The sequence below is a fragment of the Corvus kubaryi genome, unplaced genomic scaffold, assembly GCF_017639235.1.
Source record: "Corvus kubaryi isolate FWS band 111438036 unplaced genomic scaffold, C.kubaryi_AGA036_p1.0 split1-37296, whole genome shotgun sequence".
Classification (NCBI taxonomy): domain Eukaryota; kingdom Metazoa; phylum Chordata; class Aves; order Passeriformes; family Corvidae; genus Corvus; species Corvus kubaryi.
Genome location: NW_024582075.1, coordinates 14,333,311 through 14,477,489, shown reverse-complemented (window position 1 = coordinate 14,477,489; position 144,179 = coordinate 14,333,311). Strand labels below are relative to the sequence as shown.

Here is a 144,179-nt window from a genome sequence, read left to right as displayed (position 1 = left end):
CTACCTGATGTTCAACTATGTGGGCTGGTTTGTCAGTCTTAGTCAAGCTATGAAGTCATGGAACTCCACATTTATCTGTATATATGGACAGTGTACAAACAACTACTCAAGCCCTGTGTGGTGCTCTAGAATTGATTGGATAATACATGCCTGTCTCTGATGTGGATATCATTATGTCTTTGTTCCTGCAAAGATTGACAGCTCCCTCTGCTGTTCTAATTGTGAGGTGAATAAAGTACTTGTAATTTTTCTGCAGTGTTGGACTCCTGCAGTATGTCAATTAATGGCTGTAAGACTGATATGCTTTCAAACACTGGCTGGCATTCAAATGCCTGATGGCACCTTTAGGACACCTGCTTGGACAACCAATCTATTTCAAAACAGAGCTTGATAGTGTTATTAAAGCAAGGTATGAGAATCAAAAGCTTTCATTTTTTCTCTGGATTACTTGTTTTTTTGGTTTTTTTCCCCCAAGCTTTCTATTTCTGTTTGTACCCATCTGGTCTATTTATCACAGATGCAGCCTCATGAAAGCTATGCTGCTTGGCAATTGAAGACTGACCAAAGAAACTGATGTTAAAGCTCTGCATAGATGCCATAACATCTACTCACCATTCCCCTTAAATCCAGAAATATCTTCCTACTTTTCTCTGATTTTTATGTCAGCTGCACCATGTTGGTTTTTTTTTTTAATACTTTGTAGTTCATTAAGTCATATTGGTAAAGAAAAGTGTCTCCATTTCATTTTTCTCATTTTAGGTGTCATTTGCTCATTCTTTATGATGAAATGTATAGGCTAGGCTAGACAATATACTCCACAAAATAAAGCAGAGAAAGAGCATGAGTGATGCATGTTCTTTAGCATGATGTATAAGCAGTAATGATATATGCTGGACTAAATTTCTCAGGCTGCAATTATCTATGAAAGTTCAGATAGTACTGAGTCCCTATATTGACTGGGAATTTCTTTATTCTTACACATCCTGTGCAAAGAATAACAACATCATGAATCTAAATTTTGCCTGTTGACAAATTCACTGTATGGTTTGTTTCTTTATCAAACTCATACATAATTATACATAGTGAAAGTTATTAAAATACTCAGCAGACACAGTAGGCTTATATTATCCCTAAAGATGATTCCACACACGATGTACTTGCTGTTGTAAATCTGTTGTACTATGTATAAGATTTTCTGTACAGAAGTTTTGAAAGAAAACCTCCATCTTCTACAAAACTCAAGATGCAGGTCAAGTTTTTCAGAAAGCAGTGTCTGAACAATCCTTTCCATGGCCTAGTTTTTTTATCCTTTTATTACCTTATCATGCAGAATCCTTCATGACATTGCCCATAAGAGAAAAATCAGTTAATACAGCTAAGAACCATAAAAATTTCAATGGGTTTTTTGGCTTTAGTGAAAAAGGCAGAACATTAACACAAAATACTGCAGACACAGGAAGGGATTGCTGCCTTCCTGTCTTATAGTCTCAGTCAATGAGTGTATCTGCCAGTACATGCATTTAAAATATCAATAATTTCATGTTTGTTCATTAGATCATTGTCCAAAGCATTTCATGTTATTTGAAACATTAGAGGCAATTTCAAATTTTAAATTTTTAAGTTTTCTGTTGGAGATGCAAACAGCGTTCGTGAGCTGCAATATGCTAACTTCACAATTCACTTTCAACAGTGACTTCTACAAATGAGATATTTTGTCATTTACAGTTAATGACAAAAATGTTCCTCCTGGCTCCCTGAAGGGTTGACCTCTCCACTTGCTTTCTTGTGAGCCACTACAGATAGGTTCACCAGAAGGAAGTAATATTAAATCTGTTAAAGATTTGTCTGCTGCCTTGGACATTACTGTTTCTGAAGGATATTTACAGGCAAGCTCCATATTTATTTAAGATATTTTTCCCCAAGCCCAGCTACTATTTACCAAGCAGGTATTCTCACTACTACTGCATCCTAATGATGTCCTAGCAGAAATGCTAAGTTAGTTCTTGTTGGGGCCCTCCCCCCCCCGCCATGTAGCCCTGGGAGAGGGGCCCTGAGGGGAGGGAGGCACGGGGTTTCCCTGCCCCTGGTCAGCCTCGTTCCCCATTGGTTGTTTTGTGTTCCCCTGCACGGGCAAGGACCCTCGGGTCCCGTGATTGAGCAGTTCCTTGGCAGAGCCCCGGCCACGCGGCTGGAGAAATAAACATCCCTGAAACATCTACCAAGAATCGGTCCATATATATTTATTTTCCATGGGCCTCGTTGATTAATATACTTGTTGCAGTTTCCCCACTGTAACAAGTTCTCATATCTAATGTAATCGTCCCTTTCCTAGAGGGAAGGGATAATCAGTGAAAGCCAAAACCTTTTGCCATTATGTATTGCAAAAGGAAGAGATATTGCAATTATTATTAAACCAGAGCAGTTCTATTTTAATGAAAAAAGTATTTACATTTTTTGCTGATGCATGTTTTTAAAAATTCCTTTTGGGCAAAAGATTTATTTTTGTCAATAAGTTTAGTTATTTCTGTAGATGTTAAAAACTCTGCATTAATCAAATAGTTGAATTCCCAGAACAAGAATTTATATTCTTTACCCTGCAGCAGAAATTGGTAAGTTTACAATACATTACACTAAATATATGCTTTGTCTCTATATCTGCACTGCAGATCTGCACTGAGTATGTATGTATATTCACTCATATAAACATATTCTTCACTAGTGGCACTACACAAATTCCCTTCAATGCTTTAGTATTTTGGAGACATCTCTTGTATAGACCCTTACAGTGTAAACTCAGGTTGCAGACTGGCTCAGAGCTGAACCACTGCCTGATCCAATTAAATCAACATGTTGCATATTCAAGAAAGCTGATTGAAAATGCTGTCAACATGCTACTATATCTCTGAAATTCTTTCCCAAATTTTAATTGATAATTTAATATGTTGATGCTGTGCTGTTATAGCTTGTGTTAGATTTTACTAGTGCTTTACACTGTCCATGGTTAAATGATCTCAACCTGTTTATTTCCTTAAAAGGAAAGGAAAGCAGGCACAGATCTCTCTTCTACTCTCTATTTCGCTGTATGATAAATTTAAATTTTACATTGCTTTCCACAGCTTTCCACAGTTTTTTTCCTGTTGTAGCCTCCTTAGGTCACACATCACTAGATAGGCTATGATGTGCTTCTATTCAATGAATATACCTATTTACCCAAAGATAGTAAGTGGTTCTAAGACAACAGTGCATATGCAATAAGGCATATGCATATGCCTTACATATGCATTATGTACCCCAAAATGCATCAGTCTATTTTTAATTGTATATTCTAACAGCTAGTTCTGCTTACTCTGTTTTGAATTAACTAGTATTTTCAGAGTGGAAATATCTGTCTGCTCCCCATTTCCAATATTAAGTTTCAATCTACTAGACAATTTGGTTTTTTTCTTTTACGTGATTTTTCCTTTTCTGTAGTGAGGTTAACTTGGGCTTTCTTTTTTTCATTAATAAGGCACTGGATAGTAATTTTTAAGCAGGCACTGTTAGCAAATCCTTTCTTCTCAGAGGTATAAATTTGAAGTATCAAATATTCTCAGCTAATGTCAGCTTGTATACATAGTTTACTATTATTGCTGTGTCACTATTATGGATTATCCAGATTTCTATTCTGCATTGTAACTCTCATCAAGCCTTAGGGTCAGCATACCCACTAATCATGTTTTTTACAAGAACCTAACAAATCCTCTTTAATTTGTATCTTGTTCAGTTTTATAAAATGTGAGGTGGCCAGTTACACATACATAATGTTGAAACCTTTGCAACTCCTTATTAATACAAATTTATTTGAAGCCATAGTGCATTTGAGATCTCCAACAGAGACATCATGTAAATGCAAATGGGGACAACTGCAGTATATAGCAAAAGTATTTGAATTTTTTAGTAATTTGCTTCTAATTTAAGGAAATAAACATATTAAACTATGGTTATACAAATATTGTTCTCTAGATAGAGCACTTTCTTTTAAATGGAAGGACATTACGAAGTTCCCTGGATAAAATATTCTTACATTTATAGTCCCTTTCTAACACAGAGAAATGTGTGCACATATGCATTATGATTCTTGGCCTACTTTCCCTAACACCTCTATTCAAAGTTGCAACGTTATCTTCTGTACTTTCTTCCTATTAGCCTGTTGTCCTGGGTACAGAGACTAGGGGTGGAGTTTTCAGCAGTGTTTATTCAAAAACCATTTTACATCATAGCCATGAGCGCAGTAGGGGGTAGGAAGGGGCCCAGGAGGAGGGCAGTTTCCAGGCAGCTACGCGGACATTGGAAACAGAACCTTTATGTTTTTCCCCATTTGCAGAAGGGGAGTGGTGCTGCGACCCTTTCAAATCAGGGAACAGAAACAAAGAGGACCTTCACTGTTCTCTGTGGGCTCCCAAAGGGGGTCACCATGGGTAGGTCTCTGAGTCATAACCCTGGAAATGACATTTTGCAATCCAGAGCTGCTTCAGAGCAAATTTCACACCTTTCCACTTGTTTTTTGCCACTTGTCAGAGGGAGAGGGAAAGGGACAGGGACAGGAAAAGGGAGAGGTTGAGGGAGGAGAGCCTGCTCAAGGTCCACTTTTTTGTTGTTGCACCATGGAGAAAGAGACCCCCTGAACCTGCACCACCATCACAGGAGTTGGCATTTTGGCAGCACAACCCCCCCAGTTTAAACAAACTAGCCCTACAGGTTTTGTTTTGTCCCCTTTTGTTTTCCCATTTTTCCTGGGTCAGGGAAGGCTGAGCCAGGAGAACCTCCCCACCATCTTGTCTTTGTTCTCCTGGGCCATGAGGAAATGCCAGGGAATAGCAGTCATCCTGGTTTTATTCTAAGTGGAGCATGTGGGCTGCCCAGGAAGCAGCAGCAATTCCATCTTTGTTCCAGGGGCTCTGCACAACACCTTGTTTATATAGGTTAAACCATTTCCCTCTTTTGTACAATTTTCTTTTTAATGCTGTGTATAGTGCTATTTTATTTTTCCCTTATTTTGGTATAATTGTGACTCTAATGTTTTTAATGTCTTGTACTTTCCCCTTTTTTTTTTCTTGGTTCTTTTTTTTGTTGTTTTTGTTTCTCCTCTGTTGTCATGGGGGAGGGGAGGGGTTTAGGCAGTCTTAGCTTTTTTCCCTACTGTCACACCTACAGAGAGATTAATACAAATATGACTCATGGCCAACCTTGAGGAAAGCAAAGCAACAGCTTAACAAAGGATTGTTCTTCTAGGTGCAGAAGGCATCAATTAATTGGAATAAGGGTGTAAGATAAGCATGGGCAATAAATACAATTCTATTCAGTGTTCCCCTTGGCAAGGAAAGGAGGCACTTCGACAGTTTTCTATCTGCCCTACTTATTGGCCCAAACCTGTAAGACAGCAACTTTCATATTTTCCCAACATTTAATACTAATTCATGAATATGGTTACAGCTCCTTCTTTGCCCTTTCCCCGTCAGGTATTTGAGCTACAATTTTTGGCAAATCTGTGGATGAAAACTAGCTGGGCACAACTCCTATAAAATTCTATGAAGTACACTTGTTTTACTGCAGCTTATAGCTCTGTACTGAAATAAAGCAAACAAACAAACAAACAAACAAACAAAACCACCAACCAAAACCTAACAAAAAAAACCACAAAAAAACCAAACCAAAACAAAACAAAAAAAACCCACAAAATCACAAAAATCCAAAGTAGCACTGGCCAAAAGGTTAAATTTGTGTTTATAGAGCTATCATTATGAACAAAGAGAATTTGTGAGAATATACCAATTTGTAGTGGTCTGTGATTGCTTCATGAGAGACAACCCAAATTTTTCTACATATATTAAATTTTAAGAAAGTTGCCTAAGGCAAAATCTCTTCAAAAGACTGTATTAAATCAAGTCTGGTATTTCCTATAGCAAAAGACCATATGCCTAACTGCAATAATGTCAATACTCTCTTACTAAGCAGAAAAGAGTGTATATATACAAGTGATATAGTGTAGAAAAAAAATTTGTTTATGGATGATTGACTAGGTATTGTTGACAGTAGAAATATTCACAGGTATGTAAGCTTCATAACAGTGTTATGAATGTCGTGTCTGACATTTATATTAATAGATTATGTGTGATAACTAGTAAGAATAAAAAAATTACATATTGTGTGTTTGTTCCATGTAAAATGGATTCCTTTTATATTTAATGGATTTCCTTTTATATTTTTAACTTTTACAGCAATTGTAAAGGCTCTATGACTTGCAGACTGATTAAAATAACAAAAAATCCCATAATGATGGATCTTGCACTTAGTTAAGTTTCTTAAGCATTATATTTGCTTTCTTTAACAAAATCTGAGATAAATGAGGAGACAGTAGTAAAGACATCAGACATTGATGAAAAATGCCTGCCACCCCCCCCCATTCCTATTGGAGAAAAGACCCAGGAAAAATGTCCTAAAAAAATGTACAAGGGAAAAAGGACCTTGACTAAGGAAATGACAGAAAGACATTTCAAAGACATCTCCAAATGTACCCAAGGAAAGCCACCTAGAGACATGGAGCATTATGTTCCAAGACAGTGGGAAAGTGTTCCTCAACAAATACAGGTTAGTGCAACAAATGGTGAGGGGGAAAACAGCTCTTCCAGTGACCCATTTTTGTAACAATGAGGTTCAGTACTGTGGAGAGCATTGTGTTACTTTTTGTTATGATTTACAGGACAGGACAAGATACTGTGGAGAAAACAGCGTTAAGGATGTGAATTATGACTTCCCAAAGATTTTTTTTTCAATATGCTTAAACAACAAATGAAATCCTTCCAGGGTCTTAGTGACCTTTTTTTTTTCTCGCCTTCCTTTTCTAAAAAGCATTTCAAGATAGCAAGTCTCAGTCTGTCGAGGAAGGCTGAAGTATTTCTTTCAGGAACACATTGGTCCTTGTCAGGAAAGTACATTTAAGCGCTATCACTATATCCCCTTCCTCTCTTTTTCATTTACTATGAGATTAGGTTTTGTGAGATTAGAGTTCATTCCTCCCATTCCTGCAGACTGGTGGCAGCAGAATTAAAATCAGATTTCAGAAGTGATCTAGGCAAATGGATTAATTTTCAAAAGAGCTTTAGGAACATAAATGCTAGTGAATTTAAAAAAATACATATATTTTCTGATGATAAATGTTCATTTATAACTTTCGTAAAAATTCTGTGTTAAATGCTATAAATGAGAATGCTTTTTGTTTTCTCCTTTCTTGCCATCCTATGGCAATTCCAAGACTCTGTCTATGTGTAATTCATTAATTTGCGTTAATTTCATTAAAATTGCCACAACGTGTAAGGAGTTAGCCAGAGACTGACAGGGATCCTTACATATGTCACCTATTTGCAGTGGAAGAAAATTCAAAGAAAATTAAAGAAACATTAGATTTAACAACTATGTTCTGAACATGAAAAGCCAGGATATAAATAGGAACAAATCTCTTAGTCTGAGGAAAGGATTTTTTTGGCTTTGTCTTCTTTTGAAAGACAGGTGTCTGCTAAGGAGGGCAGGAGCCTTCCTTGGAATGGAAGATGTAACGCTCTTCTCTCAGATTTATTATAATTTTGAAATTAAGGTCTTTCAGGCAAAAGTATGCGAAATAGGAATCACAGTTCTTTACTAATATAGATATAACAAGGCAATAATAAGAAACACTGGCTTAAACTGACAGAGTCAGTATACGACCTAACACCGTGTCGGTCAGGGTGGTGGTAGCAGTCCGATTAAATGGTGGCTGCAGTCCTCCTGAAGTGATGGATGTGGTTCTGTTGAAGCAGTGATTCTGTAGAAAGGTCTGCTCTTCCTCTGAAGGTCCAGTGGTGGTTATGTAGCTCTTGTCCTGTGGCACTCCAATAGGTAAGGGCTGGATGTGATGTTCCAAACCTCAGATTATATCCAGGTAGGAATGCTTGGTTCCCCCCTCCCCGGGCAGAGCATCTCACAATGGGATGATGTAATTCTATGAGTCATGCAGTGAGACTTGATGGCCCATTAACAGATGATCTACCTGGGAGGGAGTTATCAGGGATGTGTCATGGAAGAGAAAAAGAACACTGCCCCACCTGGTTTTAACAGATGGTGATAGAATACATACTTTTCGTTACATCTTACATTGTAACCTAAGACAGCCTAAAGAAAAATTAACAGTAATGGACATTGCCCAAAAGAGATAGAAAAGGTATATATTCTAGAGAAGAAACCATTAGCAAAAATATTTTTGAATACTGAAAGTTGATTGCCTAATTTCTGAAGATTATAGTAATTTGATTAAAAAATCAAGTATAGTAATGACATATGAGCACTTATTTTTTTTATCAAGATTCAACTTTGGAATTATTTACCTCATATTTAAACTATCAGAACTTACCTGAAGGGTGTATCAGGTTACACTCTGTTACTGGAGTCGTAATACAAACTTTTAAGAGATGAACAGGGTATTTACTAGAATATGTTATGTTTCTTTTCTATCTCCTGCAGGTTAAAAACAGAGTGTGTTGAATTTCTGATTGGAGAATACCTTCTCTCCCTTATATAACCAACCTAACCTAGGATAAGCATGAGGAATATTGTGGATTTAGTGTGGGTCCAGTGTGATGAGTCCACTGAGATATCCAGCAGAGGAAGAAGTAAAACGCAAGGGATACTTAGCAATTAGAATGTTAACATCCCCTTACTGGATGTTTTTTATGTCTTCTGTCTGCATAAGATTTGCCACAATATACTTCTATTCTTAATGTAGCTGAAGTACTGAAGGACAATAAATTTCCAGTCATGTGTCTACTTCATGTGACATCTCATTTTGCATTCTAGTATCTTAGAAGGATATTGAAAGCTCATATTTTTTAGACTAATGAAGGAAATCTGGGGGTATGGGCAGGCTGACTATCTTTTTGTTTATTTTAATCAAGCATGCAGAAACATTAAAAGAAAACCTCCTGTTTTGTCAGAAGGAAAAACTGCCTTTCACTGGAAAATATTAATTGTATTATGAAAAAAAGTGAGGAAAAATATTCCCATTTTCTATAACCTGTGTCTAGATATGGAAAAATCATATGACTGGGAAGAATTTGAAATAGAAAAGTTCAGAAAAAAGAAATAAACTCCTCCACCCCCCAAACTGTTTAGTCATATACTTTAAGAGGACTCTGCCCTGTGTGGTAAAATTCTTCCATTAAATTTTTCTGAAAAATTTATAGGTACAAATCTGTGAAGTTCTTAAATACTGATGTGTTGCAACAATGTTCAAGGCTTCAGACTACAACCCTTGCTTACAAGAGCCAAAGGAAGACACTAATTATCTCATTTATGCTTATATGTTTTTTTCAAGTTTTTATTCATTAAAGATGAGAAATAAATGAAATAAGCATATTGGGGACAGGCCAAAGAAACAAATTTTATTGAAAACACAATTTGCCATTTGACTTAGTGTTGTGCCCCAGTCCACTTGGTGGGTTTAGGGGAATGATGTTTGATGCACTCTGGGTGGTGTGCAGGAGAAACAACAAAACTCTCAGAAGGTTCAATAAGAAACTTTAGCTTGCTAAGTTTAGAATATTATGATAAAATAAGGTACTTGGCAAATTTTAAAACAACATCCAAAGTAGAGGCACTTCACAAACTTTAACTTAGCTAACTTTAACTTGTGCATCTTTAACTTATCCAGATATAACAAGGCACTTAATAAGGCATTGATTGGAATTTTTTAGTCAGTCTTACAATATATTTTGAGAAGAAGTTAGGAAAAGAAACAATGAGAAAAGAAAGGACTGTGGTAGAAAGATATCACCACCTGTGGGTCCAGTAATGAGACTTGATTATTGTAATTTTGAAGTCATCCATTGGTCAAAGTGATGGTCACAGTCTTTATCCATCCAAGGCGTATGAAGCCCATGAAACACAAAGTTTAATGGGTTAATGTACACTCAGGCTAGATGGGAATCCCCAGGTACCATCCCTGGCGTGGAGAGTTTTACACTGCCTCATGTAACACTGTGGATCACCTGCAGTCCTCTCGTGGAAGACCACAGAAATGAGTCTGGATGTGCTTGGGGGATCTTCGATGGTTTATAACACCTTCTAAAGCATGACAGCTACCTCTCATGTCACCATCTGCATAGCTGAGCCAATTATTTATATTTCTGTTTGCTCCATTTACAGTTTTGCAACTCTCTATCACAAATGTCTTTAGCAGTCTTTCTTTCAACTGTAGTATCCTAGATTACTTAACTGTTCTTCATACAAAGCCATTCCATAATTCTGAGCATCTTCAGTTTTTTCTCTGAAAATTTTCCTGCTCTATGAAGAAATTCTTGAAAGAGGGCACAAGAGTTGCACTCTATATTCAAAAGGCCAACAAAAAAAAATTAAAAACTGTCACAGTGAAGTCCTCTGTTATGTTTCCAATCTTTTCCTAATGATTTCCACAATTTGTCTTGCCCTTTTTTTTTTAATTATTATTCCTGCTCACCAAAACTTACATTTTCAAGGAAGAATTCATTACAGTGCCAAGATTTTCTGAGTGACAACAGTAAAACACAGATGATCACTTCCTACAGAAAACGTTTAGATTCCTTGGCAAATCCATCATACTGAAGTTAATTTGCAATTTCATTTTCCAGCCATTTAATTTTTAAGATTCTTTTATCCTGAAGAAGTTAGCATCTAACCTGAAGTAAGTTCAGGTATTAGAAATTTCTAAGGAAACCTCTGGACTTCCTTGCTTGTCCTTTTCAATTCTCATACACCAAGGTACTTCTAAGTAAAACCTTACACAGTGATAACCAAAAAGTAGTCCAGGGTCGTCTTAGTAAGGAAATCAAATAGCTTTTGCCAGGTTTTCTGATTAAAGTATTCCTGATGGGAAGAATTATTAGACCATGTTTCTTTTAAGCTGCAAGTGATATATACAGTTTGCTGATGCCTTATCCAAGAGATGGGACAGTCGTGGTTATCAAGATTTATTACTTAAAAATCAACAAGGCATCAGTCTCAAAGGCTGTGATTTAGTAACACATTGCCATAACTGAGAAAGTCATGGGTTTCAGAGTTACATGGCAATTTATAAGTTTTTGATACAATAAACAATTAACACAAAACTTCATTTTGATTTTATAACCTATCATCATTAGTACTTTTTACTGCATTGCGTCTGTTTCACAACCAATGGCTTTCTAGCTCACTTACACACATACGCTTCTATTACAACATCTAAATTCTTAACTTAAACTATAAAATCACATTACTATACTTAAAAACCCTTCACCATATCACCCAATATATTTTCTTACTAATAACTATAGAAACACAGGTTTATAATTCTTCTGCTTAAAGTCTGTATAGTTTTGCCACTACACCATCCCAAGCTTGTTCCAGGGCTGCAAATCAAACTCATTAATGTCTGTGGAAGTTTCTGCTTCTCTGTTTCCCACAACAGTTCGGTACTGCTCACATGTGAGGAAAGGATACCTTGGAGCTAGCCTCTGTGCCTTATTATTATGAAGTCAGGTATTATTTGGTCATTTTTCCACTCTTTTTTTTAACATTACAAATATACTAGGGAGTGAGTTAAGTGTTAGCCACAGTATCAGTCAAATATGACTAACTACTATTGTTGTTATAAAAAGCCTTTGTTTAAATATTACATACTAAGCTTAAGAGGAAATCTTGAGCTGTATTTCCATTCAACTCAGGAATTCCAGAATAGATACAAGACGATCCTGTGCACTGATTTGCTAAAATAATAAGATATCACAACTGTTCCCTTCCACTGCTCCCAGATTCAAATGACTCTCCACCCCTTCTGTCCTAAGCCCAGCATGAAACAGGAAAGATCAGATAGTTTCATACCTATGGGTCTCACTGCTCTGGGCTTCAGACTTTTGGTAAGATTTTTTCCATGTTGCTCCCTCTCCTTATCATGGTATATGTGATTGCTCATTTACCACAAACATAAATATTTTTTTCCTGTTCAGGGAATGTCCAGTTTAGAAAAGGTGCAATGTTGTTTTTTTTGTCATATAAAGTTGGAATTTTCACTTGACCCATTTTTTTTATCCAATTATTCTTTATTATTTCTGAATGTGGGGAGAGGAAATTATTCCACAACAACATGACAGATATAACAGCTTAAAGGCTACATATTTTCCAATAGGAATTTATGAAAAATGAATCCAAGTTAATTTTATGCTATTGTTTTCATATATTACTCACAGATCTTAGTCATCAGCTTGTGAACACCCACAGAAAAAAAAATATGTGTAGAAAAAAGGAAAGCCGTTACAGCTAAAGCCCAAGTGACAGATATTCTTGTAATGAAATGAAAATTGAGAGACTTTACTGGATTTTAGAAGTGCTGAAAATGAATATTTGAAGTTAAATTCCTTGCTAATATAACTCCAAAGGATTTAGTGGACTTCTGCAGATAATTTGTCTCTTAATCTACATAAGCACTTTCAATAGGAACAGAACTAAACCACTAAAAATAATAATTAAACATTTTTACTACCTGCAAAAATAAAGTGCTAATACAACTTAGGGGTTAAATACTTGGGGTCACTTTTCATTTGGATTTGAAAAGAAGATTTGAATGTGTTTTAATTAAATATATTTTGAAGCCATATTATGAAATCCCGGCATAATTTTTAACGAAAAGAAAAATAATTTTAAGAAAAAGAAGACCTTCAAAATTTCTAATATATGTCACACTTAAAAAAAGGAATGTCATACATGAAATCCCTAATTATGTTTGGTCTTTGCATATTAAGTGTTTTAATTAATTCTGAGTTAAGTATTTTTAAATTAAGATATTAAAATTAACCCATCAGCCCAGGTACAAAAACCAAGTTTTATTATCACTATTTTCAATTGTTCAAAGTAGTTTATTAAAAGAGTTGCACTATTCCCAGTTAAAAATCCCCAGTTAATAAAATTCCCAAGTTATGCTCCCTTCTCAAACTTCAAACCACATGTACACCACAAGAGTTATCTTTCCCATGTTTACTGTATCTTTTACAAGTGTTTTAAGATGTATTGGATATATTTTAATTTTAAAGTGTTTTTATCTTGCACCCAAACTCAAAGCCTAAATCCAAAACCCCGGTTTCTAACAGCCACCAGCTCTTTTTAGCTCCTCAACTGTTACCCTGCAGGCCAACTACATGGCAACCTGAATTTTAATGAAGGCATGTTACCACCCTTATCCCAACTGATACCACCCCTCTGACAACGACAAGCTATTGGTGGACTGAGATGATCTCACACAGGCAAAGCACCAGTCATTTCAAACCAAAGGGGCGGACTGTGGGCGGACTGTGGGCGGACTGGGGCGGAGCAAAGGCACTATAAAACAGTGTGTAAAGCCAGACAGAGACTCGTACACCTCCAGGTTAGCTCGTGGGGGCGACTAGTGCTGAGCAGTAAAGGCATAACTCTTATCAAGGGGCTTTTAATAACCTTTTTAGACCCTTGGATTAGCCAAGAGTCACCTCAGTACTGCAAGTACTTTTTCACCATCCGAGGTCCAGTGCTATTTCAGCCAAAAGATCTCAGATCCCTGCATTCCTGGGGCATACCACCTACCGAGTCATAGGATCCCAAATTTTTATGTTTTTCTAATTTTTGTAATTTTTCTGATTTCAATAAATTATTTTAATTTTTAAACTAAAAAAGAATAGTCTTTTTTTCTCACAAGGAAGGAAAAAAAAAATGTAACTCCCCCAAAAGTCTTTAGCCAGTCTTGGTGAAAAGGTTTAAAATCCTTTTTTTCTTGCTTACCGTACTTTCCTGACGCTACGCAGCATCTTCCAGTATAGTAGACCAGCTGCACAGAAAGGGATGTTGCAGAATAAGTAGTAAATGCAAAGTTTGATGAACATAAAATACACTCCTTTATTTACTGTCCAAATGCTGCAAGATGTAATACTTGCCTTACAGGTCAAGATGTTTTACACACTAAGGACTGTGTCATTTAAAAAAACCCAAAACCTATGTGTGTACATACTTGTAAACTAATTAGACAAACTAACACATTAATGATCAAGTTTTGGTTTTTTTTCTTTGAGGAAGACTTTAAGAAACAAAATTACTTCACAAATCGCTGGGAAGACAGATAGTCAAATCACTCATTACTCTAATGATCCTTAACTCCTGTTATCTAGTGATGACAAAATCTTCAGGGACCATTGTAAGCCAAGTTGTATATTAGCTATAGAAAATTCTTTGAGGTCCAGCTTGCTGATCAATAGGCGCTCCTTTGTTATGGCTCTGACTTAAGTGAATAAATTTATTGATTTGGAGAGTATGTGCTCTTTGGCATTCATAGCAGTAATTGGATGCCAAACTGTCCAAGAGATAAGATAACATGTAAAGAAAGGATTTTATTCTATGACTGCAGAAATGTTCAACACTTATTCCCATGTTCAGTGATGAATTCAGGGTCTAAAGAGAGCTGTGCATGATTTGTTGTTTTTTCTAAATTGTATTGTGAATATTGATTTCCAAGAGAAAAGAGGAGGAAGACTTGATACACCTCATTCAGTTTTGATCCCAAATTCTGCACTATACTTTTCTGCCAAGAAAGAAATAATAATAAAAAACCAGAATATGTTACTGAAAAAGTAATGTTTATGTATGTACGTACACATACTTACACATAGACGGAGAATGTATGTAGGTCTAATGTGATCTTTAGGTAATCGTTGGAAAACCACATAGTACTACAACATTTCTGATTAATTTTTGGAAAAAGATAATGGATTTGATATCTTACTTCCAGAATAAGAAAAGTATAATTCTGTTAAGATTATGTGGTGGCAGTATGTAGAAAAACGTGGCACTTGAAGCTTGGTCAAAATGCAATATTTTTATTTTAAAAAATCTGATGACAAATCATAGAATCATAAAACCATTAAGATTGGGAAGGACCTTTTAGATCATCAAGTCTGTCCATCAACATAGCACAACTGCCAAGTCCACCACTAAGCCATGTCCTCAAGTGCCATATCCACATAGTTTTTGAACACTTCCACTTCAACACTTCCCTGGGCAACCTGTTCCAATGCTTGACAACCCTTTCCACGAAGAAATTTTTTCCTAATCTGTAGTTTAAACCTCCCCTGTAACAACTTGAGGCCATTTCCTCTCGTCCTGTTACATGTCACCAATACCCACCTTGTCACTACTTCCTTTCAGGAAGTCTTTCAGAGTGATAAGGTCTCACCTCAGCCTCCTTTTCTTCAGTCTAAACATGCTTGAGTCGCTCTTTTTAAGAGTTCTGCTCCAGACCCTTCACTAACTGTTGCCCTCTTCTGCGCATGTTCCAGTGCCTTGATGTCTTTCTTGTAGTGAGAAAAAGGACACAGAAAAAATGACTATTTCAATATTTATAAAAGCATTCTGTTGAATATCTTGTTTAAAAAGATGGTAAATCAACAAGAGCATTACAGAAATTTGGTAATACTTTTAAAAATAATTCTAATCTTAATAGTAAAATCTGAAGAGATAAGAGAAGAAAAGAGCAGATGGGAATAAGCTAAATCTAAAAAATATTTAATAAATTACGACTTTTGCACAAAAGACATGTAGTTTTAAATGACACCAAATTTTTTACTTCACCATTGAATTATGGTACAAGGCTACATAACTACTAGAAGAGATGCTTCGAATACTATCACAGAAAGTTAATTTTGGTTGTTCCTGTTTAATTAGTTTCCTGTAAGGGGGGAGAAAAAACACAGCAAAACAAAAACATACCAAAAAAATTCCAAAACAAAAACAAAAATATTAATTCTAGAGAGAGAGAGAAGTAACACAGTGTTAATGAGAGTCAAACAATAAAGTTGTGATGGACTGTGGATAAAAGAAAAATGCCAGTTTCTCTGCATTTTAATCAGTGAGATCACAATTTTGTTGAACACACCAGAGGGACAGTTTTGTGCTCTGCTTCTACAGTGAATGAAAGGAAACAAAATGAGCAGTTTTATATTGAACATTTAGTGACAGATGATGCATCCTTTGAGACTAGCATTTGAACAATAGGGAGGTAGATGCTTACATAGCGAGAGAAGTGCTACAATATAATTTCAAGGAAAGACAGATTATCCACATGTAAATTATTAGCAACATTTGTTAATACCTTAGAATCAAATTTTCTCATTTATAATTTTAAATCTGATCTAATTTTGAGTGGGGAAGTATCCTTGTGCTTAAATAATTATGTAACAAGTGTAGAAAACACAAGTAGGGGAAAAAAGTCCTTATTCTGCCATTCATCCCTGCATTTCCCAGTTCATCCATGAAAAAGATTCTGCATTTTCATATGGAAAAACCTCACTTTAATAAGGATAATAGGGATATAAAAAGGCAAGAATTTGTTTTAAAATTAGTTGATAGTGCTTTAAGGAATACAATAAAAAATGTTTACTTAATAGTTGTCAACAAATGAGTAGGATATTGTTATATACTGAGAAAAATTCCATAGGTTCACAAGCACTGCTTGTCATAAAAAGTCTGAGAAATATATTGAACCAGTATTCCTAAGAAAAACAAAATATTTGTTACTGAAAAATTTAAATTAAGAAATAATAGAATTGTTTATCAATTCACTACAAAGAGGTCATAGCTCTGCTCTGGAATTAGCCATTGTGCCCAATAGTTTATGGATTATTTTGCTTGGCCAATGTCTTGCTAAAAAACAGGGTTTTTTTTTAAAAAAAAGAACATATCCAAAACTTGAACTACAGATTGAAGAAATGGAGTGAAGAACAGTGAAGAACAGCACTAGTGAAAGCTCTGATATTAAGAAGGACATTAGGAAAAATCTAAACTTCAAAAGTAATACGGTGACTTTGACTTTCTTGTACAAAAGTGAGGGAGAGCTTTGAAAATGACAGAATTGTTTTTAATAAATGGCATTGCAAGACACACTATTGAAATAGCTGTTTAGTTGATGTACTTTTATAATGTCTGGAAACATGAACAGGAAAACATGGAAAGGGAAAATGGATGCAAGAATGATACAAAACTTCTGTTACAGGAAGACAATTTGGGAAATTATTAACGTATATTTTAGCTTTTTAGTGTCTAAGGAATTTATAATGAAAAAGTCACTTCACCTATCATCAGTGTAGTGCTGCTCCTGTGGTAAAGCAAGGCTTCATTTTAACAATGTAAGAAGTGTTATAAATCAGTTGCCTAATTACTTTGGCATGCAATCAAACAATTCTCAGATGGAATTGAAAGGAAATATTTCAAGTTTAAGAGGAGAGCTATGTCTGAGACTAGGTGAAATTATTCAGAGTTTGATGTCCCTGTGTAACTGAATGGAAGGTTTCATTTGTGTCAATATAACAGAGATTACTTTATCTCCCTACCTTAAAAGAATGTTATAATAGTTCAATGCAATCCCAAAGAAAGGTGTAGCACATTGCAGAAAGATGTTAACCTGAAGATATTACTATCAGATCTCAACTTTAATTTAGTGTCTTTACTTAAGGTTCTTGAAGCCTTTTGATAACTAAACAGTTCCAGGTATTGGATAGTCAAATTATAACTACGAGTACTGAATTTTGACTGAGATTTCAGAGCTAGCATACTTTTTCTATGGATTAAATATTTTATTGTACACTGAAGAAGGAAAAAGAACAAGTATAGCAAAAAGTCAAATATGCATCATTAATGCAATGGTGAAGATGAACAGAATTTTGATTGCAAATAATTTTTATGAGAGAAATAGTTGTTAAGGTGTGTGCCACTCCTAATGTGGAGATGAGGCAACATGTATGTATAATGGTGAAAAATACAAATATTTTTGCCATTTTAATTCATGAAAATTTTACAAAATGTTAAGCTGGTTGGAGCACGGTGCTACTAACACCAAGGTTGTGGGTTTTATCCCTATATCGGCCATTCACTTAACAGCTAGACTTGATGGTCCCTTTGAATCCCTTCCAATTCAAAATATTCTGTGAATATTCTGTGAAGTAAAATCAAGTATTGATTGCAGTCCTAGAAAACTAAGCCTCAGGCAAAAGGCACAAAAAGATTTGCAGACTGTTCTGTGAGGTGTTACATATTATTGAGAGACCATAACCTTATTCCTATGTCTCGTTTGAAAGATGGCCTCTCTGGTTGCACAGCGACTATCACTTGGGTTGTTTACTGATTGACAGGGAAGTATGCCACTAGCTGAATCACCCACACAGATGAGAAGGTTGCAGGAATGGAAATAATAAATTAGGTTGACCTGCAAGAGCTGCAAGAGCCAACTAGACTGTGGAAATAAGATTCATATGAATTACAATACATTTCTGGTGACTTGCTGAAAGAACCTCAACAGAAGAGTTCCACTTCTTTAATTCAGCTGCTGTTACGTCTGAGTAGAAAGTCTGAACTTGTGAGCTTTATAAAGCTTTGCTTTTGCTGTTTCCTTGTGCCATACAACAATGCTTACATTTTTAGACATTAAAGAAGATTGGGTCCAAAGGTAATTTTCTGTATGATTCTGATTGAAAACCAAGTTTTTCTACTGAAAAGGGCGCCATACATTTTCTGCATAAAAGAGGAAAACAGATTTCTTAGGTATTTTTTAATTAGTAATCCTGTTTCTCATAAAGACTATATTGACTAACTAATTTTAAAACATTTTAAGCAGAAGGGTAGTCACTATAGAAACAAAAGATGATATCAGGCTAATCAGTTAAATTACATCCTGGTGACATAAAACTTCCCATTCTACACACTTTAATGCTTGTATTGGTATGGTACTTTAGAATTATAAGTACAAGGAGAAAAGTAAACTTTTATATTAATTTGGAGCACTTAGGTAAGAATATAAAAACATAAAAATGTTTACTGTAGCAGCCGTCTCTGAAAAAGTGCTCATAAGAAACTCCTGTCAATCTTAAAAAATGCAATGCCTGAAAATATGTTTAATGTTTGCACTTGTAATCAAATCACAATTAGACAACCTTGCTTAAACTATGATCTTAACACAAATTCCTAGCACTGCACTGATATTTTCAGGTGATCATGACAATACCCAGCATCTCCTCTATAGAATAAAATTCCCTGGGAACTAATACAAAACGAATCACTCAAAATCTCTGGAAAAGAAAAGGGATAGCTGGGAAAGAGCCATATTTTTATGTTACATGAACACTGTTGTAATGATTCACAACCCATCCATAAAAACCTTTCTCTAAAAAATAAACTGATGTTTATTTTTCTATATGTACGTATATCACTATATATAATTTACACAGAGAGAGAAATATATATATTCTAGTTGTTGAAAAACTTTCTACAGAAATATTGATCAGATTGGTGCTAATCCTTTCTTTTTTTGAACCACCGCACCTCTTAATAGAAACCAAGAATAAATAATAAATTATCAAGCAACTCTTATTATTGTCTTGTGAGGGATTAATTTAATAGGGTGAGTTATGAACATATATTATGGCTACATTTTCAGCAAACCAAATAGTAAATAAGAATGTCATCTGAAGAAAAGACCTTTACCCTTTCACCTGGAGAAAATTTGCACTCTTTTAGATTGTCTCAGGCATGAACTTCAGAAATGGAAAAAGAGACATTCTGCTTGCTCAGGTCCATATCAGCGCACACACACACACACACACACACACACATACACACACACTTCTTTCTGAGTCGGTAAGAAATCAGGCTGCTGCTTGTATTATTTACTTCACCATGATTGATTGGTAAATGTTGCTGTTTCAAACTCAGTGTATTTTTGTTTCACTAGTCTAGTTAAAAGCATTGCTCAACAGTAAATTATTCTGTCTGCAGGGTAAGAGTCTTGGAAAATGAAGCCAGAGCTATTGCAATTATTTGTACTGGTTCTTTTCCTTAGTAGCCTTAAGAAATATTTCAAAATTGACTAAAAATCCTTCACCTCAAAGGTATCTCTTCTTGTAAATTAGATGCACGTGATTTAGTTCCTGTGAATTGTCATCATAAATATTACTCATGGGTTTGAAATCCATTGTAAAGATTGCCCAGTTTTTTTTCTGGAGAAAATCAACTTCTGAGTCAGACGAGTCCCCATTTGCTCAGATGTGATGTCCATTTTCTTCTCAAGTGGACTCTCCGGAACTCCCTCAGAGAAAATGTCAAATCTACTAGAAAACATAGAATTGTTTGACAACAAACTGCGAATGGTTTCTGAAGAATTAGAATAGCATGTGGGCATTCCACTGATAACAGTTACTACTCTCTGAGTCAGAACAAAAGGCATCAGTGTACAGGAGCTTTCACTCATTCCTTTTCCCAAGTACTTTTTTTCTTGTTGCTGTTTGAGAAGTTGTTTTTATAGTCACACTGGAAAGTTGCAAACACCCTGACTAAAGTAATGTCCCTTTTGCTTTCTGGAGTGCCTCACTGTAGGTCTGTTTACGAAGAACCTTCTCAAAGAAGCCATCTCAGAGGTTTTATAGCAACTTCCTTCTTCTTTGTACTACTCCTGTAATTTTTAAAATGCAGATGCCTGCATTTTGAAACTATATTTCTACTTTCCATCTTCTAGAATTTCTTGAGTGTAAAATTGCATAATAATGTTTGTTAATTTATATTTCTGTCAACACTCAAATACTGCTATGAAATAATGCTTTTATAAATTATTACCACCTGTTCCAGATTAATATCAGTAGTGAATTTAACAATTATGCTAATTTAACAATTAACAATTATGCTTTTATAATTCTGTAGAAACAGATCCATAATTTTCTGTCAAACTTCATAATTTGCTCATTTGCTGCTGAAACACTGGCAAGGTTAAGAATGAGGAATGTTTCCATTATATTGACTACCCCATGGCACTATACTACTCACATAGCACAAGAGATGGAACTAAACAGGGAAAACGCCCTTATGTTTATCACCAGTATCTCCCTGGTAGCTGTACCTCAGTTTCTCCTATATCAGTGTTATTACCTGGAAATCTGCTGCACCCAAAGGAGATAAAAAGTATATTTCAGCTTACTTACCCACAGCATTCTGAGATACCTTCACATGGTGAAAGTTACCAATAAGGTGTTTGCATCTTCATTAAATTTCTGAAATGGCAATTCACTTTAGCTTTTTTTTTTAATATATGTTTTACTTATGAGTACTATAAATTATCTGGCACCCCACCTAAGGCTAAATTTAACACTTGTAAGTGGATATTGAACAGTAGATACCACAGGGAATGGACAGGCTGACTTGAATCAATTTCCTGGTTTTCAATGTACTGTAGTCTATAGTCTATATTTAATATATTTTGTATAATAAATCTGACAGTCCAAAAGGTACTTCACCAGATCTACTTTTATCAGTTTCTCATAATAATTTCTTCTTAATGATTTTCTTCCCAAATATAGCTATCACAACACATTTTCTCTGATTAACCACTATTTTAGCTTCAATGCTCTTACATGCAAGTTTTCAAAGTGTACCTCATTGTAAACTGAATTTCTGGATATGTGGGATTTCCACACTGCAACACTATTGAGCTAGGCAGATACCTTGCAATCCACACTAAGTAGCACTGGGCAGTAAGTTCTGCTGTTACTTGTTTTTACCTTTTCCTTTCCTAATCTTTCTCACTTCACAAAAAGTAGTACAGCACTGTTTCATTTTGGATTTTTAACCTGCATTCCTCTTGGGAACATTGGATGGCTCTGCTGGAGCTTTGTTTGGTGTTCTCAGCTTTAGTACACTGATTTGTTTTGTTTATGTTGCTGACAGTACTTTTTTTTTTTCAGTGTACCAACCACACGTTTATGTGTCAGATTATTCAGCAATTTGCAAGATATGTTCCTGAAATGGAACATGCAATATTTAAAAGAGAAAATATGCACAAAACAGAATCAGAAAATACAAATACAGTATATATATACATATATAAAAGGACAAATCTCATTCCCACAATCCAGTGTTTTAGCTAGTATTCCTGGAAAATAGAGAAACAATTTATTACTAATATTCATTCCAATTGGCTTTATTTATTTTCCTTTTTGCAAGGCTCAGAATTTTGAATGTGATTTTTGGTAATCTGTTGGCAAATTTTAAAATTCTGTTGTAGTAAATTTTTTGTCAGTGATCACTCCAGCAACCAGATTTCAATAACTGATTCAAGTTACATCAGACTAATTTAAATTCTGTCAATTCATTTATATTCCATAGGTTTCAAGTCCTTATGCTCCCCAAAGTTCACTTACTCTCACTGTAGTCTTTATGATGTTTGCCCTGTTCCATTGTGGTGTCCTGTACATACTAAATTGTTGCAATGTAAAAATCTTAAAAGTCAAGTAAATGTATTAATAAAAATTCATAATGAAAAAAAATTGGATACCTGAATTTGATAAATATGTACTGGCCTCACTGAAAAAGTATTACATTATATTTAAGTATTCTAATGGTTAGAAAACAGCACAGTCCCTTTAATATATTTTTTTTTCAGATTTCCCCTGAATAAAGCAGTAAATGTCTTACATTTAGTAAAAGCCAGTCTTACAGTCCAAATAAGTAAAGAATGACACTTTATCCAACAAGGGTCTTTTAGGACATATTCCTACTTCTGCAGTACATTCTAGTTTCAAGCAAAACCCTGGACAATGTTTCAGATCTTTTACAGAGTGACATGGGTTGAATATACGCACGATTCACTCTATTACTTCAAATACATAGTTGGCAGTACTTACTGTGGAGGGTTTGGATTTGAATAATGAATTTCATCATAGAATTTTAGCTGAAAAAATGCATGATAACAGCTACTTTCGCATAACAACAATTTCCAATGCCTTCTTCATGACCTTGCTCCTCTTGATATATTTAGTTTCTGTTGGACAATTTTTTGTATCTCTGCTTGCCACAAATTTCTGGTGATTCTGTACTAGTTCAAGACAACAGGACATTGTAAATATACATATTCACTGACCTACTCCAAATGTCAGCAAATACAACTACTTTAAATGCGTTACTCTTGTGGTTTGGTCCAAAATACTCATTACTGTTTACCTTCTGTGAGATAAGAATTAGGAGAAAAGCAAAGCAGGCACAAAACTTGAAAGAATGTAAAGAAGTTTATTAATAGACCTAAAAGAAGAAAAAAAAAAAAATCATATCACACCCTCAGAACACTTCTCCTCCCCCCCACCTTCCTCCCTTCTCCCACTGACAATGTAAAAGACGACCCTTGAGATGTTCAGTCTGTTTACCACTTCCATAATATCCTTGTTCAGTTCATTTAGGAAGAGGAGTCTGTCTTGTTCATACTATGGAGACATCTCCACAAGAAATTCTCTCATGGCTTCAAGTATCACAACGAGACAGCTGCCTGGGTTGGTTCTCTGCTTGCATCATGTGAGAGTCCCCTCCCACAACTTGCAGCTTTTCCCGCAACTGCTTTCAAGGGTCCAATCTTGAGCTACTGGGGTACCATTTTAAGGTTGAGCTGTTCAGAACCAAAGTTCCCTTCACCCATCTCTGGGAGCATTTTCATCTCTAAGAATAGAGGCCGTCCCCCTGTCCCTGGGAGCAAAGGCTCCTCCTCATCTTCATCGTTAGGACTATCTCTGGGAGCATCTCTAGGAACTGAGGTCTTCTCCTTCCGATTTGGAGCAAACAAGTCCTCATCACTTCCATCTCTCCCTGTTCAAACTTCAAATTACAGCTGCTTCGTCATTTGCTTATTCCAGCATAGGTGCTTTTGCTCACAAGTACAGTTTGAATGCTCCACCCTCCATGCTTTCATGAAATTACAACGGGTACTCTGATATATCATAGTCTATCACCACCATAGCTTTACAACAAATTTTCAGCTTTAAGCATCTCTTCTTTCTCCTCCCTCAGGTTTTCAGCTCTTCTTTCTTTACTTAATGTCTGCAGCATTTACAGCACTAAAAGGGTTAATCTCACCCAGGCCTTGCAGCTGGAATTCCGCTTATCGCTGTTGGTCACATGATCTTTGCTGGGCAGCAGGGCAGCTTCAGCTGAATCTTCGGCCACACTGGAGAGGGGGAAGAAACTGGGCCACTCCGTCTGCATGTAGCAGGGCTGTGGGGGGCCGCGGGTGGGACAAGGCAGCACAGCTCCAGGATGGCTGTGTCCTGGCCCAGCCCGAGCAGGGCCTGGCCTGGGCCCACCGGGCCCCGTGCAGGCCTTGCAGCTACCTGTCCCAGCCCTGGAAACGAGACAGACCTCCCCTGGGCTTTGTCCGTTCTTAAATGTGGACCGCAGAGGCAGTCAAAATTTTAAGTGGCTTAAAAAATTGTTCATATTCAAACTCTGTGACCTGATAGGTTCCATTAGGTCACAGAGGAAGCTGTAAGCACCTCTTTGCAGGAAAATCCAGAGCTGTGCTTGCTAACCCATGACAGTTACCCAACAGCATTTGCTTTAGATGGGCATTCTCCAACAGCATTGCAATAAAATGAAAACTTTTTCTTCATGGAAAGGGTCACTTTTGTGCAAGCAGACTCAAAATAGGTAGAACATAATTTCAGCTCAGGCATAAATGTCTTATCTTCTTTTATTCCTGAAGAATTTGAAGTACAGGAGTGCCTGTCTATATTACAGCTGGTGGTGGGGTCCATGGCTGTGACCCAGGAAGAGGTGACCAGTCCGGGGAGATGGTCCTGAAAGGAATCGCCTTCCCGAGGCCCGGTGTCTTCCTCTCACCTGCTGGCAGAGGAGCCCTTGCAGAAGCTGTCAGCTCTTTAGTGATATCAGCTCGTGATTCCAGCTCAGCTCTGCAGGGCAGCCTCTAGGCCAAACCAGACCAGAGAGAGACGAGAAGACCCGTATGGCTGGTTCCGCACAAAGGTAGCTTTATTGTGGGTTCCCTCCAGCGAAGGGAAGGCCAGGGACGAACTCTCCCTCTACAGAGGCGAATTGGTCTTTTATAGGGATACAGGGGATCAGCAAGGGGACCAATGGGTTAGAGAGGGTCTGGGATAGGCCAATGGGTTACAGAACGATCTGCATAGGGTCTCCCAAAGGATTGTGGGTCTACTTTTCCTCACCATGACTCCAAAGTCCTTTTCAGGGAGTCCTGCTGGGTGGTTGCAAAATCTCTTATCTCAGCAGACATCCCTCCAGGGCAGTGGCTGGGCATATCCCACATGACTAAGGCTTAAAATTTTATTTTTGTCCCTTTCCTTTAAATAAAAGAATTATGCTGGTTTAATGAATGAACAAAGTTTTAAAACTTGTCTGTGTACTGATGTGCAAAAATATTTCGTATTTACAGCTATTCATATTTACAACTATAAAGTTTTTTGCTATTTTTTCATTATAGTGAACGATTAGGTAATTCATATTTTTGCAATTTACATATTTGGCTGAGTTTACAAGCTGTCAGTGTTTCTACAACTACCCTTATTTTAGTCTTCAGTGATGAATTATTCTTGGAATCTTTATTTTGGGAGGGCTGGGGCTAGGAAGAGACAAGGAGGGTTGGGCAGAAGGAGTAGCAGGAGACGTCAGTTGTGTGCCTTTGCTGATAGACTTTCCTCCTCCCCTTGGTGGATATTTACTTTTCTAAAACTGTATTCTTGATAGCAATGTTTGTGTATTTCATTCTTGAATTGTACCTTACTATTTTGATCTTTCAAGCACAAAACCGATTAGGTGATATTGTCCATTCATAATTTGCTGCGGATGAAATTCACTCCAAGGTTTACAGCTGGATCAAGGCTTATTCTCCACTAAGTTATCACACAGACTTTATTCTTGCTTGCTTGAATGTCTACTGGCAAAATCTATTTTCCACTTCTACATAGAAATTATGTATATATATACACTTTTTTTTACAGTAAAGCCCAACATGTAGTATGAATATCCACAGGGTGCTGCTACTTCAAATCCAAGAGACAGAACAATGTTATTTCTCTGAAGTTGGTCTTACTCTACCTGAATTATATTAACAATGGTGCTGGTATGCTGATCATGTGGATCAGGTGGTGCTGCACCGTATTTTTTCATCTGTAAGAAGAAACAGGAAGACTTTATCTCAGAGCATGATGTATATTTCAAGATATTTGGCTTGTCCCCCCACATTTACACTGTTGAGTATAATTTCTCCAGATGTCCCATTTTTCTTCTTTTTTTGTTTTATTCCTACAACATTTTCATAAATCAAAGTATCAGACTTACTTTTAGAAGTCATGCTCTTTACCATCTAACTCAAGGACTTATGAAAGTCAGATATACAGAGTACTGGTGTAAGCAAACGTTTCTCATCACAGAAGACTTTAATCCCTCCAGTAGGATTCTAGCATCTTAAAAGTCCTACTTTTCAAGGCACTTAGAAACATTTCCTAATCATAAATCTAACAACTTGCTAATATTTATAGTTAATATTTATTGTTATTTATTATTATATGATTACTGAGATGACTTTATTATCATCTCAAGTTAATGTCTCTACTAGTTTCATTCCTTTCTAAAGATGTTAAAAACTTAAAAAGAATCCCTATTGGAATGTCATGAAAGACATGTATTTATGTTTATTTGATGCCTTCAGAAAAGAAAGCATTTCTTTGGAATTTTAACCTCTTGTCATCTTCAGAATTAACCATTGTGCACAATATAATGGTATGAATAGACAATTATATTAATATAAACCAGTCATCTTCTTAATTAAGAAGATCTGTGGCATCCTGTCTGTGAACATTTGAAAATTGCAGTGTCTCAAATACACTTGGTAACTGACTAAATTTTAAGCACAAGTATTTTAATTTGTAAAAAAAGTGTTAAAAATTTGTTATAAATAGTGCTTAAAAAACTATTCCTATAAAAAATTTGTTGAGAGCCTTTAGGAAACAGCAACAAAAAGGATTAAAGACATGGTTCAGTATAATCATTATTAAACCCTCAGGCCCTGAGCATGCTCCCAAATCTACTGTGATAAATTATCTAACCATCTGGAGCTTAGATTTTGTTTCTCCAGGAGATGTGGCTATTATGGCAGATTTGTAATTTACTCTTACCTTTTCTAATGTGCAGGTTGTGTCTAACTCTTTCTAAAGTAAAAGGTCTAGACAAAGAGTCTAGAACAGTCACTTCTGAGGAGATGACCCAAACTGCCTCAACTATATATTTCTTGAAGATGATACTGAGTTCTACTAAAGGCACTTGAAGGCCAACACAAGCATCAGGTGCGGTCAACATGGGTTCACAAAGGGAAAATCGTATTTAATTTGCAATTTGCTATCTTTCTACAATAAGATATCACCATCCTGCTGGTGGATGAAGGCAGCACAGCAAATATAGTTTTTCTGGATTTAAGTAATATTTTTGATACTCTCTGTCACAGTAGTCTTCTGAAAGAGTTTTGCACCTGTGAAGAACTGGCTGCATCTGGCCAGCAACCAGCCAGTGGTGTTTCTCAAGTCTCAACTTTGGGGACAGTTCTGTTCAACATTTTTATAAATTATCTATATGCAAAACCTGAGTGCTCCATCAGCAAGTTTATCAATGGTACTTACCTGGGAGGTGCTTAAGGGACAGGAGTTTTTGCAGAGGAAGGTGGGTAGATAATAGCGTTGGGTAATCATCAATGACATGAAATTTAATAAGAATGAATGTCAGATTCTGCACTTGAGACAGAGTAACACTGAATACAAGTTTAAGTTGGGAGAGGAGTGGCTGGAGAGCAGCCTCTGTTCACCAAATACATCATCACCAGCCAATCAAAAGAATTTATTGTATTCAGTGTTAGTGCGGCCTCACTTTGAATACTGTGTGTGGTTCTGGGCCTCACAATTTAAGAATGTTAAGGTCTTTGAATGCATCTGGAGGAGTGCAACAAAGCTGGTGAAATCACTGGAAAGCATGTTCTGCGAGGAGTGGCTAATCACTTGATCTTGTCTAGTTTGGAGAAAAGGAACCCGAGAGGTGACCTCACTGTTCTCTGCAGCTTCCTGAAAAGGGAAAATAGACAAAAAGATGCTGGTATCTTCTCCCTCTATCCAGGGACAGTACACATGAGAGGATCAGACCTGACATTAGGAATCAGCTATTTACCAAGGGAGTCTGATCAAACACTGGAAAAGGTTTCATTGAGAGGTGGTCAATGGCCAAGGCCTGTCAGAGTTCAAGATGTTGTAGTGCTAAGTTTAGTTTAGCAGGCTGCAGCTTTCCTTGGGAGCTCAGTGGGGCTTCTTAGGACAGGGCAGCCATTCTGTCCTCCCGTAGTCCTTTTTGGACAGCTCCACACTCTTGCTCTGGCCAGCTATCAGCTCTACAACACAGTGATGCCAAAGGAGGTGAGAAGGGTCTCTCCACAAGGGTTTTAGAGGATTGTTAATCTTACATCTTACCCCAGCAATCCCCAGAGGCAGCAAGATCTCCTGATCTGGGTGCAGTGGGGTTTTCTCAGAGGCTCGGGGACGGTACATGGGCAGAGTTGGGGTACAGGAACCGATAGGGAGAGCCCAAGGGAGTGTCCAGGCCTAGGGGCAGGGGAAAGTGGGGGGAACAATATGGGATCATTAAAGCAGTGGGTAAATAGATCACCACATCAAGAGGTGTTTGGACAAAGCCTTTCAAAACATGCTTTAACTTTAATGAGTCTTGCCCTGATCAGGCAGTTGGAGTAGATGACAGCTGTAGCTCTGGAACGATATTCTAGTCTAGTCTAGTCTAGTCTAGTCTAGTCTATTCTATTCTATACTATTCTATCCCAGCTTTAACCCAGCAGAGTAAAGTCAAGTCAAAACAGGGAGCCCTCAGCAGAGCAGGCTGCCTGAGAAATGTTTAAAGAGTAATTAGGTATAAATAAAGCTACAGACATTAAATTCTTCTTCAAGACTTCTATGGTGCCTGCTCCAGGACCACTGTGATAGAACACTGATAGAACAATTCTAGCAATTTTTTCCAAGACTACAAGGAAGTTTACTGTATTCTCATATTCTGTCTAGCGAAAACTTCTCAAAGAAAGCACATTCAATGGATGTATTTAGTTACCTGAATGACCAGTGCACAACTCAGAAGTCCAAACTTATGACAGAAATAACTGAAACTATGTTTCTGGGGTGGGAAATAGAATGAGTGTATTGGGCTGACCCGGGCCAGATGCCAGGCACCCATAAAAGCCTCTCGCTAGCTCCCCTCTGCAGCTGGACAGAGGAGAAAAAATTTAATGAAAGGTTCATGTGTTGACATAAAGGCTGGGAGAGATTACTCATGAAATACCATCAAGGGCAAAACAGGCCAGACTTAGAAATATGAAGTGAATGTATTGCTAACAGAGCAGAATAATGAGAATTAAAGTAAGACCTTAAAAACACATTCCCCCCATCCCTCCCTCCTTCCAGCTTTACCTCCTACGTGCAAGGAGACAGGGAGTGGAGGTCGTGGTCAGTTCATCACCTGTGCTTCTCCCACTGCTCAGGGAGAGGAGTCCTTCTCCTGCTGCACCATGGGGTCCCTCCCAGGCGAGACAGTTCACTAAGAACTTCTCCAACATGAGTCCATCCCATAGACAACAGTCTTCCTTGAACTGCTGCAGCATTGGTCACTCTTGCACATGTTGAAATCCTTTCAGGACAGGTTGCTCTAGCATGGGAGCAGGGCCACTCTCTCCACAGGCCTCCCACAGGGTCACAGCCTTCTCTCAGGCATCCACCTGTTCCAGCATGGGGCTCCTCCACGGGCTGCAGGGGAATCTCAGCTCTGGCTCAGCCTGGAGCACCTCCTGTCCCTCCTTTTGCACTGACCTTGGTGTCTGCCGAGTTGTTCTCCTCACATGTTTTCACTCTGGTCTTCTCAGGTCACAATTTCAAAAGTGCAACAACTATTTATCTTTCTTCCTAAATATGTTGTCACAAAGGCATTACCACTATTTCGAATTGTCTCAGACTTGGCCAGCAGCACATATATCCTTGGAGCCACCAGGAACTGGCTCTGCTGAACATGAAGAAAATACTAGCAGTTTTTTACGGAAGAAGCCCCTGTAGCCCTCCCCCCTCTCCCCCCCCCCCAACTGGGTCATGTGAAACAAATACAAGGAGAAAGGAAAGATTTGGAACAGACTTTAATGTGGTGGGATTGTTGGTGCTATTGAAACATAGATTTAGAAGAAACATAAAGATTTTAGTTATAGGCTAGCTGTGTTGAAATTAGTTAGACTAGGAAGGAATTCGGGCCCAGCTAGAGTTAATTAGAATAGTTAAGAGAGCTGGACCTGAAATGGGTTTTAAGATGTTAGTAACTGATTACCAAATTACTGATGATCTGTCATTTGTATGTTTGCTTAGCTGTGCTTAGAACGAGGAATAGAAACATTGATAAGTTGGTCTAGGGAACAAGGACAATTACCAATTTTACTCCCTCTGTGGGAACCTATGCAAAAGTCACGCAAGAGGAAACGTAGAGATCACTAAAGTAATTAGGATTGTTAAAGTTCAGGAAGGCAAAAAAGTCAAAGTGAGGAAGATGAGCTCGCTTCATCTTTTTTGGGACCACTGGCCTGATTCAAGGCCACCGACTCAATTCAGAACACACACTACGCATGCTTAATTACATTTAAGCTCATTTCTGTACAACGTGGAGAATGGGAGGTGTTAAAGTTACAAATATGCATTTGTATTTTGGATATTCATAATTTTTGGAAATAAAAAACGTTGTGTTTGCTTGTATCAGAGCCCTCCATCTTAGGGAGCTATCCCACGCAGTGCCTGGCGCCAAATAAACATGCACTTTCTAACTCTAAACTGTTAGAGAGTTTTTGTCCATCTCAGTTGGATATCGATATTAGATCGATATTCATATTTTGGTAAATCACTATTACACAAAGACTCCTATCAAACACTGAAGTATTGTTCCTGCTTTTATGTTTAGCATTTATTAGCACATATCAAATAGGTAGTAAGTAGAAAATAGGAACTTACAATTTCTTCAGTATATTAGAAAATATATTATTGAAAAGGTAGTAGGCTGCTCTTTTGCTATGCTTGAGAAAGGATAAATAAAAAGTATTGTGCCATATGGATACTGCTATTAATTTCTGATTAGCAAAATAACAGAAAAAGGCAGAAAATGAAGGAGTCCTTGCACATATGAATAGCTAAGAGCTACACCCCAGCTTCCAACGGGAATGTGCACTTTTTCAATTTTTTCTGAACTTGGCTAGGCAGAGAAAGGTTATATACACAATGACACAAATTTTTGTCTCTCCAGCTGTACTCTTTGCATCTTGGATAGAAAATACAATGAGTAACAATCATAACTCAAAATTAACTGGCAAAGCTCACAAAAACATGCTAAGGAATATTGTCTGTTCAGTATGAATGATTTCAGCACTATGACATGTGACATAGTTAGCTATCTAACTACCTAAATAATAATGCAAAATATTTCTATAAACATGCAAGACCTTCCTAGAACTGAAAGTTAAAATGGTAAAATAAAAAACGTAAACAGTAGGACAAAGTAAACAAAGAGAACGTCTTGTTTTCTTTAGGGTTTTTTCCTTGTCTGAGGTTCAAATGTGTTTTCAATGGTAGGACAGGCAATATGGTAGAGAAAATACACTTCCAAGCCTCTGCCTCAGAATTAGTAATCATAAATTTCTGTGTTAGTTACATCTCTTAAGGTTTTATTTTTCTGTGGTTTGTGATTTAAGCTACCTGAACCAGTAATTTACCTAAGAAACATTTGCAGCAAATGTTTCCTGCAGTGAATGATGAGAAAAAGTAAACATTATAGCAGAAAGTAAAAAGGTGTTTTAAGCTTTTTGTTCCTTGCTCTAACATTTTGAAGGAAATTATAGAATATTTGCTTAACTACTGTAACTCCTAATAGATTTTAATTATTTCTCTGTCACACTTCAGACTGAAGGCATGTTTTTTTAAAGTAAAATTTGAAAAACTTTTTTTTTTAAAATGACTTTGTTCAGCGCTTCTGTCGAAAGCACTAGAGTGATACTGTAGAAATCCCCCTGCCCTCTCTACCCACTGTGCGAATGGCAGGCATGAGGAGTCAGAGGACTCTCAACTTGTTTCCCACCATTTCAGGAGTAGTACAGCTTGGATTAAAGTCTGGTATGATTTTAGAAGGTGCAGCATCCAAAAGAAACAGTCTTTGGGCAGAGGAAGATGAGTGACAATTAAAACTTTCAATATTAACATTTTGACTTGTTTTCTTTTCTTTAAGGGACAGGCAGAGAAAGTATATTAACAAAGGTGAATGGAATGGAAATTCACTGTTTAAAATGTCCTTTCTCTGTGGCTTGTCTGATTTGGGGAAGCCATGTTGTTTAGTCTAAAATGTCGATTGCTTGTGGCCTCCCTGCTCCGTGCAAGAGCCACTGTTCAGCTGCAGAAGGTCACTTTAAACTTAGCTAAAATTTAATTTAAATTCTATAAAACCTACTTATAGTTCTTCAGGGAGAGTCATTATTATTAGAATTATGTAGAATAAACAACAGTCTGTAGCTCTTGTAGTGCTGAGGTGCTTAGAGAAAAATCTCTGAAATTTATAATCCATTTACTACACATACACAATTGTCTTTTTGTGTGTGTTTTAGAGCATCACATTGACTATGTGTCTGAAAGCCCTGGGACTCTTGACAGTCAAAGATATTTTAAAGTCTCCAAGTGTCAGAAGAACATTGTTTAGGTTCAGTTAAAACAAGAGTAGATGGTAAAATATGCATAAAGGTGCACATGCTGCTACACAAGGGATGCTTATTTCAGAATGGATGGAATATGTGAAGGCTTTTGGCTGGCATGCAAGGTGCTTTACAAAAATGACATGCACATGGTCTGTCGGGTAATATAGGTCAGATAACTCTCTTGGTTTATTGAGTATTCCAGTCCACTTTGGTTCTGAGGACAGAGAGTGGTATGTTAAGCTTGCCAGATGTAAGGCACAGCCAGGACTGTAATGAGAGTTGGGAGCAGGAGTGCATGTGAAAATGAGAGAGCATTTATCTTTTGGGAGGAAGAGAAAGTGAGGAAAAGGAAAATGGGGGAAAGTCATTCACTTACAGAAAATAATAGGGAAGGGTAAACTTCTCTGCACACAGAAAACATAAGAAGATAACTATGAATTATTACATGGGAATGATTGCATTATTTTCTGGACTAAAATTTTCTGGGTGGTAGAAGGATGTTCCTCTTCCTCCTGCAGAAACACATGAATGAGTGTCCAAGTTCACATTTGCAACAGCCAATCTCCCACCCATGCACCATTTAAAGCAGGGAATATATCTAAATATTTGCTCACTGTTGGCTTTAGAGCCCATCATGCTACTCCTTATAGACTTCCAAATATTGTGAATATCTGAAATTTTCATCTTGCTCCTGCCTTTTGTCTATCAACTGATGCTGACATTTGTCTAGCACAAGACCCAGAAGATACCAATGTGTTCTATTAAGGTCCTTTTCTAAGATTCTCCAACAGATTAAGCAGCATATCAAAGACACAGTTACCTGTCAGAGGACAGAGCACAGGTATTTCTGACAAACAGACTATGTTTGCGCAAAAGCAGACATCTAGAGAATGCCAGCTTAACAAAGCATTATTTCTGTCTCAGTTTCTTAATGATGACAGAAAGTCATTGGGGTTTAGTAGTGAATTTTGTAAAATATCTGACATTTCTCTAATGCAGATGGTTTCTCTTTGGAATTGTGTAGTATGTCCCTGCTCAGCTTGAGGTCACTATTTTTAAAAAAATACTATTTGGTATATCATGATAACACAGTCATTCTTCTTAACCAAAATACATATTTCCACTGGCTTCTTGTTGTATCAGGTTCCTTTGGTTCTAAAAGTTCAGAGATACCTTTTTTGAGAATTTTCAAACAGTTTCCATTTTTTACAGGACACTATGATTCTCCTCTCTTGATTCAATCAGCTTTCTGAATGTTCTTCATCTGACTGCATAGCCATTAAGATACAGTAAGCTAAGACCTACTTTTATGTTTGTTTGAAATGTCATAATTCAAAAACTCCTGAGTGGGAGACTCTCTCAAATTAACTGACTGTTTATCAAGACCCAGCTGTGACCATCCCTACATTTTTTGAATATTCAGATGAAAATTCTGTAGGTTTGTCTTTTACTGAGCCAGGATCCATGCAGGAAAATAAAGCCTCAGCAAAGTGAATATGAACTACAAATTGAAAAGTTCACCCTTCTCCTTTATATTAGGAACAGTTTAATAAAGAATAAATGGCAATAAACACCAATCTTCTTTTTGAAAATAGGGTATATAAAAGTGTTTCAAACTGATTTAATTTTCTCTTTCAGTGCAAATTAAAGACAAGCTTTACAGAAGTTAAATCAAGAACTGATAGTACTTGGTGTTGACTGGTGACCAAGGCAAAATGATTAGCTATTTTCCTTCTCCTTCAGAGAATGCATTGACAATTATGAACTTAACTATATATTTCATAAAAATCAATCTATATTTAATATCTGTCCAAATGTCTCGATTACATACTGTCATGTTCTAACCCCAGCTAGAAACTAAGCACCACCCAGATGCTCTCACTGTCCCTCCACACAAACACATTGCATTCTTATTAGAACACATCCTGTAGTTTATAAAAGAATCAAAGGACTTGCATGGTAGGGGTACTGGCAAATTCTGTTGATTTTGTTGACAAGAAGGAAGTGATCCAGGTACCCTGTTGTTAGGCAGTGCTATCTGTTTCTAAACAAATCCTTTTGTATTATGATCTACTCTGCCTTGTTAAATCATTAGCTGAAACTTGGCTTCAATGTCTGTAAATCTTATTTGAATAAAGCTTTCTTTCAGTCATCGCAAACCAGCAGTGAAATAATTATGAATTGCATAAAATTATCTGTATTCTGGACTTGAACTATCAAAGGCTTAATCACAATTCAGTTTGGGTTTTTCCTGTGGCAATTACTCCTTCTAGAGAGCAATACTGTGCACAGGAAAGGATCCTCAGATGTATTGGTGTAACAGTGAAAGCAGGATAAAAAATCAACCTGTCAGAAAAGGAAAACAGCAGCAAAAAATGTCCGTGATGCCATTGTATTTGCTATGCTGGCTCAATATATTCTTATTCCAGACTACATTGACCTTACTGAAGAATGATCTTCACCAGTTTCTATGACACTTTGCCAGATCTGAGCCTGAACTGGGGAGGAGGATGCTGCTGAATTAGATTCCAGAATATTCAGTCAGACTGCTTCACTCTGCATTACCCTGCATGTGCTGTATCTAATCTGTTACTTTGGAAGGGCTTGCAGCTGCTGTTAAGTGATTTATCTCAAGTAACCTCTGTGCTATGACAGCTCTGGGATACTAGATGGTCCCAGTAGTGATAAGAGAAGCCATACTCAGCAAAAAGTGCACAACTGCATATTCATGTCAGAGTGGGCTTTGCCAAATAAATTCTGCAATTCTGTGACTAATCAGAAATTTCTTTTCATACACAAAATTCATTAAGAGAGCAATGCAATCTTTTATCTTTTGGGGTAACATAAATGTTACCTCATGAATGGGCATAAACATATAAGACATATAGACAAAGAGAAAGGTTTCATTTTTTTTGGTTAAACATAGTTGTTATTCAAACACAGAGGTTTGTACTGGGAAAATCGATCTCATTTTATTTTACAGCCTTGAGATGTATCCTAACAGCAACAATGTGAAATAAAGCATTATTAGTTGAGATCACAAAGATCCATAATATTTGAATATGTTATTTCAAACTACACACTTATTTTTTTGTGTATTTCATAGCTCATGACCATGTTAAAATAACTTTTATAGAATGAAAATATTTTCCAAACTTCTTAATCAAATTTTAAAAAAATGCAACATATCTTTAAAAGGGACATGATGATAAAAAGACACTAAAAGATTCCTGAGTTCTATTATAAAAAAATTAAGAAACAGACGAGAAGTCCACTTTCAATACGTCTGAATTCCCAAAGGACAGAATTTTTTTGGCTGAGTTGAAATGGATGTAAGGGATGGCTTATGGTTAATGTTACTTCAGTAAATGAACCTCCAAGAATCAGCTTTCCCCTCAACCAAAAGTACTGAATCTAGTACTGTATCTGTTACATCAAAAATAAATAGACCTCTCCAGATTTCTGGGAAAGCATATCCGCACACATTAAATGTCAAATTATGCTGTACTGTGTGTCAATGGATTAATATCCTTTACAAATTATCTGAAGTTATACTGAAATTTTTCCAGGAAGTGATCATTTGGGCTTTGATTGGAGTCTGTGACCCTACTCAAAAAACTGATATTTAGACTAAGGAAGAAATGCACTTTTAGCCTTTTACTGAACATCAAATGTCCCTGCTTTCAGACTTCATTAATGACTGTATTGGGTTTACATGGCAAGGTTTTGGTGGTGAGGGGCTGCAGAGGTGGCTTTTTTGAAAAGATGCTAAAACATTCCACTATGTCTGACACAGTATCAGACAGTGCTGTCTGGCTCCAAGAGCGACCCATGACTGACCAAGGATAAGCTATCAGTGGTGATGGTAGCACCACTGCAATAATATTGCAGATTTAAGAAGGGGGAAAAAAATTGCTGTGAAGCAGCAGCTAGAAGAGAGGTGTGAGAATATGTGAGAGAAACAGCTCTGCAGACACCAAGGTCAGTGCAGAAGGAGGGGGACAGAGGTGCTCCAGGCATTGAAGCTGAGATTCCCCTCCAGCCCATTCTGAAGACCATGGTGAGGAAGGATGCCCCCCCTGCAGCCCATGGAGGTCCATGCGGGGGCAGATGTGCACCTGCAGCCCGTGGAGGAACCCCATGCTAGAACAACAGAATAGTCTCTTACCCCATGAAAAGACCACACTGGAGAAGGTTTGCTGGCAGGACTTGCGACTCTGCAGGGAATTCACACCGGAACAGTCTGTTCCTGAAGGACTGGATCGTGTGGAAAGAGACCCACACTGAAGCATTCCTGGAGGACTGCCCGCCATAGGTGGAACCTGCAGGAACAGGAGCAGGGAAAGAACACGAGGAAGAAGTACCAGGGACAACGAACTGACTGCAGCCTCCATTGCCTATCCCCCTGTGCCACTGTAGAAAAAGAAATGGTGAAATTGGGAATGAAGTTGAGCTTGAGAAGAAGGGACCGGGGAGGGAGGGGATTTGTTTTTAGATTTGTTTTTACTTCTAATTACCCTACTCTGGCAATAAATTAAATTAATTTTTGCAAGTCAAGTCTGTTTTGGTTGTGACAGTAACTCGTGAATGATATTTCCCTGTCCTTTATGTGACATTTTTGTTTTATTTTCTCTCCCCTGTTCAGCTGAGGATGGGGAATGATACAACAGTTTAATGGACACTTCCCCTCCAGCCAAGGTCAACCCTCCAGCCAAGGTCAACCCACCACAATGTCTTAAGCAAAAACTCTGGAATAGGACACTCTAAGTTTTTAGTTAAAATTTAGTACAAACCTAGAGTCAGATTCTGTGAGGTTGTTGTACCTACTGGTACAGCAATGACGCAACTTTAAATGTGAAATACTAAGACAGAGAAGCTGAGTTCACAGGTGTCTATAGGCTTTCTTCATAGATAATGGGAAAAAGCCATGCCCATTAAGAGAGCCAGTGCATTTAGTGAAGGATATAAGTTCAAGGAGAGAAAAATGTATGTTTAAAATCCTTTTTCTATCCTGAGTTTAAGCATGCCCTACAGTAAACATCTACATGAAAATAGAATTCGCAACTTAAATCTGCTTCTTTAAATTATATGACTTTGTCACAATTGGTGAAACAAGTGTCTCAGCCACTGTGTGAATCAGTTGCCTAAAAACTTTTGTGTGTCTAGGTCTCAGTTTTCAAATGTCTCAGTATACAAATTCTATTCTGCATCAATCTGTTTGCAGTGATGAATATTTTTGTCACAGAATTGTGAAGATACATCTTTTTCTCTTTGGTCTTTCAGTAAAATGCTGCAGATTATTTACCTCATTCTCATAAATGTGTATATCCAAAAATTGTGATAAATTATTTGGCCTCTTTCAACTGCAATTGCAGCAAAGAAGTGATTGTGCATAAATCCATTTGCTAGAATGATGGAACCCTATTTGCATATTTCAACAAATTAAGTGCATTCTTTATTGCTGTCTAAAATGTCTTCTCAATTAAAATATTTTATTGAAATTAAGGTGTTTTAACTGTAGAAGGCTGAAATTTCCTTTTCTGTCATCTTCATGCCCCCCATCAACTTATTTTTTAATTTTTCTGGCAGAATTTCATATACAGCAATCATGTATGTTAATTTTAAAGTTAGGTTGAACAAAAACTGCAGAAAGAAAAGTCAGTAAATAGCACTGCACAGAAAGTTGTGAATTGAATGACTGACTTCTAGCAGGTTTCATGCCAGCCATCTGTGGTTCATTCTCCCTAGATGTCCTACTAGTTCAGGACCCTTGTCAAGTTTGTTTGTGTACATTTAGGTGATGAGTGCTTAAATAGAGAATTTCAGTATTACTTGGTATTGGTAAAAAGGGCTGTTCTAAGTTTTGTTGTTGTTGAATCTGTCAAAAGGCACTAGACACCAACCCAAACTGCAGAATCATTTATTTCTGTATACACATGCCTTTAAAGTTTAGATAAAGTGAATTGTTGTAAAGATGCTCTGCCATAAATTATAGCTGACAGTGGTAGTGATTAAGGCACATAGTTTGATTGCATACATTAATCTCTACAACTTTCATCAAGTCTAATTTAATTACCCACAGGTATATGTTTCTTTTTAATTTATTAGCTTTGTCAGTAATCAGTTGCACTGTGTGCTATTACTTGCAAAAGGTGAAACCCAGCTACATTCATGGAAAAACCAGACACTGAACAGGAAAATGAAAAAAGTTAAGTGTCACAGCCCTCGAGTGTACAATAACAATGTTAAACTCACAAAATGAGACTATATATTTAATCACAAAGGACTGACAGATACCCTGATTAAGACCAGTGCACTCTCCCAGGAAAAAACCATCTGAGAAGGCTTAATCATTTTCTGAATGTGGAAACAGTTGCTGTTTTTAGAATATCCTGCCCAGGTGTCATCAAACGTACAGATTTATATATTTTAACCAACTTTATGCCACTATTTGGACCTGGCTATTTGTTTCTTAGCTGACAATGCTGTCTTTTCCTCACGATCAAGTGATCATGAAGAGGGATGTTAATTTTAATAGACTATTATTAGGACCCAAATATTCAGCATGACCATCATTTTAGGTCTCATATACATGCTATTCATATTATCTTGAATTTTCTTTGTAACGCAGATCAGATATTTTAAGAATTTTTGTAAAACAGAAATGCCTGTTCCAGTACTCTATTGGATTTGTAGACAGTAACATTTGCAAGACTATTCAAAAGCATTGTCCAGTCAGTCTTTTAAATTTACTATTACACAGTTTCATAAAAGATCCATGTCTTTTACTTACAAAGTCCCTAACCAAAAGGAAGATTGTGGGGGGTTAGGATGTGGGGGTGTGTGGGGCTTTTTTTGTTTGTTTGTTTGTTTCCCTATGCATTCTATTCTTCTAATGACATAGACATAGAGGGGTATTTGGTGCTTTTTTATTAAAATGAACTTTAATTGTGATTAAATCACTAGGAAGTAGATTGTTTAATGTTATTGTTTCCACAATAACATGGAAAAAACAAAGTAAACAAAACCAACTGTGTACTAGTAGGTGAGTAACTATTGTAGATCCAAACTCTGTTTCCTATATGTGAATTCATAATATTTTTGTACTGTAAATTTATTGCTGACAGAGGATTTACCTTTTTTTGGGTTTTTTTACATAACTCAAGAATTTTAATGCTTACTGGCTCTTAAATAATGCACAGTAAACCATTTCAAACAAATACCATGTTGAAGATACACAAGGGAAATAAGAGTCTTCCTAAACTCCACAGTACATGCAATTATTATTAAACTTGTTTAGTGAAACATGAAAATAAACTGCTTACTTGTGGCAAATGGATTCAATTACTGCACTAGCTGCCAGACAGAAATAAGCCTTCCTATGAAGTAAATATGTTATACTACATGGCTGTAAATTCAAGAAAAAAAATTAATATAGTGCATGTACACTATTACTGTTGTTGAGCAATAAGTGCAGTAGCTCCCAGTCTCGGGGAAAAAATAGAACTAATTAGGACTTGCAAAGGAGTGCATGATTGTATTCAATGGTATGCCAAACTTCATAAAAAAATATATAGCATGATCCTAGAGTAATGCACACATAAGGGCTGGAGGGAAGCTTTCAGTATGAAAACTGTATACAAACCATATGAGGACTACTTCAAGTAGTAGAGAGTGCTATGTCTGTATTTTATTATTTCTTTCTTTACTGTTTTTTTTTTAATGAATAAAAACATTATACCATGGAGCTTACTCTAAAAGTGTAGTTGCTTTCTACAAGGCTATAACGTGATGAGCAGTTTGCCAGACTAAGTGAGAAAAGAGCAGCTCTGGGCCAGGGGAGAGGACAGGCAGCTCAGAAGGCAAATCCCAGGCTGAGTGAAAGAGCAGAGAAAGGTGCCGTGGGACCAACAAGAATTCTTACTGGACAACTAAATTAAAGAAAATACCTATCAAAGCCAAAAAACTCATTTGGCCTAGGGGCATGTTACATAGGAAGAGAATCCATAAGTTCAGAACAAGATAGAAAGTGCAAAATGGCTAAAACCAGTGAATGGACACCACCATTCTCAAACTGAGAATCAGCATAAGAAAAATAAAAGTATCTAAAAATGAAGGTTCTTCATAAACCTATATCTTCCTGTAATAATTTGTGTTTCTGTATTTTTCAACTGTTACTGTTTCATGCAGAAAATTACTGCTGTATTGAGAGGCCAAGAAAAGAAAAAAAAATATTGCTTATTCATAAAAGCCTCTAATACTTTTAATCAATTTACAGAAGTAACCTTGCAATGTAAGATATTGAGACAACTTTAAACGCACCTGAACAAGAAGTTAAAATGTTTATATTGATTGGTATAGCAATTAAAAGCCCATATATTCTACAATAGCTATTCTGCTCAATTTCTTCATGTAGTCTAAAGGTCTAAACCCATTATCTTTAAGCCACCATGGATTATGTGGGTTGTTATAATGCTATATCATGCAGACAGTATATTGTTAGCCAAAAAAGTTTTTCACTATTTAGAGATCTTGTCTTTATCTCTTTTCCTTTCTTGTCTGTACAGAATGTTGCCAGGAGCATTGCGGGTTTTGACATCAGTATTTATTAAAGGCAAATAATGAGGGATAGTGAAGAAAAAGGTGAGGGGAGAGGGAAACTAATACAGATTTCTACAAGCAATTGCACAGCTTCAAAAGTCACGTTTCAAACTTTGCAAATATACACTGAGAGAAATAAACAAACTCTTCACCCAGACAATAGAGTTGTGACTTTATAGTCACAATTATCTCATTCTTTTCTCTCATGCTGTGCTGTTTTTGTCTGCAGTAGAGTTAATTTTCTTCACACTGGCCAGTATGAGCGTATACTTTGTTTATGCTGAACACAGTAATGATAACAGAGATGTTTTTATTTTCTCTTAGCAGATCTTACACAGAGCCAAGGCCTTTTTTGTTTTTCATACAGCCACCCAGGTGAGGAAACTGGAGGTGCATGGGAAACTGGAAGGAGACGCAGTCTGGACAAGTGACCACAACCAACCAAAGAAATCTTCCAGACCATATGACATCATGCAAAGTATATAAAGAGGGGGGAGAAGAAGGAGAAAGAGGGGAACAGTGGGAGTGATGACATTTGTCTTCTCAAGTAATTTTTAAGAGCAAAGGAGACAAATAGTGTGCAATACAAAATTTAAATAATGCTAAAATATTAAGTAGTAAGCAATTTGCCCCAGCCCTGTGCAACACAAGATGTACTTGTTGGCTAGACATATATGAAAACTTTGACGTGATGGGGCCCTGGTCTCCTGGAGATGGCTGAACACCTGCCTGCCCATAGGAAGTACTGCTTTATTTCCTTGTTTTGTTTAGCTTGTGTGTGAAGCTTTTGCTTTCCCTATTATTATTACGGCTGGTGAGGGGGTCAGTGGCTCTGACCCAGGAAGAGGTGACCAGTTTGGAGAGATGGTCCCAAAAGGAATCGCCTACCCGATGCCCGGTGTCTTCCCTCAGCTGCTGGCAGGAGGGCCCTTGCAGACACTGTCAGCTCTTTAGTGATTGTCAGCTCGTGATTCCAGCTCAGCTCTGTGGGGCAGCCTCCAGGCCAGACCAGAAAGAGAGATGAGAGGCTCGTGTGGCTGGTTCCTCATGAGGTAGCTTTATTGTGGGTCCCCTAAAGCGAAGAGGAAAGCCAGGGACAAGAGCTCTCTCTCGTAGGGGCAGAGGGCTTGCTTTTATAGGGATACAGGGGATGGGTGAAGACCAATGGGTTATAGAGGATCTGGGATTGGTGAGGACCAATGGGTTACGAAGGATCTGCATAGTGTCTCCTAAAGGATTGTGGGTCTGTCTTTTCTTGTGGTGACCAAAGAAGTGGTTGCCTTTCCAGGGAGTCCTGCTGGACGATTGCGAAATCTCTTATCTCAGCAGAGATCCTCCAGGGCAGGGGCTGGGCATACCCCACACCCTATTAAACTGTCTTTATATCAGCCCATGAGTTTTCTACCTTTTACTCTTCCAATTCTGTCTCACTGATGGATGAGTGAGCAAGAGGCTGCATGGGGCTTCCTTTCTGCATAAGGTTAAAACAGGACAGGTGTAGATAAGGTTGAATCTATGAAGACAGTATAAAGAGTGGAATTTTTACTCTTCAGGTGTCAGAACTGAACAAAAATGAAGAGCCTGAAGGAACATTGCTTATTGGATCAAGTTATTGCCTGTTTACCAGAGATGGGGTTAGACTGGCCTCATTTTACATTCCATCGAGTGAAATAGGCGCTCTTCGCATTTAAGAGACAGATCAGGAAGTTTACTCTGATCCAGGTTCTTCCTTTCTTCTTGTCATAATTCTTTAAGCACCACAATAAACTAACTGTACTGAGAGATTATTTCTCAGATTAATTATCACTCAGAAGTAACATTAATTATAGAAGAAAAGCATTTAACATATTGAAGAGCAAATATTTACTTGTACTTCTTTAACAAAATTTTATAATAGAAGGAAGATGAGGATATGCAGACATTCTAGCAAGGAAACACATTAGCCATCTAACTAGTACTGCCAAGTCTGTTCAGAGACCTGCTCAGAATCAAGTCAGATTGAGCATCATCTTTTTTACGATGTAAAGTCAGCTTCTGTTGTCTTAATCAGAGACAATGCAGTAACATCACTCATCCCTTTAATGTATACATTCATGCTATAATTGTGATGATCTCCAGTGAAAGGTCGATAAGAGAAATTAGATCTTGGTGACTAGCAAGTTAAAAAGTGACACTATAGTTACAAAGGGAATATTGTTAATATACCATGTATTTTTTATCTCTAATAAAAGGGAAAAGAATGAAAATTAAGCCATTTTCAGGAGCAAAGGAGACAAATAGTGTGTAATACAAAGTTTGAAAAATGCTAAAACTGAAAGCAGATAGCTATTTGCCCCAGCCCTGTGCAACACACTATGTTCTTGTTGGCTAGAATTATAGGAAAAGTTTGGCTTCACTGAAAATAGACAGAAGGATGTGCTTTTTAAACTGACTATATTGATTTATAATTGTCAAAAATTTTTAAGAACTCTTTCCCCAGAACAACTGACCACTCTGTATCTTAAACTTAACATCTCTTAAACATATCTTTCAGGTTACTCTACAAAATAGATACAATACTTTCTTTTGAGGCATTAAAATAATTTCGTTTAAAAAGGAAACAGATCTCTTTAGAATGGATGAAGCACTCCTCCCATAAAAATGGAGACCTAATCTCAAGGACAGAAGTGCATGGGTCATATTAAGCGTAAAACTTTCTCTAGCTCAGAGCAAATGTCTATGCAAATGATACAATGCCTATGTAAAACGTACAATTAGCAAGATATAGACTTATTAAGATATTTCCTTTTTTAGTTCCTTGCTGTAACTTCAGAGGGAATGAATTGTCTTTTTCCACCAGTAATTCTTTTCCACAGGAGAATTTGAAATCTGCTCAATTTTCAGGATGCTTTGTTGTTAGCAGACATTGTTGTTTTCAAATCACTGCATTCTCAAACAGGCTGTGCACTGAAAATGGAAAATATGGAAACTGGAAATTGACACGCTTTACAGAAGTCTGAGAAAGAATGCTTCTCCACTTAGTAGCTCAGGCAGAACATGTAATTATATTCACATCTTCCAGGAACATTGGTTTAGTGTTAGATTGCTGTAGTGCTGCCCATGTGCAATACGTTTTAGTTCTGTCATTCAGAACTAGCTTAGTGACTATGTTAGATTTACTTTGAAATTCCGCAACAGATTATTGAACAATTCTATCCATGTAGAAAACAATTACTTTCCAGTTAAATTTGCCATAAAGTTTTCTTGCTTCATGTCTCCCTATACTTTACAGGCTATTTTCAAAGACGAGCTTATTACTGCAAGGGTCAAGAAGTTTGGTTGCTGCCCTCACAAAGCAGTTTTAATGAATCCAATAGTTTACATATTTTTCAGAATACCATCTTCCACAAAAGTTTGTATAGAGTTATGATGTAGATGCATACAATCTGTGAGCAACAATACTTCTGCTAGGGAAGTTAATCACAATTTCTAAGAGAAAACTTGTTTTGCCAATGGAATTGTGAAATTACTATTTGAAAATTGTTTTAATAGCTACATATTCCCTTCATAAGTAATTATATCTACTTTCTCATTACTCTGTGATGAAGGAAATTTTTGTCTAAGCCTTATCAACAGAAAACTGAGGCAAATGGAAGATCAAGGTCAAAAAGGGAAACATCCTTAGTCATTGTCAGCATTGTAATGCTATCTTGACAACACAAAATTCTCATTTTGGTGCCTATCTTTCAGAAAATACCTTTCTGAAATAGCTAAGTCAAGCATGAGGCACAAAGGTGATGAATTCAGAGAAATGGAAATAGCTTCCTGTACATGAAGGATGAGAAATCACCTCAAAAGTTAAAGAAAAAAACCACAGAACAAATCATAAATATCTGTAATTCCTATGCCATTGATATTAAACGTACTTCATGGGACTCCTTATAAAGATACTTAGAAGTTCATATTTCTGCACATATTTCATGAGCATTCTGTCCATGTCATGACTTTTTTTAAAATTTTAGCTTAACCTATTGTTCTCTCTAAGAAAATGAGAGGCCTAACAAATGTAGCATCCTACAGTATTTAATATTTTCAATGTAGTATCACATAGTAACTTTTAAGTAAAGTGCTGAGATATCATTAGGTTAGATAGAGTGTAATGTGAATTGAGAATTGGCAAGACTATGAGGATCAAAGGTCTATGAACAGTGGCACAGTCCAGATGGAGACCAGTTACGATGGGATTCTGTCACAGAGCCGATCTGGGATCAGTATTATTTCACTACTATTTAATTATTTGTTTCGTTGTTTTAATTACAACCTAGATGATTGGATAAGCTGCAACCTCAGCAAATCTGTGGATGATACCTAGTCTTGATATGTGATCAATTGTTGCAATTATTAAAGGATCAGGGGCATGGATCATTGATAGAATTATGGGATCAATAAAAGAACTATACAAGCAATAAGCCTGCAAGCAGAAGGCCTGTGTGTGAGAAAAAACTCTCCATGAGAAAATTCTGGTGTGAAGAAAACAAGCAGGGCTGGGAATAAAGAGGGAGTTTTGAAAAGGTACAGCTGTGCAGATAAGATGTTCTGACCAGGAAGCTTGCCAATGTAAGTCCAATTATGTAGAAGTAGAAATGTGTTTTGATAAGCTTTAAGCCACTTAGGAGTTAACAAGCTGGGATACTATATAAGTGTCTTTGGATTGCTAATAAACGGAGTTTTGCGCTTATCAACCACATTGGCTTTGGACTGCATTCCTCCCCCCGCTGGGATCCCCGGGCTCTCGTCCTTTTACAATTCCAACAGTCAATACACTGGAGGACAGAGCTAATATGCAGAGGGGCCCAGAAAGGCTGGAGAAGCAACCCAGCCCCTAGGACAGACAAAGCCCAGCAGCAGAACAGGCTGGGGCTGACTGGCTGGGAGCAGTTCTGCAGAGCTAGCTCTGAAGACAGCAGCTTGGCAGTGTCCATGCAGAAAGGTAGCCTCCTGTCTGGGGCTGTGTATGCAGGGATGGAGTCAGCATGTCTGGAAAGAGATCTTGCCCTTGCTGCGATCTCCCCTGCATGACACAAACACTGTCATAATGGCGTGTGTCCCACAGAGGCCTCTGAAGCAATCTGAACTGGAGCACTGGACATTCAAGGAGATCTGGGTGTGTTCAGCCTTTAAGAGAAAGGAGGATGAGAGGAAGCATGATTGCTATCCTCAGGTATCTAATGTGAAAGTATAGAGAAGATTACATCTCTTTCCACACTTATCAAGCAGATGAACAGCAGAATGGGGACTGCGGGACCAAAGTGTTTTCCATGTAAGTCTGTGACACCCAATGAGATTGATTCCAGAATGATGAGGGAACTGTCTGATGTAGTTGCCAAACCACACTCCATGGTACTCGAAAAGTCACGGCAGTCCGGTGAAGACCCAGGTGACTGGAAAAGAAAGGAAAACATTTAGCCATCTTTAAAAAGGGGTAGAAGGGAGAACCCTGGGAACTACTGACCTGTCAGCCTGCCCTCTGTGCCTGGGAAGATCGTGGAACAGACGCTACCAGAAGCTGCCCAGAAGGCACATGGAGGACAGGGAGGTGATTTGAGAACTATGGATGTCATTTATCTTAACTTCTGTAAAGCCTTTGAAACAGTCCCCCACAACATCCTTCTCTCTTAAATTGAAGAGTTATGCATTTGATGGGTGGACTGTTCAGTGGATGAGAAATTGCTTGGAAGGTGTCTATTCGGAGCATAGTAGTCAATGGCTTACTCTCTAAATGGGTATCAGTAACACGTAGTATCCCACAGCGGTCTGCATTGAGACAAGTCCTTTTCAACATATTTGTTAATGACACAGACAAAGGGTTTAAGTGCACCCTCAGAAAATTTGCAGATGACACCAAACCGAGTGGTGTGGTTGACACATCTGAAGGATGGGATGCCATTGACCTGGGCAAGCTTTAGAAGTGGGACCATGGGAATCTCAGGAAGTTTATGAAGACCAAGTACAAGGTCCTGCACTTGGGTTAGGGCAACCCATGGTTTTGATAAAGACTGGGAGATGAGCAGATTGAGAGCAGCGCTGATGAGAAGGTCATGAGGGTGCTGGTGAATAAGAGGCTAGGCATGACCCCAAAATGTGCACTTGCAGCCTAGAAAGTCAATTGTATCCTGAGAGGGAGGGGATTCTGCCCCTCTGCTCTGCTGAGACCCCACTGCAGTGCTACATCCAGCTCTGGGGTCCTCAGCACAGGAGGGACAGGGACCTGTTGGAGCAAGTCCAAAGGAGGGCCATCAAACATGATTAGAGAGAGGGAGCTTCTCTCATAGAAAGAAAGGCTAAGAGAAATGTGATTACTCAGCCTGGAAAAGAGAAGGCTTCAGGGTGACCTAATTATGCCTTCCGGTATTCGGACCGAGCCTACAAGAAAGGTGGAGAGAAACTTTACGAGGACATGCAATGACAGGAGAAGGGGAATTGGTTTCAAACTGAAAGAGATTAGTTTTAGATTAGATATTAAGAAGGAATTCTTTACTGTGAATGTGGGGAAGCATTGGAGCAGGTTTCCCAGGGAAATTGTTGACTCTCAGTTCCTGAAGGTGTTCAAGGCCGGGTTCGATGGAGCTGTGGTCCAGTAAAAGGTTTACCTACCTATGGCAGGAGGGTTGGAACTAGGTGATTTTTAGGTCCTTTCCAACTCAACCCATACTATGATTCCATGATTCTATGAAGATGGAGCTGTACAGTGAAACAAGGAGGGAGGACATACAAAAAAGTGAGGTTTCGCCCAGGTAGAAAATGAAATTATTTGCACATTATGGGTAGTCAGAGATTCGAAGAGGTTAGTCATAACAGCTTTGCAACAGCCATCTTTGATTTTATACAAAAATCAGTGGGGAAAAAAGTTTTAAAGAACTTGATCAAGTTGTGCTTTCTTCGAGCACAGGACCAGATGACCACCAGAAATATTTTCCAAAGTACATTTTTCCATGATTCCATATTACAGGAAAGTTACCTCCAGTGTGGTTATTTTATATGGCTTCTTGCAACATGTTGCACTTTCTGGAATTGCATCTATATCTGATGACCATATGATAATTTTTTATCTTCAAATAATAGGGCTCCAAGACTTATGCATTCATTCCTCTTAATTCTGTTTCAAAAGCTACTTGCACTGTGCACACATACATCTGGGACTAAAGTCACTGATGATTCAGGGTTCACAAATAAGGGAAGAACTCCTGAAGATAAAATTTGTCTAGGTTTTTTTTTCATATTTTAAGTGTTATAGGGTTTATTCTATAACATACTTTCTCAGGTACTCCTGCCTGATTGTTGCGAGCTCAGTGACACCCTAAATACCCAAGATCTTTTCTAATCATGTGAATGCATAATGAAATAGTAAGATTACTGCCTTTTGAAAGAGTAAACTGCATTTGTATTTCAAGAGACAAGACAAGAACTATGTACCATGCTGCAAGTTTCAAATTTTAGGTATCTCATCCTTATACTAGGTTTATAAATTATTAAGTAATATTATCAGCTTATTTTCTTGTTACCAAAACTGGAAACTAATTTAAAAAATTATTAAACCACAAATAAACTTTCAAGTTGGAGAGAATTATGTCCATTTTTCAAGGCATATGGTCTGAAAAATCCTATCTAGACTAAGAAGTCAAAATCACTGTACAACATAAAATGAATTCCCCAAGTAATAATTAAACACTGCACTCATTGGTGATTTCTGTATTGACAGCTCAACTGAAATAGGACCACATAGACTCTTGATTCCTGTGATTACCTTTGGGTACCCCTTTGCAACATAATTTTAGAATACTGTCAGCCATTAATCAAACCACATCATGTCTAGGAGCTTTGAAGTATCATAAAACAGATGAACTTGAAAATGTCAGTATTTGGTGGGCTATAGGGACATGAGGCCTTAAAGGATTAAAGGATATTAGGCAGACAAGAAGAATGAAAGACAAATTGGTACATGTATGTCTGAGGAGACTGAAACCCCTGTCTGTCCCACTGCGTGCAACGTATTCACATTTTGTATTATCTTTTCACTATGTTTTTTTGGTTCCACTAAGTTTGTTTTGGGAGAAGTGTTGGGTGGTATTAAAATATGTATACTATGATCAATCAAATGTAAGATACCATTGAAAGAAACACTGACAAAGTAATTAATGGTTTAACTCACTCTGTGAGTTTTCAATAATAAAGAATAAGTAGAACTTTACTTCTCTTGCAAGGGAAACACATATTGACAATTGTGTTTTGCTGCTGTAAGTTGAAAGACTGGGCTATTTACGCTCTCTCTCTCCTTTCTGTGGAAGTAGCTTAATGAAATGAAAACAACAATGGCATGACTGTTGTCTGATATATCGAAATGTTATATAGAACAGTTTGCTTCTGGGTATTTCACTACATATTTGGTTGAATAAAAGATGCATGATGTCAAACACAAGATCTAAATCACCTTGTGTTCAGGTGTTTTCTCTCCTTACTGATCAGCAACCTATGAGATAGAAGAAAAGCTGTGAAGGTTATCTGCTGAAAATTTTTTGTGCCAGAGGACTATTTCCCTCATGTAATTGCACAAGAGTTTAGTAACATTTTCAAGCATTTCCCTTTCCTATGCAGAGCTTCCTTCAAAGCTCTGGCATAGCATTGTTCTTACTTTACAGCAAAGGACAAACCTCTAGTGATTTGAAGCTGCTGACATCTTCTTTCAGCAGCCCTGTGATGGTGATTATTTTGCATGACAAAGAAAGTCCACATTCATTATAATTTATACTAAAGGCTGCATCATTGTGTGTAGATTTATATAAGAATTTAAAAACTCAGACTCCTTGTAGGAAAAACATTTCATGGACTTAATATACCATATCTGTAAAGGGAAAAATTTTAGCAGTTTAGAGCAACTGGATATTTTTTACTCACTTTTATAGAAAACCAATAGAATTGCCTGCCTAGGGGAGGTGAAAAGATTGCAGAGAAAATCATCAACTAATTAATACTTTATGTCAAAAAACTAAAATAAAGTTAAAATAGAAATGTTCCTAGCACCTGAAGATGGCATCAGTGACTGATGGTCTGAAAAAAATCATGTTTCTACATAAACTTTATACTTTTTTAAATTGCTCCCCCATGCTAGTCTTTGTTTGGTATATAAGGTACCAACTCAAACATATTATATAAACAGAGCATTGAAAGAAAAGAAATACCATGAGAAGACTAGAGATTACTCTCTTGGGCTGAGACATTTCTTGACTACCAATCTATTATTTATTGAATATGTGATAGGAATAGGTTGTTCACCTCTTCATAATGTGAACAGACTGAAGTATCAGCTAGGGTAAATAAAGCTATGACCTCTATTTTAAAAATTGATATAGTATTATTGAATTGAGGAGGTCATTTACATAGTGGTTTTCTCAAAAATATATGTAAGGCTGATAGATGTCATCAAAACCTTTACAACAAGTTATTGCTTATTATCAAGCTATTGAAACTACATGTCAGTATAGTATTTGCTAAAGGTAAATAAAGAAGCCCTTTGTTCCAATACTATGATTGCCAAATGTTTTTCAGAATTAATCAAGAGTAAGCTACTGGTAAATATTATAAAGAGAAATTACAACTATATCTTATGTTAAATGTAGATTTTAAATTCTCCAGATTTCCAACACAAAAGACTTCACCCAGTCTGATAGCACAGTATAAAATTCTAGATATCCTATGCTTTTATAATAAATGCTTACAGATCATCTGCTCATCCGTGATGTTTTCCATTTTGCTTTCTTCCCCTACTTTTCTGCATCTCAGGTGGTTATACAAATCAAAGAATAAGAAAGCAAAACATGAGAATTTTGAAATAAGGAAAAAAAAGAAAATATATAACTTCACATGTTTCTGAGAAAGATTATTGTAGCTCTAACACAGCAAACGTGGTTGCAGTACTCTGAAAGACAGCTGGGCTAATGAAGAGAAATCAAACATGTTTTGGTCTGGCCAAACTCTCTATTTTGTTTAATATTCTGACACAAAATAAATACTGTTATCCCTCCTTGGTCTGAGGAATTCCTTTAGACTTGTGAGTTTTCTGTTTCTAATAAAACAGTATGCTGATGGTGGAATATGTAATGCCTTTGGATAAGGTGGAAAAAAATAAAGTGTGAATAAAGACTTCCAGCTCCACCAACACATGAGGTACCAAGAAATAGGTGGCATTCACTTCACTACTGGCTCTAACTATATCTTTTAAAGTAAGAAGTTTAGAAGTCCTTTTTTGTCAGATTTATGAAACCATGATTCTGTGCCTTGTAATTCTTCACCCTTTCTTTCTGCTTCTGGTTATTTTTCAGTTGTGGTTTTTCTGATAGACCTATCACAGAATCACAGTGACTGATACTGACCATCACCTCCTCACATTGTCTAGACATATCCAGTAAGGTTTCAGTGTCTCCAAGGACAGGCATACTTCAGCTTCCTGAGGAAAGATGTTCCACTGCTTGATAACCCTCACACTGAAATCTCTTTTTCTTCTGTTTAGAATTATTTTCACATATCTCATTTGTGTCACTTGCCTCTTGTCTTGTCTCTGGACACCACTGAGAAGTTTGGTTCTTTCTTTTTAATGCAGTCCCCTAAATATATATACACCCGAATAATAGCCTCCTGAGCCTTTCCTCCAGGATGTACCCTCACAGCTCTCCCAGCCTCTCTGCCTTTTGACAGATGTTCTGGTCACTTCATCATCTCCGTGGTTCCCCAGAGGACTCTCTCCAGTATGAAAGAATACTAGAATAGTTTGAGGTGGAAGGGACATTTTAAAGGTCATCCAGCAGCGATCAGGGACATTTTCGACTTGATCATGTTGCTCAAAGGTCAGCCTGATCTTGAATGTTTCTAGGGGTGGGGCATTGTTGGGGTTTTAGGAGTTCTAGGTTTTTTTTCTGTTAAAGGAATTTTCCCCATACATGTTCCTAGGGGGACAAATTGCTGGGCACTTCAGAAAAACAAGAGAGCTAGCCATTGAGGTGGGATGCATCTGGCTACTCTTTTGTTTCACCTGGGTGTGTGGACAGTCGGTCCCCAATGTTTGGACGGAGAGAGCTGCTTTCTTCAGCTGCTTTTTTTCCTTCTGCCAGAGAAACCCCAGGATCCCAAGCCTGCCTTCCCTGCCCCGCTGGGAGCTGTGCTGTGGCCATCTTGCCCCCGCCATTGCTTCGAGCCTTCGCTGTGTTGTAGCCCTGCTCGCTCTGCCTGCCCAGACTGCCGGGGGGTTCCCACCGCAGCTCCGCAGTTTGGATACATCTCGTCTGCCACCCGGGATTTGTGCTTGTCCCTGCCGTTCCAGCCTGCTGTTCCCGAGGGTCCGGCCGGACACCGAGATCGGCTGCCCAGGGGTTTGTGAAGCCTTTGTCCCATCCCTTCCCGGGATCCCGGGGCACCGGTGCCGCGTGCTCCCCGAGCTCGCTCCGGAGCGCCCCCTGCAGCCGCGGGGGAACCATCGCACCTGCCCTGCTCACCGGGAGCCGCCAGCGCCCCTGCCGGCTGCGAGCGGAACTGCACCCGAGGGGAAAGGGCCCGACAGCCGAGAAGGCTGAGACTGGATTGGTGTTTGCTATTACTGCCAGAGTTGTTGTTTTGTTAGACTGGTTATATATATATGCATATATATATATGTATTGTAAAGAACTGTTATTCCTGTTTCCCACATCTTTGCCTAAAGGCCCTTGATTTCAAAATTATAATAACTTGGAGGGAAAGGGGTTATATCTGCCACTTCAAGGGAGGCTTCTGCCTTCCTTAGCAGACACCTGTCTTTCAAAACCAAGACAGCGCACCACTCAGCTTGGTACTGTCTTTGAATTTGCTGAGAGTTTCACTCAATCTCTCTATGCCATTGATGATGACAATAAAAAGCACTGGTCTCGAACCCCAGAGGGACACCCCTTTTCAATGATGTCCATCTGGATATTGAGCCGCAGATCACTACGCTCCGAATAGACACCTTCCAAGCAATTTCTCATCCACTGAACAGTCCACCCATCAAATGCATAACTCTTCAATTTAAGAGAGAAGGATGTTGTGGGGGACTGTTTCAAAGGCTTTACAGAAGTTAAGATAAATGACATCCATAGTTCTCAAATCACCTCCCTGTCCTCCATGTGCCTTCTGGGCAGCTTCTGGTAGCGTCTGTTCCACGATCTTCCCAGGCACAGAGGGCAGGCTGACAGGTCAGTAGTTCCCAGGGTTCTCCCTTCTACCCCTTTTTAAAGATGGCTAAATGTTTTCCTTTCTTTTCCAGTCACCTGGGTCTTCACCGGACTGCCGTGACTTTTCGAGTACCATGGAGTGTGGTTTGGCAACTACATCAGACAGTTCCCTCATCATTCTGGAATCAATCTCATCAGGTTTTATAGACTTGTATATGTTCAGGTTCCTCAGCTGGCCATGAAACTAATCTTGTCCTACAGTGGGAGGACCTTTGCTCCACCAGTCCCCATTCTGAGGTCTATTCACTCTAGAGGTGTGGGAAAAGCGGTTGCCATTGTAGAATGAGGCAAAAAATTTGTTGAGTACCTTAGCCTTCTCACTGACTGTTTTTACCGGTTCGCCTGCCTTGCATAAGGGGATTCCACTTTCTTTAACTGCGTAAGAGGGTTCCACTTTCTTTAACCTTCCTTTTCTGGCTAACACATCTGTTATTCTTTGCATCCCTTGTCAAATTCAGCTCCACCTTCACCCTGATGTTCCTCACCCCATACATATACAACTGGACGGCACCCCTAAGGTCTTCTCAATATACCTGTCCCTTCTTCCACTGCCTGCGCCTTCACTTCTTTCTCATTAGTTCAACCAGCAGGTATATCCATGTATCTCTCTCGTGTGAGGCAGCCCAGCACTGAACACTGCACCCAGATGTATCTCATTTGAGTAGAGTACTAGGGAAGAATTGCCTCTTCTGATCTGCTTGCAATGGTTTCCTAATGTGCCAGAATGGTGTTGTTCCTCTTTGCTGCAAGGGCTGACTCAGGTTCTTACTGTTCCCCAAGACCAAAGGGTCTTTCTCTACACAGCTGTACACGAACTGACCGGCCACCCGCATGGGTTTATTTCTCCTCAGCTGCAAGGCATGTCCCTTTCTTTTGTTGAGTTAAGTGAGGTGGCTGTCTGCCCATGTTCCCAGCCTTTCCAGATTTCTCTCAGAGGCAACACGTGTCTGGTATATCATCTGCTCCTTCCAGTTTCGTTAGTTCCATAAGAGATTGTCATCTCTTTCTAATATAATCAGTGACTTCATCTCAGCAATTGTTTTGCTGCTTCTTACAAAAGCTTGTTGTACTGCATATTTCAACTTCTATCTAAATACATCAGCTTGTGTTTTCACTTATGGCTATTATAGTTTCGTCTGTCTCATTATACAAAGGTATTAAATGACTTCTGCTAGTTTACACCGACAGAAAGACAGCTATTTTGTAACCAACTCTGATGAAATTGAATCCAACTCACTCCAAATCACAATCCACTATTTTACTGCAGCATTTTAAAATTCACTTGTATCTCCTGCACAAGTCTGTCAAGAATGGCACTAAAAATCACAGCTTTAAATTTGCTTGCATCAAAATTAACAGTCATCTTACCATTAATTCCACTGGAACAACTAAGCCAAATGGTAAGGGCTTAGGAAAAATCCTGCCGTATGCGATTTTTAAATATTCATGACTGAGATAAATAAAAAGATATTTTCTCTTGAAGACTGTGTTAGTGCTTTTTTTTTGGGTGAAGGCTTTATTTGCCCCAATATTCCATATTAAAACAGAAAGCTTTGCACCAGTCTAGGAATTCTCAGAAGATAACCATTTGTTTTCCTTTTTTAAATACTTAAGAACAGAAAACACCTTTACATCTTTTTTTTTAAAAAAAAAGAACAAGAAAAGGTCTCGGTCCAGGAGTTTTAGCTAAAATTTAGCTAGAATTTGAGCATGAAAGTGCAATTTATACTTCTGTACAACATATATAACTGTACATGTTGGAAACACATTCAAGATACAGATGCTATTTCCCATCTTTATCTCAGATTTTTAGAGGAAATCTGATCATCTATCATGTCTAAAAAATATCATTACCCATACTCAATTCAACACAGAGACTTTAAAAAAATTAATTTATAGTATAATCCAAATAAACAAAAAGCAAAACTTTTAATAAACTATAAGAAGTGTTTATCAAATTTTTATCTTTTATTCCCTGTTGCTTCTACACTTGAAGCAAGAACTACAAATTAAATTTTTTAAACTTTTTGCTTAAAAAACACTTGTTGTAAGAATTTATTTACTTTCAACATATGAACACCAGAGCAATTCTTCAGTATCAGAATACCTCAGCTTGTATTTTGACAATACGATCTGATCGACTTGTTGACAGGAAACCAAAGTACAATTTTCAGTCCTGTTATTCTCCTGCATTTTGGGGGTCTGGCTTATTTTCCTTGAGAAATAGGGGGAACAGCAAATGTGCATCTTATTCAATAGGTAATTCACAGGTATAAAAAAACCCAAAAACATATTTAATGAACTATATGGAATTTTCATTTATGGAGTATGAAATAAATACTCTGAGGATGGAGACATGTACTTTACATTCTCAGACTAGGATTTGTAGATTATTTTTAACTTTCGGTCAGGAGAGAAACAGCAGAGAATGTGCTCCACTAAGTTTATCCATACTGGTTTTCACTTTATTGCATTGAGTTGTGCCAGTTTTACCTGTCTTTGAATGTCTTTACAGGTTAATCAGTGTCCAAACAGAGAGTACTGACAGTAACTACAATCTTCTTTTCCGGCCTCTACCAAAGCCTTCTGAGTAAAGATCACCCTTTGCTGATTTCCTCTTACTATTCTGAGGAACATGGCAATTATCTAGAAGCTAAGGTAAAATACTCTTTACTAATAAAATAAGAAATCCCTGACAGTGAGAAGACTTTGTTCCACATGCTGTATTTTAGGACCAGTGCCTAGAGTCACTATTTATGTATATGTTTCTTAACATCCAGTCAAAATAAAACCCCATTTTGCTTCTTATAGCCATTAGTTCAAACTGGTGCAATCTGTTTATGGGAAGTATTGTCAGTTTTTCCCATGTATTAAAAGGGCAGAAAACATCTGGACTCCATCCTTAGTGATTTTAAAGCAATGTTTCTCTTTAATTTTCAAGTTTTGAAGAGCAAATCACTACATCAAACTCATATTTATAGGATATTGAAGAATTATTCAATATTTTTGCTTTCTTCATTCTTTGCCTCTGCTTATCTCAGTGTTTTAGTTTTGCTGCCACTTGAAAGCATGCGATTGACTGATACAAGGCCTGAAAGAACGTGACAAAGAAAGTCGTCAAGTGCCTTTATGTCAGCATCTTTTCCAGATGATGTGCTAAAAAAGGTTCCGCATCAAGAACAGTGACTTGAAGAGAATGCATAATCTATATTTACACTTTTACTTGCATTTTAAGAAATTCTGCATTTTGTAGAAGTAACATCTAGTTTTAAGTTGCTGAATTTCCTTCAATTCCACTACTTTCCATGCCTCCTCCTTTTTCTTTTCACACTACTGAAATGAGAAAGATGAAGAAACAGGTATTTGTTGTGTTTCATTGATTAAGACACAAAATTTGGATATATAGGGAGTGATAATTTAGATGCCTTTGTGTAAATTGGAAAATAACAAGTTCTTTCTTCAGAATTCAATAAACACATCAGACTCTTAAATGCAGAGCCAGTTTTTTCTCTTTTATATTTTTATGCTATGTCGATTGTTGCTTAAACTAAAGATTTAGCAAAACAACAAAAAATTCAATTTTAAACTCTATGTATAAAGAAAAAATATTTGAATGAAAAAAATTAGCAGATTGCATGAATTTGACAGTGTCCTTTAGTATTGTTTATAAGTAAATATCCACAAAGTGGATATATTTTAGTTACCAGCAGATTAAGGCACAGCCTGTGCCAAAAGTTAATATGACAGAGGACTGCGCTGTAGATTGTACGGTACAGACAGTAAGAACCATCACTACCAGAGATGTTCAAAGGGGCACATAGAATGGAAAGATTCACCTTGGGCTCAGGCAAGAAGAGAGGTAACCAGTAAATGGCAGATATTTTTGGCTTTGCTGGAGAGTGCCATGTACATGCCACACAAATTACCTGCCACAGCTGACAAATCAGTGGTAGACTTTTTTCTTTCATGTAGCTTTTATTGTATTCAAAATTTCTTAAGTGATTGGCTATCAGATGGCAGGCCACACAAAACAGTTATTCAGGACTACTTAATCATGTCCTGTTACTTGGGTGAACTATCCCTCTACAATGTTGCAAAATCTTGCCTTATGACTTGTGTATGAAATTATGAGCTCTATTTCTAGCTTACCAATTTGTCAACGTTTTTTTGTATGTATGACCTTTTACACTGTTCACTTGCTTTTAAACTTGTGTTCCTTCGTAGTAAGGATGAATTTCAGCAGCTGGCTGAGTAAATCTAAGACATCTGCAGAGGGAGGTTGTTTAATGCTGTTTGTGGCTTAGTAATTCTAGCATGTTTTCTGTCTCAGCTCTGCTACTATCTGTTAGCCAACACAGCTCACTAACACAAAAACCCACTTCTTCTTTATTGTGCTGAACAGACCCAATAGTATATATGCAAATAATATAATCAGAACAAACAAGAGACAGTTGTGAGTAGAGAAGGTTATAAAAAGGGAAAACTATCTCTTAAGAGATATGAAACAGATTCATGTACCTGAACATAACTGACAAAACTGACTGAAAATCATGTAAGCAGAAAGGAGAACACCTCACACATCCTAGAGAAAACACATTTTAGAGTAGAAAACCAGCATCGCACAACTGAAGTGGGTTATATATAATCTGTGAGTGGTGACTTTCATTTTTTCCTCCTCACTAATTTCCACTAAAATCAGATTTTAAAAGTAATTGTTTTAAAAGTACAATATCTAATTTCCAAATAACAAATAGAGATGAGGTGTACTTGAACAAGTGTGTACTTCCTAACCAATCAGGATTGAAAAAAAAAAAATCCTTATTCAAGGTTTATCTAAGATTATCAACACAGATGGAATTTCACCCTTTTATCTGGCAAAAGTTTAGAACATATTAAAAAGTGTTCAGTACTGATTATAAGAATAGAATAATATAAGACTAGAATAATCTTTCTTCTGTTCCACAGAAGAAATATAATTCTACTATTCTTTACCCCATCATGTGTTTCATTTTTCTGTAAGGAAGCGATTGTAAGGAGATTATATATTGTCATCAGGTCAAAGAAAAGATATTTTAGTAATGACTCCCATGAATTTATTTGTTTGGTAACATTGTTGCTGCAAAATCCACTGACATGAGTTTATCATGAATATCAGTTTAATAAAATTTTTTCAGAGAAAAAAAATTCTGGTTCTGCACATCCTGTTTTGAGACTCTCATTGGATTTGGTTTGTTCTAATTTTGTCAAGAGACTCTTTTTCAAGAGTTATTGGAAAAGGATGTGCTTTTTCCTGAAGCAAACAAAAAGAACAGCAAAAAAATGGTTAATAATATTTAAATGATCAGCAACAAGTTTTTGAGTCAGATGAAAAAACCATGAATACCACAGGCAGACCTTGAAAATTAGGTTCCAAAAGTAACAGCTATATGATGTAAAAATAGTGCGGCAGATCAGAACTATTGAAACTGATAGGTTTTGCTGAAATGTTTATGTTTCAACAAATGTTTTCAGTAGTAGTATTCTTCAAATTTGTGCTGGTCTTACTTCAAGACTACTACCTATTGTGGAATAGCCAATAGTCTGTGAATATGGATGGAATATTTGAAATTATGATTCTGAATAAGGGAATAAATTCCATTAATCTATTTGATATATTGAATGCACAAGCATTACACATTCCTTTAAAATATTTACTTTGTTTGGTTTTTTGTTTTGTTTTGAAATGGAACAGAAACTATTTTGAAACCTTAAAGTGTTTTATTGAGGGAAATTATGTTTCACAGCTGTTGCAGGGAAAAAAAACTAAATAAAAATAAAAATAAAACCAAAATAATAAAGATAACCAAAATAATAATAATAATAATAATAATAATAATAGTAGCCAAACTGCCAAAACCACTCCAAATCTTGATTCAATATTAAAATAAGCAGCTAATTTATGACATAAAATTATTACTGCAAAAATGTAGAGATAACTGAGAGACAGAATCCTTTGAAAAATATACAGAAAACATACAAAGATACCCTGAAAAGTGTGTTAAACCAGTGAATAGAGAGGTAGGGCAAATAGAAAACCAAACATGAAAACATCAAATCATCATGAGATGCTATAAGAACAGCAGCCAACTGTGCTAAAGAGGATGCATTCTCTTACCTGTGAGTAGGAACAATTAGCATGATGCCAGTTAATTTGGTGCTTTGCAGTGGTCAAAAGTGAGACTAGAACATCTAGAATGAGACTGTGGAAAATAACTGAAATACCCAGTAATGCATTAGTATGCTCTGTGCCTGTATGTGTACAACATATTCTGCATGTACCAATTCTGGAATGTGTATTGTTAAACAATTCATCTCAGTAGGTGTTGCTCTCTTGTGGATGTAAATCAAAGCTAAGTCTCTTATTAGCTTCTATGACATGGAACTTTTGTGGTTTTCTTTCCGTATCTGAATTTTATGAAGTGCCTGTAGGTGAAGTATACTGATGTATGTGCCAGAAACAAGATTAAATAAACTACAGAGATTTGTATAGAGTTCAGTTGTCTGGATTTTTCTTTTTTTTTTTTACACCCATTCATATGCTTATACTAATAAAAAAAGGATAAAGAACTCTGACATTGAAATGACTTTAATCTTACTGCACAGCTTCATAAAATCTGGCAGGAATCCATCAGAAATGGCCTGAACACCTGTGCCATATGGACACAGAGAGGCTGCTGTGGACCATATGTTGGGAAAATGGCCCAGGAAGGATTACCAGTCATTGGATAGGCAGCATGAGGAGCTATGCAAGGAGAATGTCGGTCAACACAGCTTCACAACCCAGAATTATCGGCATTTGAGCCAACGGCTGATATAATCTCATGTGTATGGTCTGGTAAGGAAGAAAGGCCTATCTAACCAAATGGTGTCTGAATACATAATTCATAGACTTTAATTGTGGAATATCAGTGCAGTCAATGTAATTTATAAATAATGACTTTTAAACTAAAATCAACTACACATGAGCTAAATAACCAAAAATCTCCCTAAAAATTTTGCAAACTATAAAATATTGTCATTATTACTCAGGGAGGAGGAAGGGGGTGAAGATGAGGCTGTAAGAAAAAAGGTAAACAGATGCAAAGACTGCAGGCCCATATGCAGTCTTTGAAAATGTAAACAGTCAATTCTGTGCAAATGCAATTGAAAAGGTGTGGTGGCCGATTGGCCTGTGGCACAAGGGACAGAGAGAGCTCTTGGTAAGACAGTCTCTGGTGCCAGAGACTTACCTGTCAAGGTTAGGGTGACCGGAAAGGCTTCTCCCAGGATACATTGTTCTGTTATGTTAATCTATCCCAGTTGAGCTCCCCAGGTCGGCTGTTAGCCTCTACCCCTTGTCACTCCTCCAGAGCTTCCCCATGGGTCCGCATTCCCTAGTCCCACCTTTTCCCTGCCCCTGGATAAAACCTCTGAGTTCAGCATTGTTCTTGCCTTTGCCTCTGGAAACTTTCACAGTGTGGAAGCAATAAATGCTCCTTTGCCATGCAAAGATGCTTCCCATCTCTTTGCAACTGGCTTTATACTGAAGCCAGCCATGTGTTTGTGTGTGCATTCATGCATGTGACCTGCACAGAGCCAGACAGAGACAGTAATAAAAAAGTAAGATCCACTTCTTTCTTTTAAATACAATGTATTCTTAGTCATGAGATATTCACCAAGTATTCAGTAGAGAATGCTCTAGAATTCTATTAAATAGAAAAGAAAATTCATATGGTCACATGGTAATAGTTTAGAAAGAAAAGACATGTTTTAAGGAAAACACAATAAGGATACAGAAATTCAATCAGGATTATATAATTTTCATTTTTTTTCCTATATTTTTAACTACAAATTAAATTAATATTTTATTTTGTAGTTCAGTAGCTGTATTGCTACCTGAGGAAACATACCAATTTCAGTGACCTTAAGACAAATAATTAGTGCATCACTAATGTTATGGCATTTTGTGTGTCAGACTTGTTAAAAACCAGGTGCCTAATAGAGCATTTCACCTGCATTCCCTGGCAGAGCTTTCTCATACAAAAATCTCATGCTTCGGAAGTCATTCTTTACCTGGAACTTTTCCTCACTCTCCTTTGAAGCAATAGGTACAGAAAAAAAATAGTATTTATTGGCACCTAAAAGAGTCATGCCAGAAAAAAAAGATTATACATGTGCTGATGAGCACTATGAACTAGTCTTAATAAACAAGCATTGTCAATGGTAAAAAGCTTACAGCAAACCAACAGGAAGGTTGTAATTTCTTGTTCTTCTATATTTATAGCAGTTTCTTTATTGTCTTACACTCTTGCAATTTGTTTGCCTCTCTTTAACCCCAAATATATCACAGCCTCACAGATGCAGTGTTCAGAAGACTATTATTAACCAAATTTTCAGTTTCCACAGATAAGCTTGAGAAGAAATGGAGAAATTATGAACCTTGCAAGAACAAATAGCGACATTCACCCGAGAATCTCTTGACACTCTTTTATTATTAACCCACATTAAGTGTACCTTTATCTTAGACATTGCATAGGAAAAAAGATAGTGGTTTTTTTATTTTTCAAATATTATACGGTTCCCTTCCTTTCAACTTTTCTCTCTCATTTTCATCACTGCCTCGTAAAAACAAAAAGAAGCAAAAACTGAAGCAAAAAAACCCCATCAAAACATTAGTAGCTCCTGAGACAGGAAAATCCACCTTGCCTGTAATACAAATGATGATTGGCTTGAGCAGTTCTGCGGTTGTTCCTAGATGTGATCATTTCAGAGAAATGTGAAGTTTTGGAAACAGGAATGTCCTGTTTCTGAAGCCTAACCCAGAATAAAGCCTGTCTCCTGACAACCACATCAACCGTGAAACCCGGATCCAGAAGAAGCAGTTGAATGACCAACTGCCACTGGAATTTTAAGGAGAATTACACCCTTAAATCAGTCAGGTATTTAGAAACTTCTTTGAGTTTAGTGATCATTGAATGACACAGCTCTTTCCTTCAGAAACATTAATGAGGAAATGTCTCTTCATTTGCTACAGAAATAATAATTTAATCCTCTGTCAATGTGTGGAATATTATGGAGGGAACAGAAATGTATTTGTTTTCATTATGATCATGCCAAAGGGAAAGTGTCTAAAAACCCACTCACCTCATGTTATTAAGTGGGAGAAGGAAACTCAAAATCACTATTCATTTTGAATCACATAAAATAATCATGTCTAATTGGGACCTTATTATTTCATTATTCATCTTGTTCTGTTGGGAGTAGTCCAAAATATTAAGTCATAATATATAGTCTATCACAGAACACTCTGCTATGTGCTGGCACGTCTATTGGTTTCAAAGATTTTCTTCCTGTTTTTCATTTGCATATTAGACGCTGTTGTTTAAAAATAAATCACTAAAAAATGACCTCTGTTGTGGACAACAGTGTGTGTGCACGTGCAGTCAATATAACTACCTTTTGCTTTGGGCTTTAACATTGTTTGATATTATATGAGATTTCCATTAAATTATTCTTAAAAGTTTGGAATCCTGGACTGATAATACTTCTTTTTTTTGTATTCTTTTTTTTCTAAAATGTTATAATCAATTTTTCACCCATTACTGTTAGCATTTTAAATAAGCAATTACACTTGCTTCCTTGTGAAAAGTTATGTTGTTATCCTCCTTTGTCTGTGGTTTAGAGTGCGATGTAAGAGGTTGTTTCAAAACCCTTGACTCCTGCCATGGTTTCTGAAGTCCTTCCTCCATATTACAATTAAATAGTCCATTTCTGAGTGGCACCATTCAGACCCTTTAAAAAAACCTGACCTATATGTGCTGTAACCCAAATGATCGTCTTGAAGTCTAATCCTCAAGATCACTGAGATCTAGTTTCTTAAGACAAATGTTTTCTTATAGTCACTGGTTACAAGTTATTTTCCTCACACCATATTTTCTTGAGCAGCACAAATGAAGAAAGAGAAGATACAACAAAAGTGCTCAGTAACATTCAGCTAAAAAAAGGACAGTAAGCACCATTTCAGCATTCACAATGGAAATTGACAGTAATCCCCATTAAATACACTCAATGGGAATGCAGAAATGTTAGAACCCTGGGTTTAGAGAATTTAGGTTTCTGGGATATGTATAACAATATGGAGGATTTGGGGTATGGATTTGTTCTTCTTTTCTCCTTCTTCTTCACAAATCTGGGTGCTCTGGTGTTAGGTCAAAAAACCAGCAGTGCAGATCATGAATAGTTAGTTATTGGATTATAGGTAAAAATAAATTACTTGGCATTCCATAATTGGGTAATTTGGACCTTAAAAGACCTTGGAAGTTAGAACTCCAGAGCCATTTTCCACCTTCTTAACTAAGAACCACATCCTGTGCAGCTGTGCTATAGATAAGAAAATAATAAACATCTAAGTCCGAAGAACAACCTAGTGTCTCTGCCTTTTAAACCAAACTCTGAGTAAAAGAACTCGCGAAGCAAAAGTAAAGAAGAAAAGAAATAAAACAAGAGAAAATCAACACAGAAAGAAGTTTCAGAATTGATATAAAATTGGCAGAGCTTCACTGAAGTCAGTGGAATTTTGCTGAATTACATCACTGAAGCATTTGGTTTCCTGGCTGGGGGGAATATAAAGTATTTTAAACTTAAAATAATAATGGATGGGTTTTCTCACAAAGGACAATAGCTTTTCCATAAAAATGTTCTATCATTTTTTTTCTAATACCTGTCAGCTGAATCAATCATGTGAAGTGTTCTAACTTGTAAAAAGTTAAATAAGATATTGAGGCAAAAGTAGGATATCTAGTTGTAGAGCAAAATGTAGTTGTCCACTGGAAAAACCTAATGGATGGATTTCTCTTCCTGAAACAACCTTGGTTAATATAATAAATGTTGCAGAAAGAAAAGAAAGAAACTACAAACTGATGCCATGTAGAGGGCAAGAATCTTCAGATTAATTAATAAAAACACCATGAAAAATTAAATTCTCAGGTGAGGTGTAAACGTCTTAGTGATGACAGTATTTACTGCTGTATCTAGCAGTTACTTGTTGTATTAAGTTATCAGATGCATTCAATAACATTTAATGCAAAGTTAGCAAAGTTGCTTTTAAATAAATTCTAAACTTGAAACCATTATATATGTTTCAGATCTGTCTTCAGGAAATGTCATGTGAAAAAGATCTCATACCATACTGAAATGTTTTATCAAATATGTCTGTAGGCACATTTGATTGTTAAAATAATTGTCTGATCTTCCATGGTAACATAAATAATATGCTGTATCTGAATTTTTACAAAAAATTTTATATGCTTCTAGAAGAACTCTGTAGCTTCCCTGAATTTTAGTAGTCAAAAAGCTAATACAAGCCCAGCAATTTATGCACAAATGTCCACTGGAAGAATGTTCCTTATTCCTTATCAATCTTTGCATACTGTAGTAAAATATTTCTGATAATTGTCACATGTCCAACGCACCAATATTTTCAGGGGCATACTTACAGCAACAAAGACTTTTCCAAGGCCACAGGAGCTTCAAGATGTTCTAGCACGGACATGTTGAGTTATACTGGTTCCAATACGGATTTTTGCTTGCTCCACAATCCTTTCAGGGTGTACTTGCTGTGATGTGCACATAACCATGGCCAGAGATGCTTTGAAGTGTACCTCTTTCCATGTGGATATACACCCTACTTCACACTGGAGTTCCAGCCTGTCCCACACAGCAGCATGTGGGGTATGCCCAGCCCCTGCCCTGGAGGGATCTCTGCTGAGATAAGAGATTTCACAATCGTCCAGCAGGACTCCCTGGAAAGGCAACCACTTCTTTGGTCACCACAAGAAAAGACAGACCCACAATCCTTTAGGAGACACTATGCAGATCCTTCGTAACCCATTGGTCCTCACCAATCCCAGATCCTCTATAACCCATTGGTCTTCACCCATCCCCTGTATCCCTATAAAAGCAAGCCCTCTGCCCCTACGAGAGAGAGCTCTTGTCCCTGGCTTTCCTCTTCGCTGGAGGGGACCCACAATAAAGCTACCTCAAGTGGAACCAGCCACACGAGCCTCTCATCTCTCTTTCTGGTCTGGCCTGGAGGCTGCCCCACAGAGCTGAGCTGGAATCACGAGCTGATAATCACTAAAGAGCTGACAGTGTCTGCAAGGGCCCTCCTGCCAGCAGCTGAGGGAAGACACCGGGCATCGGGTAGGCGATTCCTTTTGGGACCATCTCTCCAAACTGGTCACCTCTTCCTGGGTCAGAGCCGCTGACCCCCCTCACCAGCTGTAATACAGCACACAAAAAGCAGTAAAGCCCTAGTTACCTGCCAATCCAGGCAACAATTTATTAAAACAATCCCAGTCACAGTACAGAAGATAACAAGGACTACAGCAAACAGCAAAAGCAAAAAGTAACTGGGCTTCAATACACAGTCAAGCAAGCAAGCCCCATGGCAAGTACAAGAACCTTTTAGCTACTAGCTAAACAGTTACAAATTTGGGCTGGCACACTCCAATCAAATCTGTTGCCTTTAATCCTTGAGCCCTATGCTGGGTTCCTAAAAAAGACTGCTGTGGTTTAAGCCCCATTGAGAGCTAAATGCCATACAAATGCTCACTTACTACCACCAGCAGTTGGGATAGAGAACCAAAAGTGTAAAAGTGAGACAACTCATGTGTTGAGGTAAAACAGGTTAGTAGGTAAAGTAAAAGCTGCAAAGCAAAGTAAGGAAATCTTTCACCACTTCTGATGGACAGGCGGTGTTCAGCCATCAGGAACATAGGGCTCCAGCATGTGTTAGTGGTAATTTGGGAAGACAAATGCCATCATTCCATATATGCGCCTCTTTCTTCTTCTCCCCTACCTAGCTTTATATACTGATGCCATATGGCATGGAATAATAGCCTTTGGGTCAGTCTGGTCAGCTGTCCTGGGTCTGTCCCCTCCCAACCTCCTGTGCACTGCCAGCCTCCTCACTTGCATGGAAGCATGAAAAACAGCCTTGATGCTGTGTATGAGCTGTTCAGCAGTAACTAAAGCATGAACATGTTATCAACTCTATTTTCATCAAAAATCCAAAACACAGCACCATGTGAGTTACTATGAAGAAAATGAGCCATATCCCACCCAAAACCAGTACAAGAAAGAAAGAATAGTAGTGATGGGTAAGGTACCATGGATTGATGATCTATATTCCATGTAGACCAGTTAAATAGAATTTTTATTCAGTGATCTTTCCCTACTTTGTTCCCTTTCATTCATCGCTTTTCTTCCTGATGCTGTGTTTATTTTCATTTTACATTTACTGTTCAACATAATGTCCTTCCCGCCTCCCATTCATGCTCTGTAACCTTATCTTCTTTTCCCTTACCATTTCTTTTATGTTCAAAATACCACTGAGAAAACCTCATGGGCAATCTCAAGACCACTGTGCACAATGGATGCCAGGAAAACAAGGCCTCTCCTACAATTTCTACCAAAAAAAAAAAAATTATATTTCAAATAAAATATCCTGTGGATGTCCTCATGTTGTCAGACAATGTACCTGTTGTAGACTTGGATTTGACTAAAGGTAAGAACTTTTAATTTAAAACTTTAATTTTAATTTTAAAACTCAAGTAAATAGAACCTCCGATTCTTTCATCTCAGTTTGAAGGTAATGCCCCTGCTAATGAAACAAGAAAATCTTGGAAATTCCTGGAAAAATTTCTTGCAAAAATGAGGATGGTAGTGGTGGCTTGGTAAAAGAAGGTATATCATGGCATCTTTAGTGTTTCATACTTGTCTAATTTAGGGTTTATTTTCCATATATATATTTAATGCCTTTGTGTTGCACTAATAAATATGAAGTCTGAGGGCATGTGACCTTATTTTTATGGTTAAATGAACAGTTTGTTGGGGCTTCTACACATTCATTTCTATGTAAAAGGAATTAATGAGTCCTTTATCTCCTCTGACCTATCCTCTTGCTCGTCATTGATACTCACGGCCTTCATTTTTCATTTTGCTTCATTCTGTTTAACTGTTTTATCATATATATTAGTTACTAACCTCTTTCGTTATAGATTCCCCTTCTTTTTTATAGAAATTATTTTCTTCCTTAAGGGTTATTTTACTGTTTAAATGTCTAAATTTGTTTTCCTCAGTTGGAACTCATAAATGCACTTAAGAATCTCACTACATTCGTGAAAAATAACTCCCAAAAAAGCTGGATTTCTTTCTTTTTTTCCCCATCGTATCAAGATGTTGCTTTGTTTTCAACTTTTGTACACACTCAAAAACATTTTCTGTGAAACTCTGAGAATTAAAGTAATTAAGGAAAATTTCCAGCTGGAGGAGAAACTGTTATTGCCAGTGTCAAATTTCCGTCTTCAGATTGGCAGTTGATCACGATACTGAAGAAGGGAGCGACGAAAGACTGGAATATTCACACGTGGCATCAGTATTTTCTGAGAAAACTTTAACGTGGAAGACGTGTATTAAATTGTCTCTTTAAATAAATCTAAAGTTAGAACCAAAAAGAAAGTAGCCTGAAAAAAGTGTATGTAGCTGAGCTGGAGTTCATTTTCCCATAGCAGCCCTCACCAGCTTTGCATTGGTAGCTGAAAGAATGTAGATGATACACCAGTGTTTTGGCTCCTGCTAAGCAGCACTGGCACAGCATCAGCTCTGCCTTTCCAGCAGTCCATCAGTTGGCAGGGGTTTGGCAAGATGCTGGAAGGAGAGCTGACCAAATTTACCACGAGGACATTCCATACCATATTATGTCTACTCAGCCATAATAAACTAAGAGAGAGGAGTAGGGCTTGTGCGGAAAGAAATTGAGGATTACATCTGTTACTGACATTTGTTTTCCAGAGCAACCAATATGCGTACTCAAGCCCTACTTCCCAGGAAGTAGAACGACAGCACCTACTGGTGGGAAGTAGAGAACAAACATTTTGTTTTCCTTTGCTTCTGCATGCAGCCTTTATATTTGCTTTATAAAACTGACTTTATCTTGACTCATTGGCTTTTTCCATTTTATTTGCTCCCTGCCTGTCCTGCTGAGTGGCTTGGTGGGCACATGCCAAGGAATGTCAGGAAATGCATACATTAATTTATTAGCAAAAAATTCAGTGTTGTAAGTACTTCAAGGATGATACATTGTGATATTCTTTTCTGTGCACTATCGTAAGCTGGCTGTTTAGTTTTCTTTCAAGAATATTTATTGTGGGTGATGAGGCAGGAGACAAGATGAACTCAGTTTGTGTTTTAGAGAAAGGACAAGCATGTATCTCTGACAGCTAGAAAAATCTGGATTTAGTTTGCAAACAAGTGCATTTGATAAGAATTCAGTGAAGGAAATAAACAGGAAAAGCAGGTTATAATTTTAAAGCTGCTATTCTTCTCTCCTCCCTCTGTCTCTACCATTCTTGAAGAGTAACAGAAGTTCAAATTAGTGTCAGTTTATCCTTTTCCCTCATGGCCATCTGGTCAAATCATAGAGGGCTGGGCAAAAACATTAGGAAAGTGACACAATGGAAATTGAGTGACAAATACAGATGCTGTTATATCCAAAGGATAAACAAGAATAGAAACAACTAGAAAGAGGTGGAAATATACAGACCTCATATTTATAGTCACTGATGGTTTAGAGCTTTTTAACTTTGTAACTTAAACTAGAAATTAGAGCACCTAACCAGAGCAGATAATTTTTGTAAAGCAGTTAGGTATCCACCAAGTGGACTGCAGTGTGACAGTAAAAGACAGGTTAGCCAACGTAGCTTCCACAAGAGATCTAGTTGTGACAACAGGTAGATGAATTAGACCGTACAGTCTGTGTTGCTTTTTCTGCTCTGCTTCCAGCATTAGAGCTAGCATGTAAGACTGCTTTGGATACGTGTGTAATTTTACTGGGGCCTGAAATGGAGAGACTTTGGGAGCACACACACAGGGAATAATGGCAACTGTTCAATTCAAGCCATAACACCAACAAGAAAAGACAATATTCACTTACTATACTTGGACAGCCCCTGGAAATCATTCAGTGCAATTAGGACAGCAGAGATATTAGAATAAAATAAATGGTTTTTTACTAGTGAATACTTTCTTATGATCCTTTACACTGATTTGAATATTTCACAACTTTATTGTGAAAAATGTGAAGTAGGAGCGCAGCTCCTTAATATAGAAGCTTTAAGTAACATGTAACAGTTAAGATAACGGTATATGTGAAAGCATTCTTACTCTTCTCACTGTTTGAAGCCTGAGATTCCATGGTCTTACTGGTACCTAAATTAAGGCAGGTGTTCTAAAAATACATTTCTACGTCACATAGTCTTGATGAGACCCGTGCTGTATGAATTATTCAAGTTTAAATTTCTGAAAGTGCAGAAGAAAGATGATGCAATTAAACTTGTTGGAGGCCTAGGAAAGAGACACAGAATTAAATATATGTAACTGTTATCATAGGAAAAGATAAAAATATCTTACTTTTAACTTCTTCAAGCATCTTGCTTACACACCAGTTTTAAAAGACAAAACTTTACAAAATTACAGTTTGGGAGGCACACTTATTTGCAGAGGTGATTCATTTCAGCAAGGGTCAATTTCTTAAGTGATATTTCATTGCCTTTTCACTCTGGGTTCTGGGTATCATGAAAATAATATTTGTGACAGACATGTTAAGGTAATTTACACATGCTAACTTAACCTAATCAGTTTGGGACTTTCCTGATAAGATACCTTTCAGACCTGATAGTGTGGGAATATCTAACATATTCTCTTTGATTTGTCTTGTTTTACCTCACACAGCAACCTGAAATGTCCAGGTTTTTGCTGCTACTGAGTGACAGAGAAACACTAAGTCATCACTCTTAAATATTTTTCTTATGAATATTACTGATATACTAAGGAACCTATAAATATAAACTACAACTGAGTGGTGGAATTCCAAAAGTACTGGTATGCAGCACACAATAAGATTGCTCTCAGAAACCAAATAATTAGCTAAGCCATTTAGGTTTATGATGTTTGGCAAACAAGAGTTTTTCTAGATATTTCTGAGCTGAAACTTTTGTCTCCACAACCCCTCATCATTCATCTATTTGCTTTCATTGAAATCTACTTTGAAAGACTCAGACTTAAAAAAGACTGTTGTACAACAGCAGTTTAGAAACTCTTTGTGAGTCTTTATTTATTTTTGTTTGTTTGTTTAAAGGTAAATATCAGAGATCATTTTAAATAACACCGAAAGCTAATGAAGTAAAACTACAGTAAACATTGCTTAAATGCAGCCACTGTTAGATCACAGAATACCAAGGTAATGATAAGGTGTTAATAGTTTCTTCATGCTAAGGCCCGTCCATGTCCCACTGAGGTAATGAAGAGATTTTAAATGATTCCTCTGTTGTGATTTAAATCTATTCCTCTGTTGTGAGAAAATGTTATGATTTCTAAAAAATGGACTAATATCAATAATGAAATTTCATGCAGAAATAGTATATGAGATCAAAAATCCTGACATGATTTCATTTCAGAGATGGCATTCATATAAGTACATCCTAATTCTTCCATAAATATCAAATAGTTATGAGAATTTGAGAAAATTAGCCATCATCACCTAATGAAGGGAGCCGAGAACTCCAATTTAATTTAGAAAGTTGAGACCTAATAATGAAGTAGTGGCGTCATTCTAATGAATTCTGATATAACACTTGACATGGAGCACTGGAACTACCTGTGACTTCCAATGACTTGTCATTTGGAAAGCCAAATGAGTAATTCAACAGTTACTGCTTTTTTTTAAAGTTTATTTTTCCTCATTTGAAGCCGGTTTTAAAAAGGAAAGGTTATCATCTCTTCTTGGTTACTGATAATTTGTACATAAATCATAATAAATTTTATTTACCAATCAATAAGCTAATCATTATTTTCTGAAGTCATTACTTGCAAATATGTTTCAAGATTTATATTTTCATCTGGATTAATTGTATACAAGGAATCTGTTATGAGCAGTAGAGAATCCAATAAGAAAAACAAGTCATCTGTGTACTACTTGCTGCAATTTAATCTGGGACCCTAGAAAGGACTTTAGCCCTTTAATATGGTTATTGCCCATATTTTACAAGAAGAGTGCAGACTTAAAAAAGCCAGCTCCACAGTATTTTCACTAATCACACACACGCACGTATAAGCAAAACAAGTAGTTAAAAATGCAAACAAATAAACAAAGTCAATATATTTCAGGTTTACTCCATTCATGTATTATCAAGTACAGGCTTGACTGATACGCAGATTAAGGAAGAGTTTGTGAAACTTCATTACGGAAAAGAATATTGTATTTTTACCCCTTTTTCAATAAACATGACAATCTATTCCCCTTTACAAAGCTTTTGTATTCCTGGGGTGGAGGAAGGGAAGAGAAGTAGTTACAAATAAAGAAGTATTTAAGTGAATCAATTTGAAATTTTATTTAAAAGTGAATTAACAGTAGCTGCAATTTCTAGACCTGAGTGTTCTGTTTCTCATAGTTTCACAGGTAAAATAGAGAACCAGAGATGCAAGACTGTGCATAATTATTTTTGACACCCTTGCATGTATTAGAAATTATCTACATTGTTATTTAATTCAGTTAGTTTTTTGAGTAACTGACTTAACATTGAAGTTAGGCTACATTGTCATATCATGAAATCTCAGCAGGGAAGCATTCTCATTGAAATGAATGCACATTCATTCAAGATAAGAATGAGAAATGGCAAAAAAATTATGCTTTGTGGTATTACTGCACTGAGGGAGAAGAATGGGACTCTGAAACTATTTTATGAGGAATTTGGCAAGATCTTACTGCTGGCAATATATATACAAATCCTGCAGTGAGCATGTAAATGTCTGAGATGGCAGAACTTAAAATGCGTAAAAAGTAAAATTGGATAGAGGAATAGCAAAGGGATACAAAATCAGATACAGTGAATTTTAAGATTTTTTTTAAAAATCTCATTTTTCCAGGAATGAACAGATCCTTATAAAGACAAAAGCAACACCCCCCTCAAAAAAAAAAAAAAAAAAAAAAGGCACTTTTAGTGCATTCAGTAGATTTTAGTGAGATGGTCAAATTCCAACTTCTGCAATGAGATGGCTGACACAAAATCAATACATGGTGCAAAAATGCACCTGGTGTTCAGTTTATGGGAAAAATATCCTATCCAGAGATGAGATTTTTGACCTCCTAATTCAATAAATTAAACTAGTAGAAGACTAAAATACTGGCTTGCATAAAGATTATCACCATCAAGTAGTAACGCTAAATGTATGAAACTCAGGATTACTTCAATACTTAGTTGATTATAAGGCACTGAAATATCATTTGCTAAACAGTTTCGGACTTATTTGGTTATAACATATATTGGATGAAAAAGTATATGCAAGTGATTCAACAGTTGCTTCACAGGACTGGTGGTTTTTAGCTCTTCTAACAAGAAATTGGATGACATCCTCTCTTAGGTCTGAAGATGATACCCTTCTCTGGGAATAAAATGTGTTGAAATTACACTTGCCCTCCTATTTTTGTCTCAGAGACTAAGAAATCTGACATCTTACTGCCATTATTTGTGCAGAAGAACTTGAATTGGATTTTTCCAAAACAAATGATTAATGTATAAGAGTTTGCAATTTAATACTGGGGTTTTTTTCCTTGCACAAGAATCTTGATCCTGTTTTCAGCAACCGATTTAACATATAAATTGGCCAAACTTGGCAAAAGTCAAGAATATTTAATAGGATACAGATGGTACAGCAGAAAGCAATATCTAGAGATTTGGGTGACTTGAATGCTCTTTAGCCCTCAACCAGCTGCTTTGGCTCAAGTGTGAATGAAGACCTTTTAAGAATCAATAAGTGTATCTTATGTTGTGCCTAAGCATTGCCCACCCAGCTAAACTGACACCAAAAACAAAAGCAACCATATGGTTTTAAGTATATTAATGAACAGGGCACTACAGCTTGATACTCAAGATTAAATATGTTAATTTAGTATCATCAATTCCTTGCACATTGCTAATTTCCATCAGCCATCTAATACAAAGAAATGTAATTCTCTCCAGATTTTCAGTTTTAATGGTAACAGAAAATAAAACAGACAGCAATTGCCTGAGGCTAGAGGAAAATGGAAGAGACATTCAATTTCTTCCCTTACAAACCATAATAAAATCACAGTCAATAGATTTTAGTTATTGGAATCATAAAACAACACTAGCTGCAGTTAAGAATTAAGTCCTGTGGGGCTGTAAATGCTCTATGTGGTGTTTTCAGGTTGTAATGAATGATTACTAATTACAAGGCTCAGATTATATTGCAAGCATTTAAGTGCTGATGTCCCACTATAATAAAGCAGAGAACCTCGAGCAGTGTCCTCCTTTTTTTGCAGCAGCAGCCTGCATTTGATGAATTGATCTTCAAGTTCCTAATAAACACTAAAACATAAGTGATGGAGTGGATTCCAATTATAAATGAATTCCTAGGGCATTAGATGCTGGAGGCAATATCCTAACAATACTCCATGCTTTCCTTTAGCATTGACTTGTTATTACATTCAGAGGCTCTTGTGGTTGTGTATATCAAGAGTAGTATTACTGCCACAGTTCAAACTATGTACAACTGTGAAATCTTCTTGGAAAAAAATAAACGAAAAAAAGATACTAATCTACCCCATCACAACAGTACCAACAATCATGATCAAACATACAAGTAAACAAAAACTGGAACATGGGAAATTCTGGCTGAATTTCCTATTGAAAGGGAACTGTGGGGATGATTAAAAATGGCAATATTTAGGGATGCACTGATCATAACCATAAGCCACCTGCTGTCATTGGACCTGCTGCAAGTCGGGGCTGGGGTGACCCCTGAAGATCCCTTCCTACCCACTCTATGACTGTGGTGAAATTTTTGTAAGGTTCCTGTCAGTCCACTTCTCTAGCCTGTCCAGGACCCTTGCAATCCTGCCTTCCTGCATATTAACTCTTTCTTTCAACTTGAACTAACCACAGACCTTTTCATCCACCCAGTACTTCATCATTCATGCTATTGTCAACCTGTCACATACATATCTCACCAATTTCGTTATAATATTCTAAAACTCAAAAGACACAGGTTTGTTAGTGCTTTAAACCTCAATTTAGACAAAGTTACTCATTTTATGAGAAAAGAGAGAGAGAGTGTAAGCATGTTTACCTATTTTTAAATGGATTTAAACAGAATAAATATAGGATAAAATTAATTAATTTCATAAAATATTGTTTATGAAAGTAAAAATTCATGAATAGATCAGTACTTTTGAATTTCATTAAGTTTCTTTTTTTAGACATGTAAGTAATTTCCATTTTTATATAAACTGGCTTCAAAGAGTAAGTGTTAAACTTTTTCAGAAAATGTGATTAAAAGTGTACGATTATAATGACAACCTTAAAATTTACAAAGATTAGTTTAAAATGTCTGCACAGACATTTGATAGATAAGGCTGGAAGGGACATTTCTTCATTGTGCAATTTTTTCCTCATATCCAGCATGAGTGTCTTGTTTCAACTTGTTCCCACTGCCCCTCACTCTCCTGCCCTCTACCACTACTACTATGCAATATAGTTAAAAAATCACATTGAATTTCACAGTAAGTACCTTCATCTAAAACATGTAATCTATATTTTAAATAACTAAAGACACAGAGTGGGTTTAAACACAATTTGTTGCAGGTGAAAATCCATCAAAAAATCTCATTTGTAGAAGCTCTTGTTTAAACTTGCAATTTCTATGGGACTGTTTTTGTGTTGGTGCCTTTCCAGCAGCCACAAATCATGAGGATCTAGGCATCCTTATGGCTCTCTCAGTCTGCTCAGTATAGAGTCAGGCAACAGAACTGTCAAAAAAGTCCAGTGACTCTTTGGATCACAACTGTCATTGTTAACAGTTGCTGGTGACTTATTAGCCCTCATTTTCCTTGTGAAAATAGAGGCATTTTAAAGTGCTACTGATAGGAGTGCATTCATGTTGACACTACATGTCAAATATCATCAACACACCTGCACCTGTCATGAGCTACAAAGTGTGCTTCTCAAAAGTTATGAGAATACTCTTCTGTTTTCATTACATGATTCATTATATTCTGAAAACAATTCTTTGCAATCTTTATTTTGTCCTTTTAAGCATCTGTTAAATCAAAATTCACTTAAAGGAAAATTTCATTCATTTTCCCGCCTTCTCTGTTTTCTGTAACTCCTCTGATCTTATTCCAAACATCATCTTCCCATCTATAGTCTTTAATTTTCTTTTTTTTTTTTTTATTAGCTTTTAATTCTCTGGTTTTCAGTCGTGTTCCACTTGATCTGAACTTACTTCATCTAGGTTTCTCCCCTCTACCACCAAAGATATTTGTGAAAACAAATTCTGAAAGCTCTTTTTTTCCCAGTTAAAGACCACTGTCATTGTCTCCTTCCCTTCACCTCCTAATAGTTTTTAGTGTTCAAAAATAATATTACATTTTGACTTTTTCACCATCCTTCAAAATATGGTGAAAATCATAGACAGAAACTTTTGTGGTAAGCTAGCATTGCCATACGACTAACATAGTTTTGCAAAACAAAACCTTGGTTTGTGTTTCACTATTGTTTCCTGCTCACATCTAGCTCACACTTCCCTTTCTGGCCATGGCTATCACTGGGGATATCATCAGTGGACTAGCTTAATATAACAGAAAGAAAATCTTAGGATTTTTCCCGTACAATATCTTCTAATAAATTGTCATGTCTTTTTCTCAGACTAAGATTAAAAAAATAAAAAAGAGCAAGCACATGCTAAAGGATGCTTAAATGTTCCATCTTAAACATTGTGAAATTTAGGTTATTGAGCCTACCTAGTGCCATCACTGAAATTAATTAGCAAGTCAGCTGCATTTTTTAAAAAATGTATATTCAAGAGATGCAAAGTTGTAATGGCCAAATCACCTGTACTATTTTGTTGTAGAAATAAAGTTGCAGATTAACAGTTGTGTTAAGGTTTGCACAGTATAGAAAGAAAGAAAGAATATAGAAAGAAACTGAATATTCACAATTTACTGGAAGAAAATACTGATTACAAAAAATTAAACTATTCAGCTGCAGATATTCAGGGGGTTGTGTTCAGAAATACTTAGACAAATAGATATGGCAATTAAATACATATGGTGGATAAAACTACTGTTATTCACCACATATTGTGACATTAGTATCGTATTAGATATGCTAATTTGGTACAATTAACCTTTTGTAATTGCTTTAAAGACCTTGTCTAACCATGCAGAATATTACTTCACTGAAGAAATAACTGATCAAGTATAAAGCTAGAGGCAAGGCTTCAAGAAACTAATTACACTGTCTGTATACAGGACATTTTTCCTGCTGAGGTTTAAGCCAACTTTATATATTCATATATTCTTCCAGACAATCTTAGTAATGGAGAACAATTGCTCAAAGTTAAATATTTGGTTTTCATTTTTCTCCTCTCAATTTGAGCTATGGAATGCAACCGAATACTTACATGGGGTGGGGCAGAGAAAAGAAAGATGATAAAAGCAGAGTGTAGTTTACAATGGTGTATTAAAATTAAGGAAACTATTTGCAAATTTTGTGCTTCATTGCCCAACATATGCTGATGCAGATGAAAAGAGGTAGCACAGATGTTTTCCCAGTAACAGGTCTGTAGAAACTGGCCAAGTGGCAGAATGCTAGAGATCAATCACTTGAGTAAAGTGACTGTGTGCTAGTATGGGTTTTGAATGATGTAATCTACATGGATCAGATTTCCTGTACTAAAATCTTACTCTGTATAGCCAAAAAGAGAACACAGTTATTGAAGAAAGTTAGTGTGAAATAGTTTTGCTTTTCCACAATACATCAGAACCTTACTCATAACTAGGTTGCTATTATTGAGAGGCAGACCTGCTCTTTAATCTGTAGTAAAGCCTTTGACATTTAGTTTCTTATTGCCTGAATCATTCATTAGTTTAATAAGTACACAGTCCTTAGTTCCACTTCTGCACATTTTGTCTAAAATGCTTTGGACTATTTCAGTGTCACTGGACTTATGTGAGAAATGAAGAAATTCATCGAAGAGAAATGTTGAGACTGAAAGCATAAATTTAACTTCAGAGGTTGTGAGACTTCCCTTTGTTACTATGTATTTGCTATCTTTGCAGGTATCCTTTGCAAGTATCTATGTTTGCAAAGACAGAAGACTAATGTCTTTGTGTTCTTTAAGAAAAAATAAAAGACATACAAGATTAGCACCAAACACATTTCTTATCTATTATTAACAATATTTAGAAACTTTACAAGAAATGTGGTATGACCTTGTGATTGAGCCCATGCTCAGCTAGTAACTACACAAACACCAGTGTCAGTACTGAATCTTGAGCCCTAATAAATGTAGTCAAACAAATAAATGCAAAAGTACAACAGCGAAACAAGGAAAATATTTTTGAGGGTTCTTGTTTTGTTGCTATTTAATGTAAGACACATCTTTCTAAATTCAGAAAAACTTTTGTGCAAAAGTAGTAATATTGTTCTTGGAAGAAGATTTCCAAGTAACTTTTCTGTTAAAAATTTCATATGACAATTTCCACCTGAATTTATTTGTAACATAAAACATGGCACAAAAGCAAGCCCACCAGGGTGAATTGAAATACTTAGTTATTCCTCAAGAGTGTAATTGAACCTTGAACTGACATTCCGGAAAAAATTAACCTAAAATCATATATTTCCATGAAACTTTTAACCTGGAGATCTAAGCTGTTCCAAAGGGGCCTACTAAAGACAAGAATATTCTGAAAAATGGAAAAGTAGCGTTCACAACACATTTTGAATTCTGAGAAACTGAAACTTTTTTGAACTTTTAAAATATTTTTTAGCCTCCATTGGTGGTGCATAGAATATAGCCTGTAGCAACAACAAATCTGTTCTTTACCTCTTCACTTTCTAGTGTTTCATCCAAATGAGAAAATAGGAAAAAAGTATGATTCAGATGACCGTTTTCTTAACCTCAATCTACAAAATACAGGATAAATATTATCATGAATCGCAGAAACCTTAATTTCAAGAATAAGTTGCTCTTCTTAGTCCTGTTGGCTCTGTCTACCCATATCTCAACAAGAATGGCAAAAATAGCTTTACAACCCACCTCTTCCTGCAAGTATGCAGCTGCCTTGTAGGGAGATGAAGAACAGGGATACCGTGTACAACATTTGCACAGCTACCTACTGCTGTAGTAGTATGTTTGGACATGTACTTGGAGAAGTAGTGTGTATTCCAGTTACACTTACAGGTACTCTTTCTGTGAAGAGTCAGTACATAATTACCTTTAGGTTTCCAATACTGATGCCATGAATGAGCATCAGAAATTTAGAAAGTTTTACTGAAGAAGAACGTTCCACTGTATTTGAAAAGTCATGGCAATCAGATGAATTCCCAATGCCTGGAAAAGAGAAGACAACATCCATTATTATAAAGGATATAGAAAGGGACCTTGGAAACTACTGATTAGTCAGCCTCACCTCCATGCTTCATAATATCATGGAACAGACCTGCCTGGAAGCCAGGCAAAGCACATGAAAGGCAGAGATGTGATTAGAAACAGCAAACATGGGTTCAACAAGGCAAATCGTATCTGAGTAAGCTGGTGGCCTTCTATGCAGAATGACAGAGCTGGTGTGTAAGGAAAGAGCTAATGATATCCTCTATCTGGACTTGAAATGATGCCACCCACATTTTGTTATTACATTGGAGAAATATGGGTTTGATGGATGACCTGTTAGATGGATAAGAAATTGATGGGATGGCCCTGCCCAAAGTGTTGCAGTCTATGTCTCAGTGTCCAAATTGAGATCAGTGACATATGGTGCCCCTCAGGGGTCTGTACTGAGGCCAGTGCTCTTCAATGTCTTTATTAATGACATAGTGAGATTATTTGCATTCTCAGCAAGTTTATGGATTACACCAAGATGAAGGCAGTTGATGTACTAGAGGGAAGGGATGATATGCAGAGGGACCTTGACAGACTTGAGAAGTGGGTGAACAACTTGATAGTTGAGCAAGGTCAAGTGAAAGGTCTTGCACATGGGTTGAGACAATCCCCAGTATCAGGAAAGCCTGGGGTATGAATGGATTGTGAGCAGCCCTGTGGAGAAGGACTTGGAGATACTGACCAAGTAACAATCGGACATGAGGCAGCAAAGTGTATTTGCAGCCCAGAAAGCCAACAGTATCTTGGGTTGCAGCAAAAGAAGTGTAGCCAGTAGGTTGAGGGAGATGATTTTCCTCCTTTACTCCGCACTGCTAAGACCTCACCTGGACTACTGCATCCAGCTCTGGGGCTCTCAGCACCGAAAAACATGAATGTGTCAGAAAGGGCTCAGATGAGGGCCTTGAAAATGGTCAAAAAGGCTGGACTAATTGTCCTGTGCATAAAGGATGAGAGAGTTAAAGTTGTTCAAACCTTGATTATACAAAGGAAGTGTGGCCTTTCAATATAAAAAGGGAGCTTACGAGAATGATGGGGAGTGTCTTTTTACCAGTCCCTGTAATAACAGATCTAGGGGTAATGGTTTTAAAATGAAAAGGAGTTGATTTAGATCAGATATAAAGAAGAATTTTTTTACAGTAAGTGTGGTGAGGCACTGGAACAGTTTGCTCCGGGAAGCTGGAAGTGCTCAAGGCCAGATTGGATGGGCCTTGAACAACCTGTTCTTGTGAAAGATGTCCCTCTCTGTGGCAGGGAGATTGGAACCTTAAAGGTCCCTTCCAACCCAAACCATTCTATGATTCTTGAACCATGAGCTCAAGAACCTCCCTGAATAATCAGAAACAAAATACATGGCCATGAAAAAGAGTGATTTCTGAAAGGTATTAAAATAATCTATAGAAAGCTTTTATTTTTCACAATGAACTATTGAATCACACCCAATAAGGAATTGTACCTCACAATTTCTGTGTCACATAATAAATAATAAATCGTGAAATAACTCAGAAAATTGAACGTCTTCTTAAAAACTTTTTCTTCATCCTGAAACAAAATCTGTTACCACTCCAGGTCCCAAGAAAATGATATTACTGTTTTATACATTAACCTACTGTTTCTTGCTCTAGAAGCAGCTGAGATTTGGTGGAATCTGCAAATTTTGTAAGGGACATAAATGGTTTTGGTGTTTTAACACTCTCTGAAATTACATAGATTATAGTAATGTGACATGTTTCAATGATTTCTCTAAATCTGCATGATAATTTTCACAGCAAACACAGAAGTCTTCTATAAGAAATCAGTATTTTTATTATTTCTGCTACACTCATAAATACTCTCAAAAATAGGGAATAAAACAATGCATTAATTTACATACTTGATGGAAAATCATCTGAATATTTGTTCTTGGTCAGACAGAGGCTATATGGTTAGCTCTAATAGTCTTAACATACTTCTACTCTTAGGTTTTTAACTGACATAGTTGGGTAGCTCATACTCAAAATGATTTCTCCTTCACATAATACATAAAAATTTCACCCAACAGACACAGAGATACAGTCAATTTATAGTTCACTGCATACTGCATTTCAAGAAAAATCATGCTGTGTTTCTGCTGAAAGAATAGGCAAGACCACTCTTCTCCCATTTATGAGAAGAGCACTACAATCTCAAGATCAAGAATATAGGATTTAGAAAAATTTATTTCTCTGGCAATCCACCTGAAATGCAAATGACTCCTAATCTCTTGAGTTCATTCTGTTGGTTCTTCCCTGGTTTATTTCTGCTGTTGCTCCTTTCTAGAGGGAGAAGTGCAGATAATGATTTGGACACATGACAGATATGCATCTGGAATTATTGTATTGGTGAAATACCTTTTGGAGCTGAACAATTCACCACACCACTGAGCTGTAACATCTAATTATCACTAGTGGCAAAAAATACTGAATTGTTCAGCTCTTCTATAGTGCTGCTTTATGCATTCCTTCTGTTAAAATGTCCAGTTGTCAATTACTTACAAGCTGATGGATGCCTCCATTCATCAGTCATTTGAAAGGAATATTTCTTTGGAAGGAACAGATTACTCTGGGGTTTTGAAAATACTGAAAGCTGAGGGGGAAAAATGGTCTCCTTTATAGACTACAGAAATCACCTGGAAAATGACTCTTGGTTAACAATCTGCTTGACACAGATAAAACATAAAAATAAACCCATGAACAACAAACAAATTTTGGTGCTTATTTCTATCCTTTTTTTAAGTGTAAAAGATACACACCATGAGCAGGCTGTTTGTAATTATTTTATTCTTTGGAATGATTGAATATCTTCTGTACTGCAATGCTCTTCAAGGTTTAATTTTGTAGAATTAATTAAATAATTATTATAAATTAGAGATTTCTTTCACATGAAGTTCCCAAATTAAAAAAAAACAAACACAACCCAAAACCCCACCCAAACCTCATTGTGCAGACACATTTATTTACAAACAAGACAAGTATGACACCTTAGCATGATTCAAGAGTTAATTTCTTATTTGCTGAAAACTTTTTTGAAACATCTATACAAGAATTCACAATTACGTGGTAGAATTGTAACAAAAATCAGTAGATGACATATTTAAGTAAAATGCTTCTATTGTACCATAAGTGCCTCCTAAGTAAATGACTATATTATCCTGAAAGAGACATATTTTGTTGTGCAATATAATTTCTCAAGTTTGTCCTTTTAGCTTTTTTTTGTTTTCACAAATTAGATTTTGAATTATTTAAAGCACACTCTGGCCTCCACCTTTTCTTCCTATCACTTGTAGGTTGTCAAAAAGTGTTTATTTCTTTACCAGTAGTAAACATCTGACACTCCAGTGTCAGATGCAATAAAGATTTCTTAAAGGCACAACTCTGAAGTAGGGTCTATTTATTTCTGTAACCAGATTATTACTTCGCCAGGTGTGTTTTAAGCGTTATATGTCTTCAGTGAGAAAAAGAAAAGCCCAAAGTCCTATTACTAACTAAAAGCTTCCATTTCAAAAGAGGTTCAATGAGCATTGGAAACCCTTTCACGCTGTCTGAACAGAGCTTCTGTGAGAGAAGAACAGAAAGCACTTCTTGTATTCTGACACATGGGTTGTAACTCGGGGTGGAAAATATTTTGTAAAGTGCTTCCAGCAATAGACTTAATTCACCAAATAGAATACATAAGAAAAAGTTTATTTCCAGTGATCTTTTTTGACAAAACTTTTTTTAATGAAGTCCCTAATTTATTTCACAGCCTAGATATTTTATTTTCCTAACTCAGTTTCCATTTTCATTCTAATGAACTCGTATGAGAAAACTCTCTTTACTAATGCATCTTTCATCTGTGGAACAAAATATATTTTGCAAAGTATTAATATGACCCATGAAAATGATAAACATAAACTTTATTAGGGAACATAAAACATACCTGCAGAAAGGGGGCTTTGGTCAGTTCATTTATTTTGTACTTATACCAGTAATGCTGAATATTGTGTGAAAGTGTATTAAATAATATTAAATAAAATGTATCTGTTGATAAATGAGAGAATAAATGAATACTCAGTGAAAATGCAAGTCTTCATCTACTAAAGCTAGGCCATTGATTTTATCTAAAAATGCAGCTAGAAAGAAAAGCTTCAATTAATTTGGCTCATGAATATCAAGACCCTTGAGCAAAGTGAAAGACATGTCTGTTCAGACCCAAAATGGAACAAGAGAACACATGAAGGACTATATTGACAGGATCATGGTATACACAGACTAATCTCTCATTCAGAAAAGTATTTTAAGTGTTTTTTGTTGTGTGGACCCTTATAATTTACTAAATGATTTATAACAAGCAACAAAAAGTCAAAAACCCAGAGAAGGTATCTTTATGTACAATCTCTAAGAGAGGCTTTGATCAATAACAGTCATTCTATCACCATCCAGTATATATGGGCTGTGCTAAAGAAGGGGTCAGTAACTTTTTCTAGTTTCCTCTTCCTCCCTGGGAAGTATCCCAAATCCTTGAAATAAGATTGGACCTTTCAGTTTTCTCTGTAGATAGCTTTACATATATAAATATTTGTGTGCATGTAAAGGGAGGAAGTATTCTCCAGCCTAGAAGTTCGGACTCTTATCTGGGAGCAGGGATAGTCAGATTTTGTTCCCTGGTTCACAATTTAATTATTCATGCAAAGCGAAACAGAATATGAGCGGATGTAACTGAGAACACCCTACCTCAGAGACCCGTATATAGTCATGATTGGGAATCTTTGCTGTGATGAAGTTAAGATCTCCTCAGAGAAAGGAACGAAACCTCCTGTTTCTTCCCCCAGATTCACAAGTCTCTGTGTTTGTATTATAATGAACACCAAACAAGCTCTTAAAAATTAAATGATTTCTTTGAAAGTACGAAAAACTTTTTTCTATAACACCAAGTGAAAAAAAAAAAAAATAGGCAATTTTTTTGGCACTTTCTGTCTCAAACTTCTTGTTTAGCAGAAAAGATCGCAGACATGCACTCAACTACTTGCAGAACATTCACAGAACCATTAAGATTTGAACAGACCTTCAAGATCATTTAGTGCAACCATCAACCCAGCACCGCCATGATCACCCCTAAACCATATTCCCAAGTGCCACATCCAGACCCCACATCTAGAGGCTTGAACACATCCAGAGATTGTGGTTCTATCACTTTCTTGGGTAACTTATTCCAATGGCTAACCACTCTTTTAGTGAAATGTTTGTTTTCTAATATCTGAACCTCCCCTGGCACATCTTCAGGCCATTTCCACTTGTTCTTTCACTTGAGACACAGCAGAAAAGTCTGACCTCCACCTTACTACAGCCTCCTTTCAAGTCATTATAAACAGCTATAAGGTCCCCCCTGAGCCTCCTTTTGTCCAGATTAAACAACCTCTGCTCCTTTTTCTGCTTCTCATAGGACATATTTTCTAGACTTTTCACCAGCTTTGTTGGTGATCTCTGGACATGCTCCAGCACCTCAATGTATTTCATGTAGTGAGGAGCTCAAAAGTGAAGACGTTACTCAAGCTGTGGCTTCACCAGCACCAGTGTCGTGTTCCGTTGGGGGGAACAGCAGGGAGTTCTTTTAAAATGGATGTTCTAGGATGGAATTAAGCCAAATGAGGCAAATATTGTATTTGAGAACCATTTATTGGTAACTAAAAGGTGCGTTGCCTTAGTAAAGAAGAACAGAAAAGACAGAAGAGAAGGAAGAAGAAGGAAAAAGAGAATAGAGGTGGGAATAGAGAGAGAGAGAGAGGAGAAAGAGAACTTCGGAGTGTGCTCTCAGCATCCACCCAGCAGGTGATGTGTGCATGCTCCCTGCCAGCAGGGAGCCTGGACAGCTCTCAGAGAGGTGCAGCTGCACAAGCAGACCTCCTGCAGTGACAGGCAGCCGGACATGAGGTGAGTGGGTGCTGGGGCAGGATCAAATTAAATCAAATTAAATTGGTTCCTCATAGCCGGGTACAGGGGTACAATCACTTTCCTGGTCATGCTTGCTGCGCTATTGCTGACACAGGCCAAAATGCCTTTGGCCTTTTTCACTACCTGGGCACACTGATGGCTCATATCCAGCTGGCTGTCAATCAGCATGCACAAGTGCTTTTCTGCTGAGAAGCTCTCAAGCTACTCTAACTCAAGCCTGTAGCACTGCCTGGGATTGTCATGACCCAAAGGCAAGACCTTGTTGAACCTCATGCGGTTGGCCTCAGCTCATCAACGCACTCTTACAAGATTTCTCTGTAGACCCTTCCTATCTTCTATCAGATCAACACTGTCACCCAACTTGGTGTCATCTATGAACTTACTGAGGATGCACTCAATCCCCTCACCCAAACCACCAACATAGATTTTAAAGAGGACCGGCTGCAACACTGAGCCCTGGAACAAATCTAGTCAATGGCTACCAACTGTGTTTAGGCCCATCCACCACAACCCACTGGACCAGCAAGTTTTTCACCCAATGAAGAGTACACCTGTCCAAGACATATTATATGAAGTTTAACAAAAAATAAAGTTGCACAGTTCAAAATCAGTTATTCAATGATTAAACCATGGACTAAGTAATACAGAACTTAAGCATCTGATGCATGTAGCAGCACTAAAAATCAAGAGGGTCAAATTTTTCCATCCACTCCCTTCTCCAAAACATCTTTAGCTGATTTCAAGACTCTGTAAGGTATTCTTCAAGTATTGTTGAAAGTAATTCTTTCTTTTGCTAGCTATTCTCATCACTAAATTTCTTCTTTGATTTTTTTCCATGCTTCGTGAAAATATTTTTTCCTGAAAATTTAAAATATTCAAAAACCATTTCACTTTACATGAAAATGTAAAATGTTCAGAATCCAAATGTTCAAATTTAAAATGTTCAACATAACTTATTTCTAGGTACCTAATATTAAACAAATCAAAGTTAACTCAGTTATGAGGTTCACTACTAGAGTTCACCATCATGTATTGAACATCATGGTACACACACACAGCTGAGTCAGAATTCTATTTTAAACTATACCAGTATCTGCTTAAAGGAACTTGAAAGACAAGCACAACATGCTAACAAAGCATTCTAAAATTTAAAAAAAATTAATGTGATGAATTATTCAGCCACAGGCTATTCTAAGTTCTTATTTCTGTTGTTGACCTCAATGTCTAATGCATTTAAAGTCCTTAAAACACCCTCAAATTCAAGTGAATTAACATGTCAGTAAATATAATGAACATGTATGCAATTAAGCAAGGAGTTAATTCAATCTTTTCTTTATTTTTTCATAAACTACTGGACTGATAAAAATACGATTTGAATAATGTAAGATAGGAGATAAAGAACAGGGTGAATAACAGAACTACAGAAACTCTAGGGATTTACCAGACTGGGTTGAACAATTCTGCAAAAATCCTGACTTCAAGGGCTTTAATAGATGACATCAGAGTCAGCTCAGAACATGCAATTTACTGACATAGCTGCAGTGTGAGGTTCATGTGCAAGATAGTTTTTTTCTCCACAACTCCAATATTTCAAATGTAGATCCTAAAGGAAGGTTTATAATGTGGATACTGATGGTTTCTAATTTAGAATTCATGTTCCATGAATATTTCACAAAATGAAATGGACCATAAACACATTTTGGACAATCTTGCTACTTCACTCACTAGAGTAACCTCAGGCAGTACACTTAACAGAAATAAATGCAACAGAGAATTATCAAACATTACAATATTAAATGTAAATTTGTCTTTAAATGAAAATATAAATGTGACTCTACCAGACCTCCTTAAAATTCAATAAGTTTTAAAAGTCAAGGTTTCTCTGACAAGGCAACATATATTTCCGCTGTTTTGTGTTGGGTTAAAGTATTCGCTAGAAGTATTCAATACATTCAATTTGAGCAGTCTGTTTGTGTGTTTGATAGCTGCTTATATGTGCTATTGAATTTCTTTTAGAATCACAGATTTCTAATTTCCTGATTATTGATAATAAAATGTGTCTAATGGCAACAACTGGAAGAATTGTACTAGGTGTAGCCAATGCATTTGGCTGTAAACAGATTCTCACAGGCTTCAAAAGAAAAAGGGGGATGGAAAGTGAAAAGGAAGCTCATTTTTTGAGTGGCAAGTTGTGGCACAAAATGGTAGGCGCTAAAGGCCAAGGCCAGATTTCTGAGAAACCAGGTTCTGTGGCTGTTAGCACTCAAAGATGATAGTCTCTAATGGCTTGCTCTGTGAAATGTTTGGCCTGGTTTTCAGAGTAGTTCAGCACCCAAGGAAGAAAATGACACTTGCTTTATTCTGTATCTCAAAAGTGTAAGCCAAACCTTATGAAAAATCTAACTTAAGTGATAAATTCTGAGTACTTTATCAAATCTATCACCATGTCATTTTGTACAAGGTCACATAAGAAGTCTATCAAAGTGCCTGGAACTGAATCTACATCTCTAGAATTTTAGCATAGTACTTCTTTTGACATGCACAGAAATTCAGGGAAAGCACAACACCATAAACTACTCTCAGTGAATGCATTCGCTTGCTATAAGACAGTGAAAAGATAAAAAATCAGAAGAGAGATGTTGCATCAGCATTTTTTAAAAGAATTTATGCATCCTATTTTTATTTTAGATTCAATTTGCCTTTACAAGTTGGGGTGAAGAAAGTGATTTTTCTTGTTAGTTTTCTAAGAGATGTGCTAAATGGCCAGGAAATATAGAATACACTAGAGAGTTTGGAGACTTCTTAATTCATTGCCTTGGTGTACAGTAAATCTATTCCTTGAACAGCTTTATTTCTTTTATCCAGCAGGATTTCACCTAATGGATGGCATGGATATAAGATGGTGACTGTATTGTGAGTGATGTTACTAGGGGCAAGACTTATCACTGTGATTCAAAGTAAAGAGAAGCAGCCCTTTACAAATAATTGCTTTATAAAGAAAATGGGTTTTAAACCAAACACTTCTTTCATACCTGCAAACAAGTTCATTGCTATGAAGGATGTAAACTTACAACATTGCTTTGACTGAGTCATTCCACTTCACTCCTACCCAACAACTCCAACCCTGTGTTCAACCGAGTCCTGAGTGGTAGATGTGATAAGTTAATAGCCCTGACACAGTCATGGTATGTATAAATTGTTCTCAATATACCCATGTATTCTTGTTAGTACCACAGATTTGATGCAAGCCCAAACTGCACTGAAGGTTAGCTAGTCACATTTTAATTGATGTGCTCTTTGATGACGTTTGGCTTCTAGTTTAAGCTAAGACATCAGGGCTTAAGAATAAGATAGGTGTTCAAGAAAATGGGGCATCAGGAATTGTTTTTTTATATTTTCCTGGGGGGAAAGAATGGATAAAGAGACAAAAGGTAGAGAGTAAAAGTAGAAATGAAAGGGGAAAAGGGGTAAAGACGTGCTAGATGGGCAATAACAGTGGTGTGAGGACAAGCAGGTACTTTTCACTAGTCAAAGCTCAATATGATATTGCCATACCAACTAAACATACTGAGATCCCTTCAAGAATTACCTTCTGCCTTTCTGTGTAAATCTTCTGACGATACCACTACAAGATTCTGTACAGTCTCAGAAGATGATCAAATCCTTGATTTTATTCTCAAGAAACTGTGGAGGTGAGGCATCCTTGGAAGGGGTTTTATTCCTTGCTCAGTGACAATGACAACAATGTGATTAATTCATTGCTGGGATAAGTTTAACAGTTATTGAAAGGACGTGTCACCTCCCTCAGTGCGCATATGCATAGAAATCAAAAGGGTTTTACTGCCTGCACCTAAGGCCATCGTTGACAAGACAAGGCTACCTGGATCTGGGTTACAACTGTGAGAAAGGGCTATGAATAATGCCCCCACTCCCCCACCTTCTGTAGGCGCCTTTGCAGCTGTGCCAGCACATGGTGACATACTGTGCTGATGCAGATTGTGACTCACAGATTCAACTCCCTGACTTGACCTCCTGGTCTCAATCAGAATCCTGGCCAGTCCTGGCCACCATGAGGGAACTGGCCTGGTCATTCTCTTCCCTTGAGGGTGAACTGCACCTGTTAGGGTCATTTCCTGCCTTGCCCTCCCTTGCCCTACCCTGGCCTGCCCTGCCCTGTGTTGGAGTTGCCCTTGGCTCTGCTTCCCCCAAAGAGCACCCCTCCCTGCTGCTTCCTGAAAAAATGTGGTTCTAAATCTCCTCTGCCTTGGCTGACAAAAATTTGCCTTTTTGCTTGAGATATGAAGCACTACATTGGCTTTTCCCAGCTTACAGTATTTCCTCATCAGAAGGAATTTCAAGTGTTGGTTTTGCGTCTTTTTCACAGTGGACTTCAGCCCAGTGAAGAATTTTATGAGATATGAATCATAGCAGGTAGCCCTCAAAGATCCTTCCTGAAGGTAACAACACAGGCATCATTGAAATATAGTCAAGTGTAGTGGTTCGGTTTGAAATCCATTACTTCCTTATTTTCCTTCTGTGAGATAAGAATTAGGAGAAAACAAAGCAGGCACAAAACTTAAAAGAATATAAAGAAGTTTATTAACAGAACTAAAATAAAAAAAGGAAGAGTCAGACTAAACCTTCAGAACACTTCTCTTCCCCCCACCTTTCTCCCTTCTCCTACTGACAACGTAAAAAGACAACCCTTGAGATTTTCAGTCAGATTACCACCTCTATAGTAATCTTTTTTCAGTTCACTTAGGGAGAGGAGTCTCTCTTGCTCATGCTATGGAGACATCTCCACAAGAAACAGCTCTCTCATGGCTTCAATGTCACAGCAAGACAGCCGCCTGGGTTGGTTCTCTGCTCGCATGTGACAGTCCCTTCCCCCGACTTACAGCTTTCCCCACAGCTGCTTCTGAGCATTCAATCTTTAGCTACTGAGGTACCATTTTAAGGACAAGCTGTTCAGAAAAAAAGGTTCTCTTCAGCTATCTCTGGGAGCATCTTCATCTCTAGGAACAGAGGTCTTCTTCTTCCCTGGGAACAAGGGTCTTCATCACTTTCATCTCTCTCTGTTCAATCTTCTCATCAAATCACAGCTACTTCAACATTTGCTTGCTTCAGCACAGGTACTTTTGCTCAAAATTGCAGTTTGAATGCTCCACGCCCCATGCTTTCACGAAATTACAGCAGGTACTCTGATGTGTCATAGTTCATCACCATAGCTTTACAACAGAATTTCAGCTTCTAGGTTTGAAGCATCTCTGCTTTCTCCTCTCTGGGTTTCAGCTCTTCCCTCTTCACTGACTTTGGTGTCTCTATGGTGTTTTCTTTACGTGCCTTCACCTTTCCCTTTCCTTTGATTCGGGAGAGGATTGATGTCTTCAATCTGTTCTGGCTTCATCTGTTCTGAAGGAATCTTACAGCACTAAAAGAGTCAATCTCATCCGGGCCTTGCAGCTGGAATTCGCTTATCGCTGTTGGTCACATGATCCTTGTTGGGCAGTGGCCTCAGATTAATTTTGGCTGCACTAGGCAGGGGCCGGCCTGGACAAGCCGCACCGCTGACCTGCCCGCACGGAGCAGGACCATGGATGGAACAGGGCCACACGGTTCAGGCTGTCTCCTGGCCGGCCTGGCTTGCACTTGGGTGCTGCGCCGGGTGTCCAGCGAGCAGAAGCGGCTGAGATCTCAGCCAAGACGTGCTGTGGCCGACCCGGCCGGGCTGTGCTGAGCAAGGCCCAGCCCAGCCCCACTGGGCCGCACCGCAGGCCGCCAAGTTACCTGTCCAAAAGCCCAAAGCAAGAGAGCTTTTCCAGGGTTTGTTCATTCTTAGATGTGGATCACAGAAGCGTGTCAAACTTCTTAAGTGGCTTTAAAAAGTTGCCAGTATTCAAACTAGCCAGTTGATTTGTTCTGTTGGGTCTAGAGGAAGAAGGTCTAAGCACCTCTTTGTAAAAGAATCACTTCTGTGGCTGATGGAGCCCTCCTTAATTAAAAACCCGAACTATGCTAAACAGTGACATCAAGATAATATGAATGCCTAAATTCTAACCAATAAGGGCAAGCATGTTTGAAAATGGACTACTCAGACCACTGGAAAGATCTTGAAAACCAAGCTATCCAAGAACAGAAGAATTCAGGGATGGCTGAAAAAGCAATGTAATCCAAGTAGAAATATCTTATGGGTGAATATAATTTGTAGGCTGTAAGATTTTCATCAGTTTTCTGTCACTGTTCAGTTCAACAAAACTTTCCTTTTATAGCATGTGATACAAATAAGAATGGATGCTAAGCTACTCTGGTAACTATGAGTTTACTGATATGTCGTCTAAAGCCAGAATTAATGGTATGAGATCTGTATCCACTGAAATCTTACTAATGCAAAGTTACCAACAGTGAAATTAGGAACAGTGATGCACAAATTCCCAAATACCCTTCTATGAATGTGGTCATCCAGAGAATTCAGAAAGAGCTAAGTCGTGATAGTTATGGCTTTTGGCATATGCAGGGTGTCTTCCTCTCCAGAATTTCAAATATCTCATGCACTTTATAAAACATAATTTAACCAAGATTTATAGCTTTATAACAGAGAACTAAAGTACATAAGAGAAAATTTCAGTCATCACACACAGAGAACAGCTGCCAATCAGTAAACCAAATTAGTGCTTCAACACATCTCTAGACCAGAAAACCACGAAATAGTGAGGAAAGATAAGATGAAGAGGAAGGAAGAAGGAAGAAGGAAGAAGGAAGAAGGAAGAAGGAAGAAAGGGAAGGATAAGAGTAAAGGGAAGGGAAAGGGGAAGGAGAAGGGAAAAAGGAAGCAGAAGTGAAACAGAAAGGGAAAGTGGAAAACTTCATCTCCTCCCAGGGGTTCCTGCTTTCTGGAAATACTTCTTTGTGTTGAAACCATGTAGGATACACTTCCACTCTATCAATTGTTTCAATTTCATTGGTAGTACAGTACAGAGTCTCAAAGAGCCCTGCCTTATCAGACATGAATATCATACAGAATTGCAGATATAATGCAAACTAGTGAGGATAGCAGAACATAGATCTCACCTGGAATATACACATAGATATAAACAAAAGGGTAAAACTGGTACTAGTGACCATTACAGCTATGGTTAGAAATATCACATAGACACTGTCACATTCCAAATATTTACATCAGTGGCTCAATGGAAGGAGTTTTCCTGGCCTCTTCAGCAATTTCGCTTCTTTAAATTAGTTGGCAATGTCTAGCCATGACCCTTTAACCTTTCCTTTTCACATGGGAGACCCTTAGAGAACAATCTTCCTCAACAGATTTTAATTAAGTTTAAAATTTTAAGAGAAAGATCAGTCTTATGCTGTGTTAAATACAGAAAATTCAGGAAAGGACAGGAAGAACAAATAGGTTCAGTAAAATAAGTATGATACTTTGAACACTTGGGAGAGAGAAGGGTCAAAATGGATAGGACCTTAGAAATCCCTTATCTTGCTTTCATTAAAATACCTTTCTCCCACCTAGATACTGGATGGAACGGTGCTCATAGTCTGGGATTTCAAGCCTGTTCCTTTACAACCATCATCTTCAAAGCATTTCATGCCCTTCCCTAACTATATTTCTGATTAATTAAAGGGCTTTGAAACTGATCTCTTTCAGCATTAAAACGTTGACAGAAAGAGTAAATTAATTTCATTATATTACTTAACTCCTAAGGTAAAATCATGTACCCTTTTCCCAACATCTGCCCACAGAAATCTGGCTTCATGGAAAAAGACTATTTCAGAGTAGTACCTTCCCTGTATGACCTGTCCAGAAAGTCATGAATTTCAGTCAATGCTTTGCGAAATAAGCTCCCTGGGTATCTTTGCAAAAGAGGGGCACTTTGGCCATGCAATTTCTGTAGCAGCACATTCTTTTTCAAAATTGGATGTAAGAGAGTTTTTCAACTGTGAAATAGTTGTCATTAGGGTTTGTGTTAGTATCAAACCCTCTTGGAGCTCTTTACACAAAACAAGCACACAAAACACCCTGGTTTTTCTTTTCTTTTGTTTTTCTTGTTTTGTTTTTTTTTTAACTTGGAACAAAAATTTCCTTGAAATGTGTCTATTTAACTAAGATATTGCTAGAAACTATTTCAGGGGATTTTTCCTCATATTATTTTAAGTTTTATTTATTTTCCTTTTGCCTCATTAAAAAAAAGTAAATTTGTAAACAGAGACACAGCTAATCTTTCACAGTTTCATTTTATTATGTGAGCTTTTATTCTATCTTAATTCCTTTTTTTCTTGATTTTCTTTTGGAAAATAACTTACTAACCTAAGAAATCTGTATCTTATATCTGGAATGTTGAGGGGCTCTCTCAATCCAGTATGTGAGTTATATGTCTGGATTGGGATCCTATTAGAAGTTGTTATACATGGAGTTCATTAGCCAATAATGATAATATAGGGTTTGTAATTTCAAAACACACGTATAGCTCATAAATATTACAAGGTCTAAGGGCTTTATTTCCCAAAATTTGCTGATTAAATGGTTAATTGCTTTTATTCTACATGTACACAAAACAAACAAAAAACAAACCCAAGCAACCTTCACAGTAATACCAAAACTTTTAGGTGATATTGCAATTTTTTATTTGGAAATAATATGTTCTTTTATAAATCTCTGCAGAAGATTTTTAATTCAAGGGACACAAAGAATGGCATAAAATGGTGCCTCCAAACATGTAGGCAATTGCTGAGTAGTAAGCCTTTTCTTGTGGGCTGAGTAATGTTTGAGATATGATTCTTATGTAAATTATAATAAAAAGCATATAATATAATTTAAAAAGCATAAATATAATAGAAGTTAAAATGCATATGGCATATTAAATGTCAATAAATATATATGTATTACACATACCAAATATATAAATTACTGGAATCCCTAAAAATAATAAAAACCGTGTTATTTTAAAGATGTCTATCCATTGAAAGCACATTCTCATCTTGCAAGAACTCTCCTTACCACTGCACTTTCTGATGTTTCTCTAGGCAAAAAACAAAAAACAATGCCAGCAACAATAAGTAACAATTACTTGAAGGCAACTGCCTGAGTAAGCATGCTTTTTTAAAGTTACTATAATTTAGGCAGATCCAGAGGTGCCTAAGGTCAGTTTCAGCCTTTTATAACCTGAGTTCCTTGCAGGTGTCTTACATTCAATATAGAAAATTGAGGTATTTCTTCATGAAGTTAGATTGCCTTTTTGCCAAACTAAATATAACATGGTACTATTAATTGGATCTCTTCAGTATATCCCATACAAACCAGACGATGTTACTTCACAATATGTGTTCAAGGGCTGAAATAGTTAATAAATTGTTATTTGCTTTTAGGAATTGGAAGGGAATGTAATGCCATTAAGAAACCTAGGCCAACATTGTGCTTAATCCAAAGTTAATCTGAACCTGAAATCTTTAGCAATTTGAAAATGTTAATTTTCAGGCAAATCCTAGTGTAATTCTGGATAAAAATTGGCTTTAGCTAAGGATTTAGAATTAGTTTAAATACACATAGATGCTGGCACAAAGAAATGAACCTTAGGTGATTTTGAGATAAAATATTCAGTCCTTAAACAGGCATAAAGTTTAAGAAAAAATAAGTAAGCAAATAAGAAGTACAGTATTTATCTTGATAAAGGTAGAGTTTTAAAATATTATCAAGCTGAAATATTGTAAAACAGGATTTACTGCAACAATAATTTAAGGTAATAGCAAAGATGTCATTTAAGCAATTTTACAAATCGTATATTTCCTTGCTGTGTTTGCAAGATTACCTTGTGAATCATCAGGAACCATAACTCAAAAAGCTTTTGATTTACATTTTCTTGAGACCTAAAGGCAAGAAAGGGCACTATGGATAAGATGAATAACTTGACGATCTACTAGCTTCAATAAAGAAAAGGCTGCCTTTTCCCAACTGGCTCAAGTTAGCACCTGATACATTCCTGCAAACTACCATATAGATATACTGCATGGTAAAGGATTGTGTCTGGAACAGTCTGTGAGAAGTTTTTACATTATATTCATGAGTAAATATAATTATGGTCCTGAGAGTGCAAAAGCCGAGACTTACAAAAGTTCTGGATCATGAATACATTGGTTAAAGTAGTTTTAATAATTAAAATGTGGTTTTCAAACCAACTTTGTCTAATATTTCTGTCTACACCACAGGTTCATTTCTGTGGGAGTTGAACATTTCTGCTGAATGTCTGCTTCATTCCATTCAGGTTCAGCTCTGTCTGCAATTACTGAAACATCAGCACGCCTTCTTGTAGCATATTAAGTAGTGTGGCTAACATCTGTTCGGTCGCTATTTCTTCTTTTGTTTTTATTCTCAAAGAGAAAGAAGAAGAACACTGGGAGTTTATTTATTTATTAATTTTATTATTTTCCCTGTGTCTTTGTGGAGATTTCCAGAATGTGCTACTGTGGATTTGCATTAGAAATCAGGATCAGGAAAGAAAGCATCCCTGTACCTGGATTAGATAACAGTGAGGATCTTGTTGGTCCTCAGTTCCCAGGGGACAATATTTGTAAGAATAAATAAAAACCGGGATTTAATCTTAGAGAACAAACATACACTGTGCTAAAATAATGGAAATGCTGACACCAGCTTTCACTGTAGGGTAAAAGATTATTTGTTCAGTAGTTTGTGCATAGTCTACTGAGTTCCATGAAGATAAGGAAAGCATCTGCAAATTTGTCTAGCTTCCATATGGCAACCATGTAAAAAGGGAAAGCTAGGTGTGATGCTTTCAAGTAATCTATGCTGTAGGGAAATCTGTTATGTGGGTACATAAAGCCCAACAATTTGCTTCAGTTCATGTAACTCTTGCAAATATACATGTCATAGAAGAAAGTATGCTTATTCTGGAAAATAGTGCAAAATTGTTTTTGATAAAAACCTGTGCTTAAGGATACAATCTATGTGAAACGCTTATGCTAGAAAATATCAACCAGCACTCTTCTGAAAAGAGGTTTCCAATTGAGATTTAAAATACTTTTTACCTCTGCTTGGACTAGAAATAATAGAATGAAGCTTGCAACATCTTTGAATAATGTATTCTACTATGACTGGATGCTTAGGACACACATACATTGATGGCACACAAAGTTTGTCCAATTCCTTCTGATTTTCCTACAATTCAATTTTTTCATCTTTCAATTTCCTGCAATTCATTCTCATTGTTGGGTAGGAAAATACAGTTACAGCTGAATATACCTTATCATTCACTGGAATCTAGCAGTTTCTGATGCTCAGCTAACTCCAGAATGAATCTGCAGAGTCTACAAGGGCTTGGTATTGTTTTCAGGTGGTCTAAAACTCCTATAGGCATTGTGTATGACAAGAAATCTCTCCACATTTATATGAAACTCAAAACTTCCCTTTATGACCCTGCTTCTTAAACAGTAACAAATTTGAAATTACTGTGATTCCTACTGCTCTCTGTAACAGAAGGGAATAATGTAAAAAATTTTTATTTTACAAATGACAGCAATCTTATCCAATTGTGAACTTGAAAGCTGCAGAATTATTACACTGATGGATTTAGTGTGAGAGCATTCTTGCACAACTTGGACTGTTGCAATGTAAATGTAAATAATTGTGTGTTATCTACACTTGGAACGCCCAAGTTTACATATTTCAGCTTTCACCAAGTCCTAGGTGTTCATGGTCCACTTCCCACAAAGCATAAGCTTTTTGATGCCTGTTGATAGGAAAAGAGAGAAAGGAAATGGACTCTGCAATTTTGGTTATAAAAAAAAAAAACAAAAACCAAAAAAAATCCCACCATAAAACCCTCCCTAAAAAGCCAAGACCATAAAAAATCCAAGCACTGGTGTCTTTCATCAAATGGATGATATTCACTATTAAATGTGAAATTACATGATAAAAATAATACTTCATTATATTTTGAGCTTGATTCCCTCCAATATTTTCCAACATGCCCTACAGGGAAACTTCAGAACGTAGATCACTTTAAGAAAATAACATGTGGTGCATGCTGGGTATTTCTTTTTCTTTTTCAAGGATGATTAAGGGAACCTTTAATATGAAACTTATAATGTCAGAAGATGAAAAATTATTTTCTATGATAAGAATGAATATTCTAATATCTCTTTCAGAACAAAAAGCTATATTTCAATCTTTCCGTTGTAAAAGGAGTTTTGTTAGGAGGCTTTTTGTGCTTTTTTTTTTTTCTTTTTTTTCCTCCAAACCATCTTCCCTCACTGGACAACTAATGCATTCTAGCAAGAAGGTATACTGTTCAAATGCTTCTTGGTAGCACTTAACATAGTCATAGCAGTGAATGAGAAGCAGTGATTACATGCTAACTTGAGAGGAATAAATGATACTTCTACTCCATAAATTAGAGAATTCCTCCATTTCCAAACAGAAGCACTTAACAGAAAAGGTTTACAAGTGCAAAAATATCCAGTAATTGTCCACAGATGTCTTTGTGGATGTTGTCTTACACTTCAAATCTTCAAGAGACCTCCCAGTAACTAGGAACTTAACAGGCAAACTGACAGACTGCTCCAAAGGGGTTAGTGGAAATAATTTGTCATGCAGCGATGTGTTAGCTGCAGGGGTCTCAAAATACCTGGCATTCAGTCAAAAGCACTTTGAACTCCAAGTTCTATTATCACTTTGGCAAGCAGAAACTTTTGGGAGCGAGGTCCTAGAACAAGAAAAATCTAAGTTTCTCTGCACAGATGTCACTTCTAATGAAATGTTTCTGACATAAGACTTGTTTTGAAGAATTCATTTCTATGAATAATACTCAAGCCTCTAAAGCAAACTATTGTACTAGAGGCATATATTACAGGTCTTGGATAATTTTACAATAAGAAATGCATCGAATCAATTATATAATCAAAACAAAATCCTTGGAGTGATGTTTTCCCATATTTATGTTATCTGGATAGCCACTTGTTATTTCTTCTCAGCAGGCCCATTATGAATGCAGATTATGTGAAAGAAAACACAAAAGTCAGTGGGTTGCAAGAAACTGGAATTTTTCTTTTTATGGACATTGGCCTGGAGCTGTTTGAATACCAAGAAATTTATCCAAAATTTTTAATGTAAAACCAAATTTCTTTTGGTTGTCTCCTTTTACTATGAAACTGAACATGGCTGAAATTTTTGTGTGGGCATGTGCAACAAAGGTTAAGCTACAGAAAAACTGATGAACAGTCTGTCCAGACGAGTAAACTACATATTGAAAACCATAATACAGTTGCTGTATTTTTCTGAGGGATTTACTCTTTTTTAAGTATTCAATAACAGATGAAAGAACACTGACCCTTTCCTTCTTTCCTTCCTTCCTTCCTTTCTTCCTTCCTTCCTTCCTTCCTTCCTGTCCATCTATCCCGGCTGTCCCCTAATTAAAAAAAAAAGAAGGAAAAAACAAAGACCTGCACCATAAGCAGTGAGAGGGAAACTGGGAAGGTAAGGAAGTGGGAAGATGAAAAAAATATTCCATTAACATTGGAAATGGCCAAATATTCAACCATTTTTATGAACTTCCTGCTCTGTTTGGAAACACAGTGACAAGCTGTAAGGATGAGGAAAACAGAAGAATGGTGGTAAAAAGAAAGTGTGTTCCTCAGTTGTGCATTGTTAAACTACTTACAGGCAAATATTGGTGTAAGCCCACAACTGTGATTAGTGACATTTGTTATGACAATGCAGTATTCTCTTTTCTATATTTGAGATATGTAACATAAAACTGAAAGCTGCAGATGATTGGTTTCAATTTCTAACAGGGGAATATTCAACTGCTAGCTAATTAGAAATTAATTTTTTTGCAGCTATAAGATACTGGAGCCCTCTTACAAGACTCAACAAGTTCTTTGAAAAATTAGTTGAAACTAAGAAATTTAAAATGCTCCAGAAAGCACAACTGAAGCAGGGAGCAAGGGAGATATGACATGAGTATATGACAGCTGGTGACTCCAGTTGATTTTAGATTGACAGCAGCAGGCAAACTGGGAGGGAAAGAAGCCTTCAGCAGCTCTGCAGAAATACAAGAGCTTCTGTGCCGTTATTTGCGCAAAGTAGTCTTCAGTTTTCTGTGGAGAATACAACCATAATTTATAACAGAGAATCTTATAAGTTTCAGAAAGCCTTTGGAAGAGCTCTCTACTATTGTAGGAGATGGTATGACTACTGTGAAATAAAGCATAAGCATAGGAAAAGAGTTTAGTCTTAAACACTAAAACATTCCATCTGAAACACATTTTAAAGAAGAGAGGTCACAATAAAATAGAAATGGCTGTATTTATTACATGACTTTTATGGATCAGATACTCCAGAAGTGCATGAGATTAAATATAAAAGAGGAAGAGTAGAGAAACATATACACTTACCTCAAAAGATTCAGGAGATTAGCAATTAAGAAACACATATGGAGGGAAAACATGCAATGGAGTTTAAGAACCACTCTATGATCTAAGCTCTTAATGATTTTGGAACTAGATCTGGGAGTGCTCTTTCCAGTAAATGGTTCTCCTCTGGAGCCTTGGTTGTTCCAAAGTGGGATCAACATTAATTCCTTTTGAAGTTTTCTTTTGTCACAGTGTACAAACTCACAAACTGGCAGAGACTTCTCCTAGTCTCCCAGAGAAGCAGCCTGAGCCCAATCTAGTTTTCCCCATACCACAGCTGAAAAAAAAAGCAGAGAAGATGAAGTCAAATAATAAAGCACATAAGTAGGCATTTTCTTAATGTTTGTCCTTTTTACTTTTTCAGACTTAACTGTTAGATTAGCTGCACAGCTTTCTCAGATGAAGTCTTACCTCTTCGAGTCCTTTGTTATTTTATGCTGACCACAGGGGAAAAACACAGTAATTTTAGAAAATTTATGGTGCTGGTACATGTGCACATCAAAGATGCCATCACAAAAGCATTATCTGTTAATTGTATCTTGAAAATGGAAAAATTAACCTCATTAGATTCAGATTGCTGTTTGGTAAACATAGAAAATGTCACATGACAAGGAAGTTTGTTGTCCACTGGCTTCATGGGCAGACTAAAGGAGGAACATGTATGTAGGCAGAGACTGGACAAAAAACGTCATCTAACTACCTTCTCCTATGAGAAAGTGGAAAAAAAATCTGGCGTCTCAAAGTTTTGGAATCCAAGCAAGGGACATTCATTTTACCTAGTGATTACTTACCCAGAAGAAATTATTATATTTAAGGGTGTTTTTCTTCCACTCTGTTCTGCTCCCTGACTGTGCACAATATAAGTCTGTAATTTCCAGTGAGAAACTCTGCTTGTTTGGCCTTATTTCTTCCTGTGACAGCAGTCTCCAAATTTGCATGAACACTTGATATGACCACTATATCCTGAGTCCTTTCATGAGGCAGCCTGCCTGCAGGACTAGGAAGCCATCTTAAAGTCAGTTGTGTTCTATTTTTTTTTTTTTTCCTGGATTAAATATGAGAGCTAGTCTCATTTCCTTCTTACCCTGAAAATAGACAGCATCTCAGCAAACCTATGCGACAATTTTAGATTTTCTTAAATGGGTCAATTTGGGTAAAAATGGACCATTGTAAAAGGAAGAAGTATCCCCTCTAACACATTCTGATTGCCTCAAGCAAGCAAAAGCTTGCTGCATTTAAATTGGAGGCTTTTCCCTCTGCCTCTATAAAGCTTTATTTTAAGGTGTGGTAACAGACTGTCTGTAGGAGAGCAGAAAGATGATTTGTCTGGGTCTTCAGGAGACTCTGTAAACCTTTGGATGTGTAATAAACTAATATCACCTATTCATGAATTTTTAATAGAGCTCCTTAAGCACCAGAGCACACACAGCATTTACCATGAACATCCAGAGATCTAGCTTTTGATGGGAATTCATCCAATACTTTCAGCAAGTGCACTGCACCTGTAATATGCAATTTTGGCAACTGATTCTGATGGTACCGATAAAGGAACTACATTTCAAAAGTGCACATTTTCTGAGGTACACTGCTTAACTCCTTGTCTTGCTTCTGATGACCAGAAGTTGAACTTCATTAAAAAAACCTGTAACCCAGTTGTGAAATAGTGACTATATCTCTGGTGTGAGCTAGCCCATACCGCTTGCAAAAACCAGCAACTTTCAAGTAGCATAAATAAAAGACCCATCTGCCCTTTGGTGTAACTGTTACCTTAAAAATTAAAAAAGAAAGGAAAAAAAAAAGATTTTCCTTCTATGCATTGTGAATGATCAATAAAGTCAACTAAAGAACCCCACAGGTTTGGAAAATAAACGAGAAGGAAAAATTCCCTTTGTTCCCTGTTTATCAAAATGCACAATGAGTTAAAACCAGTCCATCAGAAGGGCACCTCTAAACTGGGCTTTTGGTAACCACTTCTGAGAAGACAATTAAGTCCATTGTAAGACGCCAAAGCATCCTGCACTGTCACTGAAAGCTTAAACTTGTTTGCCTAACTGAAATAGCTCTGTCCCAAAGAAGGAAATCTCAACTAAAAAGTATTTTGAAGTAACAAAAAAGGTAACAAATATAATGGCTTCCTTTTAGAGGAACTCTCCTATGTAACGCCAAAATGCTCATATATATTCAGTCCCAAACCATGTCGTTATCCACTATGACAACAATTTTGAGCAAGACTTTAGATAACTGTCTCTGCTCTAGTCATTATATACTATCTGACTTCAAGCTAAGTCTGTGAAGCAATGAAATATTTCAAACATTTTTCAATGTATGGCTATTTAAATAATTTTTGAAGCTTCCCACTTGTCTTTCATTGCTTAATTACTGTAGACATTAATTTTTCCTAAAGGCTGCTTCTCTCAAACTTCCCCTTTTATATTATTTTTATTTGATATTATTAACAATTAAAATATTTTATACTTATTAAATATATTTAAAAAATATTTTCTTATTTTTATGTATTAAAGTGTTAAAATTGTATCTATACCATAGCTATATAATATGTTATTTTAAAAAGTAGATGCATATCAAAGTATTTAAGAAAAGTGGACTCTAGGTGCCTGAAAAATGTTGACTTGTTTTCCTACAAAGCAAAGAAAATTCAAAATCATATGGCTATGTGAGATATCACTTAGTCAAAAAATGGTGTCTTGTCTGTAAACACAATTTTGCAGCAGTCTCTGGAGAGCTACACAAGCTGGCTTGTGCTATGCAAAAGGAAGGAGAAAAAAATCCAGGGCATTCATAATTTGAAGTCGAGTCAGGAGAAAAACATGATTCCTAAACAAAAAGAAAGAAGTTAACAGAATTACAGAAAGGGAAGGATAATGACCAAATCATTGTGGAAAATACATATTTATTTCATGAATTCTGTAGAGCTATCGTTTTCAGTGCTTGAGGATTAGATCTTCTGTTCACACTTGCTAAAACAGTTTATTGCTGCAATAATTAACAGGCTTCGGGAATTAAATATGACTTAAAATTAGAATATGATACTATCCCATCAGGATATTTGATTATATTTTATCAGTATATTTTCAGGAGCAAAGAACACGCTTCCAAACTTTCTTGAGTTTTCCACTGACTCAGTTCCATTTCTGCTTTTTTTTCTGTTTCAGAGTGCTAAGAGGTCTGCAGCCAGTACACCCAGAGCCTGGGCACAATGAGAGTAGCACCCAGGAAAGGGAAGTCAAGCACATACTGCCAAAAAGATGTCAGCTGCATAAGTCATGTTAAGATTGTGATATATTAGTTCTGTTTGCCATGGTGTTCTGGGGATGGAGAAGAATCCCACCCCTTTTCTGGCTTCTAGCATGACAAAGGAATTAAGGAGACATATAACATAAATTTCTGTCAAGATTCCTTAGGAGATTAGAACAGCTTAGATGTATTTCTCTGCTTGGATTTTTGTGTCTAAATCCTGCAATCTCTATAATTCCATCCTTAAAGCTTCAGGTGTCCAGATTCTAAATTTACCAACATGTTTTCATATCTGTTTTATATATCAAATTTGGTGTCATTTGTAATTCAAGTAAAATGTGAGTGCATTTAGAAATTTTAATGCTATCTATTTCAGAGGCTTTTGATAGTTGCCTTGAGAGTGCCATCTATGAAATGAACTGAAAGTAAACAAAATGCATATTATATCAGACCTTATTCAAGAACAAAACATTTCCTAATATAGGTCTAACATGTAAATAATTTGGAATAAACAAAGGCAACTCACATTAATTCTGTCACTTTTTTTGTAGCTCACATCTCCCTTATGGAGAAGTGTAATATTTCCTTTGTCCATATTCTAAGCAGATCTTTTCTGTACCTCTAATATATGTACATGTACATGTTTCTTCTTTTTAATGCTACCCCATTACATTATTTTCTAATCAAGAGATGGCTAAACTTATTACATGAATTGTTGCTCAGTCATAAAAAAAAAAAAAGCCATTTTCTTGAACTACTATTTATGTCAATAATCAGTACCCTATGGCTGCTACACATTAGCATTTCATTATTGCTCATCTCTCTGTGCTTAAGTGTAATAAAGTGTGTAATTTCCCTGGAACCGTTCACTGAGCTTTAAGGTGTGAATCAATTTCATATGGTCCACCACTGCCACACTGAAGTTCCAAAAGTGTGCTTACCACAGCCATGAAATGCAGAGCGAATGATAGCATAGGGATAATTTTGTTAGCCCCTGAGAATTTTTTGTCCCATTCAGTCTATTTAGATCAGTGCTGAAAATGTTTACTAGGCAGCACCTGTTCATACAGAATCTTAATATTCTATCTACTCAAAACAATCCAAATAGTTAGCATAGAAGATGATTCCATGAAAGTGAATATTTTGCATGGTCTCCTTAAGCTAAACTTGTTGCATAAATATTATTTCCTAGCCCTAAATTTTCTATTTGCTGTTCACTTCTTATATCCAAGACACAACTACTAGGGAGAAAATCAACTCAGTGCCAGCTGAAACTAAGATATATACTAATAACTACAAGTTGGTTATAGACAAGAGAATTAGACAAATATTTTACTATTCCTCACTTGCACTAATCTTTTTTCCTTTGTGAAGAAACATCTGTGTGTACCAACATGGTCTGCAAGTATTGCACTGGATGATGGAGGATTTAGTAGAGAATCTTAGTAACACTATATAATGCCTATCTTCCACCTATTGGTTGATCCCAATTTTCCGAGATCAAAAACCACGACTATAACTTACATGGTGTAGAATAGAATGGCTCCATAGCAAAAAAATGAACAGTTTTCTCTGAGAGAGTTTGTCATCCAATAGTATTCTTCACACATGACAGATTCAGAGCAAAAATTGAAAGTTACTTAGATATGCTTAGAAATACAATGTTCCTGTTTGCTTTTTAAATCTAAAATGGACTCAAGAAAATTGCAGAGGAGATACCAAATTTCTTGCTCTGATTCTAAAATGGAAGTATAATTTAAAAATAGGTCAGTTTCTCTTTAAGAGTAGATGCATTAAATAGCATTAGCAGTATATTCTTCCCCTAGAGTTAGGGATATGAGCTTTACATATTCTGGTGCTGCTATTAAAAATGAGGTGTTGAGTTTAAAGTTTAGGTATGGATTTATGTTCTTATATAATTAGACCAGTTTTAAAAAAGAAAATTAATTAATTAATTGTGCAGTTAATAAGTAATGTTTTATTTAGGATAAATGTGCTTTAGATTTTAGAAAAATTAATACAGATCAAGATTTTTGTAAGGGAAAATCCTCCTTCTGTAAAATGAAACAAGATTATTGGCTAGAACCCAAATCCAGTGAATTTCCAGATTTCTCTTTCCCAAAACCATGTGCTACCTGACTGAAAAACTGTTGTTAAGCACTGTCATTCCTTTTCCCCCAGTAGGGCTCAAGCTCTTTTCCACGATGACTGAGCCAGTGGCTGTGCCAGAGAGCACTGAACAGTGAAAAGCCAGCACACTAAGCACTAGCAATTTCCACCCTGGATTCCACTCTCACAGGGCCCAGATTTGGGGATTTTTCCAAGTAATGCATATGACAATGAGGAAAGCAGGACCATGGATGCATTGTGTTGTCTTTGCCATTTTCTTCACCCATTTTAAAATGAGGAGGAAGTCAGAGTTCTTATTTATATAAACCACAGGTCCCACTTAGCACCAGTCTAGAGGAAGATTAATTTCTCTGCAGAGCTGAACTAAATGTGTGAGGTTTGTGTTACAGTGTGAGGGGCCACTGCAGAAATGGTCTTGACAAAGTGTGCGAGCAATCCTGTAAGACTCTAAGAGCTGTTTCAGTGGCTACTGGATGCTAGCTGCACCAAGTTCTTAACAATTTGCCACTCATTCAGTCATTAAGAGGTGAATTAATCAGGCTGATGTGGTTTTTTCCTTGTCATATTTCAAGTGGACTTCATAATGTTTCACTCCACTGAATTCAATCCCTATTGGCATTACAATAAATTGACTCAAAGTTTGGGGTGCAACATAGTTGTAAGACTAAACATCTACATTTAGTGTTTGGGATTTTCTGTGGGCTTTTACTTGTTTCTTTTAAGATTTTACTGCTTGCTATTCATGCTAATGAATGATAACCTTGACAAGACCTTTGCATTCATTCCTCTGATTATTTGGATAAAAACCAGAAAATGCCCTTCTTTCTATTCTGGCTAGCCATACAGCCAAATCATGAGCAGCATACCTCCATCTGTACAGGACACATGCTTTGGTGGCAGATAAAAGCACAGCATTATAGACACTCCAGCTGTAGTAAGCTAGAATTTTAACTCAGGGGAGCCTGTGTCAAAGGTAGCGCGAACAATGCTCTGTCCTAGAAGGCTGAGAGAAAAGCATAGTATTTTGTTTTGCAAGCTCAGTACACCATTTAGTTTGCATTTCCTAAGAGGAAAATGCCTATAGAGAGGTGACCAGCATATAAGGTTGTAATACAAAAATTGTCACTACCAAATGGTGAGAAAGCTAAATAAGGGTCACACTCAGAAACAACTGCAAGTGAAAAGTCCATAGGGAGGAAAAACTCCTAAAACCTGTATTGTGGCTAAGATATTATTTAGCCTTCATGGATTAGGTTGAGTCCAGGAATTCTGGAGAAGATAGTGGAGCTCACAGAAAGACTCTGAAAGTGATCCAGTTTTACAGGTAATTATTTTTCAAAATGTTTCACTACCTACTTTCATAAGAAAGATTACCTGGCTCCCTTGGAAGCCTTGTAAATGTGACATTTTTCGTATTGGCAGTAAAACGTAGAATGCATCTGGAAGCTCATGTGTGATGTGGAATGTGCTTGGAAATCCATGCATACTCTCTATAATTAAACACAAAAATAATGAACACTGTCTTTTTAATCCAGTTTTGTTTTGGGAAGTAATGCTTCATTTAAGAAGAATGGATAGTATTTAGGGAAATAATTGCTTGTTATATTTTCCTGTGCCTTGAAAAAGTTGATTAAATCAGAACTATATCTAGACAAAACATAACGCCAGCAAATCACAACAAATGTTTATCTACTTTATCTCTTTAAGAAGACATGAAGTAAACAAATGAGAATGTTGAGCATGATACTTTTCCTAAATGAAAGCTTATCTAAACTGTCATGTAACATTTAAAAAAAAGCTTTTTAAAACTCTCATGGTGGATAGAGCTCTCTGGAAAATTCTTTCTATAAGCTTGAGTGTTTTGGCTGTTAGTATAGTGCAAGGTTCAATTTACCTATACAAGATTGAAATAAGTCAATTTTTCATTGTCTTTAGCCTATTTGAGAAGTCAGGTTTTATATTTGTTCACAAATATGAAATTATTTCATTCACTATTTAAAATTACTTCACCAATTATTTGTATTAAAAAGAAAAGGAGTTCTTTCATGCTACTCTTTCATCAAATATTTAATATGAATGTTTTATATTCACTCCAGCTAGTCTTAAAAGTTACACTGTACTTATTCTATGCTTTGGTAGAAAGTCCTAATGTTTCTCAAGCTTTAAAAAAACTGTTTTGCAGGTGTTCTTTTTTTTATTGTTGTAAATAAAAGTCACTTAACAAGTACAATTACTCTTGATCAATTGCATTTATTCCCCATCTAAAAGATAAAGTGCAGTGTGACCATGGGCCTTTGCAGAAACAGTTGGTTTCAAAAGGCTTCCAAAAAAATAGTATTTTTTCCCCCTCCATTTACATGGGGATTTTTGTAAAAGAGAGAATCTTATAAAGTCTCTAAGTTGGCAAAATGACACTGATTTTGTAGTTATAAGACCCTTCCTAGTTAAATAATTATCGTCTTCACAATGACAACTCACGTAACAACTGGGTAGCAATATGAAAAGAAAATAGGATCAAGAAGCAAATTTCTAGAGCAATAGGTTATTCTTTTCAATAAATGTGGAGCCCATTTATTCCTTCTCTCTGCCCCCTCCTTCATGAGTAATTTATCTTGAACTGGGCTCCTGTTACCAGTAATGCCTTCTTTTAAGTGCAGAGTTACATGATGTTTTCCAAACCATGGAACAGACACAATGGCAAGGAACAGATACCTTTTGTAAAGGACAAACAGCACAGTGTGGTGTTTAAATCGTGCATTAGTGAAACTGCTTCAGAAGGAGCCAGCGGGTTTAAGCAATTAGCAACTAGTTTGTTAGTTTTCCATCCTGAGGCAAAGCTGACAATGGATAACTATCTAGAAAAGCTTTTTGACATGAAAATGGCTGCTTCCATAGGTTTTATTTTGAAGACTTAATTGTTTACTGTAACAATGTTTAACTTTTGAAGAATCTAGGCAAGAAGCATAAGAGAGGCCCAGTTATTAGGAGCCAATTATGACAGAAAACTAGTTATGTTTACCAGTATATATGAACTGGCTTTCTAGTAATCAGAAGAGTACTTTTTATTTGAGAAATCATTAGTAAGTAGCATAGCTTCATCTTTCCTGCTGCTATGTGATATTTTATTTTCTTTTAGCCGTCTAAGCATTTCATATACAGACCAAGGTTATCTGTTGCTAGTCCATTGTTAGTTAAGCATCAGGTACTTCCATTCTTACCTGGTCTAATAACACAGAGCTGAAGGAGTAGCTTGGGGTGGTTCCTTACGTTAAAAAGCAATTTCACCTTTTAAAGACTGTTATGAATATTCAGAACAGAAAAAGATATCTAAATAATCCCTTATTGAAAATAGTATTTTGGCAAGCCAGTGGGTGAAAGTATGAACTGAATTAAAATGAGTACGCTAAAAGAGAAGGATACCAGTAGCTTGTAGATAAATTAGTTCATTTAACTATACTTAAATATCTGCCTACACTTTTATCATAAAAAGAAACATATGGTAATATCCTCATGTTCCATGGCAATATGATAAAATTAGACACTCATTCCATAACAGTAAAATAAAATAATGGAAATTTCTAAAAGTTCTGAAAGCATAGTGTTTTTCTCTTTTATTAGTAATGGCTTAAATTAATATACACTGTAATTGTAGTTACTTCTTGAGATTTACACCAGCCTCTAATCAATTGTTAACCTTTCATATGAATGTACGCTTAAGAAATCATTGACTCCCTCTTTTGCAAATGTTATGTATTATAATTGAATTGTATGCTTGTATACTTGTATACTTAGGACAAAACAAGGCAGCAAACAGCAGAAAATAATAATGAAAATAATGGTGCTGATAGTAAGTATTTATCGGCACAGGCTGAGGTACAAGAAGACCCTACAATTTAAAAAATACTGTATCATTTTAATTTTTTTCGAAATTGTTGATGTGAACAACAGTTTAGTCTGTCAAAAGAAAATGTCATCACAGACTGTTGCAGAAATTGGAGTTTAAGTGTGTAAAAATATTTATTTAAATATATAAAGTATTTATATATTTATATAAATAAATAAATATATTTCCTACAAGTGTTTCTTTTTTGTGTTCTTCATGCTTTCTCAAGGTTTTTTATATCCAATAATGAAATAAAATTATATTACCTGATAAACAAGAGATTAGGAAATCCAAATTATAAACAGCATAGCAAATAATTCATGAGGAATCATTGTAGCAAATAATTCATGAGGAATCATTGTCTAGAATTTGTATGTCTAAAACAATGAAATTTCTTTTTGTAACCTTTTCAAATATACAAAAAGATTGCAGTTGTTTCACATACGAATTTATAATAGGAAAGTCAACTAATAATTTTTAATAAGTCAGTCATATTGAAGGGTGCACCTTGCTGTGATAACTGTCTGTCCTCATTTCCTTGTGATTAAAACAAACAAGATTAGAGAAGCTTATGAACCATTAAGCAGATAAAAGACAAATTAAAATTTAGACTCTTTTGAAGGTATGGCCTGTATTGCAGGAAAAGGCCTTCTATATAGAGGGCTTTTATATCCAGGAAGACAATGAATAAACTCTTCAGGACTGTTTTTCCTTCTAACCAGCAGCTAAAAGGAGGAACAACTTTTCTCACACTCTTGCAGACACCAGTTCTCAAATTCTGCTGCCATATGTGCTGGAAACTCTTTTTTATTTGCATTTTACATAATCATCCAGTTTTACTAAGGAGAATCTGCTGTCTGCCTAACCCTTTGCAATGTACCCTACAGTTTTACTTTGAAAAGATTGGCTTCATTTTGATATGCTGACATTAATCCATAATTTGGATGCTTGGAAGGGATTACTTTAATCACCAGGGGAAAGTGTTCATAATTCTTTTGAGTTTAAAATCTGGTCTAAATTTTATATTTCTTGTACATATGGGGTTTTCTTCATTGTTCATAGTTCATGATGACAGTAAACAAATACCCCTACAACACCTATAAAAGCACAAGAAGTTGTGAGTTTTAAGCTCTCATATCTGCAGTTAAAAGAGACAGGTTCTAGGTACATTTAGAAAGATGTGGGTTTTCATGTAAAACTGTGTAGGGAGTATCTGACTTTGATATTACTGATTCTACTTTCAATTAACATTGGAACTTGAGTATTCTTTGGAGTCTTCATTTAATTCCTCCATCAAAACACTGGTTTTGATGTAAACACTTTTCTGCCTTATTATATCATGTCAAAAAAAGGCTCACTTCTGGGTGACGGTGAGTCCTGAGATCTCAAAATATACAACGGGGGGTTTGTATTACAGCTTACTCTCTGATATATTGACTTAGGAAGTAGATCTCTTCAAAACAAGTCCCTGAAAATAAGTGCATTTTTCCACTTGTACATTTACCATCTTTGATAAATCCAAATGAGAGCTGAGGAAAGTAATTCAAAAGATATACTCATTTGATCCATGTCTGTACATAGAATCTGCTGAATATATGCTCTACAAGGGATAGCACAGAGGTAACTTTAAGACAGTTCAGATGCTTCTGGTCTAGCTTTGAGAATAAAGAAAGGATATACCTGACTCCTCATGGTCGAAGCTATCATTTTTGCAGTTGGTGAATTTGGATGCTAGATTTTTTTTTCCCTTTTTAGTATCTATTTCTTTTGAACAGAAGTTTTCCTTCACTTTGGAGATAACCTCGTCTGGTCACATTACCTCATTGCAAGTCGAATAGAAAATAGCAATTATATAATTAATTAATTAATTATAAATAGTTATCCTTGACTGGATAAGATGTCTCTCAGTTAAGGATGAAAACGTTGGTCTACAGTGAGGAGAACCTGAAGGTTCAGTAAAGCATCAGGCAAGCATACCCTGAAAATTTACTGTGTCCATGTCTCATATATACGTGAACATAAAAATCTCCTAGACTCACAACTACCTATTTGTAGATACAGTTTTGTTTTCCAGGGTCTTGTCCTTGTATGAAAGGAGGATTGCTTCGGTCATCTAATGCATTGTAAGTAGGCTTATTACTAAGTGGTTTATACCAGGCAAATTTCCAGAAATATCCCTCTGCATATTTCCTTTCCCAAGAACATGAATGTTAACTGAGTGAACTAGTGGAAGGTACAATAACTGTCTTGATGTGACAAGGATAGACTTGCAGTTCAGTACTTTCAGATCTCCCGCACTGAGGCCCTCATTCCAAATTGCCCAACTGTAAAAAAAACAGGTTCCGAGTAGGAACACCTGTCTGCCTTATTCCCCCCAACACTATGCTGAGAATTAGGGCCTTCCATGACTTGAAATATCAAGATCATCCAGATACTTTTTAAAATCTTCCCCTAAATGCTTTGGGGACCAGCTCGCCGCGGCTTCCCCAGAAATTCACATCTAGGACTCCCAAGAAAAAATTTCACATGTATTTATTCAGCACTTACTGAGAGAAGATGATCCAACAGTTCCTTATTCAGCTCAAGGCACTCTTCTGTACAGCCATCCAAAATGTAAAATTATCCTGATAAAACCCTTCTGCATTTGTTTCTCAGTCTGTAGATCTATGGCAGTCTTTTGTGACAGATGATGACACCCTATTTTCCAGCTGCGCAGGAGATCTTGTAGGTAAAATGTTCTCATTTTCATGTTTCTCCCATAAAAATGGCATGTTTTCTTGTGCAGGGGATCATGTTCAACATTTCTGATCAGTACGAAGTGAAGCACTAGAGGAAGCAGAATTCTTTTAAGACTCTTTGGCTCTGAATAATCACGAAGAGCCAATGGTGCCAGGAATAAATTACATGAAGAGAAATACTTTGAGCATAGGAATGGAGCTGTGAAAACCTCACTAGAATTGGAATGCTCCAGAAGCACAGAGAACAACTGGAGAAGGTTTAAACAGCACCCAGCTTTTGGGTACAGACATAAGGCTACAGAATAAGGGAGTTATTGCAGTTTAAAAAGCTACAAAGCTTCAGTCCTAAATGGCTGTGTGCTCCTAGCTCATGCAAGCGCACTAAAATATGTTAGTGTAGCAATGCCTAGAAGTAAAAGAAAAAAAAAGGAAAAAACCCCAAATCAACAAATCCCAATGTGCTTTCTGTTTATCTGAGCCATACAAACTTTTTGAAAGACAATTTGGGAATATGGAATACTCCATATTCCATTGCATTTAGAAAGACTTAGGTGCCTACACAGAGACATTGAAATGCAGCTTACCTGTCAATGGTGGTCACTGTGTTACCACCCAAGTTGTTGCAGTCTACAGTATACTGATCTATATACACCCTCAGCAATGGGACCCTGGGAGGGACTCAAAATGTAATATCAGATTTCATGATATCTGATATTGAAGACATTCTCTTTCTTAGACTTTCCCAACTAATAAGTAAACTAATTATGAAATTACTACCTGATTCTATGAGTAGGAAATATGTATGTTAGACATGTAGACAGCACCCCCCAACCCCCACCAAGAGCAGAAAAACCACATCCAAACAAACAACAACAACAACAACAACAATAAAAAAGGCAAACAGTGAAACAGAAGAGAGTAAAAATCCAAATTTGCCATTTTGAGCCCGATGAAATCCTATATACATGGAATGTTTTGTTTGGAAATTCATACTGCATACCCAAGCTACTGGAAAACATACACACATTTGAATAAGCTACATCACATTCTGGTTTGAATCATTTGATACCAGCTGAATGAAAAAAAAGGAAATAAAGAAAAAAGATTAAAAAACTGGCAAGCTTAAACCTTCTCAGTCCTGAGGGGCTGAAATTAGTACCTGCTTGTTGCTTGCATTTAGTGGATGTTTAGCACTCCAAGCTATGGAATGAGCTCAACTACGGCAGTATTTTTCAGCATTTGCTATAGAGAGGATATAAACCTATATCTGAAAAGCTAGTGTTTGCATTTCTGAAGGAAGACCATCCTTCTCCTACTTTTCTTTGTGACACTGAAAAGTGCTAACCATCCATTTAATGCAAATTTGTAGTTTTCTGTGACTTCTGATATAGTCCAGCTATCAACTGTAATACTTTGGGAGTTGCAATTCAATGAAATTTGGTTTTCTGAACCAAAGCAAATAAAAAGGCATCTTTCTGTTCATTTCTGTCCCTCAGGTCCTAACAAGTTGTTCAACTGAAGCCACTTCAAAGATAGACAAATGAGGAACTGGTAATGGTATTTTTCATGAATGGGCTGCAAAATATGGAAATACTAGTTTTCTGAATATAAAAAATGACTGTACAAAAGTCACATCAGGTGGATAATGGAGCAGGGTTTCTTTGGACTTTAGGTATTAGCATTTAAAAAAGAAAATAGGAATAAAACCTAAAATAGTACATAAGGCAAGACACAAAAGAAGATGTAGGGATTTTTCAAAGTTTTTTTCCATTCTGTTTTATGTTTCTGTCCAGTTGCCAAGGTTTAAATAGGACATCTGGATGAAGAGAAGAAAAGTTAGAAATGCTTTGCTTCTTGTCCTTTATTTAGAAAGAGGAAAAAATTGATAATGCAGAGGTAGAAACAATCTTATCTACTGATAGCAAGACAGAACAGGGTGTCTTAGGACAGATTTTTTTTGGAGTCTGTTGAACCAGGAAATATAGGGTAGAGACTTTACATTTAATTGGTAGAATTTTGCTGATTTAATTTCTTGTCCAGCAATTTTAAGGAGAAAAGAAGTTAAATGTATATACATTTTTCTGAAGACTTTAAAAAGAAAATTAAAACACACTTCAAATAGAAAACATGTGCCTCCTGAAGATTCTTCTTTAATTTAGATAAGGTAAGGAGATGTTGAATGATTACAAAAGGTTTCTTTATCTAAGGTGATTAGTAGTTGCTCAATGGATTATACTTTTTCATTATCTGCAAAAATTAAAACACAGCCGTGTTTTAAGAAAAGAAAATTGAGAGATTGACAGTCAGAAAATACATTCACAGGTTCAAGTTTTTGGAAAGCACAATAACCCAGCCACTAGTCAGACCCATACATCTGAGAATAGGCACAGGAACCTCACAAAATATGTTAAATACCTTCTCACTAACAGCATAGTAGAGACCAGACACGGTAGAAAGTGTCTCTGTTTTCATAACGTTCAATACAGGGATGGACGGAGAGTTCACCTCAGTCATGGTTCTTACCCAGCGTGAGAAAACTTTTCCTTATCCTTCAGATACCTTTCAGTATCTGAAACCCAGGAAAACTATGAAAAGCCAAGGCAGAATGACCTGCTTCTACAATTAGGACAATTCTTATGTGAGTTTCCAGCTAGGTAGAAAAGTGCAACATGAGATATGATTATCCCACAGTAGACACGCAAACAATATTCTCTGCATGAATCCTATCTCCTCTACAGCTTCTTTAGCATCAACTCTTACATATTCGACACTTGCTTCTTTCACATAAAAGTTACCACTGATTAGTATTGCTCAGAGAGAAAGAAAATTACATTGCTCCAGTCACTGCACTTGAACAAAGTGACCATGGATGATAAAAAAAAATGCCAGCTTTTCAAAAACAGCCTGAGAAACAGTTTTTGATAAAATGACCATGATGAATTTATTGCTTACAAATCTCCAGAGTCAGGTTTTCAAGCATCCTGTGCTTTCCGTCCTGACATCTACCACTGCCATAGGCCAAGGAACTGTAAGTGTGGTAAAGAAACTATCAAAACATTTCTGATGCTTCTGTTCTTTGAAAGTGCAAATTTCAGCTTACTGCTGAACACCTTCTTAGTTCTATTAAAAGAATGAGGACACATGCCAGGCTAGATCAGAACTGCCAAGAATTCATAAGAGTGATGCAGAACCAGGAATTTCTATCATGGCTATTATCTTAATCTTGTCTTGAAACCAAAGGGCTATATGCAAAACAAGAAAAAAAAAAAAGCAATCTGAAGATAAAAAATGTAGAACTCAGTCATTTCATAAAGAATGTATCCAATTCCTTCAAGAAAATTATACTGCAGGTAACTTCCCTTTCAGTCTGTATACAAGTATCTAAAGCATGCAGAGGTCACAGGGAAAGGCAAATATTCCAACACCAGTTGGAAGCACAGGGAATGGTGCTGTGAAGTATGCATGTTGCTTCAACATAATTTCTTGATGAATGAAGATTATGTGTACTTGAGATGTCTCTGCAGGAGTCTAATAATATTTCAGTCCCTAGGATGTCAATGGTAAAGAGAAGACTAGAATAGAAAAGTTAAAATTTAAGCTAAAAACCTGGAGTTTGGTGAGGACTTCTTTTAAGTGTCTCTGCTAAACTGTGAAGGTAATGTTTTAAATCACAGGACAGGAAGAGCATTAAACACCAATTTCATATATACCTAATGACAGGAAAAAGAAGATCTTTTGAAGAGATCTAGCAGGTAATGCAAGCTCTCCCTTCACCTTTAAAATGAACAAACAGTTGCAGCCTAGAGGACATTAGTCGTTGGGAGCTGTGTCCTTGGCAGCTTACATACTAGTATCTATCACTTAGATATCTGCCATCAGGGACTGGCAGGCATAGAAAAGAAGGTGTTCAGACCTTCTCTTTTTAGGTGTTTTTAATGCTTCTGGCAAGTACGAAAATTTTTTGGTCCTCAGTGGATTTAAACCAGTAACATCCACAATGCAGACAATCCTGACTGTACTTGATACTGTAATTTAATTTTTTTTTGCATAGTTGAGAATCCCATACTTCTGTGCTGAAACGGCTGTGATATTTCTGTTGTTATTGTTGTTGGTAAATTGCTTGGGAGAGGAGCTTGTTAAGGGTTATTTTAGGGGTTAAGAGAGTTTGATTTGTTTTTCTGGTTGTTTTTTGGTGGGGGTGATTTGGTTTGAGGTTTTTTATGTCTTCTGTTTTGTATAAGTCTTTAGACACTGGAATGACTCTCTTGATAATTCTGCATATACCTATAGATTTTCTGGTTCCATAAAGAAAATTAATACTTGAGGAAAGTGTCACTTAGATGCCTTTGAGGCAGGTGTCGGTGTAGCAGCTCTTTCCTGAGTACCTTTTTCTCACATATATAAGTTTCACAGAATCATTTAGGTTGGAAAAGGCCTCTGAGATCATCGAATCCAACCTTTGACCAATCAACACCTTGCCAATTATAGCACAGCACTAAATGCCATGTCCAGTCATTTTGTGAACACCTCCAGGGATGGAGACTCCACCACCTACCCAAGCAGCCTGTTCTGATGCTTAACAACACTTTCAGTAAAAGAATTTTTCCTGAGAGATGTAGACAGATAAAGTAGTATTTCTCAGTTCTTCATGGCTGTTGACTTAGTTTTGTATGAGAAATAATTTCTTTTAGTTTTGTGGCCCAGGTTCTATCAGCTCGGAGAGATTCTAAAATCAGACTAATTTTAAAATCAGATAATTAAATAAATAATTTTTATTTTATTACTGTCTGTAATCTACAGGATCTGAATTTGTCCAGTGTTAGACAATATCACAGCAACAGTGTATTAATTGCACTAATTCAAAACCCCAATAAATTCCTTTAAAAATTTATTTTTTTCTGGGTATATGCTGTGTATTTCTGTGTTCAATGCTTCTAAACCGTGTCATTACTAGTGTTAGCTAGGAACAGTGCTTTTATAAACCATACTGTAAAATCTTTGTTTTGTTTTGGCATGTGGTTTCAGCTTGTTTGACAGACCTTTCTATGGAGAAATTTTCTAGTTACAGAAAACTAGATGGAGTTACAGAGAAATTTGGTGAATATTTTGTTTGCAGTTCAGTTATATTCATACTGCTCTAGTGACTAGAGGCAAATGATAGAGGTCAAAACATTTCAGGTCCTTTGGACACAAAAATTTCATTCAGTCTAAATACAAATTCTGTTAGGAACAAGTCTCAAGTACATAAATATTTTTTTTTAATTCCCTAAAAGTTTTGTGTTTGCACAGTATATTGCGTTTAAAGAATTTGGTATAAATCTATGTCTTGTTTCAACTGAAGACAATGTTTTGAATATGTGACTCTTGGTAGTGCAGCATCTGAGAAACAAGATAGAGCATCTGGTTTCTATAATTTGTTTACTCAGTTCAATGATTGTGTCTTGATGTTCTGTGTAAATGTGAAATTGATTACTCTAATCCCATATATTTACTAGACTCTATTTAAATGGCGCAAACTTTCTTCTCCAGTGAATGATCATTTCTGCAAGAGATGGCAGAAGTTGCAGTAAAATATGTTCTGAAGACTTCTAATCTTTATTTATCTCATTGCAAAAGTAATCTGTTGGAGACCTTCTCCAGAAGTAGAAGCAGGTTCAGTTAATAGTTCCTTCCAGTATTTTGAAACTGATTGATTTTATAAAGCAGCTGCATGTCCCTAATCTTTCAACTGCCACAGGATACTTCTACAAGGGGAAACTAAAATTCTTGCTCACATTGCTCAATTTGCCGATGGTGACTAAGGCTGCATCACCAATGGGAAAAGTTTTAAACTACACTTTCTACTCATCTTACAAAAAGCCAACTACAAAAAAATTGTTCTTTATCAGAGCAACAGTTAACAAAAATAAATGGACTAAAATCTGACAAAATAGCACTGCACAGCTTTCACTGTCTGCATTTGACAGTTGCTCTCTGCTCAACATTTTCTACAGAGTATTTTTGCATATATAGGAGGTAGCTACAAATCTTCAGTCTGAATAAAAAAAGATTAGGATTTGGAGAAATTGACATCAAATTTTAGTATAGAAGTATTTATAATATTAACAGGAATACAAAACTACCTCTTGAAGAACTCCTTCCTTTTCAGCACACTTTCTTTCGCAATTTTCTGCACATATTTCTGTAATGTTGGGAAATTTGGATAACAATCTCTTTCAATCTCCAGATTCTCACAGGTATATTCCTATCTGGTATTTCAAGAGCTTTAACAATATTTTCACACTGTGTTCTCTGGGAAATAATGTTGTATACATAACAAACCTGAGGCAATTAACACAACTTGTACACTGTTATGAACCCTTGAAGGTTTTGTTGTTTTCTTTTTTAAATCATTTTTGAGGACGGATTGGGAATCTTTTGTGGTACCTTCCTCTGCTAGGCTCCCAAATTAAAACTTCAATTCTGACCAGCTAAAACAGTAAAACTAAGCCAAAACTATGAACTCAAGTTGTATGCTTCAAGGACATTTCCTAATTACAGGAAGATATGAGTCTAAAAGCAATAGTAGTAAATAAAATAAAACAAACTTGATATGCCTGCAGAGACTACTAGAAAAGGTAGAGGAAATAAATACATTGCAAGGAAGGGAATGACACTTGGAATTATAAGGAAGAATTTTCTCTCAGTGCAGAGAGCACAGATAGGAAGGTGTACACCTAATAATGTTTTCTTTAGCACAAACTCCCAGGGCAATAGGTGCAGGTTGCAGGAAGTCCTTTAAATATGGAACAACAAAAAAAAGAAAAAGGTAGTAAGAGGATTTGGGATGGATACTTAGGAGCAGATCAGCTTTTTGTAGTTGAAGAGAGAGATGAGGAATAAGAAAACAAGACTTCTATGGCTCACTGCCAGACCACAAAAGCCTTGGGACCTAAAAGGAACTCTATTTGATGGGCACTCAGTAGTAAGAGACCACAAGTGTCTCTTTTAGATTTATCCAAGTCCAGTTAAGAGGCAATTAGGTTAATTAATGAGGCTAAATAATTACTTTTTCCTTGGCAAGATTTCCAGCACGATAAGAAATTGCTCAATTTAATTCAGAGCATGATGTAATTTCCCAAGTTCTACATAATCTTGGGGCTCACCTCATTTAATTTTATGAATAGTCCCTAGTGTCTCATACCTACCCTGATCCTGCTAGATACCTCTAAAACACAACCAAACACCTTTCAGTACAATATTTTAATTTTCTTCTTTTAATCTTCTTTTCTCGGCTGCACTCTGAGACCATAGGTAGGAAAACAAAATTCTGTCCTAAACAAATATAGAGAATTATTCTACCATAGTCTATGATAAGTCAGATCTGTGATAAGCCAGATCTAGAAATAAATTTACTGTAGTGTTTTACTGTTTTGTAGAGAAATACCTGCCTTAAAAAGTCTTGATTAATTTGCATACATTTAGTCTTCTCTTAATTTTATTAAAATTCCACCAGCCTTATATGTGCACTATTTATGAATAAATTTAATGCTGTCATCATTCTTTCTGTGATAACATGTTAAATTAGTTTTTTCTTGAAGTAAACATGTTTATATTCAAGACAGAGTTCAAACAAACTGCGTATTTTTATCAGTGCAATTCTACTTGTACTGCACATTAAAAATTATGATGAAAACAAATGGGAAGGTTGGGCTTTTGCAAAAGAAAAACCAGTGAGAAAGAAGTGAAGAGTGCATGAAGACTTTTGTTGGCTTGATGAAAAATATTTACCAAGAGTAGGGAGAATAATTAGTTTGTCTCTATTTACACCAGCAGTGCTGTGTGAAATAGGGTTTCTGTTTCTGAGCAACACCACATTGTTGTCAATATGCTTTCTCTCTCCTGCACACCTCTGACTACTCAATATGGAAACTCAGTACACCTAAGTCTCGATAGAGGTAGAGGACTTCAGGGCACATACACAGAGAAACTGCAAATTTATGCACACTAACACATCCACAAGGAAGAAAGGAGAAGAGAGACAACAAGATGCTTCTTTGAACTTTGTAAATATTAACCACATATATCCTGTTTGGGTCTGGTCCATGACCATTGGAGGGAACTCTTCTACTTCTTCATATTCATCATATTTTCCCCATCTAAGAAATATCTTTACTTTCCATTACCATTATGGAGCCCAGTATGCATGCAAAGTCATGCCTGAAATATCAATTTCAATATAATTATAGTTATTTGGTATAAAGAAAACTGGTATTTCAGGTTTTAGACACAGACTCACACAGAGACACACACATACACACATACAGATTTGAAGTGATGGAAATATTCCTCTTTCTGCACCAACTCTTTCTAAGGGGTATTAGTCAGAGATTATCATAGCAGAGAAAAAGCTTCATCCTGTAGTAGTTGTCATTTAAGGCAATTTGACAGTTTGAAGGTTTGCTTGGTTTCTGTGATCAAATCAACCTGGTATACAACGTCAAACATTTGGGTTTCATAATTTGTGATGTGTAATCTTGATAGACTTGAAAGATATGTGGTAGATAGGCTTTGTAATATAGCTGTACAACTGTGTGTCATTTTATTTTTAGATCTATGAGTAAGCTTCAAAAAATATTTCATACCCCTTCTCAGTCTATACATGCTTTTTCTGAACTACTAGACTAAATATCCCATGCTGTCTTCTGAAGAAGTCCCATAATTGGACCAGCATATTCCAAACTTGCATTTATTCAGTTAGCTAAAATCTGCGTGCTGATCACTAACTGTGAATATATTTAGATAGCTATAACCTAGGTGTAAATTTTAATCATCAAATTTGTTCCTGTTCCATGAGAGAAAGAATATAAGAAAGTAAAATTTCTACTATAGTTCTAGTTAATTTCTTCTCCTCATATATATGCATCTCTCTCTCAATCTCTTTTTCTCTCCCCACCCCCACCCCATGCCAGAATTTCACTAAGGAATTCTATTTTAAGGCGGTTCCTAGCCTAGTCTCTTTCTCTAGACTCATTTCCATTGTTTCTCAGGCTTGCAGCAGTATACCTGAATGGCAAGTCAAAGATCTGAAAGCTATTGTTTTCCATTAATGTTTCTTAAATTCATCTCTGTCATTTTTTTTATACAGCTAATATTGCCAGAATCAGTCCTTGTAGATGTCTATATGATTCATATTCTAAAATATGTTACCTTCTTTCTCATGCAATATAGTCAGAGCACAATGATTCCCCTCCCCCCAGAGAGAAAATAATTTCAGGATTTGAACATAATTTTCCTAAATTCTGCCTAGTTCTCTGCATTTTCCATCTAATGTCCCTCAATGTCTTCTTCAAAGTGGATATTAAAAAAGCTAGCAGCTGTAGTCTACAAAAATACAACATCCTTCCTTCACTTATCCTTATAAAAGTTCTCAAGATTTAGTTTAAAGTTTAGGATTTAGAAACTTTTGTTTGAAAAGCTCAAGGTATGGGACTTGCAAAAAACCAACCCTTTGTCTCCTATTGTCTTTTTTGTGTCATGAAAATATAACAGTGTTTCAAACTGTTTTAAGGGACTACTTTCTCAAATATTATGAATATGAACTAACTTTCTGTAACTCTTAATACTCATGAAGATGGCATGATTTTTCTTTTTGTTTTCAAGCTCGTGGAGAACTGTATGTTCTGTAGGCTCTCCACCTCCTTCCCAATAGGGTAACAGCAGCTCTGTAAGTCTCATTGTTCCATATGCATCAATGGTCAAAACAAGATTCCCACTTAGAAGGGGAAATAAAGAGGAAGCAAAAGGGGAGAATTTATTCTTCTTTCTTCTTTCTTTCTTGAATGCTGTACTTGAATGCAGGAGTTTGCTCCTGCTCTGGAAGAATTTAAGTTAATCCCAGGAGTCCTTAAGAAACACAGATTGTTAGTTCTTTGTGTGTCTTCTCATTTAATCAGTATCTTCATCTATTTTAAAGACAAAACATTCTTACACTTGGAAGTGAAAAGAACTGTCCAAAGTCTAGTTCAGGGTGGAGATGGGAAGATGAAGCGCAACATAATTGTTATATGGTAAATTTGCCCCCCATTTTAGTATTTATCCATTAACGTAAAATATTAATTCTAATACATCCTGAGAATAAAATGCTACAAAATTTATTGTTTAGTTAGTAACTTCCATGTTTCTTGATGGTCTGTAACAGCTGCCTTCTATCCCTCACTCTAATAAGTAGCATTTATTTTCAGTAAGGCAACCTTTAGAGCAAACTTTTGTATCAATCATGCAAAGAGAACTGAACATAATAATCTGAAAAGTTTGACACAGTGTGAATTGATTTTTCTTCTTAACATTTCAAGATCAACAAAGATAAAAAGTGGCCTTCATAAAAAGTTTGATACAAAAATAAAAAAAAAAAGAAAAAACCTACAAGTTAGCATTTTGTTAAAATAGGAAGCATGGGAAAATTAGATGCTTGTGTAGTGCTGTCCATTACAATAGCAACTCTCTGTTGTAGTTTTATGCTGCTGCAGTGCCCTCTGTCTTTTAGCATATCTATATACACTTAATTATACCATGATATACATACAGTGGTTTTCTTTCTTCAGAATCAGGGCAACTTTGGCTAATATTTCTGTTCTTCAAGTTAAACACTTTATCAAACAAATAATAATTTATGAACTCTTGCCATAAACTGGGATTTGTTTTCTATCTTCTTATATAAACTCACAAAGAGTTTAAGCCATTTTTTTCCATGAGGCTGCTGGTTAAATTCTAATATTCGTACTGTCATAACTTAGATGTATCCAGTTCAGCAACTGAGAAAATTGTACAGACTGGAAAAGAAATTTCATTGACAGTGCTAAATTAAAAACTGTGAGATGTTTCCTTAATATAATTAAATGACCAGTTCAGTTGATAAGTACAACAATGTTCAGAAGTGTTATTACACTAATTATCTCTTAATAATTAATACTGTTGCTATTTAATCCAGAGAGCTTTATGTTGTTTAATATACCTCATAGAAATTCCTACCCAATTTGTTCATATCACAAACAGTATTCTGAGAATTTGAAATTCTGGTCTCAGACATCCCATCTGTAAGATCTTGACAGTATAATTATTGAAAATACAGAGCACCAGGACAGATAAATTATTTGAGGCAAAAACCTGTTTTCAGTGGAGAAGAGGGTCCCCTGATATATATGGAAAGGAAAAGGTTAGAAAAGGCAGTGCTGAAAATACCTTAAAATGGCAACATTCTAAAAATACCTATTCACTTTGCTTTTCCATAAACTGTGAGCTTTGAAATCTCTTATAAAAACATATGTTCCACTTTTGCTTAAGACTCATTTAGTGTGTCAAAATGCTGCATGCTGTTTTGTATAAGCCCTGTGCTTTTGTATGTAACACATACAGGTGATATATACAACATGCCACCAGTTATTATGCTCCTTTTTTATGGGAATTCATTCCTTTTTTCCTCCACCCTTTTCAGTCTCCCATTTCCTCAGTATTACAGTTTCACCCAAGAGACCTCTAAATGATGCATGGCTAGAACAAAGACAAGGGAATCTAGGGCAGTGCCGTAAGACTAGACAGCTTTAGTTTCTGCTGTACCGTGTAACAATGCAGAGTATTAAACATTTACACATCTGTTTGTTATCAGAATTGCTTATCCTGTACTTTTTAAAAAATAACTCTTCTGATTTTACTGTAGCATGCAATCTACTCTTAGCAGGAAAGAAGTACAAAAGTAATATTTCCAACCCCAGAAAACCTCTGCTACAGAGATGTATGTGTATACGTTAAAAAGAAAATCACAAAAAAAAAAAAAAAAAAAAGGTTGATACCACTTACACATTTCTCTTCCTTCTCATTCTCCAAAATCTGTTTATACGGGCTTGTTTGAAAGAATTACACAGACAGAGGAACATAGCATAAAATTTGAGAAGTTCTATGGCTAAGCTTAAACAACCACTTACAGATTTTTCTTTTTTCTGAAGCATTTATTTTTATCAATATTAAAGATTGTTCATTGTGCAACATGCCAAGCAATATGAAAACATCTCACTCATCAATATTTCCCATATGTCTTCAAAAAATAAAATGACGAGTGAAAATTTGAAAACTAGTACTGTGGAAGTTTAACACATCAAAATGCCTTGTGACAAGATATTTTCAGTACTGTCCAAGCGTAACTAACAAGATTAAATAAAGCTTCACTAGACCACCTATTTGGTCAGCAAATTCCCACGAGTATGACAGAGAAGGTGGTAATAGTGATTTAGTACATGGTTCACTGTCACCTGATAGCAATGAACTAATGGTATCACACAGTACAGTGCAATGCTGTGCTGAGACAGGCAGCTAGTTACCTTGCAGTAGGTAGCAGCTGGAATTTGTCTGCCAGGGGGTTGAGGTTGCTTTCATATCAAATATGGATACCACACAGGACAGAATGTGTCCAGCAGTTTGTGATTAATTGCACTCAAGCTTTTCAGACTCCTCTGTTCTTTCAGAGTTGTCACTATTTTTACCCTGGGTTCTTACTGCATAGAGCTGTAGATTGCTTTGCCTCTGCAATAGCTTATTCAGGAGTTAACGAGCTGCCACACACAGCAAGGAGCAATAATGATATCCAAGATAGGCACACACCTGTGTGATTTCTGGATGTGGAGGGTCTGGTGTGCAGCACCACTCCTGAACTGAGGTCCACTGACTTCTGTTGGCCTCTTCCTACATGGTGGGAAGGAAATGTGTACCACAAATGGATGGCACACACCGAGATGTTTCAGTAACAGATATGTACAGACCTCCATGACGTTCATAGTCTAGGCTCAATGTTTGCTTCCTTCCCAGTGCTCTACAGTGTAAACATTAGTCTGTGCCATGGAATTAAAAATTGTGTTACTGTGAAATGAACTCTCTCCTGGATGCACTGTTTAGATTCCCTCTGATTCCAATACCTCCGGGTGTATTATACAGCAAAACAGGCCAATACAATGAGAATGTTTTCCAGATCTACCATAGCTTGGGGAAATTGATTTAAGTCTGTTCATCAATTCAAACTGTTAGTCTAAAATCCAAGGAAGCAGAGCAAAATCAATATAGCCATTTGAGAAGCTGTCAATGCTGGCACTTGAATTCAGGTGTATCATATATATTAGTGTACACAGTCAGCTATTGATGTATGTGCAAGGATGCAGTTCCTTCATCCCTACCAGGATTTAAAAATTTTAAGAAGTCTATAAGAGTTTATTTCCCTTTGCATACAAAAAGATGTCAGGTCAAAAGGGTTATGCTGAACAGACCGTTTTAGATATTGAAGTTATACCTAAAATATTGTTCTGTGCCTAGATTTTCTTTCTGAATAGTGTCTCCAGAAAAAAAACCAAAGCAAACAAAAAACAAAACAACAAAATTCGCAACCAACCAACAAACAAAAAAACTTAAACAAAGATGTGGCAAAGTGTCTCTTGACTATGCAGAATACTTTCAGCATTGCTGCTCAAATATGTTGATACATTCATTAGCTATAACCAAAGAAAATCCTAATTGCACCAAAATAAAAGAAAATAAAACCATTTGCTTAAAATAAAGTTTGTTTAGAGCAAAGCTTGCCGCAATGTCCCTCTAACAAAATCACTGCAAATTCACTGGCTTTAGTTAAGTTGTTCCTTCATCCAGATACAATAATAGAAAAGCATGCCAAGTATCTCTGACAAAAAAGAGATATTCAAAGGCATTAATGCTTTTCTTACAGTATGTGCTGATATATCACTTAAACAAAGGCCAAATGCTCTCTTTTTTTCCCTCTAATAAAAAAACATCCTATTCCCCTTCACTTTACATGAATGTGAAAGTACCTTTCCTACTACAGTCAAAATGAAAATGAAATTTACTTGAAACATATACCAGACTTCCTTGTCTTAAATTACATGGGTATGCTTTTTTAATTATACAGCCCTTTTGGAAGTGAGTGTTCGAGTTTGATCTCAAGAAAAGTCAACGGTTAACCCTCTGATTTCCTTTGATGCTATAAGGAAAAAGAATGTATTTTTTACTCCGATGCAGTGAACTGTCAAATATCTGCATTTAAATGGAGTATCTTTAAAACTGTTTATAAAAAAGAGCTAAGGGGTTCTGGCTTCCTTGAGTGCCAGGAAATAAAGATTCTTTATTTTATAAAGCTCGTTTGTGCTACTGCTCTTGGATATGAGACAAGAAAGCTAAAAATTAGAGCTGCACAGGAAGGAAGGCTCAGAAGCATATAAATACCAGCTTAAAATGAGTTATCTGAAAGTCTCATCAAAGGTCTCAGAGTGTAACTGGCTGTTCAAAATTTTATAACTACAACCAAAAAACCCAAAACCAAACCAAACCAACCAACCAACCAAATTAAAAATCAACTAACAACAAACTGTCTTAGAAAACCTGAACATGAATGGCTAGTTTTACGTAATGTCACAGGCTTCCATTTTGCTAATTCAATTAGCCTTTTATTATTTGTTACCTTTTTTGGTCTGAGTCATTTCTGTAGAGACAGAGCACTAAGGTCTCATTTGATGAAGATGCAGTCAGTGAGAGATAATCAGTGGTAAGGAAATCCATAACTCCTTAAGTTCTCATTAAATTGTTAATGTAATGAAACCAGAAAGTATCCTTAGTCATGTAATTTCTTGTCAACAACACACAATGAATCCTGAATGGAATGAGGCCAGCCACTTTGCAGACCATGTCAAGGTGTACAGGGCATCTAACATGGTAACACTCCTGGTATTCACTGGCAGGTAATGACAAGCGAATATAAAGACGGATAGTACTGGGCTGAGAATAGTACAATGCTAGAGTCGACAAGAAAAATACATAGAAGAAACTGAGTCATTCATGTCTTTTCAGGAAAGACTCACTGATACAGTAAAGAAGATGAATGAAATAGCAGATTTCAGTAGAAACTCTAACATAGCCAAACTGAGAAGGAAGGAATGGAATTTCAGTTGCTGATTTATCTTTAGCTGTTGTGCATACTTAAGGATGCCGGCATCAGCATGCAGTGGCCATATGACAACAAGGTCTTGAACACCAACCAGTTTTGGATTTTCTTATTTCAGAAATAGAGGTTTCAATCTAAATATTTTATAAATAAATTTATTTCAATCTAATGGAGAAGTATTATGAAAGTCAGATTCTTGGCATAAGGAAACAGAATAGAGGTATCAGAGGAATTTCAGCCTCTGTTATTAAACATTGCGTTTTTACTTTGTCCATCCAGCAACGTTTCATTTCAAAAGTTTTTATTTTTGTTAACTGAAAGAGTAACAAGCAGTGAGTCTAGAATATGCTCTTTTTCTCATTTTGTCAAAGAAGTATAAGTATAAAATCATCTGCAAAAGGTTTTCAGTTTGTCCAACACAGAAAAAAAGCTGAAATTATTATACAGCTTTAGTCTTCTGGAATTCAAATTCCATTCTCACATCAGGCTGCATGCTGAACTTATTAAGAGTTAAAATTAACAACAATTAATACAGGCATATTTAAGAAACTGTCTTCTACTAGCAATTGAGAAGACAGCTCTGTATATGAAACTCACTCTCAATAAAGCTACGAGCATGAAGGCAATAAGGCCTTTATTCATTTCAGTGAAATGAATTGAGATATGCTGCAGTGGTCTGTTCCATCTGGTTTTGGTTCTGTTGTTGAGTATTTTTTCTTCTCAAAACCTTTCCCTTTCCTTTTTCCAATAAATATAATTGCTATAGTCCTTGAGGGAAGCATAGTTTTGAGTCAAGGTCGTAGACTTTCAAAAGGAAATTAGAAGAGACAAAGGTGGGGGAAACTTCATGTGTCAGTAAGGTCAAAACATTTGTGGAAGCACAGGGGCATAAGCATTTGCAGAAAAACAAACAGACTCGTGTGGTCTATCACTGACACAGCATCGCACTGCCAGGAGCAATTCACCTGGTACCCAACTTTCGATTCTTTCTTTCTTCTTCCATGTGATTCTCATAGTTTTAACTTTCATTATCTAGATAAACTTTGATTTTAAAGAGTATACGACTTTTATCAAAGGATATACAGACTTTGATCTTAACGAATATAGGAATTTTAGAAAGGTCTGTATAGACTTCCTTGATTTTAAAATGTAGAGGAATTTTTAAAAGGTCCATCTCCTTATTTTAACTTAGAAAACTTTCAGTTCTCTACTGCCTTAAATCATCTATCTGTTAATGCTCCCCAGAGATTGTATTCATGCTGATATTTATTAACCAGCTTTTCAATGCCCTTCCCACTTGCCATGTTTATTTCATTAGTAAAACTAAATTTACTGCATGGTTTTTAGTTACACCTTATTCACTATAACTCCAATTTCCACATCACTCTGTTGTTGCAAAACTCTAATTCTAAACCAGCCTATTTTGTTTTCATTAAATCCTGCTGGCCGAAGTGCCAAAGTGCCATCATTTTTTCCTCTATTAAGTTCCTTGTTACATCCTTTTATACATAAGTATAAACACAGAACTGTGCATTTTATTTGTAAATCTGTAGTTATTCATGTATATTCTCACATATGAGTGCATGTACTGTCCTGTAGGTTCTGAAGCAGTAATTGAATCAATTATAATGTGTTTCTGCTTGTTCATTTATTCTATGGTATGACTCGCCGAAGCAAAGAGAGGAATAAGGAGCAGAGGTCTTTCACCAGAGATAAATCTGGACAGTTGTGAACTAAAACCACAAAGCCCTTTAAGACACCTAGGACTATTACTAGTAACAGAAGCACATATAGCTACTAATTACAACCAGATGGTTCTCTCTGCAGCATGACAGGCAAACAGTGAATTACAACACTATTTGAAGTCCAAGCAAGTCCAAGACAGCTGTAAAACACTGTTGTGACTCTGTTTTTAGGTCTCTGTTTTTTCATATGGATCTTATTGCGTTAGTTATCCAGTAAAAAAGAAAAACCAGCACAGCTGAGTCACTTGACTTCAGCTAACAGAGCACTATTGCATTCCTGCTCACAATTTATCTGTTCCCCCTGCATCATTTTTCATTACGTAACTTCAAAATGCCCCCAGATATTCCCATGGTGTCCTGGCAAGGAATTCTACAGAATTTTTATCAGTTTTACTTTACAGATATGTATGGAATATGACCAAGAAGACTAATGATTTTAGCAAGCCAGATCCCAAGGCTGTTCTTCCCTCAGAATAGGCCCAGGGCCAGACTGACTGGCATTGCTACCAAAGAAAAGAAAAAAGATCGTAATGGTATTCTCTTCCCACACAGTCCCTCCCACAAGGATCAGACAGAATTGCAGATCCTGTGTTAGGCAAGATCTGGAGTATAAGATCAGTTCCACAGGAACTAGTATGGGAAGTTATTCTAAGAAGGAAACAAAACCAGGGCATTACCCTTATGTTCACTTTATACTTTGTCCATTTAGGTTGCAAATTCAGCTGGAGAAAATGTTATGCTATACATGTATCTACAATGTTCACTCCAACAGGGCACTGATCCCTGTGACAGCCCTCAGCAGTCATATAGTCCCCACCTAAATGACCCCTTGTATTCTACCTTGCCGTTCTCTAGTCAGGACTCTTATCTGTCTATCCAACAGCCTTGAGAGTGGAGCATTTTTTGTTTTACTGCATGGAGGGATGTAATCCTAAAGTGATTTTGTGAAAAATGATGAATGTGCTGCAAATGTGGAGAAATACTGCTTCTTGTAAGTGCAGGTAGAAGAGGAAAATTACCTGTGGGTGCAATGAATTCTGCTACTACTTGTGGGTTCAGGCAGAAGCTAGTAGTCTATTACCATACTGATGGAGTCACCAGACTTTTAGGAACAGATACTAAAATTGTTTAGAATAAACTAATGTCAGCTCTAGAATGCCGTTATCTTTTATTTCTGGGTGTTTTTTAGGAGGAGGTGGGTTTTCTTAAGGTTTGGGGGGAGGGGGTTGATTGTAGGCTTTTTCAATTATTATTATTGTTTAATACTTCACTTAGTGCAAATTAACATTAAAAATTAAAGAAATTTTCCAATTGAGTATTCCACTATTCTTCCATGTAATTAGTCTGTTTACTTCCCTGCTCAGGGGAAAATGAAAGATACAATCATGGAACTGTTATTCTGTCTCCATTACAAAAATATCTGGCATAGAAACACTGATGCAGGATAAACAGATGGAAGATGTAGTGACTAATTCACCTAGCATCCCCTGTCACTGAAAGCTAGAATGCCTGACTCTCACAAATAGCTTATTTAAGGGAGAAAAGTTATATTCAGCTTGGTGCAGATTCTAGAGGGACCTCTAGGAAAGGGTATGAGCTAATGAGAGATAAAGGTGCTCCCAATCCCAGTAGGAAACAGGACAAAATTCCTAAACAACTTTCTGGGAGCAAACAATAGTAGCAACACCACATACACAGTTATTCAATTGTGCAGTCTACAAAAAAATCTCTTGAACTAGCCAGAATCTTCCACCATTTTTTTTTTCAGTACTCTCTCTTTCTCCTCTCAATTTTCTGTTTTCCCCTGGCTTTTTATTGTTAAAAACTGACTCAGGATCCTTATCTCCAGTGCTACCTCCAGACAAGAGCTAACTGCAGGCTTCTGGGACATGCTTCTAGGACAATGAAAAGACAAACTGGCTGAGAAGACTTTTTTCTTCATTTAATGAACAAAATCGATTTCCAAACATTTTTGTTTGACCCTGCTGGAATAGTGTTACAGAATTTGAAGGAGAAATCAATTTTCTGATTTTCTGAAGTGACTATTTTGAGAACAACATTCAGAGATTTCTTCTTCTTCTTCTTCTTCTTCTTCTTCTTCTTCTTCTTCTTCTTTTTCTTCTTCTTCTTCTTCTTCTTTTTCTTCTTCTTCTTTTCTGCTTCCAACATGTTTGAAACATATAAATTCTGAAGCAGATAAAGACCAACACTTACATCTGTCTTCTTCCTTTCTAACACAAATATCTGTTGTCCTGATTTACTATTACCAGCATTTTTAAGTATATGAAGTTTAAACTCTTCTATATACACAATCCTACTCCCCAGCCAAATGGAACAGAAGCTTTTAACTGTCCTTTCTCTCACAGAAGGTAGAATATCATTCACTTATAATCACAGCAAAAAAAAATGTGGAAATCAGAGCTGTCTTGTTTAGTCACTATTTCTTGAAGATTGCACTAGCTCTATTCATACAGATAGCTTAACAGTTTTTCAAATATTTTTTAAAGTGTTCCCCTCTTTTGGTATTACCAAGAGATAATTACTGTGCCTTTAACCACCACCATTTGCAATGCAAAGTAGGAAAGGAGCTTGTCTGAATAATATCTTTTAAGTCCTTGATTTAGTTCTGCATAAACTGATTTTTATACACAGAACAAAAATTGTTGCCACTTCATCAATGCCTCATTTTTCTCTTAACAATGAACCAGCAGTGATTAATTTCTGAATACTAGTAAACAAAAACATAGCCTTGAAAGTGATTAAAGCTTAGCTGTAAAATATGTGCATGCACATACTAACAAATGATTGTTATTATAAAGTCAAGCACTGCTTCAAAAAGGAACATTCAAATGGAAGGGAGTATGCAACAATAGCAGAAACTTTTCAGAGCCATTGGGGTCCTTAGAGATTTTCATTAACACCAAGTATACATGAGTATGACCTATTGAGAAGTAAGATTCTTCTTTGGAGTGACATTGAGAGGTAACTATAAGAATAAATTAATTCCTAATAAATTCGGTACAACTCTGCAGTCATATTGCATGAATGTCACATGTTTTTATACCTGGGTTCCACTAAAGTAAATACATGAGTCCAAGTAACCCCAATGACCCTTACTTTTGTAAAATACAATCCTAAAAAGGCAGGACTTGTAAGGCTTTGTGTACCTCTTGATTCCCAATATGAGTTGAATATTTTGAAGTGTAGTATTGTCAATTTCAGCAGTATCAGTATGATTAAAATAATAAAAACATTTGTTTAAAATGTATGAAATAGCTTCTATTTCACATCTATTATTTCAATATTGAACCAAAACTATATAAGATATAGTAATTGTGAACACAACATCCCATTTGATTTTATACTGTCATGAACAATTTGGAGTTGAAGGATTAAGAACTGGAAAAGTATGAAGTTACAAAGATAAAAGAATGCTGAAAACACTTGAGAAGAAATAGTTGAGTCCCAATGGCAGTACTCTGTATAAGCACAAGCTGTGGTGAGAGATAATGAAGTGCAAAAACAGCCTACCTCAAAAAACATAGAGCTGGAACATCTTTTGTCATTTGAAAAGACCAGACAAGACAGAAAACTTGGTCTTAACATGCCCATGCATAAGATACATAAAAGGTTCCTATGCAAAATTAATAGGATTTAGCAAATTACAAATTCAACAAATCTAGCTGAAAACAGAGCTTCTTTTGATTTTTTGCTACCAGTGATCTATGCTGTCATGGAATATAAAACAAATGAAGAATATATTAAAAAATTTTGCTTAAAAAAGTCAGTGAAGATAAGCAGGCATACAATAAGAAAAAAAAAATCCACCTCTTATTCCAATAATTCCGTATTTTTTTTCTGGTTTGCTTGATTAGACAGTGTTGACATTGAAAATTTAGATGCTCATTTCTTAACTGTCAAGCTTGTTATTTTAAAATTTGCACTGTGCTAATGTTAGGTAGGAGGTATTTTCTAGTGATGTATGTGTAAAAATATGGAATTTGATCTAAAATAAAATAAAAATCCCCAGTAAAGTACTATTACACTTGGGCTTTCATTCCAATTTCATAATTTTCATTATTAAATTTAAAGAAAAATATGATTATTTGAGAATGTCTCACAAATTTGAGATGACTTCACATGATTTAGAATCTTTTCATGAATCTTGTCATTCAGGCAGATATTCAACTGAAGAGTGATGCCTTTTAAATATACCTGTATATCTATAAAAACCAGTATCAGGGGCCAAAAAAAGGAGTCACTTTTCGAACAGATCAGGAGAAAAGAAAATAATAGGAAGGCTTTGAAGTGCTTGATTACCTTTTCTGAAAAAGAAAGGAATTGAAAAAATTACTTTTATCAAAATCATCTACCCACATCCCTAAATTTTTGGTGGGGCTTTTTTGGTGGTTTTTTGGTTTCTTTTTTTTTGTTTTTTTGTTGTTTTTTTTTTTTTTTGTTCGGTTTTTGTGGTTTGGGGTTTTTTTTACATTTGAAGAGTTTTATTGCTTTCCAATGATCTGTTCTAGAAAGCAATGATTAAATTAAATGAATCCATGATGGAACACCAAAACAACTGTGTATTAATCCTGAACTTCATGCAGAAGAATAAGTCTCCTATTACATGTATAAGTATGTTGTTCAGAATTTTTAGAATTGTGAGATCACAGAGAGCATTCACAGTACTTAGCAACACGGCTGCTCAGGCACAATACACCCACTCACATATTCTACAGAAGGGATTTATTTTTTTTATTTCCCCCTCCAAATTGCCCTCTTTAATTTGTTCTGAGAAGTAATTAGTTTCAACTAGTCATCATGAGACTTGTTACCATAGTTTAAGACTAAAAACTCCAAAACCATAAGGATTGTATAGAAGCGAGTTATTGAGTATTTTGTATCCGTTCCAGCGTAATAGGTTTGAACATTGTAGGTTGAAATACAGCAGTCGAGATTTGGCTTTCTTGCAGAAGTACATTGCTTGAACATCAGGCAGGCTATTACTTTTTTCCATTGGGAATGCATTGTTTTCTGTAGTCAAAGATTCAATAAAGAACTCCCCCAGGCTATCTGTGGCATGTTTGTAAGGAGCTCTGAGCTGTATCAAAAAGAAAAAAAAATAATTTGGAAGTGCCACAAATTCAGGAGTATTCTGAGAAAGGTGAATATTTAATTGACTTGATGATGTAAAGGCTCCTTTCCTCATAATATTTATCCAAATTAGAAGTTAACGTGTAGTCTGCTATGTCCCTTGTAAGAGATATGGGCGATCCTGCTAGTGAATTCTTGTCTTCACTGAGACTGTTATATAGGTTTTGCATTTTGGCTAATCTTCAATATTTCTTCCCTCTTACAGGTTTCTCAGAGTACTGGTTTGCAATATTTTGACTTGTGCATCCCTACATTCTTCCAGAGTAGTCTGGGACCATTTTGGTTTTGTGTAATCAGTAGAAATAAGTTAATAAGCCTAACTTTCTTCAGTAACCTTTAGGCATTCAGGAATTACCTTACCTATGAATTCCTGAAAGCCGCCATGCCAGAGAAACAGTATCCTAACAGCTATCATGGAAAGGTGCATAGTCTACCCAAATCCCAGCTTTGCGCTACAATTTCTAGCTTTGCAGATAGAAAATGCAACCACATTGCCTTGATCTTGCTTCAGGGTTTATCATCAAAGATTCTGTGAAAGAAACTCACAGCTCCAAGACAAATGTCCTTTCCATAATAGATTTGATTTGTGTACCCACAAATCTCCCTGTTGTTGGAAAACCGCATACGTTTCTCAGGAAAAGACAGTAAAATCACTCTGCATGTTCCATCTGCAAGTGGTGATCCATCTCACTAGCACGATTGCACAGTAATGTTCAGTCTGCACCCTAATGAGTCCCAGATCAATGGCTGTGACATCCGTGTTTCAATACTGGTGAGTTTGACCCTGGAGCTGCTGCTTATTTACACTGTCTTAAGTGATGCCACTGTCATAGGACTAGCAACAATCAATATTTCATTAGCAAAACCTTTGGCTTTTCCTGACTGGTCAGGAAACCCAATGGTTTGTGTATTGAAAATATGTTTTTTTTAAATTATCTTTATGATTTGGTACCCTGAATTTTGATCTGCTCAACATAAGGCAACTATAACTTCAACTGTCCAGGGCTTAATGCCTAATATACAGGAGTTATGAGCACTGCAAATATTGCAAGATATCAAGGAGAACCAGAGTTATCTAAGGCATCCCATACTGAAAGGATAAAGGGAAATATAAATAAATAAATAAAACCTAAAAATATCTGTGCAGGAAAAAGTCAAGTAAATTAGCAAGCATTTAAATGCATATCTGCACATTTGTTCAAATATCAACACATAAAACCGAAAGATAAAGATGTAAATCTCAGTAAATTTACTCTCATAGCATACTCCTGTCTCAATTCTTCCTTGTTTTTCATTTACTGTCAGAATTGGGTTTTGGTTTTAATTTTGGAATATTTAAGTCAATGCAGTGACAACTATGGCTTTTTTTTTTTTAATGTTACCTTAAAAATCTCTTATTTTCATTAATTTCTTTATGGGTTCCATGTTGAGAACTACTTAGTACTTGGCAGTAATATTAAAAAACATTTTCAGATTTAGGACTGCTAACTATTATGATTTGGACCAAATGTATCAATATCATGATTACTCAAACATCTAGAAGTTAATTATTCATTATGTATATGTTATCCATTGGATGCAAGCTTTGGCAGATTACAGAATATTTTCTCTATTGTGAAAAAATCTTGAATTATTTACTATGAAGAGCTTAAACTAATGCAAGGGCTTTTCTCTCGTCTAAGGTTTGAGGAGGAATCATTTATTGCAATTATTCAGTACTTCTGTTCTGGTTTTAGAACTATGTAACTTAATTACAAATAATCAAATAAGAAGAAGGTAACAAACCCTTTAAGTAAAGTAAAAATTTAAAAATAGTGTGTATGTATCTGAGGGATGACTTTTAGAGAATGAAAATAATTGTTTAGATTTTTTTTTAGCACACCACTAAAATAAATGCATAACTAAAGTGAATTGTTTTAAAAATGAAGAGAATATTTGCAGAAGATTATATGTTTGTGTGCCTTTTTGCTTTTAACTATAAGAAAAAAATATTTAGCTTACTTTATTTCTTTTTTGGGTATAAAAAAATCTGCTTTCTTTGTTTAAAATTATAAACCCAAACAATCAGATTTTAAAATGTAATTAAAGTATTTGCATCTGCTGGGACGGATTTTTCACAAACTTTAAAATAATAAGCTAAAAGTGTATGCTTTCAATTTCTCATTCACCTAAAATATTGAAATTGAAATACTTTGACAGGGAAGAAAAAAACCCCAGAGCTCAGAAAGTTACCACTCTTTCCCAATCCCAATTTTGAAATTTCAAGTGAGATGGTCCTGGGTGTTGCCTCTTTCTATAAATTACACAAGTTGATCTAACTTTTTCAGCTATTAGTGGATAATCACAACTGTTGATCTTTTAAACACAGAACAAAAGTGATAAAAGGGTTTGTGAGAAATGTATACTCCTAAAGGAGCTTTTCTGACCAGCATGAGGAACAAAAATCAATAGAATGGATTATTTTATGCACCAGTAGTGGTAATATACTGGGTGTGGGAAGGCATGGAAAAACAATCCTGTAGTAAAAAGTAGTACAGCAAATGCCAAATGAAAGTAAAACATTTATGCTATGGTGAAAAAGAGATGCACAGAATAAATGTGTTATGCTGAAAATATAGATAAAATACTAAGATGATCATAAAAACAAGATTCCCAACCAATTATTTTTAATGAAAAATGTTGTAGGCTGTTGTCTGAGAAAGTAAGAAGAAAAAGAGTGAAGTGCAGCATCTATTAAGTTTAATTTATAAATTACAATTATTGAAAGGGTAAAATCATTTGAAACAGCAGAAGTATACATTTAAGAGTTGTGATTGTATCCTGCTGGAGTAAACTAGCTTAAAATGAGAAACTTTAATGAAGATGCCTTGATAAAGAGAGCCACTCCCTGTGTATGCATTTTGAGGAAGACAAGTCAATTAGAATAAAACACATACGGTGGAGAGCAAGGAGGCATTCAGCAATGTAACATTTATGTTTTCTCTTGTTTCAACAAGTAACTTGCAGGTGCAAGTCTCCCTTCTATAAATAATGAAAACTATTTTCCTTGCCAGTCAGTAATTGAATGAGACAATAATTGAAATAAAATGGAGGTCTGATTCCTTATCTTGAAAGTAGACCTCTGATATTCAGTAACACGATGTACACGTGTATCACTGTATAACTTCAATGAGGATAAGAAATGAAATATATAAGCTCTTCAAGTGAAGCCATGGAGCACACACAGATACTGTATTAACAATGTATAACATCTAACATCGTGACACCCTGTCTTCCCACACCCTCCCTGGATCAGTGTCAGCAGCGTAGACAGACAGCCAACACAGTTCTTCTGACACCCAGTCCACAGACTGACATTGTCAACACAGACAAGATGCTGCCCACATTACTCATATAAGGTACAAACGATTCTTTAATCACACTACTCTGGGTAGAGCCGAGAGGCTGCACAACTCCTACCTGCATTCAAAAAATTTTTGCATGATTGACTGTTGGTGTCAAATGACCCCAGACTTTAAGTGTCCCTGTCAGTCCACCAGAGCCACGGCATCACTTACGTTCTCCTGTTTCCTGTCATTGATCACTGTAAGGCTGCATTGTTTCTCATCTTTCTTACTGCCTCAATAAATGTTTGGTTTTTAACACATTGTCAGAACCTATCACTGTTCAGACCACACATTAAGTGTTAGATCTTTCTTGACAAATAATCCTTTCGAAGAAAGCCTAAGCTTAGTAGTCTGTGTGGTGCTCTGGGCTGGATTTCGTTACCACCTTAGGTATCAGATTGCTCCATTCAAAATTCCCATGCTGATCTGAAAAAAAGTTTTCAATAATAATCTGAAAGATACTTCACTATGGAGGATGCATCTTTGGCTAGGACAGTTTGTTTGTGTCTTCCCTATCTGTTTTTTCCTGAATGGCCTCCTTTTTCCTCTTGACATGAAGATTCCAGTCTGGGTCTTCCTTTTGCACAAAGCATCAAATAAGAATAATGTTATTTTATTTGCATTCCTTAATGCTGAGAATAGTAATCAAAGGACTAAGCAACTGCAAACTGATTGTAGATAAGCAGCCAGATTTAGAAGAGCAATTTGGCTGATGACAAGCTATGGTGTTGCTACTGCAGTTTTTTGGCTGCACCAAAAAGGAAATGGATATGATTTCCTGCATCTTAGCTACCCTTTTTTTTTTTTTTTTAATAGCACAGATAATGTTAAAATTGAAAGAAATTGTTTGATATTTTTGGAAAAACATAATAATATTATTTGTACAATTGTTTATTTCCTGTTTACTGGCCAAGCACTGCAATGTAACTTTCAAGCTATTTACAAGGAATGTAACTATGATTGGAATCAAATAGCAGTAATATGTTTAAGAATCTTATATTTGACTCAAATATCTTCAATATTTAAAAAATAATCCATTTTACTAACATTTTTTCACTACAACAATCTCTCTTTATTGAAAGTGTGTCTCCTTCTGATTTTATTCAAGAAACATTCTGATGAAGCAAAATCTTGACTGCTTAATAGAGCACTGTAATTTCACTTGTGACCACAATTGTGTGTTTTGTGGATATTAGAACACTTCAGGTAAATCAGACTTAAATTTAAAATGGAATTATTAATGAAAAGATAAAAATTGCAGTCATCTGATACACTTAAAACTTGGAACTTCATTTCAGAGTTATCTGCGTTCATATCTTTCCTACCACAGACAATGAGACAATCCTTAGCCAGGAAAAACATTTAAGTATATACTTAATTGCTGGCATATAATCAGGTACTCTTGACATCAAAAGGATTTGTGTCTGCTTAAAGTGCTTGACTGAACTAGGGTCCAGTAAAGCAACATTATAAAAAAATCTACAATATGTTTGTAATAACACAGGCTTGGTATAGAAACAAACATCTGTCAATCAAAGATTCGATTATTTTCTAATAATTTCATGTAATTTGTAACTTTGTCACTGGTCAGTAATGCTGCTCAGAATCAAAAAGTGATCCAAGGGACGTGGCAGCTCAGTGGAATGTCCCTTTCCCACATCATCTCAACTCACTTTTCCCTACGTAGTGCTTTGAAAAGGTTCTTTTTTTCATAGATCACAACAGAGCAGCTAATGTTATGATTAGGATATTCAAATGATCTTATAACACAGTTTCTGGAGTGCAAGCAGATCAACTCTCCATCCATTTTTTAACAAGTCTATACCATCTTTGATGCATGAATGCTCCTGTAAATAAATTATAAACTAAATAAATTATAAGATTGCCTATCAGATAAAGCCAGTGTCTATTTTTTTCTCTCTCTGTGACCTACTTTTTCTATTTTATAAGCTCACTCTACCATAGTTCCTTTCTTCCTTCTGTTTATTTACATTCTATTTGCATGGTAATTTTCTCCTCACACAGACTATTTATTTTAAGATATGTCTAATTTTTCTGTTGAAATGTACATTTAATATCTGAATTTTTATGATAGCACCAAGGCATATTGAAAAAACATGGCTACTTCAGAGGAACAATTCTAAAGACTTCAAGAAGTCTTTAGAACAACAATGCAATATATGGTAAGGCCTATAAATATTGGAAGTCTAGAGTCCATGCCAATATATCATGTGAAAGTGATGTAAGCCCACTCAATAAATACTTAATTACTCATGATTTAATTCTGTAAATAAAGTTTGCAGGTTTTAGCTATGAATTCCCAGTATACTTCAAGTTAGAGTGAAGAATGCAAAGTCATTGGAGCATCATATAGTCCAAAAATAAGGCAAGAATACCAAAATATAAAACTAACATAATCATTGTAGATTTGACTCCTTTGGGCTTATTTGTCCTTTACAACAAACTATGAGAAAAGTAAACCTTTGTGATTCAAAATGCAGAAGTATAAAGAATGAGTTCATAAAAAATTGCAAGGTAAATTACTAGAGGGAAATATAGTCCCTCAATAACATCCCACAGGTTATAAACACACAATAAGCTGGCAAGTAGAACATAGAAGGAAGACACTGTGCAGTTTTGGGTGTCTTAACATATGAAGTACATAAAACAGTTAAAGAGCATCCAAAGAAGGGCTATGACTGCAGTGCAAGACCTAGAAAAGAAACTGCATGAGGAGCAGCTGAGGTCATTTGACCTCATTGTAGTCTACAAATTTCTTGTGAGAGGAAGAGGAGAGGCAGGCCCTGATCTCTCCTCTGTGGTGAACAGTGACAGAACCTGAGGGAATGGCCTGAAGTTGTGTCAGGGGAGGTTTAGCTTGGGTATCAGGAAAAGGTTCTTCCCCCAGAGGGTGGCTGGGCACTGGAACTGCTCCCTAGGGAAGTGGTCACAGCACCAGCCTGACAGAGTTCAAGGACCCTTTGGATAACACTCTCAGGCACATGGTGTGACTCATGGAGAGTCCTGTGCAGGACGAGGGGTTGGACTCAGAATATTCTATGACTCTATGATACTGCAATTTTGTAGGTGATATTGAAATAAAAACATTTATCTAAATATAGCATAATGGTTCACGTGAATTATGGTTTGTATTTCTTCACTTTTCTGCATTTTATAGGAGGTTAGACCCCTCCCTTTACTAAACTCTTATGGAATAAGACACATTTTAAAAAAATGCTTTCCTCAGGAGGTAGCAGGTATATTCAGTTGCATAGACTGTGCATCTGATAGCTTATATCTGCAGTTTAAGTAATGCTTAATGTTCTTATTCAAGTATTGAATTGACACCAAGTCAATATTCAGAGTCCTAACAGTTATTGTTCCAACAATTAATTACATATATACAACCATATTAATATTTCAGTATGAAGGTGTTATTTATTGGCTGTTCTTAATGGAGTGGAAAATATTAAATCTTCCAAAAACATGGAAGACTAAAAGAGAAAAATCTCTTTCAATGGAAAGAAAAAGAATATTTTTTTTTTTCTTTTGGAAACATTTGGAATTAAAATCAAAGCTGGTTTTACATATCCAGTCCTAAGAATTCACATATCTTTTTTTTACCTTGACATGATAGATTTTTCTTCCTTTAAAATTTTACAGTTCTCCAAAAAAGTAAGAAGATATTTTTAATATTTTAATTGTTTTGTGTAGTCATAAAACATTTCTTTTAAGCTGCTACTTCTGCAGAGTATTGACTTTGTTTTAAACAGCTCCTATGTGTTGGAGAGTTTCTGTTATCTTATAGAAAATGGACAAGTTCACAGGTTCTTTCATGTGTTCCCATACAGCTTTCCTCAGATGGTGTGAAGGGGAGGCACAGTTAATGTCAGTCCTGTATGCCACTGCAGTATTGGAAAGATTCTCTACCAACAGCTCATTACAGGAGGAAGTGCTGCTGCTCTGTCATGTAATGATGAGTTACACTAACAAGATGGAAAGTGACTACTGTCACTGCTTTACGCTTCATAGTCATAGTCCTTGAAAGCAATGAAATATAGACAAGAGTCCACTGTACTGTGACTGAAATACTCTGCAAAGCTGTTGAAGTTTGTTTTATTTGGTTTTTATTTTTAAAGTTGCTCCATCACTTATGGACAGACAAGGTAACGTCTCATTGTAACAGTTCACAAAATAGCAGTTTCTGTGTTCACAAAACTGTGCATCAAAAATAATTTGCATCTAATTGGATTTCATCAAAGTCCTATAACTAGTCTGGCTACTTCAAGGTATGTACAAAACAGCCTATCAGAAATTTCCATGAAGCAGTAGGAGTGCTATAATCTTTCCATCAGCTGAAATAACCCTTGAAAAATATTTAGGAGACTAAAGTGATCAGGAGTCACTTGAATTCCTCTGATTTCCATGTTTCTATATATTTTTCCAATTACCCCCAAGCATAATGGGCCTTAAAACAAAGAGATGGGTGTTTAATTCAACAGTGCTGCACTAATTCTAAATCCATCTAAAGATTATTTTCACTTGGAGTGAAAATGTAATTCTGTTCTTCCTGATTTATTACTAACCAGTTCTGGATGTAATCAAGATTTCACTGAATTGATCAAAAATATATTTTTTAATTATTTGTCCTCTGTTGAAATTAACAGTAAATATTCGTTTGACAGTAATGGAAATAAGGTCAGTTCAAGAGCAAGAGGTGCAATTCTATGGGGTTTTTAATAGTCTTCCAATTTCCTATCATAGTTTTCATCTTCCAACTTTATATGATTCTGTCATCTTCCATAACTGGTTTAATAAGTGAAATTAAACGTCATTGCTTTCATCAACTAACACTTCATTATTTTAATAGATTAACTAAATGGTTTAAAACTGCTTTAAGTTCCCTAAAAATCTGAAGTCGTAAGAAGTGATGAGCACTTTGCCACGTCGCATGATAAAGAGAAACTTAGTTTCTCCTTAGCAGGAGGTCTGTGTGATAAGGATAGTAGAACAGAATGATATTTTTTTATTCTTATCTAGAAGAGGGAGCAATACAGCCTTGGAGGACCAGATAAGGCTGATGAAAAGAAAGTGATACAAAATGCAAGCAGGATGCCAGCTCAGCTTTGCAAGGCTGACGAGGCACAAATGATGCAAAACAAAAATATTGCGCTTATTCAAAAGAGCGGGTCGAGGAACAGCCACCTAAAAAAAGCAGCAGATGTTGAAGACCACCAGAGAAGACCCCAAAGAACCATATAAGGACTTCCAATAAAGAGTGTGACTATGTAAAATAAAGTAGTATATATGCATCAAGTAAGCAGGGATAGCTAGTGACTATGCAACCAGTTTGTATGATAAAAGTCCATTTTCCTGACACTTGGGACACCTGATTAGAGGAGGGATCTGCCAAGCGACCAGCATGCTGCAATAATGAATGCCTGCTTTCTAATACTCAAAACCATGTTAGAAATTTTCTGTCTAGCCAGTTTTGGTATCAGTGAGCTTCCATTGCTGTACTATCCTTGCTACATTGCTTATTTGGGTGATCATTTTAAAGGCTGTTTCCTTATAGGTATGAACAACCATATAAGCTGATTATTGAATTTTAATGACTAGTTTAAGATAAAACATATTGGTACATTTTATTTTCTTAGTATTTTAAGTTCCTTATGTTGCCTACACAAAGCCTACATATAAGTTCTATATTAGTTAGGTAGGTTCACAAATATTTGGGCAGTAGAAAGGTGAGCAAGACATAACCCACAATTTTTATGAGAATTGTGAAAGCTTATTAAATATGAGTCATCTGCCTGCAATGAAGTTATAGTAAGTAACAAAGAATCCAGGGATTTCAGGATGATAATGACAAGCTTTTGCTTTTAGTCCCTGGTTCATGCTACAGTATCTTTTGTACAGTGGATAATTCCTACTTCCATTTGCCGTAATGCTTGCTGGAATTAACCTATAACAATATGAAAGATGACCACATGTGTCTTCTATATAGTAAAAAGATGTATGGGTATGTCTTACTGCAGAGGGGGTATTATTATTTTTTTTCATTTCACATTTTTGTTTTAAAATGTCTAGCTACTTCACCGGTGTATATGCCAAACTTGTAGACAAAATTGCTTTAAGGATCTCACCCAGGATCATTGACATATCAGACAACTCAGCACATACCTTCTGTTTTAACATCAGGACCGTTCTTTGGTAGCCTACCATGTATATAAGTAAATTATGCATTGTAAGAGGGTTTGCCTCCTCCTTCTCCTTTTCCATTTTAATATATAGCAGTCTGTTTGCTTTTATCATTGTCTGCCTTTTGCTTCTGTTTCTGCATCCTGTCTTCTATTACTCTTTTTCAACATTAATGGACTAACACCGGAAATCTCATATGGATCCAAATGAATTGCCAGTATTGATCTGCATTGAAAAGTTCCTACATAATGTCACCTCAGTGACCACTGTATTCCCACAATAATAACCAGCTACATTTCCTGAGGAAACATTTTTATACTTAGTGGCAGATAGAAGCTTTAAATACAATACTTTACAGACTGTGATACTCTACTGTGATGCATTTACAGAACACATAGCTGGCTGCAAAACTTTCAAGCTGTATTCCAAGCTCTCCAGTGTTGGGATATACAACCACTACAATCTACAAAGTTTCTCCATTACCACAGCCATTAATAACATGGAAATCTGAAAGTTTTCTGGTAACCTTGCCAGTGTTCTAAATTCAAAGGGGATTATACTTATTATCCATTTTTCCCTATTATATTGCGGCAATAAGAGAAGACAACTGAAAAATTAATCCTCCATGGTACTAAGACCAAAGCATGGCAAGCAAGTATGCTTTATGACAATTGCTAAGAGTTACTAAGAGTGGATACAGCTCATAGTGGGTGAAGGACTAAGTGATCAGCAGTAACATAAAGGACAAAAGAAGAAAATGAGAGACCCACAGTATAAGATCACTGCTGTAAATATTCCAGGGGTTCCAGTTGCTCAGCTGTAATTAAATAAAAAAGACAAGCTGATGTAAAATGATTACCACTATGCAGATGGACAGATAATTTGAGAATCAGAGCATTGAAAGCTTTCAATTTATTCACAGACATAGGTGCTGTGTAATATCTCTGCCTAAAGAAGAATACATTTGTCTGGTACCTAGGAAATAGATATTCTAAGACAGGTTGGCTAAAGGGCTAAAATTTGCATGACAGTCAAGAACATAGGATATCATGACAACAATCCTTAAGTGCTTTCCCAAAAGAGTGAGCACAACTCAGAACAATCCAGAACAGATTTATCCATTGCCAACAGCAATTAATCAAGTACTAAAATCACACTATCATAAATTCTGAGTCCTTCTCAAGTATCTTGGTTAAAACCATTCCAGTGCAGCAACCGTCAATAGAGACTGGTGAACTGGTGTAGTAAGCCCAGCTCTGTG

General features: G+C 36.4%; 2 long non-coding RNA genes across 4 annotated transcripts; one reads left to right on the top strand and one right to left on the bottom strand.

Annotated features, from left to right (window-relative positions):
* The first annotated feature begins 40,634 nt into the window (after positions 1 to 40,634).
* On the top strand, positions 40,635 to 60,074 carry LOC121657381. 2 transcript variants are annotated; one of them, XR_006013599.1, is made up of 3 exons: positions 40,635 to 41,750; positions 56,060 to 56,202; positions 56,586 to 60,074. It is a non-coding gene; the product is annotated as an uncharacterized LOC121657381 (long non-coding RNA). The 2 variants fall into 2 exon arrangements; XR_006013600.1 differs by lacking the exon at positions 40,635 to 41,750 and having other exon boundaries at positions 53,063 to 56,202.
* Positions 60,075 to 78,676: 18,602 nt separating this feature from the next.
* LOC121657427 lies at positions 78,677 to 111,646 on the bottom strand. Of its 2 annotated transcripts, none has more exons than XR_006013626.1 (3): positions 111,274 to 111,646; positions 99,441 to 99,735; positions 78,677 to 79,035 (listed from the first exon to the last, which is right to left on the bottom strand). It is a non-coding gene; the product is annotated as an uncharacterized LOC121657427 (long non-coding RNA). The 2 variants fall into 2 exon arrangements; XR_006013625.1 differs by lacking the exon at positions 78,677 to 79,035 and adding an exon at positions 98,374 to 98,452.
* Between the last annotated feature and the right edge of the window lie 32,533 nt (positions 111,647 to 144,179).